General features: G+C 36.2%; 1 protein-coding gene across 2 annotated transcripts; it reads right to left on the reverse strand.

The window, feature by feature from the left end:
• Positions 1-679: 679 nt before the first annotated feature.
• Ald1 (fructose-bisphosphate aldolase) lies at positions 680-107,597 on the reverse strand. 2 transcript variants are annotated; one of them, XM_090406322.1, is made up of 7 exons: positions 107,443-107,597; positions 93,788-93,898; positions 41,809-42,075; positions 37,793-37,953; positions 23,987-24,245; positions 16,746-16,945; positions 680-975 (listed from the first exon to the last, which is right to left on the reverse strand). In XM_090406322.1, the coding sequence occupies exons 2-7, from the start codon at positions 93,894-93,896 to the stop codon at positions 883-885; spliced, it is 1,089 nt and encodes a 362-aa protein (XP_090262448.1). In that variant the 5' UTR covers positions 93,897-93,898; positions 107,443-107,597; the 3' UTR covers positions 680-882. The 2 variants fall into 2 exon arrangements, with proteins under 2 accessions (XP_090262448.1, XP_090262447.1); XM_090406321.1 differs by having other exon boundaries at positions 680-1,323.
• Between the last annotated feature and the right edge of the window lie 36,582 nt (positions 107,598-144,179).

Genomic DNA, 144,179 nt, shown 5'->3' on the forward strand with positions numbered 1-144,179 from the left:
CATTCAAGAAGATGAGCCTCGTATTTTGTGCTGAATACTATGGCTACTCCTTTTCCTTGATTGTCATTGCCTGAATATAACATATTGTATTTATTGCTCAGAAAGATCTCACCAGTTTTTGTCTTTTTTGTTTCAGCCATCCCTATTATGTCGATCTGGTACTTATCTAATTCCTCAGCTAGCTCCATTTCTTTGCCATTCAGGCTTCTTATGTTGATAGTACCGATCTTTAACTCTGGTGATGTTGAGTTGGGGCGTATTTTCATATTTGTTCCATTGGCTTTTCACTGTTCGCTCTGGTTCCCTGGCGAAAACAAAGGGGACCTTGTTTAACTGGGTGACGCCCCAGCCGGCATGAAATTTTGTCGTGTTGTACCATCATTTTGTATTTTGGTTTAACCAATAGGAATACAGTTTTGTAGGCTAAATCCCAAATTGCCAGCCCATCCTCGTTCGTTCAGTATCCAGGCAGACACCCAACAGGGTGCAGCACCACAAGAAGGTGAAGATTGGACATGAGGTCAGAAGCCCTGGTTGGTTCTCCGCATTCCTTTAAAGGCTATTGGGAAGTCTCCTCTCAGTTATACAGCTTTTTTGCATTCATTTTGTATTTTAAAAGTATCTCAAATTCTTTTCTAAAAAATCCACAACAAAAGAATTCACTAGAATTTAAATGCACTTGTGATTGAGAGGGAACAACTTTATTTCAGAGTGTAGTAATTAATGTTACAGAGGATAAACTATAATTTGTACACATTGAATAATTCAGCATGGAAAGCTCCTGAATGTAGAGCAATTTACAGGAGGTATAGTTGTCCTGTCTCATTAAGCAGAAAACAAGAATTAAAGTTTCTATATAAATGAAATTGCTAAGTCATATATTCAGTATTCGTGGTCCTTGATAAAGAGGGTATCTTCTGCTGCAGCCCCAGAAACTCCACCACCATACTTGCCAAGGGCAGCTTCCCCATTGGCCTAAATAGAAAAATAGTAAGGCAATACATAAAATGTAAAGTAGAATAAAGCATGCATATGTATGACAGAAAATAAAAGCAGAAAGTATATCATGCACCATGAAGTGGGTTGGGGGGGGGGGGGGGGAAATAAATTTTTCAAGAATATAAAGGCATTCTCACAAGTGCTTGGTTATATATTGCATTAGTATAAGTGCAAAAGGGGAAAGGAAGGCTGTGCACTAAAGCAGTATATCAATATTTTTAGAAGTTACTAATAAGAATGGACAGGGACAAAATTGGACTTTGCTGCTGCTACACTTTTGACTGATCCAGCTACATAGCGACCCATGCATGCAAGTCCGTTTGCCTAGAAAAATAAAAAATATTTTCAGTCACAGTGAACATTACTATGCTAAAAAAACTCGTACCTGACACATGCAAGAGAGCAGTTATTACATAAGACCAGTTATTACATAAATATTGATTAAGAAAATAATTAATGATAGGTACATAAAATTCATAAATAGATATTTTATGAATGCAATGCTAACATTTGTGTGTGTGTATAAACAATACTATTAGACAATCATGCAATTTAAACATAACTCCGTCTGAAGAAACCAGTTCCTCATAAAAACAACTGGCTCACAAAACAATGACATCTACAAAATAGCATGCAATTTAAATCATCAGCTTCACTATGCAGTATATAGTTTTATTTTACCTTGTAATATCAAGAAAGCAATAAGCATCTGGATACTAAACTGTAATTGATCCTGTAATTTACATACATGCTCATCTATTCAATAAATATGTTCCATCAAATATTCATTTTGCCTTTAATTTTTTGCTACCCTGTTTAACAATGTTGCATAAATCTTTTCATCCTTAATTTTTGCATCTCATGCTGAATGAAATGAAAATACTTCAGGAGCAAAATTTGCTGGCTTATGCTTGGATAAAGGATTAAACCAAGAATATAAAGCCATCTTTAATTTATATTATTGAAAGTGGTTAAATTTTGAGTGCTGGCATTGTAAGTATGCTGTACGAAAGAGATGAAGTCTTTTATTTATTTGCAAACCTATAGTATACCCTCTGTCCAAAAAGAAACCGAACTTTTGATAGAAAATAAAACACGGGCCAATTATAATTATTCAAATCATTTATTCAATCAACATACTCTCCCTCAGCTTCGATACAGCATTTGGCACGGTCAATTAATTCGTTAAATTAGTTTTTAATATCGGTTTTTGGGATACTGTTGAGGGTTGTCGTTGCTACCGCTTGAACATTTTCAATGGGGTTGTATCGCTTTCCTTTCATTGACCAATGAAGTCATGGAGAGAAAAAGTTACAGGGTGCTAAATCAGGTGAATACACCGAGTGATCCAACACACAAACTTGGTTTTTGCTCAAAAACTGTCTAACAATGTTCGCACAATGAGATGGTGCATTATTGTGCAAAAGTGACCAGCTGCCTGCATCACGATATTCATACCGTATGCGACGAATTCTCGCTATCAATCACTTCAAAACTTAGAGATAAAACTCATCATTGACTGTTTGGCCAGGCGGAACGAATTCTTTGTGGATAACGCCCTTGGAATCGTAGAAACAAACTGGTGCTTTGTTTCAGGCTCATACTCAAAACGGCACGTTTCGTCACCAGTAACAATCATTTCAATGAAGTTAGAGTCCTTACAAGCAGTTTTAATGAGGTCCTTGCAGTGTTCAGTTCGATACATTTTTTGGTCGTTGGTCAACTTGTGGGGAACAAATCATGAATTCAATTTACGAAGGCCCAACTCTCGGTCAAAATGTGCACAGTTGATTTTGGAATTCCCAATTCATCTTCAAATCAATCTCGCAGATGATTTCGGGTTTTCTTTGATGAAATCGCGTACCTTTTGGATGTTAACTTTGCTCAGTCCAGTTTTTGGATGGCCCGGATTTTCGTCGTCCTCAAGCGTCTCACGACCACCTTGAAATCGCTTAAACCACTCTTAAACTTGAGTGCAGGATAAGCATTCATCACCGTATGCTTTTTGAAGCATTTGACGCATTTTGGTAAAACTTTTACCAAGTTTAATACAAAAGTCAATCGCAGCTCTGTTTGAAACTCATTTTCTGACCGTTCGTCAAAACACACACAGTCACTAACTCTGCTTCTAATGAAGCAAATGTCATAAACAGTTGACAACACTAATGAAGGTTGCCGCTTTCGACAAGTATATTTTTGTTGTCGAAATAAACTAAATCGAAAAATTTAGTTTATTTTTGGACAGAGGGTGTATTTAGTATTATTGGTGGGCTAAGGATAATTTTTTAATCAATTTTATATATATTTTTGATTTATTATTTTTTTTTCCATAGTCTGGAATACTTCCTCTAAGAGACCAAACATGAAACTTTTTCAAGTTACTTCAGGCCTACAAGAAGTCTGTCTTATTGGCAGGATTCAGTGTGAGAATCTTATAGGTGTCATGGACTTCACCAGCAACTTAATATAAAAATCCAATATTTATAATACAAAGTAATTTTCAATATGATTGAATACTATTAGCAAGAATTTTATTTCTGCTACTTGTATTCGTTTTATGACAAAAAATATAGGTGAAGCATCCCCTGTGAAATAAGATAAATTCCTATATAATCATACTCTGGAGTTACATCACCTTCAGTTCTGATATCCCAGAGCAGTACACCAAAGCATATTGTGTTTTGGTTAAATTATAGAGTTAAATTCTACAATTTAAGTTAATAAGAAAATGAACTACAAAATCACTAGTCATATGATGTCATAAGGATTTTATCATGTTGAAAAAAAAGGGTAGCCAGGTATAAATTCATACTGTACTGTAGCGCATGAAGTATCTCCCATAAGCTGAAAATGTTATGGTACTGCATTATGTAGTATGTAAATGAAAAATCTGTTAATGACATAAATGTGAAACTAAAACAGCAGAAATGCAATGTCAGATTTTGTTCATAGTATCAGTCTTTGGTTGGGCTAAACATAAGATTTTTTACAGTAGTTTAGGTGTTTCTGATTCTGATAATGCACTGCCAACAGATAGCACTTTAGCTCTCCAGCCAATAAGGCTGGAAGTTAATAATCTCATTCTGGGCATGGATGATTGTGGATGTCTTTAGGTGGCAATGAATTCTGCTGCCTGGTGCAAAACTACCAACCTGATAGTAGAGACCTCAAGTGGCTTGAAAAAAATTCCCTGTTTGGTTCCTTGCATAGAGTTCTAGATTTAAAACTTAGATTTAAATTTAGATTTCAGAAGACTGAAATGACTGGTATGGAGTGAAATGAGTCAGATCATAATATGGCTGCTCTTCTAATCATGACACCTAGATCACTAAACCTAAGTCACCTGTGGAAGATTTGGTGCCTACACATCACGTCTGAATGGTATGACACAAGAAGCAGCATCTGGGCAGTCTCAGTGGCACTTTTATGCTTTCATTCTAGTGGTCTTATTGCCAAAGCCATTGCATCATAAAAGTATACAAAATCAACTCCAGAGAGCACTGCCTTTCAACACAATTGGTACCAATGCAATGACTAAATAGGTATGCCCCAAGTCATTTAGCTTCACGAAAGCTACATGACTTGGAGTGCAGGATTGTGCAACAGCTCTACATTTGTGAAGGTTTTCAGTATTGAGCCCACATTATAATATAATTATGGAGTTTAATAAAAATAAGCAATTAAGACCCAAACTCCCCACAGAACTGCTAAACCATAGAAACTTACGTCTAACTCTACATTTGCTCTAGCACTGCACCTATTTTGATTTGTTCGATCATGCACATGAATCATTATACTAACCTAAATAGAACAGACTTAAACTACCTCAGCCTACATTCAAGTTCTCCCATAAAATAAATTACTGGGTTAACAAATTAGCAATTTTTTCTTAGAACTCAATACCTCAGGTATAGTCTAACTGTTTTACCTCTAACACAGCTCTCAGCTTCATAATTTAAAACTGATTTGAACACCATTCAAGTAAGTGACCAAGTGAATATTTTGACAAAAATTATGAAAAAGCAGTTGCAAATAGTGCTTATTAATGCATATCAAAGCATTTTAATGCTGAGTCAATAATACTTAGCATTCGTGAAGTGCAGATCAATAAAAAAAATTAAATTAAAAAAAAAATAAAAATAGCTATTTCAGATACCTTTATACAAGTATCTTTACTTTTAAGAGCAGGACACAAATGTTATATATGAAAAGCTTCACATGACACAAGTGATCCACAATACACTCACAGCATTAGCTGAAGTTATTTCATCAAATTTCCAATATGTACAGTGAACCCATGCCGAGCGGAGATTTGCAGAACGCGATTTTGCACATACACATTATCTTAATTGTTTCCAATGCTAGAATTTCATTCATACGCAGTACACTGCAGAGCGTTGGCAGGCAACCCTGCTTGGTGCTGCCCAAGTGACCCAGGCCAAGTTGCGATCATTTCACTCACGTTAGCAGAGCCGTAATCACGTATTTATCAGTGTTTATCCTCTTCTCCTTTTGCATTTCTTTTAATTTCAAAAATTCAATATGACATCTAAGAGGAAGAATGAAGATGATAAAGCAGCAAAAAGACAAAGTTTTGACATTATCTCAGAAAACTGAAATTTTAGATAAGTTGAAAAATGGTACAGATGTTTCATCGCTTTCAAGAGAACTAGCTATAAATGAATCAAGCATAAGAACAATACGGGAGAATGAAGAAAAGATTCGGTCTAGTGTCAAAGCTTCAGGAGATACTTTGGCAAAGGTTGCTCAAGTTTCAAGAAGAATTCTGCAATTGGAAAATACGGAAAAAATATTAATAGCTTGGACTGACAATCAAGTAAACAAAAAAGGCTCAGGTGTGGATGGTGTTGTTATTCGAAACAAAACTTTAGATTTGTTTTCTTTCATTTTAAATAAAGATGGTCAATCGTCAGAGAAAATTGACTTTCAAGCAACCAAGGTTGGCTTAAAAACTTCTTCCTTATACCCTCTTTTACTTTGCAGTGTCGAGGGTCCATTGATCATCGGACCTCACTCCGTTTACAGGATAAGGTGGTCAGCCATATGCCCCGGTGTATCCTATGGCCTGTAGTGTTGAGTTCTCAAGGCCAGTTTGCCTGCTTTGCGGGATGAAAAACCCCAGAATAAACTGGGTAAAAAACCCTGCTGGGTAAAAAACCCTGCCCAAGACTGGCTAATTTGGCTATGGCTGAGGAAGATCCTTCAGCTCCTCACGTCACCGACGGGAATCGAACCTAGGACACTCCTTCCCCAGGCATATGGTTGCGAAGTGCATGGCCACTAGGCTAACTGTGCTTGAAAACTTTAAGCATCATTTTAATTTGCACAATGTAAAGCTTCAGGGAGAAGCTGGCTCTGCAGATAAAGAAGTAGCAGAGAAATTCAAACCCCAATTTTTGAAATTCATTGAAGAGAGGGGCTAGGTTCCGCAACAAGTTTTCAATGCGGATGAGACGGGCCTATTTTATAAGCAAATGGGACAACGAACCTACATCACAAAGACACAAAAGGTTGCCCCAGGTTTTAAAGCTTTTAAGGATAGACTCACTTTGCTTTTTTATGGAAATGCATCAGGCGACTTCAAGTGCAAGCCTCTGCTCATTTAATCTATCTAAAATGCCTCATGCATTGCAGGGAAAAAATTTTGAGCAATTGTCCGTTGTGTGGAAGCGGAATAGAAAAGCTTGGTAACAAAAGCTCTCTTTAATAACTAGTTTGAAAATTCATTCGTTCAAGAAGTCAAACATTACTTAGAACAGCAAAACCTGTGCTTTAAAGTTCTCCTAATTCTCGATAATGCTCCAGGACACGATGCTGAAGCCCTCACACAACATTGCATCCAAATGTAGAGGTTTTATTCCTCCCACCTAACACCACTTCCTTAATCCAACCAATGGATCAAGGGATCATAAAAGCATTCAAAGCCTATTATGTCAGGCATCTTTACACCTCTGCAAATAAAGTACTAGACGAAGGAAAGCATGACACGTTAATGGCATTTTGGAAGCAATTCAACATAAGCCACTGCATAGAAATGATTAAACTTGCATGGAAACAAGTGAATTCATCAACATTGAATGCTTGCTGGCATCAGCTCCGGCCAGAAGTTGTCAACAATTTTAAAGGATTTCAATCGATTGAAAATGAAGCCAAAGAAATTGTACAAATTGCAAAAGCAATTGGCGGCGAAGGATTTTCAGATATGGAAGAAGGAGAAGTCAAAGAATTAATCAAGAAATAACGAATGAAGAAATGGATGATCTTGTAACACCAGCTGACAGTGAAAGCAGCGATAGTGAAGAAGAAGATAAAGTGCCTTTAACTTACAAGAAGTTAAACGAATTGTCAAAAAAGGCACAGGAACTGTCTGATATTGCAATCGAGATTGGCCCAAATGAAGAAAGAAAAGGACACTTTATGAAAGGCATTGAAAAACTCTGCGCTCCTTACCACCTAACTTTTAAAGAGTTGCTTCAGTCATTGTCCCAAGCAAAAATCACTAGCTTTTTAAAAAAATAATTGTATCATGTACCTACTTATTAAGCAGTAATAAAAATCATTTCAATTAACATTTGTTTCATTTTTCCCTTATAATTACAACAATATTCAGGTTAGTTTAAATTATACATACATACTTTCTTAATTTGAACTATACCTAACACATTTTTTTCCATAGAAAGTTAACTTTGCAGAATGCGATTTTGCCGTGCACACAATGTATTAATGACATAACCCCCCTGCATTCGGCAAGGGTTTACTGTACTCTCAGAAGATGCAGGATACCATGATAATGGTACCACATGAAAAGTTTACGTTACCAACTTCCATTGACAATTTTCCTCAAAATTAGTTCCATCTGTCAGTACTGTCATATCTTATATTTTGACCTGCTAAAGGCACTTGTAACAGCATCAATCTACCAAGATATTTATCTTCCTCTGGGCCTTTTCTATCAAAACACTTATTTTGCCAGCCTTTCCTATTCCATTCTGATAATGGATGGAACTACCTGAGATTAGCCCTGCTCATCTCTCTGGATGCTAACAATGTCAAGTTCTTTCCTGATATCTTTATATTTAATATGATTCTGCTATTCATACCATCTGCTCACTTTCCTAATTTTTCTTAAAACTCATATCTCAGGTCTAGTCTTAACTGTTGTACTTCTAACACAGCTCTCAGCTCCATAATTTAAAACTGATTTGAATACTGCTGATTTAGTGTTTTGGCTAATTTCTTATTCTATACAATATTTATTCAACTGTTTCCCCTTCAATACCACCTGTACTTATTCTCTTTATATATTTAATTTTCCATTTTCACTAAAAACTATGTCTAAATAGCTGAAATGTTTTACATGCTTCTTCCTATTTTCATAGAGTCTCTTTTATTATTATTTATTTATTTATTTTTTTATTACAAATGCCACTCTCCTTCATAGTTGTTGTTCATCCACACAGATGAACAACATTAATGATAATGTGTACTTTTGTCTTGAACCTGATTTTACATCAAACCATCTTCCATAGACTATGTGTTACCTCATGCAATGTTGTATTTGCATCATATAACTAACAGCTTTCCTTGTACTTCAGTACTAGAAAGTCCTTGTACTAGAGCACATATTTGTACTCCAATGTTTTAGTACAAGATGCCCTATAACTGCAACAGTCCTTGGCATCTTGTCATGTGTTTTCCAGATCTATAAAACCAATTCAGATCTTTGCATACCCATACTTTCTGAACTATTTGTCTTAAAGTGAATATCTCTTTCTGACAACCTCTATTTAAGCCTGAATCCAGCTTGTTCTAAGTTTCTCTTCCACAATTTTCTTAGCCTCTTCTCAAGTATGTTGCATTGGAACATTCAGTAGATAAATTGACCTGTAATTATCACATGCAGTTTCCTTTATAGATGGGTAAGAGCTCTAATCCAATCATCCAGAATTTGTCTGTCTGACCAAATCTTCTGAATTGCCTCCATATTTCAGCATTTCTGGTCAAATATCCATACCAGCTGGTTTCCACATTTTAGATGTTTGGTGGCTTTGTTCTACTTGAAGTAGTAGTAGTGTTATATACTCAGATTACATTTCTCTTGAATATTTTCTATTACTTAATTTAGCAATCTTTCAAATGAATTACTTCAGACATTTAGAATATATCTTCTGTTTTCATGTCATATTTTAATATATGCTTTTCTCTATTTCTAAGCTTTTTCAATAGCATCTTACAATAAAAATCTCAGGTTGCTATTTTGCAATTTTCTCTGCATCGTTTCATAGTACGTGCTGACTTTTCCCAAAGGAACTTTCAATATGCTTTCTTTTCCACAAATGCCGCTAACTTCCTGAATGGTGCAGTGATTTTGTTCCCTTGCAGACAACTGCACCACATGCTTCTCTGACTGAATCAATATTTTCTTTAGATTCTGTCAATGAGTCCCAAAGGTTTTGTTCTTGTTTATAAACTTATTTTTTTCTTGAATAATATTTTTATCTTTCATTCTACTGTTCGCCTTGGAAGAACAAACTCAACATCAGAAGAATTGGAGCCATCAACGTAAGAAGCATTAATGGAAATTAAATCAAAATTGCAGCGGAACTGAAAAAGTACAGCATGGACACAGCTGGCATTACTCAGACAAAAACAGGTGAAATCCTATTAAGTATAGGATGTTATATTCAGATAATAATGATAAAAAAAAAGGAAGGAGTAATAATTGCATTCAACAAACATGAACTTCTTGAATGAAGGCCATTTCAGTAGTTATGTGAGCAAACTTCAAACTGGGAAATAGACTATGAAACTTATCTGTATCTATGGTCACACAAAAGGTTAAGGAAGAGGTAGAGGAAATTTTCATTATTAGAGTAGGCATGTGACAAAGAAAAAGTCCTTACTAGAGTTCAGTTACTGTATGTCTGGTGGGACTTGTTTCTTACTCTGTTCAGATAAAGTTTGAAGAAAAAGGCCTAATAGTAATAGCAAGCATCTGTGAATTTCTTCTCAGGATACAGACTAGTCATTACTAACACTATACTCCAATGTAAAGGATGTACAAAAGTTAAAGTCAAGAAGACAAAAATTAAGAAAAGCCTCATTGACTGCTATCGGTGAGCGTGACATCTTCATGCCAGGATATCAGAGTATACCCAAGGATTTGAATGCGATCATCACTTACTTTTAAAAAGGGGGAAAAAAAAAAAAGAATGTCACGCTGTAAAGAAGAGCATGCAAGAAAGCTTTAAGAATTAAAGTTGAACAGCTTTTACAGGTGAACTGTCAACTCAACTAACACAAAACATTATTCAGGAAAAAATGAAAAATTTCAAAAACAAGAACTAAACGGTTGAATCTAAGTGGCAAACTCTGAAGAATGAAGTTGTCTGAAAGGATAGAAAAATAAGAACACCACAGTGGACACTATAACTTAAAGAAGCAACCTGGAAAAGAAGAAAGCACACTGAGAGATTCTAGCAAGAAAGTTGGTAGATGCCCTAAAAGAATACAGAGATAATATCTAAGAGCTATGTGCAGAAGTAGCTAAACAAGTCATCTGAAGATTTCAGTAAGAATACAGCAGACATATCAGGAAAGTGGTAAAATGTTCTGGGACTACTGAAATAGCTTAGAAATGGTAGAAAGAGTATACTAAAAAGGAATCAAAGATGATAAAGGCGATACAAAAACTGAAGAAACTTGGCCAAATGATGTTGTCAAGATCAAATTTTCTCTTTACAACAAATAGATGAGAAATAACGGGAATATTACAACAATCTTAAGTTTTGAAGATCTGGAAAAAGGCATGTGACAAAGTGCTCACAGAACAACTTTTCAAAATGTTATGGGGTAAATGAACTCAGGTGTAAGACTTGTCTGCACATTATCTCCACTCTTCTTCATTTATATGGATCACGTTATGGAAGAAAATGACATTAATCACGTTATGGAAGAAAATGACATTAAAACTGATATGAGAATTAGAGATATCAAACTTAGTTTGACTTTATGTAGGCATACTCCTAAACATATCCAGTGCAAGTCTCCAGGATTCTCTAACCAACTGAAGAACAGCTGTAACAAACGTGGCATAAAAATCAGTAATAAAAAGACTGAAATTACGAAATATGCAGGAACATGGAAAAATTCAGCTGCATTCATTTCAGCAATATTTGCTATGTAATATGAAATATTTGCTGAAATGCAAATATCTCAGCAATTTAGACAGTTTTTAATGGAGATGGCAAATTAACTTTGGATATAGACAACAGAATAAGCAAAGCTGATATGGCAGAGAACCAACTAAATAAATTTATGTGGGATAAGAAAGAAATTAGCCAAACAACCAAACTAGCAGTATACAAGATAGATTCTGAAAAAAATTAGGAGCCTAAACAGATGGCCATCAATGGCAGAATCATAATAAAAATGTGAAGATATTAGGAAGTTACTTTTCAATGTTTGCATTCACGAATGTGTAAGAAAGGCTAATAATCTAATCTGATATTGGTCACTTAAACAGAATGGGTGAGAAAAGGTGCAGCATAACAGGTGTTTGATGCAAAGATGGCAGAGAAAAGACCCAGCGAAAGATCAAGGTCTAGATGGATTGATTCAGTCAGAAATGCCTTAGAAGAATGAAATGTTAGATATGATAATACTGGAGTGCTGACAAGTAATAGTCTAATTTGGAGGAAAATTAGTGATATCAGATTAGCAATAATGTAAACTTAATCAAGTAGTCTTGTTCTAGTACACTCCCTTTAGGGTACATATCAGGAAATTAATGATCTGAAAGCAACTCAATTTATTCCCTTTAAAACTTTCTAAACCAATTTTCTTTTGAATTGAAATTACAAGGACCAGCTATTCAACAAGAAGACGAAGGAGCTATGAAAAACATGGAAACGTAATCAGAGATCATTAAAAGTGAAGTAGAACAAGCAATCAAAAAATTAAGGAATAACAAAGCCCCAATAGACAAGAGGTAACCAAAACGCACACATGGTGTTGAAGGATGTCGGAAAAAGTTTGGTAAAGTAGAATTACTCTATTTTGTGTTTATAATTCCTTAGAAGAGAGAAAATTATTTGTGAATGTAAATTATGAACATTATTCTAAAGGCCTTTGTGGACAGACTCCAATTAGATAGACAGCCTCCTTTTGAGAATAAGAAGAATTGTTTGGAAGAGATCTTTTGTGTTGTATGCGATTGATTTAACATAACAAGACTGGGATTGTAGATTTATAGTAACTGTGAATAACATTAGAATGTTTGTTATATTATCTTATGAATAGCTTGCAGAAAGGACTTTTGGTTTAACACCATGATGCAGAGTTAGCTAGATTATCAGAATTTTGCTGATGTTAATTCTCTACAGTAAGGAATAGATTAGTTTGGACAAATTATTATTCGGTAACTTATTGTTCCAGCCGATTCTGTAGAAGAGTATTTCAGGAGAACTATTTCATTCCATTTATTGACCAAATATTGACTCAACTTCATGAACGTTTCACTCAGCACTGCAACATTTTGAAATATATTTTTTTCTCTATTACCAAATGGAAAAGATGCTCCAACAGCAAGTGCATGCTGAAAAACCTTAGAGAGAATGCAGTCAATTGGATGCATGATTTATGCAATAAAATCTGGAAGATAGCCAAATGACTGGACTAGTTTCACTATTATCCCAATCTACAAAGAAGGCAATCAATTTGTTATGATTGATTGCCTTCTACAAAGAAGGCAATCAATCATAACAAATGTGAAAACTACCACACCATTGCCCTCATCTCACATACCAGTAAGATTTTACTATGCATTAAGGAAAGATTACAAAATTTTATAGACCTTTAGATCTCAAAAGAACAAGCAGGATTCAGAAAGGATCGGTGAACTAGAGATCATATATCTAACATCAGACAAATAATTGAAACAGCAAGGGAATGCAACTTAAGCCTTTATCTATGCTTTATAGATTACTCCAAGGCCATTGACTGTATGAGGTGGGATATTTTATGGTATATCATGCAAGGTTTGGTATTCCTGATTTATCTAGTAGTCCTCAAAGAACTTATAAAAGAAATCAAACAACAGTAAGATTGAAAACTCAGTGTTCCCTGCATTCCATCTTGAAAAAAGGATGCATACTCTCACAATTACTATTCACCCTTTACAGCAAAACTACATAGGCTGTTCAATAAGTAATAAGACTATATTTATACAGAAAACAGATTACCTTTAATCTGTCATTTACATGGTCTTTTTCGAAGTAACTACCGCGAGACGTGATGCATTTGTCCCAACGTTGCGTCCACTTCTTAAACACATGTGAGAGTCCGTTTTTTGAGAGTTCTTTCAAAACCGCCTCTGCAGTTTTTACACATGCTTTGTTGCTTTCGAAATGGCAGCCTCTTAGTGGTTTCTTGAGCTGAGGAAACAGCCAGAAATCGCACAGTGCGAGGTCAGGACTGTATGGAGGGTGTGGTAGGATATCTATGTTGTTCTTCTGCAAAACGTCCACTACACAACCAGCGATATGTGGCCTTGCATTATCGTGGTGCAATAAGAAGCTATTCTTCAGCAATGGACGCTTTCTTTTGATGTGCTTGATGATAATCGCTGCTATGTTGATCATTGTCTCTGTGATGGACGTTGAAGGTCTTCCCTAACATTCAAGATCTTCCACATTTTGTCTTCCTTCCTTAAAAGTTTTATGCCAGCAAAAAACACTTGCCCTTGACATTGCTTCATCGTGGAAAGCTTCGCGTATCATGTTAAAAGTGTTCGATGCAAATTTTTGCAAACACACACAAAATTTAATCGCATAATGCTGTTCCAAGGACGCTTCCATTTCGAAGCCTGGTCACTCCTTGTAGGCGCACCGATGAGCACTTGTTTAGTCATGTGATACTCTGGCACATCAGCCCATATACACCATCTATCAACCTCTTTTGTTAATACAGACAGCAACATTTCTTTATTCCACAGAAATTAATATTGTGATGAGTGGTTTCGCCACCGTAAAATTAGTCTTATTACTTATCGAACAGCCCACGTATAATGAAAACATCTGTAGAAAAATGGAATGGAGGCATTAAATTAGGTGGCCAAACAATCACTAACCTACGATATGCAGATGACACAGTGATAATAGCAACAAATGAACAGGAATTAAAATCCATCCTAAATCAATTAGAATCAGAAAGCTTAAGCCATGGTTTACGAATAAATCAAGACAAAACCAAAATAATGATTTTAAACAACACAGAGGAGATAGATATAGAAGGAATTGAAACTGTTGACAATTTCAACTACCTTGGAGTGATAATAACAAAAAAAAAAAAAAAAAAAAGATGGATGTAAAAAAGAGATCAGAAGAAGAATAGTACTAGCTAAGAAAGTGATGACTGATTTATCTAAGATCTGGAAAGACAGGCACATCTCCAAAAAGACAATGAAAAAAGATGACAGAAGAATTGAGGCATTCGAGCTCTAGTGCTGAAGAAGATTATTAAGAGTGTCTTAGACAGAAAAATGAACAAACAAAAGTATCCTAGAAGAAATGAATATCCACACAAGACTGATAAACATAATTGACAAGAGAATAGTTCAATATTTTGGACACATATATAGGAGGGAAGGCAACTGCCTGGAAAAAAAGATCCAAGGTAAACCAAGTGGGAAAAGAAAAAGAGGAAGATCCCCCCCCCAATAGGTAGCTTGACCAAATATCAAGAATCACTGGACTTAAACTAGAACAAACAATAAGAGAAGCACAGGGGAGAAAGAAACGGAAAAGCATCATCAGGAAGGTCACGAGTCCTCAGACATGAGGAGATCCAAGACAGATGATATTCAAATTTAATCCTGCTCAAAAGAAATGGTTAATTAACTTCCTATTCAAATCCCCTACACATGAATGCCCTCAACAAGGAGACAATATCACTATCAACAACAGAAGTTTATTTTTTGTCATCTATGTGAATCTGTACAGATTTATGCTCTAAAAAGTTGTTAGTGATGACTAGTCATATTCTGAACAGAAACCCAGCACATACTTACCAATATTAGATTTACTCTTTCTCAAAACATTTCTGTGTGCCTGGCATGCATTTCTTACTCTGCTATTTAGATTTCCACTAAGTAACAATTTTTCCTTTATCTACCTTTGCTAATGATTTTAAAAATTCCTCTAGTTGCTTAGCAGAACCTTCTATGAGACTATAGGTACACAGAAGCCAGATTGTCTGATTCTCCATTTTGATGTTTGCTCACATCCCCATTTGACGTTGCTTACCATTCAAGAAAATTATGTTTAATACTATACTACTCCTTTCTTTCCCCGATCCTTAACTACCTAATAACATCTTATTTTTGTTATTTTGAAGAATCTCACCCATTTTTGTCCTCTTTGTAACACAAATTTTGTTAATATAGTTCTTCTAGCTCTTCTGCCTGCTCACCTCTTGAATTCTGCTGATATTGAGTGAGTTTGTTTTGTCAAAAAACAAGACTTGATACTCTTTCTGGAATGCATAATGTGCAGAGGACTGATGCAATGTCTAGAAAAAAAAGTGGAGGCTTATGATAAACTAATGGAGAAAGGGTAGTCAGCTTTACAATGGAAAAAAAAACATCCAAAAAGGACAATACTCCTGGTATTTCTTTTTAAGGAGAAATTTTAAGTCTGGGATGAAGAATTTTTTTTTTTTTTAAGAAATAATTGCAGATCTTGATATTACTTTTCCATATGGCAAAAACATCATTAACAATAATTTTGGATGAGTATAAAGTTCTCTTCTAAATGCTCCTTGCCAACATATAGAAATAAACTACCCATAACAGCAATTCCTTCAACTTGTTTATAAAATTTAATCTTATAAGAGAAAAAAAATATTCAGAGTCAATCTGAGCAGTTCTCTGCTGTTGGCAGGAAAATCTTAAGCCATATTCCAGAGAATTTGCAGGAGGAATACTGGTAAAAGAGGGAAGTAATGTTAAAATTTACCAAGATATCAAGAATCTGAAATATTTAAAATAAAAATTCATGGTACTTTTTAATGTCTGAACTGACTTGTGACATTACCAAATTCTTGTCCAACAATCTTTGCTCTAAGTAAGAGAGTAATTGGCCTCAAAGGGGAACCTGATTTGTGAACCTTTGGTAAACCCACAAATCCTGCAGTCTAGCAGGGATATGCTGAAATTTTTTTCAACAGTTGGCTGATCTAATGAAGTAATGTCAGATCAGATTATTAGATTATTTGATGGTTCCCTGCTTATTATCATGGAGGTACTACAATCTCGTAGAAGATTCACTGATGTACAGTCGCTGTCCTGGTGGTGTTTAGCATTTGTGTAGTATCCAAAATTACTTGGAACTATGTAATGAATACTGTAGTTAGATGCTGTGTTTATATAACACAAAATGTATATGAACTGTTTTGTTCTAAGTAACAAAGTGATAATTTTTATTCGAAATAAAGAATCAACATGTAACTATAAATACTAAAATATATAGCTTCAAAACAAGGATAACTGTCTAGTATTTGTCAACTGTCACAAATATTTAAATTATCAAATCAATTTACATATAGCTGACTAGATGTTTTAAAAAGACACTTAACCAACTGAAGTTGGTAATAAAAAAAAACAAAATTTTAAATATTTTATGTTCTGCAATCAAGACTACTTTTAATTACAAAGGAGACAGACTTGCCTTTGCCCTCTTCATTAATTCATCTTGTCCAGCTTTTACATTCTCAGGCTTGCCAGACCAAGCCTTCAGTGCACTAGCCTGGAGTGCACGCCCATAGCTGAATGTAAGAGCCCATGGTTTCTTTCCTTCATATCGGTTCATGGCATCCAAATTCAAGGATGCTTCTTCTTCAGACTGTCCACCAGACAAAAATGTAATCCCTAAAAAAAAAAAAAAGAGTTAACTTCTCTTTCCATTATGTAGCACATTTTTTTTCTTGTATATTTCTTGTACATTAACATATTAAATTATATTTATAAACTTATTTGCTTCCTAATGTTTTTAAATGGTAAATCTCTAAAGGCATTTGGCAATGCCTTAAAGATGCCATTTGTGTGTGTGCACCAAATGGAAGATGCCCTATTAGAAGGTATATTCCTGGATACTGAATGAATGAGGATTGGCTAGCAATTTAAAACTTAGAATCAAATTGCTCCATATTGGAGCAATTTGATTCTAAAACCAAAAACAGAATGATGATGGTACAACATAATGGAAAGTGATACCAACTGAGACTTTGCCTATTAAACAAAGCTCTCTACTGTTTTCATTAGGAAACTTCAGCAAATAGTGAAAAGTCCTATTGGAGCAAACTAGCCCCAGAAATAAGGATAGACATGTAACATAAGTATCAACAGAAAAGTAGAACTAGCAGACAAAACAGAAATATCATGTTGCCATAACTAGTGTAACTGAAACAAGACAAAGGGATGAGACCTAAACAACTATAAGATGGTCTTCTTGGGTGTGCCAATCCAAAGATTGGTTGGTGGTAGTACATCATAATGTTCTATCCTGTGCTCTCCTTTTTAATTCTTAGCTTTCACCTTCAATTATTGGTAAATTGTTTATAGAGGAAATTCTGTCTGCCCTCTTGGCTTTTTCCCTTCTACAGTTCCCTCCATTATTTCTATGAATAAATGGTTCTCCATGTTACAGGTGGGTCCAATTATGCTTTTCCTTCTCCTACTGATGTTCATTAGCAACTGATTCTCATCACCCTTCTCCAGCACTAAAGTTTTCAAATGCTTTCAACTTTTTTGGTGTCTTGTTTTGTTCAAGACAAGCCTCACAACCATGTAATGCTTTCATGATATGTTTTCACCAGTGTGTTTTCATGTTTAATGAGAAGTCTTTTACTTGTAAAAATGTTTCTTCTATTGTAAAATGCCTTTTTGGTCAAGCTTAGTAGTTTAGTTTTCTTATAATTCATTTTTAGGCTGTACTATATGAAAATTTCTTCCATCTTTTCAGGGTGGATTTCAGTTTGTCTTTATTATCATCAATAACTGCTATATCAACATATCAAGAGCAAATTGTAGCCAGTTAATTTCAATTCCATTTATCTTAATTCATGTTTTTATTAGTTCTGCTATTTTATTTAATGTTTCTTCAACATAGATTAAACAGTATTGTAGAAAGAGAACATTTTTGTTTTATGCCTTTATGTATCCTTTAGATTTCAAATAGTTGGTTCCAGTCAAGACTATTGAAGACTTTACCCATGTCACTATCAGTAGTTTTATTCTTTTCAAATCTTCTAAAAAAGCTGATTGCATCTCTTGTTTCGTTTCCTGAACCCAAATTGGTCATTACTGATAATATATTTCTCAGGCTTATTTGTTAGTCTTTTCTTCGTATAATTTTTAGTAATATTTTTGAAACATGTGATATTAAACTTACTATTGATGATTTTCACATTTGTCTGCATTATTTATATTAAGAATGAAAATGACAGAGCAACGTGTAGTCTTTGGTAATGATTCCAGTTTTATCTATCTCTCACGATCTTAAATAGATATGACTTAGTTACGCTTCCTGAATATTTTATTAATTCTGAGGGAATGTTATGAACACCTGGTGCTTTATTAGAAGACGATTCATTTAATGCCAATTCAAATTCTTCTTGTAACATGGTTGAGACAATTTCTTCCACTTCAAACCTTGATTTATCTTCTATGGCCTCTATGTCCAGACCTTTTCCTTTTTAGAAATACTCCTTCCATCTTTCAGAAATTTCTTCCTTATCCATAAGAATGCTTCTATGTTTATTTTTGATAATTGTGCTTCATGTTTTGTTGGTCAATTCCTTTTATAATTTTATGTTTTTTATTCTCCTAGTCTTGGTTAAATCTTCTATTCTTTGCGCTTCATTATATACCTTTGTTCTTTTGCTTCTTTACATTTTCTATTTATCATATTTTTCCTTACTTTCTTCATATAGAGAGATTTTGTATTTTCTTCTTTCATCTATTAGGTTTAGAATACATGTTCCAAGACTTTTTTTTTTTTTTTTTTTTTATTCCTATGCAGTCATTGGCTGCCTTCATGATTGCATCCTTAAAATGAGTCCACTTTTTGTTGGTTTTTTCTTTCCAGGCTCTCCAATTTTACTGCTTTCATTTGTCTTCTGTTTATAGATCCTATGATTTTCCTCCATTTTCAGGTTACCTATATTCCATTTGGACTTTTTCCTTGATTGTAACAGTTTTTTTTTTTCCAAATTGCATTTCAATAAAACTAAATTGTGATCATTGTCTCCATCAACTGAAGGGTAACTTTTGCATGATTTTACTTTATTTTTAAATCTATTTCTTGTCATAATCATTTGATACCTTCCAATATCCTCTGGTATTTTCCAAGTATACATTCTTTTTGGTACCTCAAACCAATTGCTGGTAATCAAACTGAATTGATGGCAGAATGTTAGCAGCGTTCTGCTATCTATTGCATCCAAGTCCACATTTTCCTGCTTCTTTACATCTTTTCCTTGTCCAATGACTGCAATGCAATCGCCCATGAAAATGAAATTGTCTTCACTTTTGGCAAGTTTTGTCAAATACTCAATATCTGCATATACCCTTTCGACTTCATCGCTGTGGTCACTGATAAGAATGTACAGTTGTATTATTTGTTGGTTTTGCTTCAAGTTTTACCATTGTCAGTCTGTTGCCATATTTTACTGAGTTGATTACTCTTCTCATTTCTTATTGAGAACTACTGTGACTCTGAATAAATTAATTTCTGTAGCCACCATTCCATCTCATCTAATTGTTAGTATGACTATTTTTAATTTATCCATTTCTCTGATTTTCTAACTTTCTAATTTGTAGGAGATTCTTGCATTCCATGTCCCAATGAGTGTACAAGGATTTCACTGGTTTATGACAAGGAAGCCTTATTCCTTGTATACACAAGTATTGAGTCAATGTACACTTTATCTCTTAGAGCTTCCATCCATACCGCTATCTCACTAGGGAAAAATAGAACAAGGTTGTTTCCCATTGCTTTACTTGCCCAGTAGTGACAACCTTCTAAAAAGATTCAAGTGTGCTTTAGCCATTTCTAGCTGTATAAGATATTACTTGAATATTATCTTATATTCAAGTAATATCTGAAAGCAAAAACCAAACCTTGGAGACTGATTCAAAAACTCTGATTCTGACATGAGGGGGAGAGGAAATCAGAAAAGTTCTTATAAACACCTAAAACAAAAATGATATTAAAGCAACTGATATAAGCACAAGAAAGAACATAAGAGGATATATGAATATAAGAACTTAAATGACCTTCATAACTCTGCTACCAGCATGTTCTTCCTTGTGGTTGCTTTAATATCATTTCTATGTAGGTGTTTATCAGAACTTTCTCCCCCCCCCCCCCCAGATATATATAGAAAAATTCAAACTTCATGGTTAACAGAAGCAATCCTGGAAAAGAAGATGGCATATCAAAAGTTCTTAGAACTAACTCGGCAAATGCACCAAAAAGCTATATGTAAATAGAAGTGCAGTCACAGAAAGACTGCTAAAAATATAAAATATTAGGAGAATGCTCTAGAAACTACTGAATGGAGTAAAAAGAGTACTGTAATAACTGTGACTGATGTCTGGGATAATTTTTTTTATGTTGCTCTCACCCACAAAAGATTATTTACAAACCTATAATACACTTTGTACCATTTGTAGACTAAGGATTTTTTTTTCTATTTTATCAATTTTATGTATATACAGTTGACCCTTGAACAACACGGTGGGGGGGGGGGGGAATCTCTGCACTGTTCAAAAATCCACATATAATTTTTGACTCCCCAAAACCTCAACTACTAATAGCCTACTGTTGACCAGAAGCCTTAATGATAACATAAATAGTCTATTAACACATATTTTTTATGGTTTGTATGTATCATATACTATATTCTTACAATAAAATAAGCTAGAAAAAAGAAAATCATAACGAAATGAAAATACATTTACGATACGGTACTGTACTGCATTTATCAATAAATTTAGGTCGTCTGTTTACAAAATGAAACTTATGTCTGTCAGTACCAACATATTGTCTTAATAGATACAAAACACTGTAGATGTTATATGTATTACTAATACATATAACACAGTATCACAGTATTTTGATCCCAGCTAACAACTTCATTAAGCAGCTTATTTAATTGTATTTTTGTAGGATTATAATTAATTTCTTGATAGGTGGAGGCATCCTGTAAAAGGATGTCTATTTTTCTCTCATAGTCAGCCTTATCCATCACCACTACTGCTTTTCCTTTATCTGCTTTCAAAATAGACATATTGCCATTTTTTCTTAATGAAGCTAGCACCCGGGTTTCAGCACTCGATAAATTACATGGAGGCAATTTGCTTTTAAAAAAGTGAAGCAGCAACTTCAAAGCATAGTTTATTAGCATCTTTACTGGAAAGTCCCAACAGATTGCATTCGATGTTATGCAAAAATTCAAGATACAGGATGCATTTTGGTACCACAGCAAAGTCATGGCCTTTAGCTAATAGACTAGTTCCAGCATCAGACAACTATTTTGAAAAAAAAAAAAAAAAGCAGCATGGAATGAAAAAGTTGTACATTTTAATTAAAATAAATATGAAATGTTACACCTCATGTGAAATATGAGATGGCTACAATAATATAGACAAATATAATGGCCACCTTGCTCAACATTGTTATAGAACATACTGTACACATTTTAATGGTTATTTTTCTTATTGGTGCTTAAGGATCAAAGCTATATAAGTGGGAGGAGACCTCCACATAGCATTTTAAGGAATGTGGAGAAGTGACCAGGGCTTCTGACCTACTGACCAATCCTCACCTTGTGGTGAACCCTGTTAGGTATCTGCCTAGATAGTAAACATATGAAGATGGGCTGGCAATTTAGGATTCAGCTGACCAAAGGTGGGGCATCGTCTGGTTAAACAATGCCCCCATCCCACTGTTTGTCATGAAACCAGGATTAACAGTAAAACAACAGAGTTCAAGATTAGCACTATCAACATAAGATGCATCAGAAGAGAAATAGAATCAAGAAAAGAATTGGATAAAAAAAAAAAGGCAGGGGTCGGGGAGACCATAGCAGCACTATATAAGTAATCTGCATGTAATGTAATTTGAATAATTACAAGATATCATGGGGAAAATTAGACTATTAAATTAACAGTGTCTATTAGTGGAATTAGCAAATAAAGACTTAAACATTGGAACTAACCATTATGTCTGAAATTTTGAGGATGCAATTTTTAACTAGTAATCTGAAATGAACAAAACCTTTTATAAAAAGTAGACTTCTTTGCCCAAAGAAATCATCAACAAAACCTCTTTATGTTAAACCACCCCGTATTTATGGAGTTCCTGAACTCTACAAATTTAACATTCCCCTATGCCCTGTAGTTGATAGCATAGACAGTCCCCCTTTAAACTTGATCAACAGTCAGCTAATTTTCCTGTCCCCTTTACTGGCAACTCTTCTACTTTTATAAAAATAAAAAAAAAAAAAAAATTCCATCCATTGTAAATCACTAGTTAAAAACAACATCCTTTAAAATTCAGACATAATGGTTAGTTTTGATATGACGTCTTTATTTACTAACATATCGCTAATAGAGGCTCTTGATTTAATAAAGTCTAATCCTCCCCCCACCTTAATATTTTCAAATTTACTATGCATGCAGGTTACTTTATATGGCAAGGAAAAAATTTGCAGACTAAACAGTACTGCTATGGGTCATTTAGTCATTAGTATTTTTTTTTGGTATTAGTATCATTTAGTATTTAGTCATTAGCAGAGAATAATGTATTTTATATTGAAATGCGATGTTCTATGGTATCCAATTGGAATATTTATGAATTTCACGAAATCTAACAAAATCACATTTCCAGTGGATGGGGTAAGGGCTAAAATTAATTTCTGTAGATCAAAATTAATATTAATCCCATTAAGTTAAAAAAATATGACAACATGCCATAACAGGAAGTTGTATTCATTATTTCTGCAATTTGTGAACATTACTCTACTAAAAGGTATCATTTAATAATTAAATGTGATGCAATATCGAATCTTTATAACTCAAAAGATAAAAAGGAACTCTCAATCTGATTTTTAAAAAAAACTATTTTACTTGAATGCAACAGTATTATGTGAAAGTTTGTTAATTACAGTATTTGCTGGCATATAACATGCACTTTTTTTCTTTGGAAATAGTTCTGAAAAATAGGGTGCGTCTTATACAACGATACTCACAGAACAGAAGATGTTAAAAATCAACTCAAGGAATTGAAAACTCAGCTGTAATTCCAAGAGGTCTTACTAGTTAGCTTCAACCTTCAGATGTCTGTATTAATAAATTTAAAGGATTTATGAAGGACAAGTGGAACAGCTGAATGCAGTCTTCAGATTTTGAGGTTACACCACCAAGAAGAAGGAAGAGGCCTAGCATTTCACAAGTTTCTGAGCGGGTTAAAGTTTCATGGGATGCTGTGAAAACTGAGACAGTGGTTGAATCATTTAAGAAGTATGGAATTAGTTATGCAGAGGACAATTTGTTGTATGAGGACTCGGATTTAGAAGTTTCAAGTGTCTCTTCATTTAGTTCTGGAGATGAATTTCTAGGTTTTGACGAAGAAGATTAAAAGGTTTCCTAGTTGGATTAGGTATTTGTTGAAAGTAGACCTACTTATTACTTTATATTTGAAATACTGTAAATTCATTATAATATTCAGTGATAAAGTTTTTTTCCCCTAAAAAATGTGTACAAAAAAGGGGATGCATCTTATAAGCTGGCAAATACAATAATTATACACACTTTCTCATGGATGGAAAAAAGATCCATGTTCAACATGTCAAACACGAAATGAGTTAAATGGTTTATGAAACGGCACCATAAATACCTGCCTACCTGGAACAGCAGCAGGCACAGTTCTTTGAAGAGCAGTTACAGTAGCCTGAGCATTTTCTTGAAAGGTGTACTTTTTAGTACAACTCTGCCCAGCAGTCACCATATTAGGTTTTAAGAGGGTACCTTCCAGGAAAATATGGTGGTCATTCAATGCCTTATATACTGCACCTAATACTTTCTCAGTTACTTTCTGAGTACGAACTAGATCGTGTTCACCATCAGGAAGAATTTCTGGTTCCACAATAGGGACAATTCTATTCTGTAAATTAAAGAACAAAAATATTTAGGCAAGATATTGACAGTCTTCAGAGATGGCTGTGGCAGATTCATATTCAAAGAGACAGCAAATTAAAAGATTAATAAGTAGTAATTAAAAAGTTCATAATGTTCAAAATATTTCATAATGCATCTTTATCACAATGCAAACAACAAACAAGCATTAAATTTAAAATGTAACAATGCAAAACAAACAATCAATTGTCATTCTTAGTTCAGAAATAACCTTTAACACACTTGCTGTCGAAAGGTTCCCTGTTAAACTGCATAAATTGCACACTACAGTATAGTTGAAGTCATAAAATTCTCTAATAAATTTGTTAGAATCCATGTTTATTATCTTTCAACTCAAGAAAAAGATAAGGAATCTGGTATTTTCAATATGTTGCCACTTATTCTTGGAAAATATTTTGGAAAAATTGGTTTGGGCTCTCATACAGAAGTGGGTTACAGAAAAATCTATACTCTGCAGTGAACAACATGGGGTTTAGAAAGATAGTCATGTTTCAGCAACTTTCTAAGATGTTACTTTGAGTTAGACAAGGGAAATGGATATACCATGATACTTTTGGATTTTTCCAAGACTTGACAGAATGCAGCATAAAAGACTGTTGCATAAAATTGGAGAATATGAGACTGAATTATAAAATATTAGTATGGATAAGAGGATGGCTGACTGATAAATATCAAAAAGTAGTACATCTGAGATGAAAGTGCAAAATTTAAGGTAATCAATAGTGTACCACAAGAGAAAGTCCTTGGTCCATTGTTATTCAATCTATAACAGTATTGACATTGGAAAAGATTTGACAGGTGATATACTGCTACTTCACTGATAATGCAAAGTTAGGCAGGATAATCAGGAATGTAGCTGACATGTAGCATTTCCAGAATGATTTGTGATGATATATTCAATGTCATATTGTATTGGTGGGATTATAGTAGAAGAAACTGATCAAACTAGGATCTTGGAGTTTCAGTAGATAAGAAGTTTAAGTTCAAGGGCCGTACAGGAAGATGGTTTAATGTTAAATCTGGTGTGAGACAAGGATGTACATTATCCCCTCTGTTATTCATTATCTATATGGATCACATTATGAAGGAATGTGGTATTAAACCTGATATCAAAATTGGAGATGTTAATGTCAGCTCTTTGCTTTATGCGGATGTTATACTTCTAAATAAATCCGCTACAAGTCTGCAAGATTCTCTGACTAAATTGAATAGCTGTTGTAATAGATATGGTATGAAGGTCAGCAATAAAAAGACAAAGACAATGAAAATAGGCAGAATCATTGAAAATGTCAACTGTGTTGTGAATGTAGAACCTGTGGAACAAGTAAAACATTTCAGCTACTTAGGCACAATTTTTACTGAAGATGGTAAACTAAATATAGAAATAGACAACAGAATCAGCAAAGCTGGTATCGTGGGAAGTCAATTGAATAAATTCATATGGAATAAGAAAGAAATTAGTCGGAACACTAAATTAGCTGTATACAAGACTGTGTTCAAACCAATTTTAACTTATGGATCTGAAAACTGGGTCAGAAGTAAAACACTTGACCAAAGACTAGAGACCGCAGATATGAGAGTCCTGAGAAAGATTAGAGGCGTGAACAGATGGCATCAATGGCAATATCATATTAAAAATGAGGATATTAGGAAAGAACTTGACATTGTCAGCATCCAGGAATGCGTTAGCAGAGCTAATCTCAGATGGTATGGTCACTTAAATAGAATGGGAGAGGAAAGATTAGCAAAACAAGTGTTCTCTGCCAGGTTGGCAGGAAAACGACCCAGAGGAAGACCAAGATATAGGTGGATTGATACGGTACAAAGTGCCTTAGACGATAGAAATATAAGATCTGATAATGTTGGAGTCTTGACAAGTAACAGACCGATTTGGAGGAAAATTGTAGATAGGAAGTTAGTAATGATGTAATTTTTTCATGTAGTACTGTCATATCCTGTACACCCCTTGATGGTACATGGCAGGAATTTGATGATGATGATGAATTCAAGGGCCACATAGCAAAGATTGCAAACAACTCATAAGATAACTGTTATGCTGAGCCAAACCTTGACATGTAAAGATAAGTTATTTTGCCTCGTGACAAGGCACTGATAAGACTTCACTTGTGCACGGGTCTGGTCTCCTGACTTTCATGGCAATTTTGATAAAATGGAGAGTACAAAGGGGCATTAAAAGTGACAGGATTGTGGAATACTGATTATGAAGAAAGACTGAGAATTTCTGGACTGTAGATAGTAGTACACTTCAGTGATATGATATGAGGTCTATCTCTCATTAAGTGCTTTATTACTAATCCAACTCTCATATCCATAACTTAAAACTGGATTGAACATAGTCTTATATACTGCTAGCTTGGTGTTTTGGCTAATTTCTCTCTTATTCAATATAAATTTATCCAGTTGGCTCTCTTCACCATACCAACTTTGCTTATTCCGTTTATTTCCAAAGTTAATTTTCCATCTTCACTAAAAACTGTGCCTAAACAGAAATATGTTATTTGTTCTAGTTTTTCCATTATAATAGAACTGAAGTTTTCTATGTTTTTGCTTATTTTCATACTTTTGGTCTTTTTATTTAAGAGGTGCTTAAGGGTCAAAGCTGTATAACTGAGAGAGAGACCCCCACATAGCCTTTAAAGGAATGCGAAGAACTGACAAAGGCTTCTGACCAAATGTCCAATCCTCACCTTCTCGTGGTGCACCCTGTTGGATATCTATCTCGATACTGAATGAACGAGGATGGGCTGGCAATTTGGTATTTAGCCGATCAAATTGTATTCTTATTGGTTAAACCAAAATACAAAATGATGGCACAACACGACAAAATTTCATACCGGCTGGGGCATCGCCCAGTTAAACAAGGCCCTCCCGTTGTTTTCGCCAGAGAACCATGGCGAATAGTAAAAAGTCAACTACTGGAACAAATCCCAACTCAACATCAAAGTTAAAGATCGGTACTATCAACATAAGAAGCCTGAATGGCAAAGAAATGGAGCTAGCTGAGGAATTAGATAAGTACCAGATCGACATAATAGGGGTGACTGAAACAAAAAAGACAACTGGTGAGATCTTTCTGAGCAATAAATACAAAATGATATATTCAGGCAATGACAATCAAGGAAAAGAAGGAGTAGCCATAGTATTCAACACAAAATACGAGGCTAATCTTCTTGAATGGCAGTCAGTCTCAAGTAGAGTAATGTGGGCAAAGATGAGAATGGGGAACTGAACAAGGAGACTTATTTGTGCCTATGGTCCCACAGAAGGTTCTACTAAAATAGAATTGGAGGAATTTTTTGAGGCTTTAGAAAATAGCAACTGACACAATGAAAAAGAAAAGTTGGTCCTTGTTGGGGATCTAAATAGCAGAGTAGGAAATGATTGTGAGACATACAAAAATGTTTTTGGAAAATTTGGGGAAAAGAGCAAAGCTAATAATAATGGCAAATACCTGTCGGATTTCTACTCAGGACATGGACTGGTTATTACTAACACAACGTTCCAACATAAAAATGTGCACAAATTCACATGGAGAGAAGAGGCAAGGAATAAGAAAAGTCTCATTGACTATGTTATTGTTGATAGTGATGTTTTCTGCCTGGTGCAGGACACCAAAGCATACAGAGGATTTGAAATTGGAAACAATCAGTATTTAGTCTTGAGCAGATAAAATTGAATTTCATATTGAAAAGAATAACATGTAAGAAAGTTTTAAAGCGAATAAAAGTTGAGCAGCTCTCAGATGTGAAATGTAGACTAAAATACACAAACATTATTCAAGAAAAAATAAGAGTTTGAGAACAGGAACCAAACCTTGGAGATTCAGTGGCACGCCTTGAAGAAAACCCTGATTGATTCAGCCAGAGATGCATGTGGTGGGGTTGTCTGCAAGGATAGAAAAATCAGAACTCCATGGTGGACACAGGAAGTTAAAGAGGCAGTGAAGGAAAAGAAGAAAGAATATCAAAAGTTCCTGGCAAATAAGTCAGCTTTTGCTCTTAGAGAATACAGAGACAAATGTAAGAAAGCAAAACACTGTGTAAAACTAGCTAAACAAAACTCACGAGAGGACTTTGGCAAGAACATAGAAAATAAATATCAAGAAGGTGGCAAGATATTCTGGAGGTTGTTGAAGAAGCTTAGAAATGGAGGAAAGAGTGCTGTAAAAGGAGTAAGAGATGATAAATGTGATATGAAAACAGCAGAAAAAGTAAATGAAACAAGCAGTGATAGCACAGTGGTAAAAAACATTCAACAGGTATACATATCCATACTTGAATTAGAAAAAGGCATCAAAGGCTTGAAATGTGGAAAGGCAACAGGAGTTCATGATAAAATGAAGATTTATTGTTACACAGACCATATATTTACAACGTACTTAAGCTCTTACAAATTGCCTACCGGTTTCGCTAGTAACTGACCCGCTCTTACAAATTGCCTAGCGAAACCGGTAGGCAATTTGTAAGAGGTTAAGTACGTTGTAAATATATGGTCTATGTAACAATAAATCTTCATTTTGTAATACTTTATGACCAAAACATGTATAATTTAAGGAGTTCATGATATTCGACCAGAAATGCTGAAGTATGGTGGTATAAAAGTCTTACAGTGGCTCCACTACATAGTTCAGAAAGCCTGGACAGAGAGACAAATCCTAATGATTGGAGTAGAGCTCTAATAGTGCCCATATATAAAAAGTGAAATAAAACTGAATATGAGAATTACAGAGGTATTTCCCTACTGAGTGTTCCTGGCAAGATCTATGCAAGTATACTTGAGCAACAGTTGAGAAGAATTGTGGAAGAAAAGCTTGGCGAAGAACAAGCTGGATTCAATCTGAATAGAGGCTATCAGGATAAGATTTCACTTTACGACAAATAGTTGAGAAAGCATGGGAATATAACAAAAATCTATATTTAAGTTTCGATCTGGAAAAGGCATATGACAAGGGGCCAAGAGAGAAGCTATTCAATACGCTACAATTATATAATGTCAATGGGGCATTATATCAAGCAATACTTTGTCTGTATTTGAGTTGTAATTCAGCAGTTAGAATTGAAGGATGTACAGGAAGATGGTTTAATGTTAAATCTGGTGTGAGACAAGGATGTACATTATCCCCCTCTGTTATTCATTATCTATATGGATCACATTATGAAGGAAAGTGGTATTAAACATGATATCAGAATTGGAGATGTTAATGTCAGCTCTTTGCTTTATGCAGATGATGTTATACTTCTGAATAAATCTGCTACAAGTTTGCAAGATTCCCTGACTAAATTGAATAACTGTTGTAATAGATATGGTATGAAGGTCAGCATTAAAAAGACAATGAAAATAAGTAGAATTGTTGAAAATATCAACTGTTAAAAAAAAATAATGTCCCTAAAGTGGATATCATTTGTAATATAGAAAAGGCAGTCTCGTCGTTACCAGAACCCTTAGCTAATGATATTAGATTAAAAAGTAGTATCATCCTCTCATCTTCCAGAACTCCTAACAAAAACATCACTACTCTGGAAAAAAGAACACTGTATAGTTTGAAGAAAAAGAAAGACATTATCATATTGAAAGATAAGGGAAATTCAACAGTGAATTTAAACACCAGTAATTACGAAGATAAGATTAAGAGCTTACTGTCGGATACATCAACCTACCATGTCCTAGTCACAGACCCAACATTAAAGAACCACAATGATACCAACGATTTAATACATCACATGGTGAACTGGTCTATAGACTTAAAACAAAGATTGAAATCCATGCATCCACTAACACCAAGACTATATGGTGCTCCTAAGGTACATAAAAATGGAATACCACTACGCCCGATTGTGGATGGAATCAATTTGCCAACTTATCTGTTATCTAAACACCTGGCAGGCCTCCTCAAACCACACATCCATAATTCAGATACTTATATATGGAATTCGCAACATTTCGTTGAGAAACTGAACAACATCTCTATCTCCAATACGGATTTACTCGCCAGCCTGGATGTTACATCTCTATTCACTAACATCCCTGTGGAGGAAGTCATCAACATTTTAGGTAGTTTGCTCCCACAAGACATTACTTCTCTGTTCCGTCATTGTTTAACATCAAACTTTTTCTTATGGAATAAAACCATATATCAGCAACTGACTGGCCTTGCAATGGGTAGCCCCTCTCTCCATCTTGTGTTGATCTCTTTATGGAGGATTTTGAAAGTAAAATCTTAACTCAAACAGACCCTAAACCCACAGTATGGTGGAGATACGTGAACGATATCTTTATCGTTTGGAACCACACAAAAAAGGACCTGTTTGACTTTCTTAACAAAATCAACTCCCTACACCACACAGTCAAATTCACTCTAGAACTTGAAAAAGATAACCAATTATCATTTCTGGACACTTTAATTAAGAAGCTTCCGAATAGTGGTATCAACCTCTCAGTTTATCGCAAACCTACCAATACAGGAAGTTATTTACATTTCACTTCCTGCGACCACATTTCTCAGAAACTTAGTATTGTAAACATGTTGAAGAACCGTGCCTCTCTCCTTAAAACAGATCAATAAGACCTCCAGGAAGAACTATCCCTGATATCCACCAACCTTACCATGAATGGATTTCCTCGAAGACTCGTCCACAAGATACTTTTCTCTGAACTGTAGGTATGTTATAAACTCCAGTTTATAACATACCCTGCTCGTGCAGCTTGAATTACATTGGCCAAACTTCAAGGAGCCTTGAAATTAGGCAAAAAGAACACATAGGTGACGTCAATAATAACAACAAAGAAGAAAAATCAGGGTTAGCTTTCCATTTCTCAAGAAAGAACCATACCATAGAGTGGGATAGAAGCACAATTTCTTACATGGAGGAGGTCTTCCACTCCCGAATTTTTAAGGAGGCCACAACAGTTGCCCGCTGTATACAAAACCTTAACAGGAACCAAGGACTAATCTTGCCAATAATCTGGAAGATCCTTCAACTCGCCAGAACTGAATTATAGTGCCAACTATAGAATGTTCCTAAATAACAAGTGATACCGTGTATGCTCTATGCATGTATTGTATGCACTCTGTTCTTTGTTTAATATAATTGGAATCTGTTGATTATAGTTTGTAACAATTTTTTACTTTTTAGTGCCTTACATCAGTTATGTACCCTGAAGATGCCAATAACCTTAGTTGGTGAAACTAGTTGGTATAACATAGTTGTTTATTATATGCACTTGATCAATAAAATCCCATTAAAAGTCTTTCCGATGTCAACTGTGTTGTGAACGGGGAACCTGTGGGACAAGTAAAATATTTCAGCTACTTAGGCACGATTTTTAGGGAAGATGGTAAATTAAATATAGAAATAGACAACAGAATCAAAGCTGGTATGGTAGAAAGTCGATTGAATAAATTCATATGGAATAAGAGAGAAATTAGTCAGAACACTAAATTAGCTGTATAAAAGACAGTGTTCAAAATAGTTTTAACTTATGGATCTGAGAGCTGGGTCAGAAGTAAAACACTTGACCAAAGACTAGAGACCGCAGATATGAGAGTCCCGAGAAAGATTATAGGCATGAACAGATGGCATCAATGGCAATATCATATTAAAAACGAGAACATTAGGAAAGAACTTGACATTGTCAGCATTCAGGAATGTGTTAGCAGAGCTAAATCTCAGGTGGTATGGTCACTTAAACAGAATGGGCGAGGAAAGATTAGCAAAACAAGTGTTCTCTGCCAGGTTGGCAGGAAAACGACCCAGAGGAAGACCAAGATATAGGTGGACTGATACAGCACAAAGTGCCTTAGACGAGAGAAATATAAGATCTGGTAATGTTGGAGTCTTGACAAGTAACAGACTGATTTGGAGGAAAATTGTAGATAGGAAGTTAGTAATGATGTAAATTTTTCATGTAGTACTATCATATCCTATACACCCCTTGAGGGTACATGTCAGGAATTTGATGATCTTTTTGTTACTGATTTTCATATCAAATTAGTTACAACTGTTATTCAATTTAGTTAGCAAATTCTGGAGACTTGCGCTGGGTGTGTATAGGAATATAATATCATCTGTATAAAGCAAAGATCTAAGTTTGATATCTGATTCTAATATCGGGTTTAATGCCACTTTCTTTCATAATGAGATCCACATAGATGGAGAATACGAGCAGAGATAATGTGCATCCTTGTGTTACCCCTGATATTACATCAAACCATCTTCTTGTGTTTCCTTCAAACTACTGATTTACAACTTAAATATAGACTAAATATTGCTCTGTATAATGTTCCATTTATTGTAGTATTTTGAAAAGCTTTCTCTGGGCACCTTGTTATATGCCTTTTCCAGATCTACAAAACCGAAGTACAGATCTTTTTATACATTGCAATGATTGCTTAACCATTTGTCAACGTGAAAATCTGATCTTGACAATTGTCTGGCCAAAATCCAGTTTGTTCTGGAAGTTTCTCTTCCAGATTTTTCTCAACCTCTTTTTAAGTATGTTTGCAGAAATCTTATCTTACCTGGAACACTTAATAAAACAAATGACCAGGCTCTCTGAATTATGTATAAAGCTACTACCAAACTTTCATGCCTCCATATTTAAGCATTTCAGATCAAATATTATTCACTCAAGCTGTCTTTCCACTTGCAAGCTTTTGATGTTTTTTTTTTTTTACCTAAGTACTGACATGTACTCCTGCTTGTATTTCTCTTGAAAATTTTGTACTATTGCTCTCTCTCACTGTTTGTTTCATTTAACGGTCTTTCAAAATAATTATTTCAGACATCTAGGATATCCTTATCTTCTGTTTTCATCTTTGGATGTAAAAGTGATTCCTTGTACAGTATGCTTTTCCCCATTTCTAAGCTTTTTCAATAACCTCTGGAAGATTTTGCCATCTTCATGATATTTAGTCCTCCCGTGACTTTTGCGTAGCTACTTTTATATGCAGCTTAGATCTCTTGCATTTTTCTCTCTGTTCTTTTACAGCATATCCCAACTTATTTGCTAGTAACCAACTTTCAGTATGCCTTCTTCCTTTCTACAACTGTTTTTTTTTTAACTTCTTGTATCCACTATGGTGTTCTTACTTTTCTATCCTTGCAGACAACTTAATGACATGCACCCCTAGCTGAATCAGTGTTTTCTTCAGAGCTTACCATTAAGACTCCAAAGTTTGTCTTTTGTTTTCACTGTTTCATTTTTTTCTTCAATAATGTTTGTATAATTGCATCTACAGTTTACTTGTAAAAGCTGCACAACTTGAATTTTTTTTAAAACTTTCTTACATACTGTTCTTTTCAATGTACATTCATTTTTATCCTAATTAAAACCAAGTGACGATCACTTCCAATTTCAATCCCTCTGTACATACACTTGTATTTTTAACCAGCATGAAGATATCACTGTCCAGAATGGTACAGCCAATGATGCTTTTATTTCTTGTGTCTTATTTTACTAAGAAGCTGATAAATTTGAAATTAATGTATTTAATATAAAATAAGATGAATTTCATATCTGAAACACTTCACTCTAGGGAAGGGGAAAAAAAATCTTTTCAGACCTTTCCATAGCCGGCGTTCAAAGATGAGAATGGTAGTAAATCTATACTGGTGATCGACAAATTAATTGATGGGTCTCCAATGTAGTTAAGAACTGCTGGTTGCTGATGACCCTCTCCATCAATTTCGATAGTCTGTGATGAAAGCAATGGGATGATAGTCTGATGGCAGACTTGTTTTCCTTTTTTAGGGATAGGCTGGATAAATTTTTGTTTTCATGCCATTGGAAAAATGCCAGATGAATAATAGCTTATATAGGCAATGTAGGATGGGTATTAATCCTGAAGCCCAAGTCCTTCAGAAACAAAAGACAGAAGTCATATAGTAAACAGTTGGTAGTATTGTAAGTTATTTGCTTTGGTCAGCTATATGAAGAGTTGTAGGAAAGATTAATGCCAAGAGGTCTACTTTTTCTTTGGATGACGTTACCATGGTAACATCAGGATACGAGATGTAGAAACAAAGGAAGGCGAAAGTTATGCCCAGCAGCCATAAGCAAAGGACCAAAGGGCTGCTTGCCAGTTGAGGAGGCAAGCTTACTGCATTTTGCCCTTTTAAGAAGTCTGCTGATAAATTTCTTACACTTGCTTTGGGCTGTCGTGTATGCTGAGTGAGAAGACTAAGTTGATGTAAGCCACTAAATCATATGATATATGATTTGAAAGCCACATCTGTAGAAATCAGGGACTGGTTTAAAGGCTAGGAGTGTGCAGTGAAATGAGAGTCCTAAGACCTGATAAGGATTATCAGCGTAAGTGTTTGAAACAGGATTATGGAATCTGATCATGGATAAGAAAAATCCTGGAAGTCATCCAACCTCTGTAGAGCTGCAGAACATGAGGCTGAGAGAAGATAAATTTATTAAAAAGGAGTGTTGGAACGTATTTCCTACTTTTGAATCCACTCTTGTTGTAAAGTTGTTCTTAATAAAATCAATTAATTGCTGGTTAATTACTATTCAAAATATGGGGAAATTTATATTTATACTGTGCCACCCTATATTTAGATTGGCCTATGTAAAATAGTAGAATCAATCTTCAATTAATTTAGCAGTCTCATTAATCATATAGGCCGAATTTAATATTTTACACTTAAGGCTCCCACAAGATCCGAACTTTTTATGAACGGTGCAATGAAAAAGAATCAGGCACACACAATATTGAAGTTAATAAAACAAAACATTTAATTCAAGATTATATGACAAGTACATAAAATTATAACTCTGAAAATAAGACAATACAATTGACTTAGTTCTTCAGGTCAAAACATTCACATAGAATCAAACATCATATCTTCAGATACTAAATTCATAGTTCTCCTAATAATAAAAATTGTTCGCACAGTTCAAAATTTCAGAATTTCTTAGTAAATAAATTTACTAGTATAACTCAGTTGCATTCTATAATTTTACACTTAGTCAGCAAGAACTTATTGAATTATTAATGGTGGCAGATATTACTTCAAGGGGAATTACTTTTAAGCTTCTGACTTGGCTAAACTCAGCAAAACGCCACAGTAAGTGTTAGGATATTCGAGACTGAGCTATTACTTAAATCTTCACACAGAAAAAAAATAAAGTAGGACTGTTCTTACCAGGATTAATCCTTAGCACATCAGATTCAATGTGAGCACATTTCAAAACTATATTCACTTATTACTCAGAAGCAACACTATTCAAAAGAATTCTTCATGGAGATAACTGAATTATTATTTATTGCGCTGCTCAAATCTTGATGGACTTGCTATAAGACAGAATAATTATTCCATGTATCCTACTGCATAACACATTGAGATTTGCATAATCCTTCTTCAAAGCGACAAAGGAATAAGTAGTAATTCTAGAACTTAGAGGAATTATTCTGGAATGCCTATTAACCTTCCAATCTTTTAATCCTATTAAGGCACTAAAATTCCTATTACTGGTACCGCTGACTTTACTCACAGTCGCCCTTGAGAGTCCTTTACTTTCACCTTCCATTTATACATTCCTTCTTCCCGACTAAACTTGTTCACTCGTCCAACTCATTAATTCCTTACTTCCAATTACCGCAGCTTGCACGTTCCATTTTATTTCTGTCTCCATGGCAACGATCAAAACAAACATTACATAATATTATACTTTTACACTCAATAATGAAATATAACAATAAAAAATATTACAGTTACTTAATTTTTCCTTCACTTTCATTTACAAATATAATAAATAAAACATATATTACAGTTCACATAAGGCACATAAAAGTTACATACATAGAATATCTTATAATATTACTGAAGGAATATAGCAATAAAATAAATGGTATTTTCTACAAAATCCTTCCATTATCATGACATATCTTAAAATTATATAATTAAATAATAATTGATAAAATTCAAGAATAATAAATCTTAAGCAAAAGACTAACAAATAATATATAACAAGTCTTGCTTAGGATATGGCAGATTATGTTAAATGTGAATGAAGAATAAAAACATACAAAATAATTTCATTCACAGTTTAACAAGGAGATATGCATAAAACATGGACTGGATTTTCTAAAACATGAGCAGATGTCTATCTACCAGTGCATGTGGAGGAGAGCTTGTTAAGAAAAAGATCCTAAGTGTTAGAAGAATGATGAAGATTGATATTCGGGTTGGCAGACTAAACTACTGATAGCAAATGATGCAGATTCTGATTTGGATCCAGTTTTGTGTTATGAATATTAAAGGCTTCTAGGAAGATAACACATCACAATGGGTAATTAATTAGACTGGAAATCAACATTTAGAGATAGTCAAAGATGGCAGCACAATTGTTGTCTGACTTAGGAGAGCAGTAAAAAAAGTAAATGAAAGTTAAAATGAGGTAAGGAAATCTTGAACCAGAGATTCCAGGTTTAATAGTTTTCACCAAGGAAAATCCAAACTGACAAGCACATATTCTTCCCCTTTTACAGAAGGAATCATGCAAAATGTATTTGCAATTTCCAAGGTGGACTGCAATCGTGGAGAAAGCCAAGGGATTTGGTTAGGAATGACAGATCAGATCAGAATGCCTGTACATAGTGATGGTGAACATCATGAATGTTTGTACTCTTATCCTCTAGATGCTGATGAAATAGATGTGAAAGCCATTTTTAATTGGATGAAATTCTGGTATTATTTTGGCTTGTTTGGATAGTATTTTTTCTTTCTTTTTTTTAAATAAAATACAAAAAAAATGGCAAAAGCTTCCACAATAAATATGAAAGTAGTTGTTCATATTTTTCACCCATATGATAAGTGCTCAGACTCCTGACTAACAAAATGGCCTTGAACGTGTCACTGCAAAATATTATATCTCCAACAAGTGATCTGGTAAAGTAAGCAGAATTATCTGCCAACTGATTGTTGGGAATCTTCAGAGCACGCACGCACACAACTATTTAGCTTAATTCCATGTACTATTCAGCAATAAACCCCACAAACTACTTTATTGCTGTGATTGCAAATGGAGGTGGTGACAGCTCCCTAATTCATTAACAATTGTGTGCTGAGAATACACTCATGGTGAAGCTATTCACATTACATGTTAGAAGAAAGGAGGAGACAAACTGAATATCCTAATCTGGATATGAAACAGGGCAGTAGCCACTTCCCAACTCCAGAAAGCAGGGCATTTGTGTTTCGCAGGGTGATGCAAGACATCTTACCACTAGAAGTAACATTGGCATTTCTTCCAACCATGGAAAATATGCACAAGATATTCACTCTTAATATATTTTGCGTATATTAAGCGCTAAACCATATAAGAACATTGCAGTAGCCTATAGTTAAAGCACTATGAATTATTTAATAGTTACTAACTTACAAAATGCAAAATATGGCTTTCCTACTGAGTTATCCTATAAAATAACTATGTAATTGTCATTATCTCATACATGTCCTGAAAATTCCAGTTTTATAATCTTACCTGCTGGCACACAGATGCATAACGAGCTAGAACATTGGCATTTTCAAGAATGGCTAGTGGTGATGGAGTCCGTTCACGAATTTTCAACACACAGCGCCACTTTGCAAATCTACACCCCTGATTATAATATTCCTGGCATCTCTTGGCTAGATCATCTAAGCCTGAAGAAAATATATATAAAAAATATATCAGATTGATTGATTGGTTGGGAACTTATTGATACAAGGAGAACAAAAGTCATACTGTACCGTCCAAAAAGTTTATTGCAGTACACAACATAAAAAAAAATTAATCAATGGATAAATTAATAAATTACATGTTACGCACAAATAACAAATTTTAAGAAATTAAGCAATAAAAGTTTTTTAAAAAAAAATCAAATTCCTGATATACACCCTCAGGGAGGGGGGGGGGTATACAGGATATTATGATAGTAATGATGTAACTTTTTCATGTAGCACTAACTTCCTATCAACAATTTTCCTTCAAATTAGCTTGTTATCTATCAACATTCCAATATTATCAGCTCTTATATTTCTGTCTACTAAGCAACTTTTACTCTGTTGATCCTCATGCATCTTGGTCTTCCACTGGGTCTTTTCCCTGCCATCCTGGCAAAGAACACTTGTTTTGCTAATCTTTCCTTTCTCCATTCTGCTTATGTGGCTATGTCACCTGAGATTAGTTCTGCATTCCATCTGAATGCTAACAATGTCAATTTCTTTCCTTAATATCCCCAATTTCTTAATGATACTGCCATTCCATCTGTTCAGTCCCCTAATCTTTCTCAACACTCTTGTATCTGTGGTCTCCTGTCTTTGATCAAGAATTTTATTTTTAACCTAGCTCTCAGATCCATAAGTTAAAACTGGTTTGTATTCAGATAGTTTAGTGTTTTGACTAATCTCTCTTATTCCATATAAATTTATTCAGTTAACTTTTTACCATACCAAACTTTGCTAATTCTGCTGTTTATTTCGAAATTTAATTTGCCATCATCACTAGAAATTGTTTCAACTGTTCTATAGATTCTTCAATTATGATGCAGATGAATGGAGAATCTATAGAAATCTATATGGGTATTGTTTCTGCATATTTTCACTCTCTTTGGGATTTTTTTTTTGTTTGCTGATTTTATTATTATTAAGATACTTCTGGTGAGTCAGGGACTCATCAGGGGAGACCACATACCACACACACCAGCTATCATACTTATTCTTTAATTCATTCACACTGTTTGCACACTCAACATGCAATGGCAAATCCATTTCTATCACACACCAATATGAGAGGAAAAACATATCCTTCACATCTTAAGCAGCATACATTCTCAGCTTCTAAGGATGCCTTCATGTCCTTTCCCCACTCTCCATAATAAAAATTCCATCAACTGAAATCCTGTATGATCCTTTCAAAAGTTTATAAGTCTCGATCATATCACCCAATTTTCTGCAGTTTGCTAGTGTTTGCAGTCTACAAATACTCAATCTGTCTTCATAATCAGTATTCTACAATCCTGATATCACTTTTAGCACACTCACCTTTGCACTCTCTCTCTCTCTCTCTCTCTCTCTCTCTCCACTGTATCAGAATCACAACGGAAACCAGGAGACAAGACCTAAGTACAACAGTCCAAGTGAGGTCTTATAAAGATAAGGAACATCCTTATTTTTACATGTGAATCGGATTTAATAGTTTTTAGCACAATTTCATATATAAAAAATTGACCAGCATATTTTATTAAAAATCAACTAATTAATTAACCCTAAATTAAATTATTTCAGTTTAAAAGCAAAAAAAAAATCATAAAACTAACTAACAAGTAAAATAATATTAAATTACATACACTTACCTTTTAAAAATTTATTTTTCTGTTTAAATTTGTTTCACTATAAATTTACACTTCACTCAGAAACTCACTAGACACAGAGGGCAAACTAACCGGTCACTGTTCACAAATCAGAAAAAGATGAACCAAAAACAGGAACACGTTTCATTGCAGCAATAAAACACTTGTTCTATGGCTACCCCACCGTGGGCCGAAACAGGCCAACCCATAATATTTTAAGAGACAGAAAAAGCATTCCCAGGGTCGAGAGTGTAAGATTACATATCTCAATCAATTTTCCGATTATAATTCAATTGAACAAAAATTGTTCAATTTTTTAATCGATCCCAGGGGGGTGGCATCCCCCCTGCAGATGCCCATGACCATGTGATTACATTTTATCGATGTATGAAAGTTGAGAGGGCATAGTGCATCAGCGCTCATCCTAATTGGTCCAATGCAATTAATTGCTGGATAACTTTGAATACTTCTGCATAGAGTGGGGGGGGGGGACAATTTGTTTTAGGATTTATTAGAAAACAACAATGAAGGAGAATGCTATATTTGGTTGGTATATTTGAAATACTCAAAGATGAAAATATGTGAACCATCATTTATAAGACGTGAGAATAGGAAAGGATAAGTGTGAATAGAAACACTTTCATTAATGATAAATGAATAATTATCATTTGTGATATTCGTGTCCTATAAGTTGCTGGGTAGAGCGAATAGCACGATCCTATAAATTCTAAACATGAATAAGTGAATTTATGATGGCATAATTTTAAAAAAAACTTATGGAGAGAGAGAGAGTATTGCAGGAATAAATATGGTTTGATGGAGCAGCAAATCATCTTATAAAATTTGTTGCACATTTCTCTGGTTTGTGTATATTCCGCTCCGTTTTCCAAGAATATTATTTTGTTTACTGAGACTCAGTATACATAACATCCAATCATTATCAAAATTATCCATACTTTTGGGAATCCTAAATTCATTATTTTTAGGTTTTTTTTTTTTAGTATCAGCAGTTCTTCTGTCTTATCAATCTGTAGGTATTTTGTTGTAGATCAACAACGTCTTATAATACACAGAATATTCATTTTTATTCAGGAATAGATATTTTTTACTGTCTGTTGTTTCCAAAGACTAGAATAAAAATGTCTCTATATACCATTAAAAAACTTTGCACATTCAACAAATGCTATACTGCACAAGCAAAAGAAAAAATAATTAGCATTTTTCTCCTAACAACCACTTTCAAATTTTCAGTTCCAGAAAACATGCATAACAACTGTTTGTAATATACATCGGATACAAAAAACGCTCAACTCATGACAAGTGACAATGTTCAATTGGATTGGTTGACACAATAACCAATCACAGATGCTAGGTGAGCTCAAAATTTTAGCTCACCTAGCAATGCCTTCTCAGCAGTTTAAAAATACTACAATGCTAAGAATTTGACCCAGTGCACCTTCTTTACATATTTTCAAAGGGCGCAAAGGTGTATGCATTTCAAAAGCACATCCGGACTATTAACGCAAATGTGACGCAATGTTTATGCTGCGAAAAGTGCCCTCTTCATGGAGCACCAATGTTTTATTACCCTCCTGAAGAGGAAAATGAAGCATTAGTATATTGTGTTCAATTTTAATTCTGCAAATAACTGGGGGAGTCTTTAACAGGAATAAATACAAAAATAAAATATGGCTGATACTGACATTTCGTGGATGAGCCGCACACCCGGAATATTAGCCCCTGATTTTTTATATATATATATATATATATATATATATTCATTTCTATTCTATGCTTTAGCATAGAGCTAGATGATTTCTAGATAATTAACTGCATGGCCACACAGTAACTGAAATGTTCCCATGCACACTGAATTGTAGCTGTCAGTGGGCTTAGTCATTCACTGCCTATGTATATTACAAAACAACTTTAAAGTGCCACACAGCTGAAAAAAAAAAAATTATGTGAAGTGTTACTAATGGTCCTATAGATTTACATATACCTGTAGGAGTGGGATTCATATTTATAAAAGTACCAATAATGAAATTGTGATTAATATTAATCAAATGGAGGGAAAAAGTAGAATCAGGTAAGTACTGTTGGTGCTGCAATTATTAACAAGACCAATTTTAGTATACACTAGATAGAAATCTGTTCATTACCATACCTTGTGTAGTTGATTCCTCATCTGTGCCCATCAGAGGAACAACACCCTTGTCAACTTTGATACCTGGAATAATGTTACGACTTTGAAGAAGTTTTACAAAAGGAGTACCATCATCTGTTTTCTGGTTGAGGGTCTCTTGAAATAAGATAACACCACTGATGTAATTGTCCATTTCCTTGTCAGCAGTAAATAATAGCTGTCGATATTGGCGACGATTTTCTTCTGAATTTTCAACACCAATTCCAGCTAAACGATTACCCATGGTGGCTGTAAAAAGTATTATGAAATAATCAGCATGTTACGTTACTAACATATTTTTGTCAGTTTGTTATTTTATACTGTGAATCATGTAAATTGAAACCAAAAGATGTGAAATGAAATCCATCAACATACAATTTGTTTGTGTATGTTATTAGAAGTTTAACAGGAAAATATCTTGAGATTAATTTCCTATACAAAATTTAGTCTCAAACAATAATAGCTAAGATTTTTTTTTTTGCTCATCAATATCTTTTTCAGCATTGCTGTTTTTCTATCATTCGATTGATCTATCACACTTTTCATTCCATTTAAGTATGCAAAATCAAATAACAGAATTTTCAGCCAATTATATTGGCTATTTTCAATGCATAAATACAATCAATGATTGATGAAAAAGACAACAATAGTAATTAAAAAACAAGCAAATGCATATTGCAATCATGAGTTCAATCCACATTAGAGTAACAAGCAAAAAGTGAAAATTCAGTTCAATAGGAATATATTCCATTCCTATTCAACTGTGTGGTTGATGTTTGGAAGTCATGACATTCCATTATATACCCAAACTCTTCCTCCACATTAATGATATGGAACAACAATGAAATATAGGTTTACTAGAGATCACAAAAGATCTACCACAAAAAAAGGGGGAAATATTTATGGCTGCTATAGTAACAAATATGCACCAACACTTCAATCAATCAACCTGTTACTTCAAACAGAACCTCAGCTGGTGATCTGAGGTGATCCCATTTCAACTTTCCACACTACACTGAACACAATACCTTCCATTAATACATGTGACATCCATGTCAAACGTGGCTGTCTAGAATTATGACTGAAGCAGCTAAGACTATGAGGCCAGCATAAGTCTTTCAAGTGCATATATTCTGCTGGCTTTTGCCAGTTTTGCAATTTAAAAAATAATTTGCATTAGACCAGCCTCAATTTTGCTTTTGTTAATACTTAAATAATGATCAGCAGCAATGCTAATTTTCATGCACACTTAGCACAGGTGATAAACCTGTGCTAATAATCCCATCCAATTCTGTTTTGCTTGCATCAAGGTCTGGCAATATCCTAATATTGCTACTTTATCCACATCTATCTTTGTATAGTTCCACCATGACTTCCAAACAACTGATGGATTCATCTGGAACTTATACTATGCCAAACTGATTACTCAAATAATTGCTATATTCTTTTCATTCAACACGTGCCTACCATCTGTGTTCATTAAGATTATCCTTCCATGGTTATTCTTTCTTTCTTTTATTCACCATACAGCAAAAAGAATTTTTTCAGATTTCCTTTGACCTGTTCAGCTAACATTTTTTCATATTCTTATTTCATCTTCCTCACCATGCCTGTCAGACTCTAGACTGTTCTTTATACTGTCCAGTTGATTATCACAATCCTCCATACACTGGTTCCATAAATTTTTAAGTAGTTCTTGCTTTAAAGTTTTGTTCATCCATTTAACTCCCCTATAATTTATTTTAACTATTATAACTCAGTTATAACTTCCTTTAGACTCCTTGACCACATCTGATTCCTCTACAATACGTTTCTCATACCACAGCACAGGTACAAGTTGTCTTCTCAGTTTATTTACACAGTTATCTTCATGGAGTCTGAAGACTCATCACAGGATATTCGTACTAATCTTTATACACACAATATCTGTCATAGTTCTTAAAACTCTTTCACTTTAAGAGCACTCAACAAATTCTGGGAATCTATTCCACTCACCACTCTCCAAGCAAAAAAAAAAAAAGCTAGTCTGCACACCCTTACTGACCATACTCTTGCACAAATTCTAGGAGTAACCTCTAGTTCTCTCTATTCATCATTTATTGAAAAATTTCGTCTGTGCTGATCTTATAGCACCCTTTAACTTTATAAATTATCATGTCCCCTCATTTCCACCTATCAACTAAATTTTGCAATTCATATGCCTTCAATCTATCCTCATAGGGAGCATTCCACACACCTGTCAAGCTTAGTCACTTGTCTCTGAATCCTTTCCACCACTTCATGATCATCAAGAAACCAAGGTGACCAAATATGTGCACAGTAGTCAAGACTGTTGAAGATTAGAGATGATTGATGATTCCCTAACTTTTAATAATGCAACTAATTATGGGGTCCCACAAAGGTTTGTCCTTTCACTCATCCTGTTTGTTTCTTTCATACGTCAGTGACCTGCTCCAGTTGAATAACAATTCAACACAGTTTTGCTGACAACAGTATACTACATTCCTCCTCAAATGAAAAACCTTGCATTAAAAAACACAACCCACAGATAAACTTCTGCAAGCCTAAATTCTGATCTCCAAATCAATGCCAGTAAATTCCCACAAAAACAGCTTTATCTTTAAACAACATTCAAATCTCTAGGCCAGTGTTTCCTAAACTTTTCCTACGAATGAACACTTCACAAATCCTGAAATTTTCACAGAAAACTTTATTTTGTAATGTATTAATTAATAATTGATCATTAATTAAACATCAATTAAATATAAACATCATTAAATTAATTTGTGCTGAATTTCATTGACATATCCCATTCTGATCACAAAAAATTTATATTATAAGTACTTACGAGTGAATTCAGACTTTTTCTCCTGTGTGCTGGCAGTTTTTCCCTCCTTTTGTACATCCTGGAGATCACTTTGTAGGCTGGTGGTGGATGACTCACTATCTGTCGCGTCACAAACACCTTCAATACGAGATTTCTTAACACCAAAATTAAACAAAGTCCCTTGTCTCTTATTCATATTAGAATTTAAATCTGTAGGCCTATTACTTTTAAAAAATCACAGCACTACAGTATTAGTAATAGAAAGTATTCACTATTACTAGATTTGAGAACCAGATACAGACTCCTTGATCTTCAATTTTAGTAGAAAAATTTTCTTTATACTTCCTTGATGATTGGTCACTAACATTTGCAAAACAGATGTTATTTCTTTCAGTTTTGAGAACAGAGGATATGCTGCCCATTGTTGTATTTGGCTTGCAGGCAATTTTTATGATCGGTCATAAACAGTGGTATTCCCTTTCCCAAATGTTGAAAGGTTTCGATGTGTGAAAATTAACGATACACAGATGTTATTAGGCGTTCTGGGTCTGAGCTTTGACATATTCAAAAATATTATTCTCCTCAGAATATTTTCACTATAAAATATTTATTCATGAAAAATACTTAGAAAACTGAAATGACAAATTCCAGGAGAACTTCTCGCAGAACACTTATTCACCTTCTGTAGAACACTAGTGTTCCACGGAACACAATTTGGGAAACCTGCTCTAGGCAAAATGGCATTTTCTCCCCTCCCCCACCTAAGGATTACCTTGCATCAAGACTCTCTTGGCATAAACACATTATTACCACTGCCTCCGCAGCATCGAAAAAATTAGGATTCCTGTTTCATTCAAGGCATTACTTCACTCCCTAAAGAGCTATTGATCCTACAAATCACAAATCTGTCCATCCATCCATCCAGTACTGCTCATACATCTGGGAAGATGTCCCTGAACGCTCCCTAAAATAGTCTATGCACTACAGAAGGGAGCAGTCAGACTGATTAATGACATCTCTTACCAACTCACTCCAACCACTCTTGCAAAAGGCATCTAGTATCTATTGCATGCATCTTTTATAAATATTTAAATGGTAAATGTTCATAAGAACTATCTTCAATAACTTCCAATCTCTACCAAATCCACTGAAACACATGCAGCTACCACCCAACATCCCTTCACAGTTAAACTCCATACTCAGACCATTTTCTCTTCTTCCTCCTGCATTGTAACATAAAAAAAAGTTGCAACTAAATCAGAACCTTATGAAGAGAGACAATAACCTCCCTATCTTTACTTGTTAAAGTGTTTTATAACTTCCAATCCAGTACCATCAATGCAATACATAGTATGTAACCTTTTCAATCCAAAATGAATAAGCTAACATTTTACACAATTAAAGTGACAATTGTTATCCGCTGCCAAAAATGACAATTTATTTAAAATCAAGGATATCTGCACCTTATTATTAATAAGTGTGCTTTGCATTATGGGAGATACTAAAACAAGGAGTGATGAGAGCTTGGTCCACTTTTACAAGTTGTCTCAGTCCTGAAGATACTTCAGGCGAAAACTTTGTTTGCTTACACTTGGATAAAGGATTAAACTAAATTTATCATGATACCTACACTTTTATCAATTATTTTCAATATCAATTCAAATCAACAATCAATTATCTTTTATCAATTATTAATTATTTTATCAAAAATTTAATTTAAGTTTGAACTCTGGTATGGTCCCTAGGGAGTGGAAGTTAGACAAAGTGGTTCCTTTGCATAACGGTGGCTCTAAAACTGCGGTAATTAATTACAGACCAATCACCATCTCAGGAGTAGTGCTAAAAGTATTGGAAAAGTTGGTTAAAGACAAAATTCAAGAATGGGTGGATCAGGATATGATACTCTATAGAGGCCAACATGGTTTTGTTAAAAGGTAGATCCTGCCTTAGCAATCTATTAACTTTTCATAATAGAATGCCATCTGAGTTGGACAAAGGAACTGGCTACACAGCTAAGGCTTTTGACAGGATACCCCATGGAACACTGTTACACAAATTTGAGCAGATGGGGATGGATATTAAACTGGTGATATGGATAAGAGATTGGCTCAGGGAGAGATACCAGAAAGTGGTGTATGGAGGAGCACAGTCCAGGATGAGGCAGGTGACCAGTGGTGTGCTTCAGGGCTCTGTGCTTGGCCATTGTTGTTTAATTTGTATATAAATGATATAGGAAATGGCTATTCAGTTGGATATATTGCTGATGATGCAAAGTTGGGTAGCACAATAAAAAAAATCAAGATGATGTTGAAAGTTTGCAGGATGATTTAAATAAGCTGGTAGAATAGGCAAAAGATAATGGATGTCAGTTCAATGTGGAAAATTGTCAAGTCATGCATTTTGGGATTAAAAGAATACCAGCAGTCTACATTGATGGAACAGTATTTCAAGAGATTGATGAGGCTAGGGACTTAGGAGTGTTGGTAGATAGGCAGATGACGTTCAGAGGACACATTGCTAAGGTGTCCAAGATTGCACACAGGATTACTTGGTTGTTGAGGAACACACTGACATCCAGAGATAAAGAGGTTATTATTCCCCTTTATAAAGCATTGATACTTCCACATTTGGATTACTGTGCTCAGGTCTGGTCACCTGGATTCCTTGGAGATGAGGAGGCTGTGGAGAGGGTTCAGAGAAGAGTGACCAAGTTGGTGAGTGATGTAAAAAATGCTCCCTACATTGATAGATTGAGAGCTTGTGGATTGCAAATGTTGGTTGATAGGCAGAGAAGAGGGGATATGATAGAAACATTTAAATTACTGAAAGGTTTTTATAGGATTGATGCAGGGGAAATGTTTCAGCTGTGTGATAGTGATGGAAGAACAAGAAGTCATCTTTGGAAATTAAAGAAGAATGTGGTTAACAAGGGTGTCAGAACGATGTTTTTTGCCTGGAGGGTGGTGAATGAGTGGAATTCATTGCCTGACTTAGGTGCAAGCTCTTTGTCTGTAAATGAATTCAAGAAGAGATATGACAGATATTGTTTTGCTAGTTTGGGTCTCCAGCAATGAGTCTACCGACTCCATGGAGATACCCGTAATAATAATTGCCCTTCTCAGTTTTGCATCATCAACAAACTAATATCTTCCCCTTAAATCTTTCCCTATATCATTAATATAGAAATTAAAGTGTACTGGCCCTAGTATAGAACAATGAGGGACCCCATTATTCACCTTCATTTGCCTAGATTCCAATCCAACATACACTATTTCACCCCCCCCCACACACACACACCAATCCATGCTAGAAGCTTCATATCCATTCTCATTAGCTCCAAAATTTGTAATAGTTTTCCATGCCATTTTCTATCAAATGTTTTTACAAAGTCCAGCAGCACAGTGTAGTCATTTCCCTCATTTACTTCTGCTATTGATTATAAACATTAGTAAATTACTAAGGCAGGACCTACCTTTTACAAAGCTATGTTGCCTACTATAGAGTAGTTAACCACCACTTCTGTGATATTAAATGGTCTGTCATTTGCTACTTCTGTCTTCGAGCCACCTTCATGTAATGAATTATCTAACCCTCTTTCTACTCTCTTGGAACCTTGCCAGAGCTGAGACTGAACAATTTCATCAGTGCACTGTCAATTCTCTTGCACCTTCACATAGCACAGAGGCCAACATGCCATTCTGTCCCACTGCTATATTCGCATCATTTTTCAATATGCTGAGAACCTCCACTTTGTCTAGCTCAATTCTGACAGACTATCAGATCAGGAACTGCAAAGTCTCCACCTGGATGATACATCTCTGCAAAGAGATCACTAACTAGTATTTCTTTTGCTTCCGTCATCTTTCTACTATTATCATTTGATTAAAGTCATTCTTCCTTTCACTTGCTACATAATGAAAAAACTTTAGGAATTACTTTGTCCTGCTTAGCAAATTTTCTCTCAAAATCAGATTTGGCCTTTCTTACCATACTAGTTACTCTTCTTGCTTGCACTTGGTGTTACTCATGAGTATGCTGATCATGGTTTTCTTTATATTCCCTCCACAATATATATAGAAAGTATTTTACCTTGGGTATAATAAATGTTAAGAATACCAAGCGATTTTTAAACCTGGTTTTACTCCATTTCCCAAGTAAGCAAACAGACAAATAAGTCAAGTTTGCGCCTGCAAGTGATGCAAGTCTAGCTGATCCTACAGGTAGTGCAAGACCAAGGCAACTCGTGGTAAAGGTGGCATGAGCTCTGATCACTAATCTTTATATTTACCCTTAATGCCAAAACACATCTCCAAGAAGGAGATGTATGATGTTTTGTATTAAAGGCAAGAGGCCACTACCCAGACCGGTTTCGACCTTTATTGAGGTCTCATCAGTGGGAGCTAGGCTAGAAATACCAAGATTTAGTAATACAGAGCTCATAAGTATTTTACCAGAACAAGTTGCCATAAGGTGTTTTAACCTTATTAAATAAAAATCTCTGGAGGAGATATAAATGTAGAAAGTATTTTACCTTCTTACTTGGGAAAGGGAGTAAAACCAGGTTTAAAAATCGCTTTGTATTCTTAACATTTATTATACCCAAGGTAAAATACTTTCTACATTTATATCTCCTTTATAAAGAGGAGGGAGCTGGTCTTTAGTGGAGCTGATATGGGTAGCAAGTTTACAGTGGGGCTTAAAAGCTGTATGGAGGTTGTACTTTTTTAATGATCTGGCTATTTTTTCTATTTTTTCTGAAGTCCTTCTGATGAGATGGTCAGGGAATGGGGAAGGACTTCATTATTTTTTTTTAATTCTGTAGTCATTATAGCCATTGGAAAGGAAGGCGGTGTGTATTAGTTTGGTTGAAAGGGCAGTTTTACTGGAACAAAGATTGTGGGCCCTATTGGTCAGAGTTTTAATAATGCCATATTGCTGGGAGAGGTGGTGGTGGGAGAGTTTGTGAATGCATCTGCCTGTATGAGTATGTTTTCTATATACAGAGAAAGAAAGGTTACTATTAGGAAGATGTGTTACTAAGGTGTCTAGGAAGGGTAAACTATTGTTATTTTTGTTTTTCATCATAAACTGGATTCTTGGATGTAGACTATTGAGGTGACTGAGGAAGCAATCTAATGTGTCTAGGCCATGAGACCAAATAGAGAACACATCATCTATATATCTTAGTCAGATAGAAGGTTTTAGAGAAAGTCAATGGCTCGTTTTTCCATGTAATAATTGGCAAGAGGGGTGACCAGGGGGGGAACCCATGACAGTTCCCGCTATCTGTTTGTAGATTTTGCTCTTCCAAGAGAAATAACCAGAGTTGATGGCAAAGGAAAAGAGCTCTAAGATATTATCTTGGAGCTCTTTATCTCAGCCAATTATTACATGGAAAATTTTGAAAAACAAGCTATTGACTCTTTCCCCTCTAAAACCTTTCTCCTAAGATATGTAGATGATGTGTTCTCTATTTGGCCTCATGGCCCAGACACATTAGATTCCTTCCTCAGTCACCTCAATAATCTACATCCAAGAATCCAGTTTACAATGGAAAAGGAAAATAACAATAGTTTATTTACCATTCCTAGACACCTTAGTAACACGCCTTCCTAATGGTAACCTTTCTTTCTCTGTATATAGAAAACCTACTCATACAGGCAGATACATTCACAAACTCTCCCACTACCACCCCTCCCAGCAATATGGCATTATTAAAACTCTGACCAATAGGGCCCACAATCTTTGTTCCAGTAAAACTGCCCTTTCAACCAAACTCAAACACAACACCTTCCTTTCCAATGGCAATAATGACTACAGAATTAAAAAAATTATTAAGTCCTTCCCCATTCCCCGACCATCTTTTCAAAAGGACTTCAGAAATGCCATCACCATTCCTTACATCCGTGGTACTTCAGAAAAAATAGCCAGATCATTAAAAAAGTACAACCTCCATACAGCTTTTAAGCCCCACTGTAAACTTGCTACCCTTATCTGCTCCACTAAAGACCAGCTCCCACCTCTTTCAGTGCCTGGTGTATATAGAGTGCCTTGTTCCTGTAAACTTGCCTACTTCGGACAAACAAGCAGGTCAGCATCCATCCGGTTAGAACACAGTTCTTACATCTGCAAACACGATTATGGTCAGTCTGGCCTTGCAGACCATGTTTTGGATACATCCCACAGGATCTCCTGGAAAAAAAACTACCATGCTCCACCATAGTAAATTCAAAAAAGAAAGAAAGACTATTCTTTGAATCTGCATCTGCACTCAGGAATCAACCTAATTTAAACAAATACAGTTGCATTAAACTTCCCAAAATTTGGGAAACTTTAATTATCAGAGTTCCCTCTTTACATGTCAGGCCACCTGCAAATGCCCATAGAGGGTGCACCACCTAGATAGGACTTTAGTTTCGCTTTGTATTGTATTTGTGTGTTGTTACAAAAAGTTTTTGTAATTCCCGAAGATGTCTCTGACGGAGACAAAATATTGGAGGTATTAAAATTAGTGTTAATCCTTTCTCAGTGTTGTTAATATTCCATTAAACCTCTAACATGAATGTAAAGGAGTTGCTAGAAGAGGCAAAACTGAAAAGCGAAAAAGGTGAAAATCATCTCTTATCACACTATGATAGAGGCGAACTGAGGAGAGCGTTGGTAGCCAATGAATCTATATGTATATTGTGCAGAAGGAATGATGTAGGATTTGCTCATCTGTGGTCTGTGTTTGATGGAAAGAAGGATTTGTACAATGCTGATGGACTGCATCTAAATGGTTTTGATATTAGGTGTCTGGAGAGAGCTTTGTTCACCAAGCATGATGAAGAGCAAATTTAGGAAAAAAACTTGAGCAATTAGGATGGATGCAAGTGGGTTTATGTGAAGGCATCCATGAGGCGAGCGAGTATGAGAATGACCAAGTGTGGAATCCAGTCTCTCAAACAAAAATATTAAATAGGGTAGTCAATTCAGTAAGTAAAAGGTGTGTGGGGGACTAAAGAAATGCTGTAGTTTTTATATAATAATGCCAGCAGTATCAGGAACAAGAGGGAGGAGTACGATATTGTTGGTATAGTGCCAATGCATGAACAACAGCAGCAGCAAAGACCATGTTGTTGATTTGAATTTGCAGGATTTTGTGGCAGCATGTGCAAGATATGTTCATCACAAAAATTAAAGAATATGCAGAAGGAAATTGAAACTGGAAATGAAAGAGATTGTGCATTAAATGTTTCAAAATTGAGTGCCTATTAGATGAAGAGATCAGAGCAGATGGTAGTGGAGTGGACAGTATCGATAGCAGGATGGCAAATGTCAGAATTAATGTCGAATGTGCAGCAGTGGAAATACAGGAGAATGAAATGGACATAAAGAAATAGCATACTTGAACGTTATCCTTCACAGGATGAGTGAAAAACTGAGAAGCCGTAGAAACTGCAAGAGATTAGCAGCACCGAGAAGAGAAAGAAAAGGCAGGTGGTATAAAGTAATAATAAAGAGTAAGTGAATAAATGAGAAAAATAAGTTAAGGAGCAAATTATGTACAGAGACTCAGTGATCAGAGTACTTAATGCAAGTGTAATGAAAATGTGTTTCCCTGGTGTAAAAATTGATGATATTTGTCATGCCATCTGGATGCAAAAAAGGTAAGGCAAAAGAACTAATTACCCTGGTTGGCACAAATGATTCTGAAAGGCAAAGTATTCTATGAGGAAGAAAGTGAATAAGTTGTTAGAAGTAAAACTGAAGAGTGAGAAGGTGAAAATTTTAAGCTCCTGCCATGCTATGATAGAGGCAAACTGAGGAGAATGGCAATGGTAGCAAATGAATCAATGTGTAGGTTGGGCAGAAGGAATGATGTAGGATCTATGTTCGACTGAAAGAAGGATTTGCATAATGCTGATGGATTGCATTTAAGTTGTTTTGGTGTTAAGTGTCCAGAGAGAGCCTTGTTCCTCAAGTATGCTGAAGCACAAATTCAGGAAAACTTAAACAATTAGGGTGGAAGCAGGTGAGCTTCCACCCTAATTGCTTAAGGCACCCATGAGGCAAGTGAGTATGAGAATGACCAGTGGTGAAATATAGTCTCTGAAGCAAAAATACTGAATAAGGTAATCAAATTCAGTAAGTAAAAAGCAGGTGGGGGAATGCCACAGTTTCTATATACTAATGCCAATATATAGAAACTGCCAGAAGTATCAGGAATAAGAGGGATGAGCTTTTGGCATTGGTTAGTGCAACCTTGTCAAAAGTTATAGGCATTAGTGAGACTTGGCTGATGATGATGTAGTTACAGGGATAGAATGTAAAGGATTTAGTATTTGCAGGGAATAGAGAAGATAAGATAGGAGAGGCCGCTGATGATAGCAAATGAATTGCAGCAAAAAAAGAATAGAATATAGGCAGGAGGGTGGCTGTTCATTGGGAGCAGTTTGGTGTGGGATCAAGACCAGTACGACAACAAATTAGACAACCTACTCCAGGAATTAGAAGGGATGAAAGTTGATATTGCAGGTATCAGTGAAGTGAGGTGAACAGATACAGGCATAATAAAAAAAAAATCACACTATAATCTACTCTGGCAGTGACTTACACCTTAATGGAGTAGAGCTTATCCTAAGTAATAGAATTGCAAAATCTCTACATGGATATTGGCCTATAAATGATAGAATCATAACAGCCAAAATAACTGCACAACCATTCAACCTGTATATTATCCAAGCATATGCACCAACCCAAGACCACCCAGATGAAGAGTTGGAACAATTTTATGAAGATATGGCAGTGTACTAGAGAATTGCATGGTAGTGCCAGATATGTGTGAGAGCGTCGCTGAAAGTGTAAATGAAGGTAGAAACACCGAAGGAATGGATGATTTGATCGATAACGAAAATGGTGTGATAAGTGCGAGTAGCGAAATTGCCCGTTTAAATGGCGCGATACACAGAGCCAAACGACAACTGGAGCGTATGCAAAAATGTGTGTTGAACGTACCGACAAATAACCGGCGGAAGTCTGTGACGGCAAATAATAGAATGTACGTAAACGTCAATAAAATGAAGGAGCGAGTGCTGTATGGGGATTCGCTATTAAGAGGCGTAATAATTGAGAGTTTAACGAAGTCGTACCAGCCGGGTGCGAACATAAAGGACGTCAGCGAATCTATTCGACTGCAAAAACAGAGGGTGAAAGAGATGATAATAGTGGCAGGAACGAATGATTTGAAAGAGGACAAAATGGAAATGATAGAGGATGTGAGGGAGTTGTTTGAGGTAGCAAAAGAGAAGAGTGAGAGAGTTAGGATGGTGAGTATCTTACCGCGGTATGACAGCGAAGTGTTTAGAAGGAGGGCCATAATTGCCAATGACTTTATGCGTGGGTTATGCATGGAGAGTGGTGTGGAATTTGTGGATGTGTGGAATGAGTTCGATGGGCGAAAGGACTTATATAAGATGGATGGGTTACATTTGAATGGAGTTGGTGTACGGAGACTTGAAAGAGTGTTGATGAATGATGTGGAAGTGGATGTACAGACTCAGGGAAACTAGATTTATTAAGAGGGGGGGGAGTAGATATGCAGACTTTAGGGGGGGAAGTTAAGTGTATGAATGAGTATATTATGCCCGGGCGAGTACGACGGACAACAAATCAGAATGGGATAATTAGTATAAGGAATCAAAGTAGGGATGGGACAAATGGGCTTCTGCGATTCATGTACACTAATGCCAGGAGTATTAGGAACAAGAAGGAAGAGTTTTTGGCCATGGTTGGCACTTCCAGGCCACAGGTTGTCGGTATTAGTGAAACATGGCTGACAGAAGATGATAAAGCTAGTGGGATTGAATGCGATGGGTATAGCGTGTTCAGGAGTGACAGGGTGAATAAAAAGGGGGGAGGAGTGTTATTGATGATAGCTGATGAGCTTCAGCCAAGGAGTATAGAAGTTGAACTGCAGGATGGGGAAAAAAGCACATTTGAGGCTGTTTGGTGTGAGATACAATCTAGCAGAACAAAATATACAATTGGGTGCTGCTATAGACCGGGTGATGGAGTGGATGGTGGGAATAGTATGCATAAGCAAATAGAAGAAATGAATGGAAGGAGGGTAATTATTATGGGTGATTTCAATTATGGTAATATTGACTGGAAAGAGGAGAGGGCACATGGGAGGAAGGAATTGGATTTTATGCAGTTATTAAGGGACAACTATCTACGGCAACATGTATTGGAAAATACCAGGGGGCAGAGAGTGCTGGACCTAGTAATTGCAACTGAGAATGTGGCTGTAACGAACATGACCTTGTTGCCACCAATTGGTGAGAGTGACCATAAGGTCATGACTTGGGAGGTGGCTAAAGGAGTCGAATTTACAATTAAGACAGGGTATATGTGGAATTACCGGGCTGGTAAGTATGACAAGCTTAGGTGTGTGCTTGGCTCAATGCCATGGCATGTAAAACTGCAAGGGCTGGATGTTGATGGTGCATGGGAGGTGGTCAAGAACTGTTTGCAGGAGGCAATGGTTGACTGTATACCAAGAGTCCGAATAATAAATCAGGTAGGGGTTAAATGGATGAATAACACTATTAAGCTTGAGCTGCAAAAAAAGAAACAATTGTGGAGGGAATTTAAGGAGAAGGGTGACCATCAGGTGCATGAACAGTATAAAGCTCAGGCCAGGATGGTAACAAGGGTGGTAAGAAAAGCAAAAGCAGATTACGAAAGGAAATTGGCCATGCAGGCTAAAGAGAATCCCAAACAGTTTTTTCAATATGTTGCAAGTAAAAGGAAAAATGCTCATGGTAGAATGATCTTAAAAAATGCTGAGGGTAGGGAGGTAACTGAATCAGTCGATGTTGTGGAATTACTGAGCGAACACTTTGCAAGAGTATATCATCCAGGTGGTGGCTTTGCGGAAATGGAGGAACCAACAGCTTATACTGGAATTGTGATGAATGAGGTAGAGGTAACTAGTCTATTACAGAACCTCAATGTCAATACATCTGTGGGATTGGATGGTATACCAGCTCGTGTCGTACGTGAAGCGGCCAAAGAATTGTCAGTGCCCTTGACCATTATGTTTAATTTGAGCCTCAGGACTGGGTCAGTCCCAAGGGGGTGGAAAGAGGGGAAAATAGTTCCACTGCACAAAGGTGGTTCCAAGGCTGCTGTTGAAAATTACCGGCCAATCAGCATAACAGGAATCATTATCAAGGTCTTAGAGAAAATAGTCAAGAGGAAAATACAAGATTGGATAGAAGAAAATGGGATACTGTATCGGGGACAGCATGGTTTTGTGAAGGGTAGGTCATGCCTCAGTAACTTGCTCACGTATTATAACACAGTGACGGCTGAACTGGATAAGGGTAATGGGTTTACAGTGATTCTGCTGGACCTTGCTAAGGCCTTTGACAGGATACCACATGGAATTCTAATCAGTAAATTGCAGCATATGGGAATGGACATAGGGTTGGTGAGATGGATAGGAGGGTGGTTGACGGAGAGATATCAGAGAGTGGTTTACTCAGGAGTAGAGTCCACAAGACGGCCTGTGACTAGTGGTGTACCACAAGGATCTGTTCTTGGACCACTGCTGTTTAATTTGTTCATAAATGATATAGGAAAGGATCTGAGAGGAACAGTTCATTTGTTTGCTGATGATGCGAAGTTGGGTAGGGCAATAGTGAATGCAGATGACGTCAAAATTTTGCAGGATGATTTGGATAGATTGGAGGTCTGGGCTAGGGAGAATGGATGTCAATTTAATGTGGCAAAATGTAAGGTTATGCATTTTGGGGTGAAAAGATGGGAGGCAGTTTACTGCATTGGTGGAACCGTGCTCCAGGAAATTGATGAGGCACGAGATTTAGGAGTGTTGGTGGATAAGGAATTGAAATTTAGGGGACACATTGCAAAAGTGGCCAAATCAGCTCATCAAATCACTTGGTTGCTGAAGAATACGTTGACAAGCAGAGACAAGCAGGTTATTGTTCCTCTGTATCGAGCCTTGATAAGACCTCATCTCGACTACTGTGCTCAGATTTGGTCACCTAGGTTTCTTCTTGATGGGGAGGAGGTGGAGAGGATCCAGAGGCGAGTGACCAAGATGATAGCAGGTCTGTGGAATGAACCGTATGAGAACAGGTTGAGGATTTGTGGGTTGCAAAAATTGGTTGATAGGCGGAGGAGGGGAGATATGATTGAGACATTCAAATTACTGAAGGGTTTCTATAAAATTAATTCAGAAGATATTTTTGAGAACAGGGCTGGTTGTGGGAGGACTAGGGGACATCCATGGAAACTGGGCAAAAGTGTGGTTAGTAAAGGTGTTAGAGCTGGGTTCTTTACTTTTAGAGTAGTGAATGAGTGGAATGCGCTCCCTGAGTCTGTGGTGGATGCTGTGACAGTGAATGAGTTTAAGGCGAGGTATGATAGATACTGTATGAATGTCGAATAGTTGTGATGAATATGATTTGGGGCCTCCCTCGATGAGTCTAATGACTCCCTGGAGTTGCCCGTAATAATAATAATAATAATAATATCCAACTGCAATCTCTAGTGCTAAGTCAGATGATATTATTATAATGATGGGCGACCTAAATGAAAAGTGGGCACAGAAAAAATCTCATTTTGCATGAGAAATGTAAACGTATGCTACCGGTATTATTAGTGTGGGGGATTTTTCTTGCCTAAACTAAATTACAAAATCGTTATTATTAGACCTAGTAACCTGCAGAGAGGAAAAAATGGTGGCAGCATTGTCATTCCATGATTTTAATTTAGATTTCAGTCGTTTCGTTAAGTGCGAGGTCTGTTACATGTATTCCTTCGATTACATAAGTGATTTTTGGATGTTTAGTGCAGATGGAAGAAGTGTGTGTGCGCGAAGTGTGACCTGAACGAGGAACTGATGAATGCAAATATGAAATTGATGACAGAAAGTGTTAGTACCGATTGTGTCGCGAGTGCACGTTTGAAAGAGAAAGATTGTGAGAAAGAGAGGCTAAAAATGTTAAAAAATCAGAAAAAAAGAAAAAGAGCTATTTGAAAACTGTAACGGATGTTAAAAGGGACAATAGTGAGGTGGAAAGAAACGAAATTGAGAGAATGAATGAAAGTAGAAATGGCGTGATGCAGAAATCGCAAGTGAAAAAAACTGAAACAAAGAAAGATGAATGACAGTAAAAGTGAGAAGAATGATAGCGAAAGTTGGACGCATGTTAGTCCGAAAATACGGAAACAAAGAAAGATAAATGAGAGTGAAAGTGAGAAGAATGATAGTGAAAGTTGGACGTATGTTGGACCGAAAGTACGAAAACAAAGAAGGACGAATGAGAGGGAAAGTGAGAAGAAGGGATCGAGAGTTAGAAAGATTTAATGATAGAGAGAATGTGTCACGAGATTCAGAAGGTGAATTGGATTGCATGAGGCAAGAAATGAAATGGATGTGGAATGAAATTAAGAGAATTTAGGTCAAAACTATTAAAATAAATCATGATGGCATGAAAGAGTTAACGAAAGATGAGCGAGTGGCGTTGTATGGCGACTCCATTATTAAAAGGTGTGCTAGAGGATAAAATGCACAAGGTATGTTTTACAGGCAGTAAAATGAGTAGAGTGATTGAGGCATTGGATATGAGGCGGGAGGGAGCAAAAGAGTTAATTGTATTAATTAGTACAAATGATTTGAGAGAGAACAAAGAGCGTGTCAAAATGAATGTCAGGAGACTGCTTGGAAAGATAAAAGAGAATAGTGTAACAGGAAGGGTAGTCAGTGTGTTGCCTAGGTATGATTGTGGTTAAATGAGGCAGAGAGCAAGGATTATGAATGATATTCTGGCTGAAATGTATGAGAAGATGGGAGTACAGTTTGTTAATGTGTGGAATGAGTTTGAGGGATGAAGTGAGCTGTATGGGAGTGATGGACTGCATTTGAGTGGTTATGGTGTGAGTCGCTTGGAGAGACTGCTGCTGGCAGGTAGAGAAGCGAATAGAGAGAATGAATCAGATCGAGAGGGGAGTGATGTGGAAGAGCAGGAGAGTAAGACAGGAGAGATTGAAGAAGTGGAAATGAATGGGGAAGTGAGTGGTATGAGTATAGAAAATGAGAGAATGGGCGTGGAAGAGGAGCAGGGAAATGAGGAGGCTCAGGGTGGACAGGGGCACATAGTGTGAGAAAGGTGGATGCTCCAAGAGGAGGTGAGAGCATGTGTAGGCAGAAAAGAAATGGGATGACCATGGATCAAGAGGAAACAGTTGGAATTGAAAAGGGTTCTAAAATGAAGAAGCAGAAAGGGAAATAGCCCCAGTCAAGCAGGGAGAGATCACATCGAGTGAGTGGTATCAGTGGAACTAGCTGTAGATCCAGAATTGAGCTGTTGTGTTTGAATACCAATGCTAGAAGTATAAGAAACAAGGTGGATGAAATGGTTGCACTAATTGCATCTGTGCACCCAAAGATTGCCGGAATAAGTGAGACATGGTTAGATGAGGACGACATCCTGACAGGAATAGAGATGGAAAGGTATGATGTGTTTCGTGAGGATAGAAGGGGTAAAAAAAGAGGGGGAGTGCTATTGATGATAGAGAAAGAGTTATGTCCATATAAGGTAGAGATGCAAGAGGGAAACAGGGCCAGTGGTTTTGAAGCAGTATGGTGTGAGATAGAGGTGAAGAGAATCAAATACTTGGTGGGATGTTGTTATAGACCTGGTAATGTGGATGGTGGTGATAGTGAAATGTATAGTCAAATAAGCCAAGCAAATAAGAAAAGGATGATCATTATGGGTGATTTTAATTACAATATAGACTGGAATGAAGAGATAGCAACTGGAAGTAAAGAAAACGAGTTTCTTAAGTTTTTGAGGGATAACTACTTCAGACAGTATGTAACAGAGGGCACACGAGGATTAAGGGTCTTGGATTTGGTCATCTCATCGGAGGATGTAATTATAAATGAGGTGTCAAATCATCCACCAATTGGTGAAAGTGACCATGAGGTGATTACCTGGGTGATTGCCAGCAGTGCAAGGACCCCTGTGAAAAAAGGGTATATGTGGAACTACAAGGAGGGGGGGGGTTGATTATGAAGAGCTCAGGAGACAGCTTGCAGGTGTAGCATGGAATGAGGAGTTAGCTGGAAAAGAGATCAATGCAGCTTGAGGGATTTTCATAAACTATTTATTAGATGCAATGTCTAAATGTATACCACGGGTGAGAAGGTTAAATAAGGTAGGTGTGAGATGGATGAATAAAGAGATTAAGCATGCGATACAGAGAAAAAGGGCATTGTGGAGGCAGCATAAGAGAAATGGAAGTAACAATTTCATGAGGTCTACAAAGACCAGGCAAGGAGGGCAACTTGGTTGGTGAGAGTAGCTAAAGAGAGGTATGAACAGCAGTTAGCTATGAAGCCAAAAAGAATCCTAGGGAGTTCTTTCGATATGTAGCCAGCAAAAGAAAGAATGATTATGGAAGGATGACATTGATTGGAGGAAATGGTATAAAGACAGCTGTTGCAGAATGCGTGGTGGAGATACTTAATGAGCAGTTCATAAAGATCTTTCAATCTTGTGAATGTGACTTCATGGAGAGATTGAGAGCAGTTGATGATGGGGAGGAGAGACTGACTAAGTGAGCAAGAGGTGTTTGGGGAGTTGAGTAAACTAGATATAAACAAGGCTGTGGGACTTGATAATATATCACCGCGTATTCTGAAGGAATGTGCCAGAGAGTTGACACCTGCCTTGACATATTTTTTTAATACGAGTCTTGCACTTGGTCAAGTTCCTAAAGAGTGGAAGGAGGGCAAGATTATGCCACTTCATAAAGGAGGTGATCGAACTCGAGTATCAAACTACAGGCCTATCTGTGTGTCAGATGTTGTGGTTAAGTTGTTGGAGAAGCTTGTGAGAACTAAGATCCAGAGTTGGGTTGACAACAATGGCATAATCTTTGATGAACAGCATGGATTTGCTAAAGGGAGGTCATGTTTTAGTAATCTACTTACCTATTACAATGAAGTGACTGCTTCCTTGGACAAAAGAGAAGGATACACAGTAATATACTTCGATTTCGCAAAAGCTTTTGATAGAGTACCTCATGATAAGTTGACAGTCAAACTAGAGCAGATGGGATTGGATATTAGATTAGTGCATTGGATTGGAGACTGGCTATCTGATAGGTATCAAAAGTTGTGTATGGGGGGGCACGATATCCAGGAAAAGGAGAGTCACTAGTGGAGTGCCTCAGGGGTCTGTTTTAGGGCCATTACTATTTAACTTTTATATTAATGATATTGGCGAAGATTTGGATGGAGATATTCAGTTATTTGTAGATGATGCAAAGTTGGGATGAACCATAAAGAGTAGTGAAGATGTTGTGGCCTTGCAAGAAGACTTGAATAAATTGAGTGATTGGGCACGGAAATGGGGATGCGAGTTCAATGTTCCAAATTTGAAGGTTTTAAAATTTGGAAAACAAAGATGGGATGCAGAATTTATGCTTGATGAGAATATATTGTTGGAAGTAGAGGAAATAAGAGATCTGGGGGTGATAGTGGATAAGGATCTAAAATTTAGGGAACACATCGCCAAAATTGTGAAGACAACACAAAGACTTCTGGGAATGATGCGGAGAACACTGACGTGTAGAAGTAGGGAGATTCTTGTTCCATTGTATAAGGCTTTGATTAGGCCACACATGGACTATTGTGCCCAGATTTGGTCACCGGGTTTTCAGAAGGATGAAGAGATGTTGGAAAGGGTCCAAAGGCGACTGACTAAGGTAGTTTCTGACCTCTGGAATGTTGAGTATGAGGAAAGATTGAGAAGATGTCATTTGCAGAGTCTAGTGAAGAGAAGGAAGAGGGGAGATATGACAGAGACCTACAAGTTGGTAAGAGGTTGTTATAAGATCAATGGTGGAGAAGTTCTACAGAGAATAGTGAGAGATCAGGGGAGAACCAGAGATCATCCCTGGAAACTGCATTGAGGGTGTGAGTAGGGGAGTGAGAGGCAGGTTTTTTTCGTGCAGCGTTGTGAATGATTAGAATGCCTTGCCTGAGAGTGTGGTGTCTGCAAGGAGTTTGAGTGTGTTTAAGACATGGTATGATGAGATGCGTGTGTGATAAAAGGACCTTTCAGATGAGTCTTTGACTCCATGAGGTCTTGTTTAATAATAATAATAATAAAAAAATCAAGGGCTTGGAATCAGAAATGAAAGATTAATTTAATTCTGCGAAACCAATGACCTAATAATTGCCAACACACTGTTTAAACATCCTCCCAAAAGACTATATACATGGAAAAGCCCTGGGGACATCTATAGAAACTAAATTGACTATATAATAATAATCTTTTGCTTATTATTATATGCAATAACACAAATAAAAACATATCCTGGAGCAGACATAGGATTGGACCACAACCCAGTGATTGCAAAATTCAAAATAAAACTTAAGATACCAAGCCAACCATTCATAAGAGGAACTTATAATTCAGACTCACTTAACAACCAAAAAGTTAAAGACTGCTTTATAAATCATGTTGAAGGCTTAATGGATTTTTTACAACACTCAGAAAAGAATTAAAATAGAATTTAATACTTCCTATATTTCGTCCTAGTCACTAGGACATCTATGGGGATTACAAAAACAATTAATGTAACATGCACACACAAATCTTACAATACTAAGCCCAACCACGTGGCTGACACTAAAGTCCTATCTAGGTGGAGCGCTCTCTAAGGGCGGTAGTAGGTGGCCTAGAATGTAAGGTGGGACCTCTGGTAATGAGTGTTTCCCAAATCTTCGGAAGCTTAATGCAACCATATTTATTAAAATTTGGTTGGTTTCTGGGAGCTGCTGCTTCTAAGAAAAGTCTCTCTTTCTTGAATTTGCTGTGGTGGAGCATGGTGGTTTTCTTCCGTGATACTCTGTGGGTGGTGTCCAAAACATGGTCAGCCAAGACTGAATGGCCATAGTTATTTTTACATATGTAAGACTTGTGTTCCTCCAGGCGGATGGATGCTGATCTGCCTGTCTGTCCAAAGTACGCCAGCTTACAGGGACAGGGTACTTTGTAAACTCCAGGCAGCGAGAGAGGAGGGAGTTGATCTTTCGTAGAATGGATAAGGGTAGCAAGTTTGCGGTAGGGTTTATATGCTGTGTGTAGGTTGTACTTTTTCAGTATCTTGGCTATTTTATCAGATGTGCCACAGATGTAGGGTATGGTGATGGCATTTTTAAAATCTTATTGACAAGAAGGACGGGGAATTGGGGAGGAACTGATAATTTTTTTTGATACTGTGTTCGCTGTAGCCATTGGAGAGGAAAGTGTTGTGAATGTGGTTAAGCTCAGTAGTAAGGGAAGTTCCACTGGAACAAAGATTGTGGGCTCTCTTAGTAAGAGTTTTGATGATGCCATATTGTTGTGAGGGATGGTGGTAGGAGAGTTTGTGAATGTATCTGCCTGTGTGTGTGGATTTTCTGTATACAGTGAAGGCAAATGTATCATTAGGCAGGTGTGTGACTAAGGTGTCTAGGAAGGGTAAACAGTTGTTCTTTTCCTTTACCATAGTAAACTGGATTCTTGGATGTAGGCTATTAAGATGACTGAGGAAGGAGTCTAATGTGTCTGGGCCATGAGGCCAAATAGAGAACACATCATCTACATATCTTAGCCAGATAGAAGGTTTGAGTGGGGCTGAGTCTAAGGCTCGTTTTTCGAAATCTTCCATATAGAAATTGGCAGGGGGGGGAACCCAAGGTGATCCAGTCTATCTGCTTGTAGATTTTGTTCTGCCAAGAGAAATACCCAGAGTTAATGGCAAAGGAAGGGAGATCTAAGATGTCAGAGGGAAAAACGTTTTCTAAGAGAGATAAGGTGTCAGTTAAAGGAATATTGGTAAACAACGATGAGATATCAAAGCTTACCAATGTCTGCATTATTCAAGGTTAAATTTTCTGTGAGGGCTTTAAAATGGGTAGAGTTTTTTTTATATACGAAGTGGACCTTCCGGTTAGGGGTTAGTTAAACATTGATTCTGCCTCTCTGGCAGAATCAATGTTTTCTTCAGAGTTTGCCACTGATTCTCCAAGGTTTGATTCCTGTTCTCAAACTCTTTCATTTTTTCTTCAATAATCTTTCTGTATTTTAGTCTACAGTTCACATCTGAGAGCTGCTCAACTTTTATTCGCTTTAAAACTTTCTTACATGTTATTCTTTTCAATATGAAATTCAATTTTATCCTGCTCAAGACTAAATAGTGATCGCTTTCAATTTAAATCCTCTGTACACTCTGGTGTTCTGCACCAGGGAGAAAACATCAATAATAACATAGTCAATGAGACTTTTCTTATTCCTAGCCTCTTCTCTCCATGTCAATTTGTGTACATTTTTATGTTGGAACATGGTGTTAGTAATAACCATGTCCTGAGCAGAAATCCAACAGATATTTGCCATTATTATTAGCATTGCTCTTTTCTGCAAATTTCCCCAAAATATTTTTGTGTCTCACAATCATTTCCTACTCTGCTATTTAGATCCCCAACAAGGACCAACTTTTCCTTTTTCATTGCATCAGTTGCTTTTTCTAAAGCCTCAAAAAATTCCTCTACCTCTACCTTAGTGGAACCTTCTGTGGAACCATAGGCACAAATAAGTCTCATTGTCCAGTTCCCCATTCTCGTATTTGCCCACATTACTCTACTTGAGACTGACTGCCATTCAAGAAGATTAGCCTCGTATTTTGTGTTGAATACTATGGCTGCTACTCCTTTTCGTTGATTGTCATTGCCTGAATATAACATTTTGTATTTATTGCTCAGAAAGATCTCACCAGTTTTGGTCTTTTTTGTTTCAGTCACCTCTAATATGTCGATCTGGTACTTATCTAATTCCTCAGCAAGCTCCATTTCTTTACCATTCAGGCTTCTTATGTTGATAGTACTGATCTTTAACTCTGGTGATGTTGAGTTCGGGTTTGTTTTCAGATATGTTCCAGTAGCCGACTTTTCGCTGTTCGCCCTGGTTCCCTGGCGAAAACAACGGGGGCCTTGTTTAACTGGGCGACGCCCCAGCCGGAATGAAATTTTGTCATGTTGTACCATCGTTTTTTATTTTGGTTTAACCAATAAGAATACAATTTGGTCGGCTAAATCCCAAACTGCCAGCCCATCCTCATTCGTTCAGTATCCAAGTAGATACCCAACAGGGTGCACCACGAGAAGGTGAGGATTCGACATTAGGTCAGAAGCCCTGGTCGGTTCTCTGCATTCCTTTAAAGGCTATGCGGAGGTCTCCTCTCAGTTATACAGCTTTGACCCTTAAGCACCCCCTTGTGGATTTTTGGTATAACCATATATTCGGGGGGGGGGGGGGGAGCAGAAAGGTTTACGTTTTTTCGTGACATTAGGGGGCCAGGAAGTTACTTTTTTAAGTACGATTCTTAATTTCTTAACCTGTGTTTTTTGTGGGGTCGTGTTCTAGCGGGATGTAGGTAGCGCGATCGTGGAGGATAATGTTCATTTTACGATTGTATTCACTGGTATTAAGAACGACTGTGGCATTACCCTTATCCGCTCTGGTGATGACGATACTTTTTTCTTTGCGTAGTTTCAGGAGAGCCATGCGTTGGGCATACGATAAGTTGCTTTTTGGAGGCGAAGTACCCCGTTCCTGTAAGCTGGCGTACTTTGGATCAGTATCCATCCACCTGGAGGAACACAAGTCTTACATATGTAAAAATAACTATGGCCATTCAGGCTTGGCTGACCATGTTTTGGACACCACCCACAGAGTATCATGGAAGAAAACCACCATACTCCACCACAGCAAATTCAAGAAAGAGAGACTTTTCCTAAAAGCAGCAGCAGCTCTCAGAAACCAACCAAATCTTAATAAATATGGTTGCATTAAGCTTCTGAAGATTTGGGAAACACTCATCACCAGAGGTCCCACCTTACATTCCAGGCCACCTACTACCGCCCTTAGAGGGCGCTCCACCTAGATTGGACTTTAGTGTCACCCATGTGGTTGGGCTTAGTATTATAAGATTTCTGTGTGCATGTTACATTAATTGTTTTTGTAATCTCCATAGATGTCCTAGTGACTAGGACGAAATATAGGAAGTATTAAATTCTATTTTAATTCTTTTGAGTGTTGTAAAAAATCCATTAAGTCTCCAACATGATGTCCTCACAGCACTTAAGCCTCTACACATGGACTGCTTTGTAAAAGAATTCACAAAATCCCTTAACAAGTCTGACACTACAACTCACACAGAAAATAGAACACCAATTGATGAAATTAATATGAACTTGCAAACATGCAAGAATAGCATCAACGAAATAGCCAAATATACACTCCCACAATTAAAAAGGAAAAGGAATAAACCTTGGATGAATGAAAAAATACAAACGTCAATGAAACAAAGAAAAAAAGTTAAAGAACAGCATTGAATATATAAGCATGAATAAAGATATAAAAAAGCATGCATGAAAGCCAAAGAGGAATGGATTAAGAATAAATGTATAGATATAGAAAAATCTTGATAGAAAACATAGAAGCAGAGAAATGTTTGAAAAGATCAGAGAAATAACAAGCAGGAGAAACACAGTAAATCATGCAAGTGTCATTAGAGACTCAAGAGACCATATTCTAATGGATAAAAAAGAAATCATGGAAAAATAGATTGAATACACAAGGAAATTATATTCCTGAACAGACTGATTTAGAAGGACCATCCATTTTACTCTGTTAAGTTGAAAATGCCATCAGAAAACTAAAACCACATAAAGCTGCAGGAATAGATAAGATATTGGCAGAATGGTTGAGGGTACTCTATGAAGGAGGACTGAAATTTCTAACAAAATTATGCAATAAAATATACAAGACTGGATTTCTACCCAAAGATATTAATCACTCAACTTTCGTTCCAATTCCCAAAAAAACAAAAGCTACAAGATGAGACTGATTGTCCTGAACTCTTCACATCGGTCTAGTATCAAAAGTCCTCCTATACGTTATTCTTGAATGAAATAAAAGAAAAATAAACAAAGATATAAATGATACACAAAGTGGCTTTAAGGAAAATGTAGGTACAAGAGAAGGTATTTTTAACATCCGAACCATCATAGAAAGATATCTAGAAAAACAAAAAGATGTGTACCTCTGCTTCATAGATTACAAAAAGGCATTCAACAATGTTCAACATAAACAATTAATTGAAATCCTTTCAAAAATAGGCATGGATGGAAAAGACATTAGGCTAATAACTAATCTTTACTGGAAACAGGCTGCATCTTTGAGAATAAATACAGACCTCAGAAGAATTCCCAGTTCAGGAAGGTGCGAGACAAGGCTGCGTCTTTTCTCTTTAACTTGTACACAGAAGAAATATTTAATAAAATTAGTAAATTAAAGGAATCACTGTAGGGGGAAGAAATATTAATAACCTAAGATATACAGATGACACGGTTCTTCTAGCTGAAAACAAATATGACCTCAAAACTCTTATAGATGAAACCCTCAAGTATAGCAAACAGTATGGCCTTAGTTTCAACTTTAAAAAGACAAAAATCATGATAATTTCAAGAGAAAAAGGAAATACCAAAAATATACATCAATATAAAAGGTAATAAATTAGGGCAGGTGCAAACAGACATATACCTCAGACACTTGATCACAGAGAATGGCAGAACAGAAGATGAAATTCACTCTCCAATCTGAGTGTGAAAAAACTGGAGGCCTTTGAAATGTGGATGCTGCAAAGAATTATGAGGATATCATGGAAAGACAAAAAGACAAATGAAGAGGTACTAGAGATGGTAGGCGTAAACAGGAGCCTGACGAAAGAAATTAAAAAGAGAAAAGTCAAAAAAGAAAGCCCACAGATACTGGAAGATATCTTCATTATACCTCAAACCATCACAAGACACACAAACTGAGCATTATCCACATGTTGAAACATAGAGCCAAAAAGTTTATATCAGAAGAGGAGGATACACAGAATGAACTCTCACTAATAGCCAACACATTATCACAAAATGGATATCCTCAAAACATCAAAAAATATCTATACGACAACCCCAGACAAGAAGAATCCCACTGTCAGCACATTTCTACTGTAGTGATACCTCTCATCAAGTCAATTTCTTATCAAATAGCAAGAATACTAAGAGCCCATAACATCAGAGTGGTCTTCAAACCAACCACCAACAAGTTTTAGGATCCCCAAAAGATAAAGTGCCATTCTACAAATATCCAGGAGTATATTACATTCACTGTTCCTGTGGTCTTGCCTACATCGGACAAACTTCACGAAGTTTAGAAATTAGACAAAAAGAACATGTTGGTGATGTAAACCACAACAGAAGCATCTCTTCTGGCTTAGCACATCATTTCTGTACGTCTAACCACACGATAGATTGGCAAAACAGCTCTATGCTATATCTCGATGACTACTACAGGCATCGTTTATTTAAGGAAGCCACAATAGTGTCAATAACCGGCAGAAACCTGAACAGAAATCAGGGTGTAATTCTAAACAGTTTGTGGAAAAACTTGATCCTCTCTCTCAATCAGTCTGAACCTACAGCTAGCCAGTAATCACATTACATGTCTACAACGCATGCGTGATAATGAATAAGAACAATAAGTCCTCTCTGTCACACGAAACCATAGCTACTAGTTGGTTTACAACGTTTTTTTATGTTCCTTTCAATTTGCATTTACTAGTTTTCATATCTCCTTAAACCTTGAAAAAGCCAGACAGTTTGCTGGCGAAACTGGTAGGTTTTAATATAAGTTTTATTGTAAACTCGTCTGTATTAATAAAATTGTATTTCTATTATAAAACGACCAAATATGTATAATTTAAATAATTTAAAGAGAAAAGTCAACTATTTTGGACATACTCTGAGACATAACTGCTTATAAAGGACACTTCTCAAAGGAACTGTTGAGGGAAAGAGAAGGAGAGGAAGACAAAGACTGGAGTGGATGAAAAATATAGAAGACTGGACCTATCTCTCATATGAGGAATGCAGCAGAGAAGTGCAGAATAGGACATGGTGGAGACACATGGTAGTCAATCTCCTGGAGGGAGAAGACACTTGCCAGGACAGGACAACTATGGAGATATAGAGTAGAAGGAAGAAAGATCATAGGGCAGGAAGGAAATGGAATTTATGCACCTACTAAGCGATAATTACTTAAGGCAGCAAGTAATGGAGGAGACCAGGAGATATACTTGGGATCAGAGAATCTGATCATAGGATCAGAGAAGCTATCCATAACCAAGGTGGCCAAGGACATATTGCCTCCAAATGGCAAAAGTGACATGCAGTCTTGACTTAGGAAAGTCAAGACTGCATGACCATCATCACGATGGTCACGAGGAGACAGAAGCAGATAAAATAGCTGAGCTACTGAGTGACCACTTTGCAAGGGTATATCATCCCAGTGAGGCTACCGCTTTTACCTATGTGACAGACACTAATGTGTGAACAGGAGGTAGATGAATTGGATGTTCTTATGATACTACAGAATCTCAATGTAAATACAATTGTGGGATTAGATGGGAAATCAGCTAGAGTTCTTCCAGAATGTGCAAGGAAGCTGACAATGCCTTTGAATAGGCTCTTTAATTTACTAAATATAAAAAGCCAAAGGCTTCAATTCGGCGACATAAAATTATTTAAATTAAGGGGATATTATATCCCACATTGTTTAAGTATCATTTAATTTAAGTATTCAGTATTTAAGTATCAGCTCTGGTAGAGTTCCAAGCATAAGGAAGGTTCTAAGACTGCAGTAGCAAATTATAGATCAATCGGTATCTCAGGTGTTGCGGTAAAAATATTAAAAAAAATTGGTAAAAAAGAAAATTCAAGAATGGGTAGATAAAAATATGATACTGTATGAGGGTCAGTCATGTCTTAGTAAATTACTAAGAATACAACATGGTACTCTGTTGTATTTCACAGAATACAACATGGTACTCTGTTATGCAAATGAGAACAAATGGGGACAGATATCAAGAAGTGGTATATGGAGCAGCAGAATCGAGGCAAAAACAGCAGACTAGTGGTGTGCCGCATGGTTCAGTGCTGTTTAATTTGTACATATGATATAGGAAATAACCTGAAAATTCAGTTGTTTGCTGATGATGCAAAATTCGGTAGAGCAATAGTTCAATTTGGAGAGCTTGCAGGATGATTTAAATATTTTTATGGTATATTACACTGATTCGTGTATTGCATTTGGTATATTTCCTGATATTTTGTTGAAATAATGCAATATTAAAGTAGTACTGCAAAATATACACACACCAAGAACAATAGACCAGCAACAAAGAGGAATGCTAGTGAACAGCAAAGTTGAGAACAAGGAGGCTTTGTCCCAATGGACAGAAATATGCCAGTATTTAAAAAAAAACTGAGGATATTGAAAATGAATTAACGTTCAATCTCTATATTATAATTAATTATCTGACAGATGACACAGGAATTAGAAAAAGCCAAGAAATTAATAAATGCAGGAAGGAGAAGAAAGTTAAGCAGCAAAAGTAGACAACAAATCACTTGAAACATGCAAGACATTATGTAGCAATTATCGTGTAATTGAAGTAGAATATAAAAATAACATATGGTATGGCGATTCTGTTATTAAAAAAAATAAAAAAAATGCTATTATATAAAAGGACTATGATGGCAAACAATTTGATGCACAGGCTGTGTAGAAAGGAATGGTTACAAATTTCTGGATGTGTGGAGTGAGTTAGTGAAAAGAATAGATTTATCTAAGAAAGAGAGAGAGAGAGAGAGAGAGAGAGAGCATGCATAAGAACTTGGAGAAATTGTTGTAATGAGAGCTAATATGGAGAATCAGGGAAACTATCATGATGGGAAGAATGCCATGAATTCAAGCAACTAATTTAAGCAGGTGTGTTAATGTTAACATATATTAAATAATGAAGGTGATTGGTATATATCTGGTTCAGACTTAAGTAGGTAAAAAGATGTCACTGCATAAGTAAAGCATTAAATATTTGCCAGTCTGGTTGGTTGAGAGGTTAGCGTATCCACTCTCCAACCAAGATTACAGGTTCGAATCCTGTCATGGGCATGGATGTTTGCGATTGTCTTTAAGTGGGAGATGAATTTCATTGTCCAGCATGAGACTACCACCCTGCTTATTGGAGGCCTGGAATGGCTTAAAAATTCCCAGTTTGGTCTTTAGAAGTTTCCAGATTAAGTAAAAATAAATCTAAAAATTACAAAAAATATATATATACATACACAAACATACATACAGGTATCCCTTGCTTAACACGGGATTTGATTAACGCGGCAAAATTAATTGCGGTAATCCCTTGATATACGCGGCAAGAGTTTTGATTAACGCATCTTTAACCCTGCAGAGCTCGCAGCTGATTTGACAGATACATGCAAAATGTTTAATATAAATATTCTTACACAATTCAGTGTATAGCTTGGAAGTCATGAGTAACTGTGCATTATTATGTTACCAGTGATATTCCGCACTGTTTTTTTGCTCAGTTTGATTTAACACATGTTATGTTAAGGTTTGTGATATTTGACAGTAAATCGTATCTGATAGATACTGTGACCTCTGATGTCAGTATAGTATGGTTTATTTTATTTTTATTTTTTTTTATTCTTTGTTCAATAATTTCTTATTGAACAAAGAATAAATAAATAAACCATCATGTATCACTGAAATAGAGAGAAAATAAATAAATAAATAAACCATGTATCACTGAAATAGAGAGCCAAAAGGTTTATTTATCATACAACAGCACTTCCCACAGTGGGCCGCAGCCCCCTTGGGGCCGTTAGTTTAGTTGAAGGGGTCGTGAAATAATGAAAGCAAATTTTAAATGTTTTAAGACTAAGTGTGCCATGTCAAATGTGTATGCAAGATGCTAAAAATGTAATATTTGCTGTGTATGTTTTGTATTGGATATAAATACAATAAATATTATAATATCTGTATTAAGATTTTTCCGATAGGGGACCGTGAAATATTTTAATTTTTCCAAAGGGGACTTTACATCCATAAGTTTGGGAAGCACTGCTCTAGGAGATATGCTTTACATTATGGAAAATACCAAGGAAAGTGATCTAGAGCTTACTCCACCTTTACTACGAGTTGCCCATAAGGTTGCTTATACTCAGTTTCTATATATTCGGCATGAAACTCTTGTAGTTTCTATATTCGGCTATGAAATAATGTTGGATTCAATATCCACTTAATTTGTACCATCATGTATTATATTTGCAGTGTTTTTTCTTCATGTTTTATTGCTTGTTTGCCAAGGTCTGCAGAGTCATTTTGCTTGTTATCGTAGAATTTATGCCAATAAGAAAAAAACTAAAATTGTTCACACAACTCTCGATAACTTCTTTTGATAAAAAAATTGCAGTAAATAATGTAGGTATAAGCATTTATTAAACATTTACTTTGCATTCATTTGTTATCTTTCCTAAAAGAGTACCATATAAAACGAATTATTAATACAGTAATCGATCATGGACGAATTGTAATTTTTATAATTGATTATTAGATTTGATTAACGCGATTTTGATATAGGAATACAATACAAACCTTATTCCTATTCTTTAAACCAAAATACAAAATGATGGTACAACATGACAAAATTTCATGCCGGCTGTGGCGTTGCCCGGTTAAACAAGGCCCCCATTGTTTTCGCCAGGGAACCAGGGCAAACAGCGAAAAGGCAGCTACTGCAACAAATCTGAAAACACAAACAACAACATCAGAGTTAAAGATCGGTACTATCAACATAAGAAGCCTAAAAGGCAAAGAAATGGAGCTAGCTGAGGAATTAGATAAGTACCAGATCAACATAATACGGGTGACTGAAACAAAAAAGACAAAAACTGGAGAACTTTCTGAGCAATAAATACAACATGATATATTCAGGCAATGACAATCAAGGAAAAGAAGGAGTAGCCATAGTATTCAACACAAAATACGAGGCTCATCTTGAATGGCAGGCAGTGTCAAGTAGAGCGATTTGGGCAAAAATGAGAATGGGGAATTGGACAATAAGACTTATTTGTGTCTATGGTCACACAGAACGTTCTACTAAGGTAGAAGTGGAGGAATTTTCCGAGGCTTTAGAAAAAGCAACTGACACAATGAAAAAGGAAAAGTTGGTCCTTGGAGATCTAAATAGCAGACTAGGAAATGATTGTGAGACATACAAAAATATTTTGGGAAAATTTGGAGAAAAGAGCAAAGCTAATAATAATGGAAATTCAATATCTATTGAATTTCTGCTCACGACATGGACTGGTTATTACTAACACCATGTTCCAACATAAAAATGTGCACAAATTCACATGGAGAAAAGAGGCAAGGAATAAGAAGTCTCATTTACTATGTTATTGTTGATAGTGATGTTTTCTCCCTGGTGCAGGACACCAGAGTGTACAGAGGATTTGAAATTGGAAGTGATCACTATTTAGTATTAAGCATGATAAAACTGAATTTCATATTGAAGAGAATAACATGTAAGAAAGTTTTAAAGGGAATAAAAGTTGAGCAGCTCTCAGATGTGAACTGTAGACTAAAATACACAAAGATTATTGAAGAAACAATGAAGGAGTTTAGAACAGGAATCAAACCTTTGAGATTCAGTGGCAAGCCTTAAGAATGCCCTGAATGATTCAGCTAGAGAGGCATGTGGTGAAGTCATCTGCAAGGATAGAAAAAGTAGAACTTCATGGTGGACACAGGAAGTTAAACAGATAGTGAAGGAAAAGAAGAAATCATATCAGAAGTTAGTGGCAAACAAGTCAGCTTGCGCTCTTAGAGAATACAGACTAATGCAAGAATGCTAAACACTATGTAAAACAAGCTAAACAAAAGTCATGGGAGGACTTTGGCAAGAATATAGAAAATAAATATCAAGAAGGTGGCAAAATATTCTGGAGGTTGTTGAAGAAGCTTAGGAATGGAGGAAAGAGTGCTGTAAAAGGAGTTAGAGATGATAAAGGTGACATGAAAATGGAAGAAAAGGATATCCTTGAAGTATGGAGTAATTACTTGGAAAAACTGCTAAATGAAACAAGCAGTGATGACAGCACAGTAGTAAAAAACACTGACCATGCATGCAGTCAGGAATACATATCCATACTTGAAGTAGAAAAAGCCATCAAAGGCTGGAAATGTGGAAAGGCAGCTGGAGTAGATGATATTCGACCAGAAATGCTGAAGTATGGTGGTATAAGAGTCTTACAATGGCTGCAATGCATAGTTCAGAAAGCCTGGACAGAGGGACGAATTCCCGATGATTGGAGTAGGGCTCTCATAGTACCCATAATATAAAAAGGGAAATAAAACTGAATGTGAGAATTACAGAGGTATTTCCCTACTGAGTGTTCCTGGCAAAATCTATGCAAGTATACTTGAGAAACGGTTGAGAAGAATTGTGGAAAAAAAGCTTGGTGAAGAACAAGCTGGATTCAGGCTAAACAGAGGCTGTCAGGATCAGATCTTCACTTTACAACAAATAGTCGAGAAAGCATGGGAATATAACAAAGATCTGTATTTAAGTTTTGTCGATTTGGAAAAGGCATATGATAAGGTGCCAAGAGAGAAGCTATTCAATACGCTGCAGTTATATGGTGTCAATGGGGCATTATATCAAGCAATACTTAGTCTTTATTTGAGTTGCAAGTCAGCAGTTAGAATTGAAAGAAGTACAGGAAGATGGTTTAATGTTAAATCTGGTGTGAGACAAGGATGTACATTATCCCCTCTGTTATTCATTATCTATATGGATCACATTATGAAGGAAAGTGGTATTAAACATGATATCAAAATTGGAGATGTTAATGTCAGCTCTTTGCTTTATGCGGATGATGTTATACTTCTAAATAAATCCGCAACAAGTCTGCAAGATTCTCTGACTAAATTGAATAGCTGTTGTAATAGATATGGTATGAAGGTCAGCAATAAAAAGACAAAGACAATGAAAATAGGCAGAATCATTGAAAATGTTAACGGTGTTGTGAATGGAGAACCTGTGGAACAAGTAAAACATTTCAGCTACTTAGGCAAGATTTTTAGTGAAGATGGTAAATTAAGTATAGAAATAGACAACAGAATCAGCAAGGCTGGTATGGTGGGAAGTCAACTGAATAAATTCATATGGAATAAGAGAGAAATTAGTCTGAACATTAAATTAGCTGTGTACAAGACAGTGTACAAACCAGTTTTAACTTATGGATCTGAGAGCTGGGTCAGAAGTAAAACACTTGACCAAAGACTTGAGACCGCAGAGATGAGAGTCCTGAGAAAAATTAGCAGCGTGAACAGATGGCAATATCATATTAAAAACGAGGATATCAGGAAAGAACTTGACATTGCCAACATTCAGGAATGCGTTAACAGAGCTAATCTCAGGTGGTATGGTCACTTAAACAGAATGGGCGATGAAAGATTAGCAAAACAAGTGTTCTCTGCCAGGTTGGCAGGAAAACGACCCAGAGCAAGACCAAGATATAGGTGGACTGCTAGGGTACAAAGTGCCTTAGACGATAGAAATATAAGATCTGGTAATGTTGGAGTCTTGACAAGTAACATACTGATTTGGAGGAAAATTGGAGATAGGAAGTTATTAATGATTTAAATTTTTCATGTAGTACTATCATATCCTGTATACCCCTTGAGGGTACATGGCAGGACTTTGATGATGATTATTTTGATATATGCGGTAACATCGAGGGATACCTATGTGTGCCTACATAAAATGCGGTAACTTGATAAAATGAAAAAAAAAAAAAAAATCTTTAGCCCATTCATGGGTGAGAACTACATAAAAATATGAATAGAGATCTGAAAGTTGCGTTTTGTATACTCAGAGTTAAATGTATATCTGTATACAAACTAGTATAAAGGCTTATGTGTTGGCAATACCTGACTTTGATTCACAACACAGTCAGGTATTGCCAACACATGACTGTGTTGTGAATCAACAGTCAGGTATCAACACAGGATAAGAAAATAAATATTTATTAATATTTATAAATTACACTATCCGACTACAAGAAATGCTTGTCACATTACACAAAAACAAAATTTGATATAAGTATGGGACTAGATTAAAAAAAAAAAATTGTGATGGTCAACATAAGGAACTGAAGTCCTAATTGGCGGCATCTATTGCTGGATAAAGAGGGGGGAAAAATAACTATTCATTGGATCTTAAAACAACTGTTTCCCATATTTTTGGTAAATTGATACAGCTATATTTGTTAAGCCTTGGAGTATGTTTTAAAGCTGCTGCTGATTCCAAAAACAAATCCAACTTATAGTAACTTCTGTGTAGCATTTGTTTTCTTCTATTTGATACTATGTGAAGAGATATCGAAAGGATGGTCTGATAGACCCAACTTGTCAAAGATTGTGTCAAATGCCATTTTTTATATTCTCCAAGGAGGAGAACCATACCAGCTTTCGTGCCTTTTTCTTGAATCCATTCATACTTGATAGACTCGCAATCTCCAAAAGCATAATGCTGGATATAATACAAGTTATATCCAGCCTAATATCAGCTAATAAATATTTATTTTCTTAACATTGTGTTGTGAATCAATACCATTAAACTAGCATGTCTGTACACAAATTCCAGGAGAAACAGGAAAAGAGGTTGAATTTGTTGCCTTTGTGAATACCTAGGATTATGGACATTAGCAAGATGTGGCTCTCAGAGGAAGATATACTAACTAGTATCAAGTGTAAATGGTATAGTATGTTTTAGCAACGATAGACAAGATAGGAAAGTAAAGGTGAAGTCAATAACAGAATTCAGGCAGGATGGAAGAATTGCCAAGAATATTGGGATAGAAAAGTTCCAGTGAAATTGAAAGGAAAAACATACAGAATGATAGTGAGACCTATAATGTTATATGGAATGGAGACACTGCCTATGAAGAAGTCCAATGAAAGCAAGATTAGTGCTACAGAAATTAGGATGCTGTGTGGAAACAAGGAAAAATCAGGTGAGGAATGAACACAGAGGTACCGTAAAAATGACTGCAATTACAAACAAAATACAAAAAGTATGATTAAAGTTGTATGGACAAATAATGAGGCAAAATGAAAAATATGACAGATGAAATATTATTATTACAGGCAACTCCAACGAGTCCTTAGATTCATCCAGGGAGGCCCTAAACATCATGTCAAGAACAACTATTCAACATCCACACAGTATCTATCATACTTTGCCTTGAACTCATTCACAGTCATGACCCCAACAATAGACTACGGCAGCTTATTCCACTCATTCACCACTCTCCAAGTAAAAAATCTAGTTCTAACACCCTTGCTAACCACACTCTTGCCCAGTTTCCATGGATGACCCCTAGTCCTCCCGCCACCACCAGTCCTGTCCTGAAAAATATCAGGATGGAAATACAAGGAGGAAGACCAAAGAAGAGGTGGAAAGATAATGTAAAGGAAGATCTGAAGGAGATAAAACCTGGACAAAGATGCAGTCTACAATAGAAAAGATGCATCTGAAACAGCAACTCCATAGAGAAATGGGAGCAGCTGAAGAAGATGCTAAGCCAAAACAGGAGAGGAAGTGGAGAGATGCTATAATATCTGATGATTTGAACCCACTTAGGGCAGAAAGCTATGAATGCAGTATCAGTAACAAATTTTCACATATCAGCGAATTTGAATATCAAATACATGGCAGGGCATTGTTAAAGACCTAGTGGATCAGTTGCTGTTAATGATGAAATACATCATCGTATCAACATGATGGTTGCCTAAATCATGGGCAACTATTCAAACAGTTAATGGATAATAGTGAAATCTCGTATGAATGAAACTATCATTTATCGAGCTGTTGCAAGACAATTTTTCTTAAGCAGCATGTGACAGAAGAACTTTTAGGTTAGTGTGTTAGACCTGATTACAGGGTCAGAGTGGGTTTTAGGTAAAGATATCACTGTTCTGTTTCCAGTTGATGACAGAAATCATGCTGTGCTGACCTGGAAAATGGCTAAGCATATGGTTGATTCATTCAGAAAACTTTACATGCTGAACTATAAAGCAATAAATTAAGACCAACTGAGGACAATACATTTGATCCCATGGTACAAGTTGATAGATTGGAAGGATACTAACAGAGCTTTGGATATACCACTTGAATCTACTAGTGAGAAAAAAACATCTTATCCATACTATGATTTAAGCATGTTTTAGCTGTAACCATGTTTTTTGGTAATTAGATTTGAATGCCTATTTGAAAAGAGATAATACAATAATTGTCAAAAATAATGAAGGTGATATAGCAATTTTATTTTAGATTAATACTTGGCTCTTTTTAATACAATAAATGACAACAAACTTGACAAATTTTCAAATATTTCAAAATGGAGTGGACAGTGATATTTTCACTGGAGAAAAATACCAGTGTCAAAATTTAGTTTAACTACACAGTTTTACTAACATCTAAAGCTAAAAATGCACTTTTTTTGCTATTTAATACTTCATGGGTCCTATTGCCTTTATTATAGTACACCATTGGCAGGACATTAACAAAATTAATTTCCTGATGAATGCAACTGTCAATTCATGGCAATACCATCACTTTGTGGTACCAAATGGACCACACTCCAAGAAATGTGGTCCATTTGGTACCACAAATTCTCAATGGGGTCAAGATCTCCGGGCTGTTTCCTGACCACGTCAGGTCCCGACTCGACCGTTCCCAACTAAAGCTTTTTTTTTTTTTTTTTAAGTACTAAATTCAATATCGTATATTTTAGGGTTATAAAAGCATTACTTGCACTTTTTTTTTTTTTTTTGCCCTATGACAAGGGGCAGTCATCTTAAAAAGATGCAATTCATCATTACTACTTGAAATTTTACCAGTGGTAAAATTTCTAAAATTTTCTGGTACATTATGCATTCACTGAGCCTCCTTTTGTGAAATGCAAGCAACCAACACCATAATACAACATGCAGCCAGATCATCGACTGGCTGAGAATTTGACTGTTGATGCCACACAGTTGAATTTTTCTCCTGATCGTCTTCGAAATATCTGTCTGCCATCAGTGCCCTGCAGATTAAACTTTTTTCTCATCAGAAAAAAAAAATAAAAATCCTCTTTTCCATTGATCAGTGGTCTATTTGGTGCTCTTTGCACCAATTTAACTGAGCCAATCTATTTTTTAGGGCACAGCACCTAGTTATCAGTCCCTATTGAATGAGTCTTCTTACAGTTACAGAGCTTGCCACAACTCCCATTTGTTCTTCCCAGTCCTGCTTCGGTTCTCCAGACAATACATGGCGATTTTTGAGGCAGAGCCACTTTAGAACTATCTTGGCATGGTATAGACAGTGGCTTTCTTTCTGTCCCCTTCTTTCTTTCAGCAGATCCTACTTCCTTCACTTTCAACAGCAGCCATACCATAGTAGATTGACTACAGGTTACCCCTTTCAGCTATTTCATGAGAGGAATAGCCTTCTCTATTCAAAGCTGGAATCACTTTTTTTTTTTCTGCGAGGTGTTAACTGCAATCTTAACATGAAAATGAAAACCAGCACTTGCTATCTATTTATAGCAAAAAAATTTTGACGCAATAGCTACAACTATTACAAAAACTTGCGAGAATGATAGATGATGCAATTCAAGATATGTAATGATAAGCCAATGAAAATAACCATTTAACTACTAAAAACTATATTTATGTAATGAACATGAGTGTATATATTTACCACAGTTTCAGTAACAAAGGGAACATCTTTAATAGAATTTAAAACAGTCAAAAAAAATTCAAATCAGGTACAATAATTTGAAAGCTCTGGCATGTCTTTTTTGCTACTAGTTCACTATTATTTTTTCTTCAGCATATAACATGCTACTTTTGTTCTAAATGCTTGCTGATTAATTATTAATCTTCTGGCAAAAAAGCTTGTTCATTTATAAGTTCACCTTTCATTTATTGCCATAAATGAAAGGTGAACTTATAAGTTATCCATAAAAAAAATTCAAAAAGAAATGATAAAATTTATGAAAACAGAAAATGGTCAACACTAACAACTACATAAGAGCCAGATTAACTTTAACAATGTTATGTCAATAACATGATTTAGTATCCGACTCCTCTTTGAACCTCTTTAGCCTCCACAATGCAAATTAACTTAGCATAATTACACCCACTGTCCAAAAAGAAACCAAACTTTTCAAAAACAGAAACTAGTGGCACCACCTGTTGCACCTTTTTGTTGTCGAAAGCAGCAACTTTCATTAGTGTTGTGTAAACTGTTTATGATATATGTTTCATTAGAACCCGAGTTATAGTGTCAAAAGTGACAATGTGTTTTGCCGAACGGTTGGAAAATGAGTTTCAAACAGAGAGCTATGATTGACTTGTGTAAAACTTCGTAAAAGTTTTACCGAAACACATCAAATGCTTCAAAAAGCATATGGTGATGAATGCTTATCCTGTACTCAAGTTTACAAGTAGTTTAAGCAATTTCAAAGTGGTTGCGAGATGCTTGAGGATGACGAAAAGCCGGGCTATCCAAAAACTGGACTGAGCAAAGTTAACATCCAAAAAAAAAAAACACTATTTCATCAAAGAAAACCTGAAATCATCTGCGAGATTGATTGAAGATGAATTGGGGATTCCAAAACCAACTGTGCACAACATTTTGACCAATAGTTTGGGCCTTTGTAAATTGAATTCGCGATTTGTTCTCCACAAGTTGACCAATGACCAAAAAATGTATCGAATTGAACACTGCAAGGACCTCATTAAAACCGCTTTTAAGGACTCTAACTTCCTTGAAACGATCATTACTCGTGACGAAGCATGTGTTTTGAGCATGAGCCTGAAACAAAGCACCAGAGTTCTGAGTTGGAGAAGTCAAAAGTAAAGACAATGCTGATTTGTTTCCAGATTCCAAGGGCATTATCCACAAAGAATTCATTCCACCTGGCCAAACAGTCAATGGAGAGTTTTATTTCGAAGTTTTGAAGCGATTGATAGCAAGAATTCATCGCCTACGGCATGAATATCGTGATGCAGGTCACTTTTGCACGATAATGCACCATCTCATCATTCAAACATTGTGAAAACGTTTTTGAGCAAAAACCAAGTTTGTGTGTTGGATCACTCGTCGTATTCACGTAATTTAGCACTCCTGTGACTTCTTTCTCTTCCCCCGCCTTCATTTGCCGATGAAAGGAAAGCGATACGACACCACTGAAAACAATCAAGCGGCAGTAACCATGATCCTCGACAGTATCCTAAAAACCGATATAAAAAACTCATTAACAAATTAATTGACTGTGCCAAACGCTGTATCGAAGCTGGGGAAGAGTATATTGATTGAAAGAAATTATTTGAATAATCAGAGTTGGGCTGAGTTTTATTTTCTATCAAAAGTTCGGTTTCTTTTTGGACGGAGGATGTATAGTTTACATTCTACATGATTAAAAGGTCTTTTCATCGTGAAAAATTTTAAAATATATAATTATGCTAATTTTTGTGAAAATAAGCATGTGCCAATACTATATTACAGCTGCATAACTACTTGAAGGTTAGGGTCCTAGGAAAATAAGTATATAAATTTGTTTTATATTACATTGCAGTTAGCAGTGAAATAAATGAAAGTCGGTCTTTTTAAATTAAGTTGTTCAATGGTATTTCTGATTTTTTTTTTAAGAATGGTGATGACTTGCAAGTTATACAAAAATGTTGTTTGAGAACTTGACTATTTCAAAATTAATTCAGATGCAGAGTAGGCTCAAATTCATAACAGTAAGTGAGAGATATATAGTGCCACTTCTTATAGAATTACTTGAAATTTTGGAAACATGAGCAAGACATATCTGTGAGAATGTCTTTGTGCAAAGTAACTTTTGGTAAGAGACAAAAAGTCTACAAAGGAATTAAGTTAATTACATAAGATATCCTATCTTTATTACATTCATTGGATGCAACTCATGATCAAATAACTTGATAGTGATCAAGATGTTCTAAAATGAAAAGAAAAATAAATGTGTAATTTATGTGAACAAAAATAAGGCAACATATTTTGAGCATTCAAAATAAAGAACATTCCCAAGAAAATCCAGTTGCACTTGTCTCTGACATGTTACTCGTTGCTAATGGGCAAGCTGATTTCTGGAGGCCTGATTGGCAATGCATGAAAAATAGTTAAAAAAATAAATAAAATACATTGATGGTGCAATGTCAAAATGTGTCATCAAAAGTCAATGAATAAACCCTATCCTATCCTCATCCATCTAGGATGAGGTGAGTCCCCTTCTAATGAGGGGTTACTGGCGTATTAATGCAACCGGTTCACCACTCCTCTGCTGCATCCCCTTCAGGGCGATATTCATGACTGTATCCATATGTTCATGGGGCCAGTTTGCCTGCTTGCAAGGGAAAAAACCCTGCTGTCCATGCCCAAGACCAGCTAACTTGGCTATGGCTGAGGAAGATCCTCGAACTCCTCACATCGTTGATGGGAATTGAACCTAGGACACTCCTTCCCCAAGCATATGGTTGCAAAGCTCATAGCCACTAGGCCAACCATGCAGACCAATGAATAAAAGAGGATAGGATGGAATACAGTACAATTTTATTAAGCAAGAGAATCTTAATAAAAAATAATAATAAAATAAAATAAATAAATAAAAACCTGTGGAAGGTATACCATCTGCATAAAGAGGACAGATGAAAATAAGGTGCAGGCCAGCAGAGTTATAAACATTCAGGGAAAACTATAAAAAAAATAAAAGAAAAATAAAGAAAAAAGGTTAAATAAAAAAAGAAAAAGAATCCTATCCATGCTGCAAGTAAAAGAAAGAATGAATATGAAATAACTACTGCAGATGAAGAAGTGATTGTTCAACTAACAGTTCCCGTTTTGCAAGCTGTCAACACCTGGTGTAAAATGTGGAACTCCTTGATACCCATACACTACATGAAAAAACTCAAGTGTATGTATAAGGAGTTACTAGAGATGTTGCATAAACCAAATGAGAATTTGGCAATAAAGACTGCTGAAATATCAGCATGGATGCTAAAAGTGTTCAGCTGAAATAAGTGTACCCTTGACCTGACTATATAATTTGAGTCTCAGCACAGGGAAGATTCTACAAAAGTGAAAGAATGTATGATAATTCCATTCCACAAGGCTGGTACAAAAACTGATGTGCTTATCAACTTATCAGTATCTATGGAGTGGTGGTGAAGAATTTCAAAAAAGTGAGAAGAATATACAGAAATAGATTGAAAGAATCTATAATGTACAATAAACAGAATGATTTACTAAAAGAAGACCAAGTTTAAGTAACTCTCTCATATTTTATAACATTATGAGTGAGTTAGACAAGTGGAATGGATGTATTATGATACTTATCGGCCTTAAGGCTTTTGCCTTCCCATAACTTTATCCTACATTGGAGGATATGGAATTGGATTATAAATTACTAGCATGGATAAGAGGATTGCTAACTGACATATCAAAAAGTAGAGTATGAGAGACTCTACAAAATTTAAGGTGACCAGTGGTGCACTGTGGACTAGTCATTCTATTGCTATTCATTGGAATTGGGTAACATTTGAAATTTTGGAATTGGGTAACGTGAAATTGACTGCCATTTCAATGTTAGTAGATAAAAAGTTATATGCTTTGGTATATTGAAATATCCAGTTGCATATAATACTGGTGGAATTATACTAAAAGAAACTGATCAGGTTAAGGATCATTGAGTTAAGCAGTTGAAGTTCATGGGCCATACTGCAAAGATTTTCATCTCTTCACAAGGACTTTATATATCACCTGAACTACTATAAACAAATCTGGTTCTCTGGGATGATGCAGATAAATTACAGAGGATGCAAAGCAGAGTAGAACGTAGATTTTGAGAACAGATTGTTAGTGTCAGCCATTGACAAATTCTCAAAAAAGAGAAAGAGGGATGATGTGACAGATACCAGTACACTTCTGAATAACCCCTTGTTCAGAATAACAAATCAAGTACACTATGGACAAGCTGTTAATCAAAAGAGATATAGTACCAAATACTGTGTACCAAAGCATGCACAAAGTTCTTAGAATAAGACCAATTGCATTTCATTTGTTCTTATAGCACATTACAGGGGCACTAAAGATATTTTAAACTGCCCACTGCATATTCATGATCTGGCACTCAGCAATTCCTCTCTGGATTAATGAAATAACACTTTGCTAATAAGTAATTTACAACTGACAGCACTGTGTAGTATGCTATCATTTCCTGGTTTAAGACATTTAACTTTTATTCGTGTGTTATGCATTTCATCAATTGAGAAGCTAAACTTGCCAAGAAAGCATTGTTTAAACAAAGTACAATGGACATGTACAATGATATGCATTATGGAAAAGGACCACTACCCAAGATTAGTTTCCGCCTTTACTGAGGTGCTGTTGAAGTGCAGAGGGGGAGTCTTTCATCAAAAAGAGTGATCCTAAAGGATCACCGCCACACTCACTCCAGGACAGAAAACTCGACAGTGACTTAGTGACAGGCAAAAATCTGCTACTGAACAGCACTGCTCTACTCCATAACAAGCTACCATTAGTAGGAGCCAGACCGAGAAGAGATAGAGAACGAATTAATGCAGAAGACACATATTTCCTATATACAAGTAGTGAAAGGTTCACCATTCACCACTTTATTGTTAAAATAATCTGGATTAGAGATAGTTTAGATTAGACTAGAGATAGTAGAAAGTTTGGATAAAGAATTAAAAAAAGAAGAATGTGATTTCCTGGCAAGTTTAATTTAAATTATAACCAAATAAAAAGACTAATCCAGAGTATTTTAACAAGGTGATAAACTTTTTCATTGTATATTGGAAATATGCATCTTCTGCATTAATTCAACCTCAGTTATCTCTGAGTTGAGCTTCCACTGATTGTAGCTTGCTTCTTAGGGAGCAGAGCAATTTTCCTCATTGGCACGTTTTTGCCTGTCACTGAATGGAACCAAATTTTCTGTCCTGGAGCGGGTTTGGTAGTTAGAGTCACTCAGCGAGATTTATTGATCTTGTAGGTCACTCAGTTTTGGAGAAAGGTACCCCCCCCTGCAGTAAAACAGTACCTCATTAAAGGTCAAAACTGGTCTGGGTAGTGAGCCTCCCATGAACAGCATTATGCACTGGGGTGCTTAAGGGTCAAAGCTGTATAACTGAGAGGAGACCTCCACATAGCCTTTAAAAGGAAAGTGGAGAACCAACATTGGCTTCTGACCTAATGTCCAATCCTCACCTTCTCGTGGTGCACCCTGTTGGGTATCTACTTGGATACTGAACGAACGAGGATGGGCTGGCAATTTGGAATTTAGCTGACCAAATTGTATTCTTATTGGTTAAACCAAAATAAAAAATCATGGTACAATGTGAAAAAATTTCATGCCAGCTGGAGCGTCGCCCGGTTAAACAAGGCCCCCTTTGTTTTCGCCAGGGAACCAGTGCGAACAGCAAAAAGTCAGCTACTGCAACAAATCTGAAAACATACACCAACTCAACATCACCAGAGTTAAAGATCAGTACTATCAACATACGATAGAAATGGAGCTAGCTGAGGAATTAGATAAGTACCAGATCGACATAATAGGAGTGACTGAAACAAAAAAGACAAAAACTGGCAAGATCTTTCTGAGCAATAAATGCAAAACGTTATATTCAGGCAATTACAATCAAGGAAAAGAAGGAGTAGCCATAGTATTCAACACAAAATACTAAGCTAATCTTCTTGAATAGCAAGCAGTCTCAAGTAGAGTAATGTGGGCAAATATGAGAATGGAGAACTGGACAATCAGACATATTTGTGCCTATGGTCCCAAAGAAGGCTCTACTAAAGGTAGAAGTGGAGGAATTTATGCTTTAGAAAAAGCAACTGATGCAATGAAAAAGGAAAAGTTGGTCCTTGTTGTGGATCTAAATAGCAGACTAGGAAATGATTGCAAGACACACAAAAATATTTTCGGAAAATTTGAAGAAAAGAGCAAAGCTAATAATAATGGCAAATATCTGTTGGATTTCTGCTCAGGACATGGACTGGTTATTGCTAACACCATGTTCCAACATAAAAATGTGCACAAATTCACATGGAGAGAAGAGGCAAGGAATAAGAAAAGTCTCAGTGACTATGTTATTGTTGGTAGTGATGTTTTCTCCCTGGGACAACAGAGTGTACAGAGGATTTGAAATTGGAAGCGATCACTATTTGGTCTTGAGCAGGATAAAATTGAATTTCATATTGAAAAGAATAACATGTAAGAAAGTTTTAAAGCGAATAAAAGTTGAGCAGCTCTCAGATGTGAACTGTAGACTAAAATACACAAAGATTATTGAAGAAAAAAATGAAAGAGTTTGAAAACAGGAACTAAACTTTGGAGATTCAGTGGCAAGTCTTGAAGAAAGCCCTGATTGATTTAGCTAGAGAGGCATCTGGTGAAGTTGTCTGCAAGGATAGAAAAATTAGAACTCCATGGTGGACACAGGAAGTTAAACAAGCAGTGAAGAAAAGAAGAAAGCATATCAAAAGTTCCTGGCAAATAAGTCAGCTTGTGCTCTTAGAAAATACAGAGACAAATGCAAGAATGCTAAACACTGTGTAAAACTAGCTAAACAAAAGTCATGGGAAGACTTTGGCAAGAATATAGAAAATAAATATCAAGAAGGTGGCAAAATATTCTGGAGGTTGTTGAAGAAGCTTAGGAATAGAGGAAAGAGTGCTGTAAAAGGAGTTAGAGATGATAAAGCGACATAAAAACGGGAGAAAAAGATATCCTTCAAATATGGAGTAATTACTTGGAAAATCTTCTAAATGAAACGAGCAGTGATGAGAGCACAGTGGTAAAAAGCACTGACCAGGCATGCAGGCAGTTAGGAATACATATCCATATTTGAAGTAGAAAAAAGCCATCAAAGGCTTGAAATGTGGAAAGGCAGCAGGAGTAGATGATATTCGACCAGAAATGCTGAAGTATGATGGTATAAAAGTCTTACAGTGGCTGCGCTGCATAGTTCAGAAAGCCTGGACAGAGGGACGAATTCCCAATGATTGGAGTAGAGCTCTCATAGTACCCACATATAAAAAGGGAAATAAAACTGAATGTGAGAATTAGAGGTATTTCCCTACTAAATGTTCCTGGCAAGATCTATGCAGGTATTGTTGTCTCAGCTTGGCAGTGCTCTTCCACAGTTTGTTCTTCAAGGTTAGGAAATAATCCATTCTGATTGTAGAGGCATTGCATCCTGTATCCAATAAGATGTCGCATTTAGAGCCCAGGATATCACCTCTAATTCTCATCATTCTCTCATTAGATGTTTGATATTTCTGAATTCTGTTATTTCTCCTGTGAGTCATATATCCAAATTTTGAGTTCCATCTGTTGTTATAATAGTTTTCCTTGTTATGAAAACAGTTTCTAGCATAATGTCCAACTTTGTTGCAATTATAACATTTAACAGGATTTCTTTGTTTCATGTCTGTCTTGGATTGAGGAATAGCAGACATTTGTTGTCTAACATCATTTAATCCTCGGATTACCTTATCTAGACTACTTAAAATAGGTTGACTTTGTTTTTCAACTTCATGTTTGATCATCTCATTAATTTTATTTGTAGTGGGGTTTTGATTTTCTTGAGATATCAAGGTAATAGTCGACAATTGCTTTATAACTTCATCAAGACTACTTAATATTGGTTGATTCAATTTATTCAACTCCTGGTGAATTAAAGTTTTTACTTCTGTCATCAGTTTCTTGTCCAATTGCTCTTTATTTTCAGTCATGCAGTTCACACTACTTAAATTTTCTCCAATATTCTTTGCTTTTCCTTTTTCAACTTTACTTCTCTTTTCTATTTCTGATTGGTTGAAGGAAGAATTAGTCTTATTCGCAACATTAACAAGACTTACATTGGTTGAGGGATAAAGGTCTCCCAATATTTGTTCTCTTTCCTTGACAGTTTTGAGACACTCTTCTAAGGTGGAAATTTTCTTCTCATAGGCTGTTTCTCGCAGTTCTTGCCTAAGACCTTGTCGGAATTGTTGGAATATCGCCCAATCCAAGTGAGGTTTATCTTCACTAGTAACATTCAAACTGTTGGCCAATGTTAATAAACGATTGTGAAAATCAGTAACAGTCTCCTTATCCTTTTGAATAATTTTCTGTAACTTCCATAAATTAGGACCTACACTTCTAAGTTTACAAAATTGGGATAACAAGGTTTCCTTAAATTTGGAATACTCAAAAGTTTCCCGAAGTAATGGAGAAGAATATAAGAATGTTTTTGCTTTACCTATTAATTTACTTCTAATCAAAACTAGCAATTGAAAATCAGTCCAACTAGCTATCTCTCTAAGTTTTTCAACATAGGTAAAGAAAAATAGTACATCATCCGATTCTTCACCTGAAAATTGGGGAAAAACTTGTTGCGGATTTACTGTACGAAAAAATTCACTATCATTCATTTCAGAGCTTAATGTAACAGCCATAGTGATTAATAAATTACTAATTTTATTAATACAATCTTTCTACTTTAAAATAAACCTTTATCCTTGCCTGACTCCAGATTATAACCAGTTCACTGTGATTTATTTATCTCAATATATTTTTTTTTTTTTTTTTTTTAATTTTTAGGGAGTATTTCTATGATTGTTATCACTAAAACTAAACTCAATTTCTTAACTTATAGTTGTTAAATTCAATTCCTATCGATTAAATCACATCCTGTCGACGGCTGCGCCATTTGTCGTGACGTTCTATTTTCATGTTATGTTCTAAATCCGCCATCTTGGTTCAAGTCACTCTTATCAATATAACAACTAATTGCAAATTGATCACCGATCCAAAAGTAGGGAAATTTATAATTATACTGCGCCACCCTATTTTTAGATTAGTCTATATAAAACAGTAGGATCAATTCTTAATTAAGTTAGTAGTCTTCTCATTTAGGCCGAATTATTTACTATTCTACTTGGGGCACCCGCAAGATTCGAATTTTTTATGAACGGTGCAATAAAAGGGAGTTCAGGCAAACACAATATTTAGATTAACAAAATAAAACATTTAATATATGATATATAACAAATACAAGAATTCTACTTTTAAATGAAACAATACAAATGACTTAATGCATCTTGCTAAGTCACTCATTACAATTCAATGTTCTAAACTTTAACATACAATTCACTGCTTCAAAACTATAAATTCTCTTAACTCAAGTTAATAAAACAAAACTTCTCATTTGATCAGTTTACACACATCTATCAGTAGTACTTAATGTTTAAATTCACAGCAGGCACTAATCAAGGTAGGCATTATTCCAAGCAATCTTATTTCGGACCTTGAACTTCTAAGATACGCTATAGTTAATGTTAGAATAAATAAACATGTATGACTACTCTTACCAGATACAATCTTCAATACATCAATTTATTGCGAGCACACTTATGAATTAACTCATTTGAGCTAACGGAACATATTAAATAAAAATCTCCAACGCTTTAACTGAACTACTGTTAATCGCGCTTCACTACTCTAAAAAAACAGCAATAAGGTACTGATATCCTTCCTTGTTTACTTTTCTACAACAAGTTCATTATATTCTTCTCAGGGCAACACAGAATTAAGACGTAATCCAAGATTAACTGGAACTAATCAGAATTTCCCATTGAATGTTCAGTTCTTTATTTATCCGATTACGACATCAATTTTCCTCTATAACCACAGCTGATTTCACTTGCAGCTGAGTATAAGATTCACTGCGTTTTTTGCTCACTTCTAAATACTATGTTCTTGAATTTCTGCCCTAAAGAATTTATAATCTTTCTTTCACTTCTTTGCTTGTATCGTACCTTCCTTCAGGCTCCGCAAAACTCTTTTTTTTCTTTCTATAAAATTCTTATTGCCTCCCCTTTCTCCTTTCTGGTTCCAAGGTCACGCACTCTTCGACTCGTGCTTGTTTATTTCATGCGTCTCCATGACAACGCATGAACGTAAACATTTCGCTAATGTAATACAACGCTCTACTCTTACATAAGTGATTACATAACATTAAATTTTCACAAATAAGAATAAACAGAATATTTGAGCTACTTAATCAGCTCTTTCATTACGTATACGATTATTTATAATACACTTTTCGTTATTTTACATATATATTTTAGTTATCATAAATTTCTACACATATTATTATATAATAAATTAATAGTAGGTTAAGTTTAGAATAAATATTTAAATAGCAATCTTCAATTAAGGAACAATAAGTAATCTTTATACAAATTATGATTAATACATAATAAGCAATGTTAAATGTGAATGAAAAAAAATAAATTACACAACATAGTTTCATTCACAATTTAACAAAGGTAAGCGCCAAAATTTAAATCTCCTAAAAAAAAAAAAAAAAAGCGCCAGAGAAAGAAAACGATCGAAACCGTAGCTTTGAATGATTTTGATGTAGACATTATAAGAACTAGTCACAAATTTTACGTAGTCGAGAAAAGAGTGCCAACTGTTCCGAAATTGATTCCTGTGCTTAAAGAAAAAATTAATTTTCCTTGGAAAAGAGAAACTTTAAGGAAAATGCTTCATGAAATCAGATTTTGTTTTAAAAAGTCCCAGAATAAAAGGAAACTTATCATGGAGCGAAGTGACATGTTTTATGTAGAACGCAGTATTTGCACGTATTAACACTCTACGTACATTTTTCCAACTGTTATACAAGCAAAATAGTTACACTTTAAAAACAACAATGTTCGTAAAAGAAAAGCTAAATTTTCCGACCTGTAATAATAAACAAACTCAGTTTGTTTATTATTACATCCCAGAAGACAGACTGATTACCCTATTATCGGAATGGATTCTCCTTTTTCTGACATGCGCAGTAGTTTCGAGGGACCTCAAATCAGTGGGCGAACTATCTCATATTCAAAACGAGGATATTAGGAAAGAACTTGACATTGTCAGCATCCAGGAATGTGTTAACAGATCTAATCTCAGGTGGTATGGGCACTTAAATAGAATGGGAGAGGAAAGATTAGCAAAACAAGTGTTCACTGCCAGGTTGGCAGGAAAACGACCCAGAGGAAGACCAAGATATAGGTGGATTGATACGGTACAAAGTGCCTTAGACGATAGAAATACAAGATCTGATAATGTTGGAGTCTTGACAAGTAACAGACTGATTTGGAGGAAAATTGTAGATAGGAAGTTAGTAATGATGTAATTTTTTCATGTAGTATATCATATCCTGTACACCCCTTGAGAGTATATGGCAGGAATTTGATGATGAAAAAGGATGTGCACTTTGCATTATGGGATACTGAAGCAATTAATATGAAGTCATCCTCTATATACAAGTAGCCTAGTCAGATACTTCATAACCCACAAATTTTGTTTGCTTACGCTTAGATAAAAGATTAAACAAGAATATAATTTCTTGGCAACTTTAATTTAAATTATAACCAAGTGAAAAAAACTATTATTCACATCTATTTAGAAAAGTGATGTGTGCTGAAGACCTGTGTCCAGCATTATGTCAGAATAAAGTCCTTTATCTGAATGCATGTTAACTTCCATTTTGAAACATCTTTTCTGACTAGCCAGTTTACTTCAAGTTATGCTGTCTATATTTTAGACAATGTATAGTAACTTCTGGCTACTTTGACTCATCTTTTCATATCAGTATTTGGTCTTGTGAAACAGATGTACTATGCCAGATACAAATCTTTTAGTTAGCATGCAATGCATGATATAATATTTCCAAATGACTCGTGTAGAAAAAACTTCACAAATATATGAAAAACTGCAAGATTATAATTGCTATAAGCCTTGTTTAGTCACAATATTCAAAATCACATTTACAATGAATCCTCTGTATTTCTGATTATAAAGGAGATGGAGAAGAAATTAAGTCCTTCAATGTTTGATAAAATTAAAGATTTTGGTGTGTGCAGGAGGAGGGGAGGGGGAATCTAAATATTACAGTTCATTTGGATTAAAGGTTCTAACAGATCTCTTCAAAACAACTTTAACATATGAGATGCAAATAGCATTTTTTAAAAAGTTTTTAAAAAGTTTAAAAATTAATTCTGAATGCAGTTACCATATGTGAGGCACCATCCAAACAATCAGAACAAAGAAAATTATTTACCCTAACTCCTAGTTTCCGTTCACTGTCCCCATGGGGCAATCCCAGCAATTTTTCCATGATCCATGGATCCCTAAAAGTTCTCAAGTGGGACTGTATTGAGCAATATCTGCAATCCTGCCTAGATCTCCTCAATTACATTAAAACGATGCCCTTCCAGCAAGAATTTCATCTTAGGGGAATAGGTGAAGTTAAGGTTATTTCTGGTTTGATCTTTGAGTTCCCTGCAGACAGCAACAGGATGTCCCTTCTGGTTGTTGCTCAGCACAAATGTTGCAGCAATGAGTCATGTTCAAAACATCCAACAAAAATGCAATGAACAGTTCCATGTGACAGTCCTACAATCTCACAACCATAATGGATAGTTTGCCTAGGATCTGAAAGGAGAGCATCACAGTTTTGCAATGTTTTCCAGTGTCATGCTTATCGATCATCCAGAATGGTCAATGCTGTCAACAGATGTTCATCTGTCCTTGAAGTGTTTGTATTGCGAAGTTTTGCTTTGGCTCATTTCCAGAAGCATTCAGCAGGTTTCTGCAACAGCTTTTTTTTTAAGTCGAAGAAAATTTGATGCAGATTCTTTGCACTTTAAAATCTGCCATTCAGTTGAAGAAGAAAATTGGCAAAACAAAGTTACAAAAAGCACATAATCCAAGAATGCAACCTCTCAGCTTGCCAGCTGATGGCATACCAATTCACGAACGGTACTGCTCACCTCCTATAGCAGCAGAAGGCCATTTTACAACAACTGTTTTAAGTGCACTATTTGTATTCCCTGAACTTTTGGGCAGCACCTCACTCTCTCACACACACAGCAGCCATAACTGTTTTTCAGGTGGAAAATTTCTGAGAAAACCCATTTTCTATTAAATCCATTTCCTGGAGGAATGCTTCTAAAGAAGAAGAAATTGTTCTTATTCTTTTTAAGGTTCTAGTAGCCAGAAGAGAGCCCTCATAGCTAAGACCTGGGTTCAATTCCAATCCATGATGTGAGGAACCTTTATTTGGCCTCTTTCCAATGAAAGTGAGTTAGCCTGTCTTGCATGGAGGCAAGGGATTTTCTCAACCAGAATCTCTGTTTTTTTTGTCCCCTAGAACAGGCAAACCGGCCCCATACACACACATGGATAATAGCCAAACTCTTAGATAGGTGATGAAACATGAAGCTGGAAGAGCCTCTAAAGATGTTCATTCTTTGTACTCCTCTAGTGAGAAGGTTTAATGCACATAGCAGTCCATGTGAATGGGTTTTCTATATACTCAGAAAGCTAACTGGTGTTTTAGCAAGCGATGAGAGTGTTCAGAAACCGAATACAATGTCTGTCCAAGAATTTTATTTTTCTACTTGCACACTATGTATTTCACATTAAAAAATATGAAATACATAGTGTTTGTGCTTATATGCATAGTGTTACAGAAGAATGAATTCAGTGTTTATTAATTCCAATTTGAGATCATATAGTGCTGAGGTACAAAACAGATTGCTTATCATCCTCATATCAGTGCACTGTTTCACTCAAAAGGCAGAAACACATTCTATTTCTAATAAATTTCTTACAGATATTTCCACATTACTATCTAAATTGGAATCTGCATTGTGTAATTACAATTTTTCTCTTGTCCTTTTAAACCAAAAGCTGCAACTTGCTGTCAGCAATTTAAAGTTCAGTTTCAAATTTCCCTCTTCATTCTTCTTAATGTCATAAAACAGTTCAGATATTCACACTGAATTCAACTTTTTCCTTCTGACAGCCTAAATCATTATCGACATAAGTGGAAAATCATTTCAATGTTTTTGGTATGATTTACATTTATTGTCACGTTCAACTAAAAGAATCTTTACTAATGCTAAATAGTACATTAATGTTAAATTAACATAAGTTACCAGTGCTTTCATCTGCAGCTAGAATGCCTTTTCCTGGAGCTATGATAGCATTAGCTGTAGCTCGCAGCTCCTGCTGAACATCTTCAGGTAAATAGTTGAAGTGGGCCATCCCTAAATATTTTAAAACATGGAATTATTATAATATATAAAATCATTATTGCAGCATTCAAGTTAAAAACTTCATTTATTTAATTCATAATGATAATTTATTCTAAAAACAAAATCCAAGAAATCCAATATAAACAGCTGTTTTTAAATTACTTTATGTGATTCCCACTTAAAAAAAGTTGGGAACCTATAGTACATCAGCGCCACGAGTGCACTAAAGATAGTTTTCCTCTTTTTTTTTTCTTGTTAATTTCAGTCCAGTGAACAGTCCAGGATCGCTTGTGCCTGTGAACGGTATGATGAAAAGTGACCGATACATAAATAATATTGGAGAAAAAAGTGGTGTCAGATCCAGAACGACATTCCAACAGGATCTTGCTACATGCCACACTTCAAAAAAAGTGAGAGAGTTCCTCAAAAATCACAACATGCAATTGCTTAAGTGGCCAGGTACTCCTCTGACAATTAACCCAAAAGAAAATTTGTGGGCCATAGTGAAAGACTTGGAAAATTAAATTGTGATACAAAGGATAACTTAATACAATCCATTATAGAAGTGTGGTTTTGAGATCCAGAAATAAGAAAAATGTGTTCTTAGAATGGTAGAGTCCGTGCCTAAGCGAATTAATGAATTTATTATTAGGAACAGAGGAACACATATATTATTAGGTAAAGTTGCAGTTGCTGAAGAAGAAGAAATTTGGATTTCTTCTTCTTCAGCCTTGCTGAACCTCTAAGTTTCTCTGTTGCATATAAAATCTGCTTCCATTCGTTTTTATCTTGAGCTCTTTCACTCCTATCCTGGATTCTCATCTCAGCTAAGTCTTTTTGGATATTATCCTCCCAGCACTTCTGAGGTCTGCCTCTAGGTCACTTTACATCACGCTTCATCTTGAATGCTTGTTTAGCCATTCTCTCCTCACCCCATTCTTTCCACATGCCAAAGCCATCTCAATCTGTATACTCTGATTTCATATGCTAGAAGTGGGGATCTATAGAGTTCATACAGTTCTTGATTATGTCTTCTCTACTCACCTGTTGTGTTGTCTTTTACAGATCCATACTTTTCTAAGGATTTTATTTTCCAAGATCTGTGAGGCTTTTGCATCTTGGCTTTTATGCTCAAAGTTTCTTCTCTACATAAAATAATAGGTCTAATGATTGTCTCTTATACTTATTTTTTTTTAACTCTGACAGAATTTTGGATAGAATAAATGATGTAGTGAATGATAAGATCTATTGGAAGCATGAATTCTAGCTTTTATTTCTGTACTAATTTTGTTATCTCAAGTAATCAAATGCTCTAAGATATCTGAAAGAAGCAAGCATATTTAAATTTCAGGTCATTTTCAGTTTGACTGTGATTTGATATCTGGATACAAATATTCCATTTTATATTGGTTGATTTGTAATCCTAGTTTGTTTTTCAGTAGTAGTTTTGAGTTTTCTAAATGTTATACCAATGTCTTCAGCATTTTCTCCAACAAGGTATATACCATTTACATATCTTAACATTACTGTTATGTTTGTGTTATCTTTTACAGCTTTTTTGAATATATTTTAGTTTAAGTAAGCTGGAGTCTTACAGATGACAGTTTATTTAGTGAAGAATAATCAAGTTTGGATGTTGAAATGGTAATGCATATCATTGATATTAAGCATTTAGATGCTTGTACTTTTTTTTTTTTTTTTTTATTTAACATTAAAACTGTTTTAGTTATTTGAAGGTACCTTTGTATTGTTTTTTATTTGCATTTTTATGGGAGATTTTAAGCTGCAGTGACACTAATTTTTTTTATGCCATTCTCTCATGGCAGTGAAATATTGAGAAAATTTATAGAGCAAGGGCATGCAGCAAGGATGAAGAACTTTTGGACACAACTCACATATATTAAGTCCCCTCCTCTGTCTCTCAGGACATGAGACTTCATCTAGGCACAACCTGGCAGAATATGAAGTGACCACATTTGGATTATTCAACACAGATGTATGATCATCACTTAGGTTCAAGATGAGAAAAACAAGTGAAAAATCTAGTAGTCAATAACCAAGATGATAACTAGCCTATGGAATTGCAAGTATGAAAATAAGCTGGCTTGATTGGCCAAGCTGAGAACAAGTATGTCATGAACGTTTGTAAAAGTATGCTCTGGACAAGCTTATATATAGCTGCTTGAGTTTATAAAGCTCATCTTAAAAAAAAAGATTGAAACAATAAGAGGATCTTACAGTGTAGGCAAGCAAGATTTCACAGTTAGTTGGCAGAGATAGAAGAGTCCATTTAGATTCTTCCTAGAAGAGCACTCACAATAAAAATTAAATTACAATTCAAAACTAAGTTGTTCAAAAGCATGCACAAATGTGACACTGTTTAATGAACAGATATCATTAAAATACTCTTGAGTACAAGATAAACTGTTAGAGTGCATCTTCACCATTATCCTAATGTCAACTATCCCTGCTGGAAACAACTATTATGGTTGAATCTTTCTTCCATTCTATCAAATACGACTTCTGATTTATTCATACTTTTTTCAACTTTCTTTCTATTATTTCATGTTAAAGGTTTAATGGAACATTAACAGCACTGAGAAAGGATTAAAACTAATTTTAATACTTACAATATTTCATCTCTGTCACAGAGACATCTTCAGGGATTACAAAAACTTTTTGTAACAACACTGAGAAGACTTTTACACCTCTATACTTCAGCATTTCTGGTCGAATATCATCTACTGCAGCTGCCTTTCCACATTTCAAGTTTTTGAAACTTTTTCTACCTCAAGTATTGGTATGTACTCCTCTTCAAAATTTTCTAGTACAGTTCTGTCACTGCTCTTGATGTTTATTCTTCCTCTCAGTAGCCTATGATTGCTATCACAGATAAACTAGTTAACAGATACAACTAACATTCCCATGCTGCTCATAATATAATTTCAATAAGATCTTCTCCATTGAGAGATTTCCAGGTCAACTTTCATTCCTTAAATATCAGTCTTTGTCCTCTCTCTCATTTCTCTGACCCATGCCTTGCACCACTAAAGCACTTTCTCCCTATTTTCCTACTTTACAATTAACTTCCCATTGTAATTTTCCAGTGACATGCATTATCTCAGAGTTTTAAAGATATTCTCAAAGAAATTTGAATATAATGTAATCCATGATAAGCAATAATTGTCTGGAAGAATGTTTTTTTTTTCTTTTATGTTAATTCCACACATGAGAGGTGGAGAGGCCTATAAGCACATTAGTGCCGTGTGTGGGGGGGGGGGGGATGCAGATGAGGGCTGAAAAGTCTCCCCTACTACTTAATTCTATTATACACAACAACCATCAATGCCATCTACCACCCATCACTGACAGTATTTATTGTCTGTAAATTGTGTGTTCCGATGGTTGATTTGCCTGTATAGAAGATGAAAAATTTTAAAATCCAAGTTTCTTGGAGGAAAAAAACTTTACTATCTCCATATGAGAATTTGTGATATATGTGCTGAGTGAATCTGTAAGAGAAGGATCATCTGAGTCTAACTGCTCACCTCTGGACAGCATCAATGATTTAAAGGGCAGTTTTAGGTGCATCACACCAAACATATGAGCATATTCTAGTCATGGGTATATAGTTAAGAGTTAGGTGTAAAAATAGCCTCTTGAACAAAAGAGGCTGCCTAGTTTCTTGGCTGCTGTGGAGGCTAATGATGTGATGTGTTTATGCTGGGAGAGATTGGAGGTAAATATTAGTCTGAGTAGAGAGATCTGATCTTGGCTGGTAATCTATATAATATTGAGCACTTTTGCAAGAGAGAAAAAAGGCAAGATTCACTATAAATTAAAGATAAGAAATTAGATTCTTGGTTTACTCCTTTATCCAAGTGTAAGCAAACAAAGTTTGCACCAGAGGTATTTTCAGGACTGGAGCAACTCGTATATAGAAGCTAATGATTTCGCATCACTTGTTTTAGTGTTATCCCATAATGCAAAGCACATATCCTTGAGGACATGTATAATGCTATATGTTATGGGAAGGGTCACTACCCAGACCAGTTTTGACCTTTGAGGTTTCATCAGTGGGAGAGAGACCAGAGGTGATACTAAGGTTGAAGTATTGCAGAAGTCATATTTTCATATACGAGTAGCCAAATAGGTATCACACCTTATTATTAAAATACCCTGGATTAGAGATAGTTGTTGAAAGTTTTTCCACTTGGTTATACTATAAATTAAAGATACCAAGAAATTATATACTTGGTTTAATCCTTTATCCAATTGATACCTTTTGGTTACTCATATGAAAATATGAGTTCTGCATTACTTCAACCTTAGTATCATATCACCTCTGGGTCTGGCTCCCACTAATGAGATCTCAATAAAGGTTGAAACCGATCTGGATAATGATCGTTCCCATAATACACGTCTGTAAGGATATGTGCTTTGCATTATGGGATAATACTAAGGCAAGTGATGTGAAGTTATTAGCTTCTATATACAAGTTGTCCCATTCCTGAAAATATTTCAGGCACAAACTTTGTTTGCTTACACTTGGATAAAGGATTAAACCAAGAATATAATTTCTTGGTATCATTAATTTATAGTATAACCAAGTGGAAAAACTTTAAAAAGACAAGGCTATTTTGGTGGCACTGAACATGACAAGGTTGTCCTCACCCCATTGAAGGATAGTATGTATATCAATGTTCAAGACACTAAGTTGTAGATGACCTTGTAGCCTGGGAGGTTAGAGTACTGCATGTTCTCAGTCAAATGAGTAAAAGTACTAACATCTGCAAAGCTGTGGATAGAATTAGTGAAGACTGAGTAGATCATTTTTGTACAAGAGAAAGAAAGTAAGCAATGGCACTCCTGCACTGATGGTGAAGCCCGAAGAAAGGGCACCATCAACCATGACATGCAGAGAATGACCAGAAAGGAAGCTAGTGTTGGATTCTGAATGAAGAGAAATTTAAATTATTAATACTCTCCTCAGAATCCAACAATCCACCATGGCAAAGGCTACATTTGTAAATATTATTTAATGTAAATCACTTGTTTATAATTTAATATTCATATAACTACCTTTAATTTTATCTAATATTTAATTATTTAATCAAGAATGTATGTATTAATAGTAGAAAAACTCTGTGATAAAATATTATCAAGCTATTTTAATTATTACTATGTTAATATTATAAGAACTTGTATTTGATAATTTAACTGCGCATTATTTGAAATGTAAATATTCTCTATTTATTCCTGTTTGTAAAGTTTAACGTTATGTAATAGCTCAATTTTATTATATTTTGTTTTGTTGTCATGGAAACATATGTAAGTGAGCGAGCACGTTTTGGAACACCGTGTGAGGTTTATTGAAAAGAGTTTGGAAAGAAATCATGTGAACAATTGAGGCGGGAAGAACGGATATAAAAAGCGAGGAACGCTGGAAAAGGGGGAGGATGAGAGATTTATAAGAGAGAGATTGGCATTAGGTTGGAATCGGAGCATCCAGCATTCGGAAATCAGAGTGCGATAATAGCGAGTTGGCAAGTCACTCAAACAGCTAAATAAAGTCTAGTGCATATAAAACCTCAAGTTAAGGAATTATTGTGTATTGCCTTAATTCATAAGAGATCAGTAGTATTTCATGCAAGAACGTTTGTTTATGTGTATAGTGACCGACGATTAATTCAGTTATTGCTTAGAAGATTTATTTAATGAGTGCTGTATACTGTTTAAGTGTTTACAGTTATAAAAAGTGTTTACGTATAAGTAGGTGAAGAAAAAAGATTATCAGTAAGATTATTCCAACCATTAATATTCCTATGCAAAGATGTGTGCAAGTTTCATCCTAGAATTTCCTTATGTTAACAGTAACTATCGCAAAGATTAACTGAAGTGAAAATTTAGAAGTGCTTGCTTGTAAAGCGGTGTTACTCGATTTTATTGTATTTTGGAACTTAAGGAACTGAGAGAAGATTGTATTAGAGATGACAAATTTACCATTGTCTGAGTTTGTATAACAGTATTATCAGAAAGGCTGAAGTGTTTCTAATGACTTAATTACTGATTTGATCTTAAGTGTAAAATTTGTGATTTTAAAATTAAATGTTTGTTTTTGTTAATCAAAAGATGTATTTTGCCTGAATCTCTTTTACTGCACCATTCATAAAATATTCGAACCAATGCAGGTAAATTAAGTAAGTCAAATATACTCAGCCAGTATAATTCAAGGAGAGAGTTGAAGGTTGATTTTTCTTCAATTCTTGAACTAATTCAGACATAGAGTGGCGCAGTCTATAAATATAAATTTTCTCTATATTTGAATTAGAAACCAACTAGCAACTATTTTTAGGTTAAGAACATCGTAGTAAATAACATGTCGGATCCAGAGTATAGATTAAGACGAAGTAGGATCCAACACTAGCAATCCAATTAGAAAGGATGGCAGGTAGGTCAAAGGATGTAGTTTGTTCAGCAGACCCTGATATCAGAGAATCTAAAGCTCTAGAAATGTCAAGAGTGACAGCACAAGTTTTACTGAACTTTTCCAATGCACGTGTCCAGTGTTAGGTGATGCAAGTTACAAGGTGAACAGTGGATCTTGAATGGCAAAATCCTCACTGATTAAGTGATGGGCCTTTAGGTAGTGGAGAGGTTTGTTATTGACGACTTTCTTCATTATTTGGGAGAGGAGAGGGTTGATGGCAATTGGTTGTAGTTTGATAGAAGACTATCTATTTCCCCTTTTTGGAATAGGATGGATATGAGATTGCTTCCACATGTACTAGCTATGTATACTAAATTATAGAGACAATACAGGACAGGTAATGGTTTGGTTAACTCTGGAGCACAATGTTTGAAAACAAATGGAGAGATGCCGTCCAATCCAAGTTATTTAATAATTTTCGGTTGGCTTTTTGTCAAAAAACTACATGCAGTGTTGGGATTTCAGTATGGTAGACAGTGGTTTCCCTTGGTCATCAATTATGCTAGGAGGCCAGCTTTATTCTTGGGTGAAGTAACTGGTGCCTCAGGATGAGAGATGTGAAAGTGAGTGAGCAGAAGTTACATTCAATGGCCTTAGCAAAGGATAGAAGGCATAGCTTCTATTTGCAGATTTTATACAATGCAAGTATTCTGTTATTGGTCTTTATGAAATTGGATTTAGATATGCCGAAGTATGAATCTGGAATTCTTGATACAATTTAAATAAGCTCAAATACTTTTTTTTCTTCAACTGCTCCGATACATTTTCTGTTGAACTAGTACTTGGAAAGCTGATAATGATTCTGAGTACAATGGGTGATTAAGGTCTTCATGCCAGTGAAGATAATTTCTTCAACATGTTAGGGTCAGATCAGCAGAAGTTCTGGAGGTCATCCCATTTGGTGCCTTTATAGTGCCAGAGGATGAGAAGCTGAGAGTGGCTGAGAAAGTGTGTTCTGTGAGAGAGGAGACCGCTACAAGATTCTAAGTTGGGGGGGGGGATAATCTCTATGGTGCATTTGGAAGAATTAAAGAGATCCAAAGTACTGGGTGAGTGAAGAGGGTTGTCAGGAATTCGTGTAGGTAGATGGCAAAGATTTCCTCTTGTGCAGCTCAAAGGGTGGCATTGGTAAAGGGAAGCCAGTTGGATTTGTAGATATTAATTGCCTAGGAAGATGACTTCACTATTTGGATAGCTTGACTGCAGATGGTCAAGTTTCATGGAGAAGAATATGAAGAGATACAAGTAGTTAGCATTTTTGAGAATGGTAAATGTAGCAGATGAATATTACTACATGGGACAAGGAAACCTTGAACCAGAGAAGGTCAAAAGTAGGGAATTCTAGATTACACACATAGCATGCCAGAGTGTGGCTAATCTTACAAAGGCACAAGTGCCATCCATGCAATGAAAGTAACTGTATTGTGTAGTATGTAATTTGAACACTCAAGGTGAACATGGGCAGTAGTGGGTCAAAAAATCAGCTAATGCCTATTATTCCCATATAGGGAGTAGGCGAGGCCGTTTTAGTCCCATTTAACTTTTGGAGACTGAGTGGGCAGTTCAATCTCCACTGGTACCTAATTGGAGACAGCTGGCCCAAGACTATCACTAATTAAGCGGCACGCAGTGAAGAGAGATGGCTCAACAAGTGCTACCATCTCGTGGTCCCTAACATAATATATTTAATGTCTGAAATAGTGTGGGTTCCACAGTCAATTTTCTCGAGTTTCCGGGATGAAAAACCAGAGTTTCCGGGAGAAAAAGCCCGCTTGCCTGTGCCAGAGATGGACTAACTCAGGAACCGGTCGAAAAAAGGCTTAGAAAAATTTCCTCTAGTCACCAACTAGATTCGAAACCAAAAAGTCTTCTTTCGTGTGGTCAAGCACCGTGGTGTGCAAACGCCACATTCACTGAGCTACACAGGCTCTGGGCAGTAGTGGATGTAGATGTTATTTGGTTCAAATAACATCTAAATTTCTGTCAAGAGGGTGGTCTGGGTGACTAAGTGATGGTGAATATCATTTATGTTAATATCAATGCCATGGATGTTAGTGAAGTGGATATGAAAGAGAGTTTTTAATGAGGAGATTATGGCATGGTTTGTATGTAGCGATTCGTTGCAGTGTGCATGTGTATTTTTGATTATTGTAGTTAGTTTATGAGAGATTCCTTTTTGTTGCAGTGTCACTGTAAAGTTCATTATTAGTTTGTTCATGGTCATATGGAAGGATCAAGTAGGGACATGCAGCAAAAGAAGATACTCTTGAACATGACAAAAACAACATCCGTACAAAGAGTGACTAGTCTCCTTACCATAACATGGCTGCGACAGTGTCTCCTGCATACCACTTCTCAAACTCATTCTTCAGGTGACCTGCCACATACTATGCCAGATCACATATATGGTGGGGGACCCTGCCACATATTATACACCAGTTGATCAGGAAGCCTCCAAATTTGTTACTGACAGGTTCAGGTCTGTGCGTTAAATGGTAGCCAGCCTGCAGCACCACTGTTTTAACTGATATACCATTGAAAAGAGGAGGTTATGGGTCTCTTGGCATTGTCTTGAAGGTTATCGCTCCCATTGCACAGAGGAGGGAGAGGAAGGAACAGAAACCTGAATCCCTGCTCTGGAGACCAAAACATGGTCTATGCAATTTCAAGCCTCCAATAAGCCAGGTGGTGGTATTTCACAAGCAACAAAGGTCATGCGTCACCAAGTAGTCTGCAAGAGGAACTTTTTGTGATGCTATATAAGCAAGACAAAAAGACAAATTTGTAACGAAGATTAAAATGTTTTTTTACATGTAAAAATACCAGCAAAACATTTCTAGAATATATGAAAAATTAATGAATTTTTGATATTAAATTTTTTTTTTTTTCACAAAAAATGTGTAAGCATTTTTAAATAGGAAGATTTGTGAGCTGGTGGTGGTTATGGTCAGTGGGATGGAGCAATGCACACTGAAGACAGCTCTCAGACTGGCATCACCAACCAACCATTTATCTAGATACCCACTGCTTTATATACATATACACATTCTTGTGAAAAGTTATTTATGGTCTTGCATTTGTCAAGAATGTAATCATCTGCAATTATATTGATTGGAAATGAAAACAGATAAACATTTTAAAATCTGAGAACATAACTCACTTTGCTAAGAAACAGGTAAGACTAAGTAAATGTCTGACTTAACTCTTTGCAAGTGATAACATGCAAAAATATATTTATTAAGATCCTTACATCAATCGATCATTTTTCTATCCAAAATGTGATATGAATATATGCACATAAAGACAATGCAAGTTTCCAATCCTCTCTCTCTCTCTCCCCCTCCAATTCCCCCCCACCACCACCAACACAAGGAATTTGGGACCTTGCATTTGTATCTTGCACAGGGATTTAAAATATGGAGATGATCGTGAAGGGTTATAGTTGAACAAGATAATGAAAAATCATTTTCCCTTACATATATTCAAAGTATTCTTTGTACTCTCCATCCATAGCTTATAGGATGGAGAGCACCATTTGGCTAACTAGTGAAATAGTTAACTTTTTTGCATAATGGCAAGATTTCTTGATAAAAAGTAACCCTAAAAACTGAATATTTAAGAAATTTTGATTTAAAAAAATCATTCAGTAAGTGGTTCTACTACATCATTGGCAGAAGCCAATCTCCAGTCTTCTTACTTTTCCTATTTTTGCTTTAAAAATCTTAATGTCCTCCCATTTATTTATATTTCCTTTGATTTAACAGAAACATATCAGAAAAATCTTGTCCAAAAAAGTCTCCCAGTTCCAATCTCAATCTAACAGATAAGCTTAGGTGTTGATGGTTATGCATGCCTTAATTTTTTTAAATGGTATTAATAACAGCAAACAATTTTATCAAAGAGACGATTTATTTACTGCTTATATTTTGCTGAATTTCAACTCAGCATCAGAGCACAACACACTTGTACATGCAACAATGAGTGAGTGAAACAATACAATTGCAATGAACAAAAGTCCTATTTTTGGCACCCTCTAACAAGGGGGGAAAAAAAAAAAGAAAAAAAAAACAGCTATGCAGGAGTTTCTCTTATGATAAAAGTCTCCCAGATTTTTGGCAAATTAATGCAACCCTATTTGTTAAGGTTGGGAGAATTCTTCAAAGCCATTGCTGACTCAAAAAATAATCTTTCAGATCTGTAATGACTCCTAAATAGCACATTCATTTCCTTCAATCTAATCCTATGTGAAGGATTGTCCAACACATGGTCTGCCAGTCCTGACTTGCCATAGTAATAGTAGCGAATGTATTTTTCATGTTTTTCCAGGTGAATGTTAACTGATCTTCCTGTTTGCCCATAATAGGCCAAGTCACAGTCATAGGGAACTTCATACACTTCTGGGTGTGCTAAAGGGTGAAGTTTATCCTTAGGTGAGCGGATCAGAGTTGCTAGTTTGACACGAGGTTTGAAAGTGATGTGAAAGCCATGCTTCATCAGTACTTTGGCTATCTTTTCTGATGTACCTCTGACATAGGGAATAGAAATGGTCATGTTGTGTTTTTGTGTATTAGGGGAGGGCAGAGTAATGGGACTATGTAGTATTTTATCTATTTTGTAGGGATTATAGCCATTGGTCAAGAATGTATGATGCAGATATTTGAGTTCTGTGGTCAGAGATGTATCCTTTAGATCTTTTGTCCATTGCAATTGTATTGTTTCACTCACTCATTGTCACGTGTACAAGTGTTGTGCTCTGATGATGCCGAGTTATAAGCAGTAAAAAAAAAACATCTCTTTGATAAAATTGTTAGTTGTTGTTAATACCGTTAAAAAATAAGTCACGAGTTCTGATCTCAGTTTTTCTGAAATCCATGGTCAGAGATAACTTCTGGGTTGCCTTTTTATTTTATTTTCTCCTATTCCTACTGACAGCTATGCTGCATATTGAAAATTATGCCTGTATTTTATCCATTAATAATAAAAGCAAATCTAAACAGCTCTCATTCAATTTCTCACTTCAGTTATTTCTGAAGTAATAAATTAATAGAGAAAACCATTAATAGTCAACTTCCCTGAAAACATCAACCAATTGTCAGTATAGTTTCCACATTACCGATCAACAAGCAATCTTGTTGCTTAGATTACTTATTTTTGGACAAATGCCATGGAAAAGACTGGGGATATCTAGTAACTGCTCTTGATATCTCTAAAAGGCAATTTGATATCTGGCATAAAAAGGCCTATTAGGTAAGTTTCCATCATATGGGTCATCTTTGACTGCTTCAAGCAGTCTATCTACTGGCTTTCTTGCTAGCTAGAAATTAAGGTGATGAAACAGGTGGATGGATTTTTGTCCTCAACTAAGGAGTGGTTCTGCAAGTTAGATCTAACTACTTTATTTTTAGTAAATATCGACCTTCTCCAGCAGAGAGCAGTCCAAATCTAGCTTTCCTGATGATGTTGCAGTACATTGCACTTATTTTTCTCATTTCACAAATCTTCCATTATAAAAATCAAACTTCTAAACAGCTCTATGATGAAGCTGAAAGAAAGGAAAATATGTTCTTTGTGCGCACGTGTGTGTGGTGGGGGGGGGGGGGAATCCAGAGTTCAGTTCTCATTATGATGAAAAGAATTATTCAGCTGAAGAGTATTTGATCTCATATGGAGATAGCAGGGGTTTTCTCCATAAACTATCCTACATACAGGCAAATCAGCCAGAGAACACATGCAGTTAACAAATAAAAATACTATTCATGGACAGAGGATGGAACAATGTGTTCATGGTTTATGACATAACATTAATGGGTAGTGATGGCACAAGGTAGATTATGTGATGCAGAAAGGGTGGAGTACTAAGTAATACTGAGGCAAGGCACAGACTGTATGGAGTGCCCTCCCATTATAGGTTCTTGGACTCTCACAATAATAATCCTTATCACACCAGAACCATTCTTTAAGAGATTCTGATAACCATATTAATTTCAGCACTATGCAAAATTCCATCCTATTTCACTCCAAAACAACAAATGTCAAGTATTAAGTCATCAATAACCAAGAAATCAGGCTCTCGTTCACCCAAGGCTTACATAAATCTGTCCACCTACTGAAATTGTGCCACAGTCATAGGGCACCCCCCCCCCCCGCCTTACAGTTTTCCTAAATATACTTGATTTAGGACAAAAGTACCAATTAGGTTGATTGATATCTTGTCGCTCACCAAAACACTTTATTTTCTTTCACACAGATGTTCACCCTGTCTTAGATTATGAATGGAAGTATTCTATAAATACTTTCATAGCCATCACTCATTCATTCATTAGCATGAGTAATTCCTCCCCTATCCTCTGAATAACAAACCAAGTGAAGCAGTTATTCAAATACTGCTACACAGTTCTATTATAACGCTATTCGTTTGGCAGTCCAGGTCGGCAAAACAGTAATTAGGAAAACAATAATTAAAATGTATATATAATCACCCTGAGCGGATAGTTTAGCCTAAACTTTTGAACATAAAGTTTCATAACTGCTGTAGTATCTCAGTGGGCATTTCCAACTTTAGTCCCTGTTGGAACCCCCCCCCCCGGCCCATCCCTTATGTATGAAAGAGCTAAGGAGCAAAGTGTTGCATTACATGGTTCCTAACTACGCGGAATCACTAGGTGGTCAACTTGCTCTTTCACCGAATATTTTAAAATTTCTTTTTCGGAAGTTACGAAACATGTATGGGTAAAAACCGTAGTTTCGAATGCAGATAATACAATATACTGAAAAGATTTAAATCTGTTTGGAAGAAGAAGTCAAAAGATTGCTTATTTTAACTAAGAATAAGAGAAAATAATACGGGGAAAAAAAGTGTCAGTAGTCTCCAAATAAGATACCATTTTTTTTAAATATAAATAAACAAAATGAGCAGGTAAAATACTAAAAACAATTGCGCAGTTACAATCAGCTGATATTAACCTGCTGCACAGCAAGAAATATGATAAAATAATAACTAAACAACCTAGAAATATAGTTTTAAGCAAATTAAACATTACTGTTATGTACAAAAATCCATTATTACCTTTTTCTTGAGTTTCACCAGTAAGTATCTACACGGACAGGATAGTTACTTGTCTAACAGAATGCCACCTAGGACAGCTGAAGGTGACCTTCTTGTTTAAATCACAGTGAAATGTGGGCGGGCACATTGGGGAACAAGAAGGAGATACCATTGGACGTTTTCGAAAATTACTCAGCCAACGGCAGATATAAAACAGAGGGCGTCATTGCAAAGCGCAATTATATATATCGCAAGAATTAAATCATTAGTGAATGTTACAAAAAGATTCTTACAGCAAACCTAATCCATATTATCTGCACTCTCTGATGCACAGGAAAAAAATCTCCCCAGATTCGATTAGGATTACTGCTTGGAACGCCAACAGTATCAAAAACAAAGTGTTAGAAATCCAGGAATTATAGATATAATCCAGACATATTTCTAATCAATGAAACTCATCTGAGGCCTGCTGACAACCTAAAAATCGGAGAGTAACAGATTTACAGAAACGACAGACATGACTATAGAGGAAGAGGTAGTACAGCCACCCTTATCAAAAACTATATCAACTATCATTCAATAACCAACCCTGCAACCACCAACCTCGAAATCACAGGCATTCATGTCCTCACAACCTCAATTGGAAACCTAAAAATTTTTGCTGCTTACAACCCTCCATCAAAAACATTGTTGACCTCAGATCTGGATGCCATCCTTGGAGTAAAAGGACCGGTCATCATCGCTGGAGACTTCGATGCAAAACATCCTGTCTGGAACAGTAAATCACCAACAAAAATTGCCGAATACTGTTTAACTACTCAAATTCCAATTTCATAGCTGTGGCTGGTCTTTCTATACAAACTCATATCAGTCCAATTGGCTCCTCCGACGTCCTAGATATAGCTGTCCTCCAAAATGTCAAATTGCAGTACAACTTGGATTCACTTGACGAATTAACCTCTTACCACAACCCTATTCTGCTCCAATTAGGCAATCAGAAGGGACTGTTCCTCACACTTCACACCTTGGGAAAAACTATCCAATGTGCTCCCAAACTACTTTGTTCCTGTTCCTCATATTAACTCTAAAGAAGAAATTGATTCTGCAATCAATAAATTTACTCAACAAATCAATGCAGCCTTATCATCTATCACCTCAAATACGCCTACTTCTAAGCCTAAAAGACTTCCAGAAGATCTTATGAACTTAATCAGGGGGGAAAATAAGGCAAGAAAAAGATACTTTAATGCCAGGGCTCCCCAGGATAAAAAGTTACTCAACCGATTGAATAGTGCACTGAGAGATAAACTGAAGACCCATAGAAACAAACTATGGAAAGATAAATTAGCTTCCATTTCATCCAGTGATCAAACCATTTGGAAACTTAAGAAATATCAAAAATAAAACTCTTCCTTCTCTCAAATCAGATTTAGGCATAGTTCACTCAGATGCTGAAAAAGTTGAAACTGTAGTCAAAAACTTTGAAAAGCAGTGCAGTCCATCTTATGATAACCTGAACTTCAATCATATTTATAAAATCCACCGCTACGTCAGATACGTACTAAAACAGTGTGATACTTGTACTAGCCAACTCACACCTACTTCTCCAGCCGAAATCTACGACAAACTACAAAACTTAAAAAATAAAAAAAGCTCCTGGACCTGACGGTCTCCCAAATGAAGTTATTAAGTTGCTACCCCAAAAGGCCATTGTACATCTTACAACAATAATAAATGCCATGCTTAGATTAAAATACTTTCCCTATGCTTGGAAGTTGGCAGATGTGGTCCCTATTTATAAGCCTGGTAAGGACCCACAGCTGCCACAAATTTATCGCCCATCAGTCTTATTTCCAATTTGGGCAAAATCGCTGAAAGAGTCATCCTCTCCAAAATTCAAGTTTCTGTTAACAAGTTAAATATCCTACCTATAGAGCACTTTGGTTTTCGTAAGCTCCACAGCACTACTCAACAGATCCATAGACTAGTTGAATATATTACCACCAGCTTCAACTGGCATCAATACACCGGAGCAGTTTCTTGACTTAGAAAAGGCCTTCGATAAATTATGGCACTTTGGACTCCTATACAAGTTGATTTTAGCCGGCATTCCACTGGATCTGATCCACCTCATTAAGTCCTTTCTTTCTGGAAGACGCATGCAAGTTAAACTAAATGGGGTGGTATCTACCCAATAGTGGATCTTGGCTGGAATGCCTCAAGGATCCCTCCTGGCGCCGATACTTTTCTCGATTTACATGGCGGACATCCCGATAACCCAACGTCATCTATCATTGCTCTCTATGCCGACGATACAGCAATACTGGCCAGATCTCTTAAACCGCATCTTGTTTCAAAGAAACTACAAGATAACCTGCTGAAACTTGGACACTGGTTCTCCAATTGGAGACTGCAAGCAAACTCTCAAAAAAGCAGTGCTCTTCGGTTCAAAAAAAATTCAACATGTCTCAAAGAAGACATCTTTCTATTTAACATCAGGATTCCCTGGAAAACAGAAGCCAAATATTTAGTCCCACTATCACTTATGCATCCCCCCCGAAGCCATACTTCAAGCTCAAATATCCTTAAACTGCAAAACAAATGCTTACGCATGATCTTAAATGCTCCATTGTACATTAGAAATGTTCAACTTCATCGAGACACAAATATCCCTTATATCTACTCTTTCCTGCAATCTGTCACAGTAAAGTGCTTCTCAAAATCGTGCTCACATCCAAATGAACTAGTTCAATAAGCAGCAAATTATGATGAATCGGAATTATGCAAATATAAACGACCTAAGACCATCCTAGTTCCCTTTCAAGATCTATAATTTGCCCAAATCGGGCTGAGCACGTAGCTCATAAATTTTTCCCTACACAGTACCTATCAGATAGCAGGGATTAAAAGCATTATGCTTCACCCTTATAGACAGTAGCGTTCTGTATTAGTGAATATGATTCGATCATTCGAAATTCTTTTACCAATCTATAGTAATCGAATGATTACGTTCGAGTAGGTGGGTATGGCTTAGACGCAATTGCGACCTTCAGTACAAGCGGTGCCTTGGTATTCACTATAACTATAATAAAAAGAGCCATTCAGGGAACCTACATTTTGTCTCCTGTCATACGACCAAGTTGAAAAAAGAATTGGAATTGCACTATTAAGCTAAGCTAAACTGTATATACACTTAGAACGTGTGGGCTCTTTTCTGGTCCTAATCACACTTTACACCCTTCTAGCCATTCTCTCCGCCAGCTTGTGATAACAGATCTGGTATATGGTGAACTATTCTTCCTTCAAAATGAACATCAGTCCGTGGGCCAGTGATAGACGCACTGGCCCTCCTCCGAAATTGCTGTTCGTCCCATAAGATGTTCTGTTAAGATAATACTGTGACTCCGTGGAAGTGTTATCAAAGTTTTCAACGCGATATTAACGTCGATATCGCAGCAGAACTTTCAGTGTGATGGTGTATTGTCGTGTTGACATGGAGTTTATTTAGTTATATGAGCAATTGCATTATACAGCATGTTTCGTATCAGGAGACATATTTCCAGGCACTACAACCAAGAGCGAATGTATCCCGTGAGAAAATAGATAAAGACCATTATAACTCTGAAACTAAATTTAACAAATGGGATCATGTCAGAAATGTCCAAAATTTTTGGTCAAAAGGGTTATCCCTTCCTTCTGAGTTCCCCTTACTAGTACATCACAAAATTTCTTTCTTTCTTTCTTAATTCTCCTTTCTACCTTTTATGGTGTCGAGGTGTTTTTTTTTTTTCTTTCTTGCAACCGTCTCGCGGATAAGGTGGTTGGCCCTATGCCTCCCGGTGTGTCCTATGTCTGTAGATGCATGTGTCCAAGGGGCCGGTTTTGCCTGTTCCAGGGTACGAGAAACCAGTTTCCGGGTGAAAAAAAAAACCTACCTCCAATATAAGACCGGTAAACTCACCTTTAGTCGAAAGAGACCAAATAAAGGTTCCTCACATCACTGAGGAATCTTTATCTGGTCTCGGGAATCGAACCCAGGTCTCTCCGACCAAAGGGCTTCGTCTATAACGACTGAGCTACGGAGGCTCTATCACGAAATTTCAAGAACCAAAGTGAGCTGGTGCTTCTTGTCAATGACCAAAGTATTTATTTGACGCCAAGTACGAAGCTATTGCTGGCTAGACTAATTTGACTAAACTAAAAACAACATATGGAAAGAAACAAAACTAATGATTGGGGTTATTAATGATGGAATGTCTGTGGAATTATTGAGAGCAGCTGGAGATGAAGTAGTGAATATATTGACTGAAATATGTCAACTGGTTTGGAAGAAAATATACTAGCCTATTAGAAAACATCACTATTCATCGGAATTAAAAAAAAAAAAAAAAGAATCCCAGAGATTATGAGATTTATAGAACAATCGCTTTAATTTCACATTAAGCTGACCATATGTACCGTTTTTTTTTTTTTTTCATATCTCCCGGCCGTCCCGTCGTTTTAATAAAAATGTAAATTTCCCCCCCCTTTTTTAATAAAAAATATAAATATACTTTAATATTGATCAATCATAAATTATTATTCATAACCTATAATCGTACATCGATATCATGGATACCAGTAATTTGTATAACCATGGAGTCGCATTGCTCGATACTTAATATCGATATCTGCAGTGATTTATTGAGAGAAATTAATGAAAATAATAAATGCATGTTGGCAACATTTGGGCATCTCAGACGAGGCGTCTGTTCTGTTGTAGCGTTAGTTTTTGTTTCGTCTATATGCTAACCTAACCGGTGGCTTTGTTATTCAATGCCGGTGGTTTAAATTTTATTTTTTAAAGCTTTAAGTCTATCCTTACAATATCAAATCCTTACAATATCAAAGAGGCGAAACTGCAGTTTTAATGACGATCCCAAGAAAGAATTCAAATTTATTAAACTGAACAAGCTGTGCAGTGATGAAACAAAATTGGTATGCCAACATTGTAATGTCCATTTTTCCGTTGCTCATAAAGGCAGAAGCGACATCAACATGTGCATAGACAGAAACATAAGGATGCTGAAACACGGCTTCAGTTTAAAAAAAAAAAAATAGCTCGTTCATGGTAAGACGTGATAGTGATAGCGAAAGTGATAAAATTGCAGCAAGTGAAGCTCTTGTTGCATATCATACTGTGGGTCACGGCCAAAGTGTCCGCGCAAATGACAGCTTGTCAACATTGATCAATAAAATTTATGAAACAAAATTTTCTTCAGCACGTACCAAATCAGAAGCAATAATTACCAACGTTTTATCACCATACATGTTGGGCAAAGTAAACCTTTTTTTTTATCGTCTTACTTTTCCATGAATACAGAATATTACATAACCCTCATCCCGTTTTTGCCATCCTAATGTCCCGTTTTTGTCTCAAGGAAATATGGTCAGCCTATTTCACATGCAAGTAAAGTTATGCAGAAAGTGATCCAACAAAGGTTGGGGTCATATGTGAATACAGAAATGCCACACACAAGAACAGGCAGGCTTTAGGAGAGGTAGACGAACTAGAGACCAAATAGCAAACATGAGATGGATTATGGAAAGAACAAGAGAATTTCACAAGTATTCATCTGTTTTATTGATTATAAGAAAGCTTTTGACTGTATGGATTGTAATGAGATCATACCTGACCATCTAATTCTTTTGATAAGAAGCTGTATGACAAACAAGAAGCTTTAGTAAAAAATCTTTGGAGAAACAGAGTGCTAGAGTGGAAAAAGGGATGTGGCAAGGTTGTATACAGTCACACTATCTTAGATGATTTAGACCAAGACCCAGCTGGAATTAAGATAGGTGGCAGAAAAATAATTTAAGATATGCAGATGATACAACGCTCACAGCAGAAACTAAAGAAGATATGAATGGCTTATTTTATTGGCTAACACGGAAAGTAACAAGGACGGGCTTAATTTAAACATCTACAAAACAAACGTGATGGCTTCTGACAATTTAAATAAATTTATAATAGAGGGGGATAAAATATAAATCGATTTATTGGGGTTCAGAATCAGAAATTATGGTAAATGTGAAGATGAAATTAAAAGAATAGTCCTGGGGGGAGCTATGTTAAACGTGACAAAAATTATGAAAAAATGGAGGTGTGAGTACGGCCACGAAAGTTAGAATTGTGCAAGCAATGGTATTTCCAATAGTGATGTATGGATGTGAAAGCTAAATTATTAAGAGGAAAGACAGAAAGCGAATTGACTCATTTGAATTATGGGCGTGGAGGAGACTATTAAGAATCCCATTGACTGCAAAAATGACCAATAAGGTTTTAGAAAATATAAAGACAGAATGTTCCTTGGAAGCGATGATCGCTGAACAGAATTTGATGTACTTTGAACATATTATGAGCTGATGAATCACTGGAAAAGGCAGTTATATTGAGAAAGAATGAGAGAAGGAGAAGAGGACCACAAAAGAGTGGGATGGACAACATAAAAAAACTAAACTTGAACTTACAATTACTGAAAGAAAGGACAAGAGGCCGAGTAGGATGGAAAGCCTTTGTTCACAGGATCACCAAAAGTCGAAAATGACTAGATGCCACATAACAACAATGCTATATAAGCGTACTTATAAATGAGAGGACCATTCAGCCTAAAATTGAATTGTGCAACAAGAAGTCTTAAACTGGGCGACAGTTAAGCATGCAGAAATTTCAAACATGAAGATATTAAATGGAAGTATAAAGATTTGAAATGTAGGAAAAACCACATTGTGGAGTACACTGCAAAGTATTAAACAACACCAGTGATGTACATCAAGTGAAATGGGTGTTTGAAAAACAAGTCTGTAGCGAATTTATGTACCTAAAGGGTAAAATACTTGGGAGTTACCTAGCTGATGATTAGTTCATCAGCTGGTTCAAACATTGAATTATCAAAGACTACAAATTAGTTAAGAAAATAAAGGCTAAAATGCATGCCTTAAACAACAAGAAATCTACAGATCAGAGAAAATAGCAGAATGATGACCAAATCAGAAAACAAGAGATCACTATTAGAACGGTTGAGAAAAATCCTGATGTTCTTTCTGTGGCAAATAAAAGGATATTATGGAAGAAGAATTTTGATGATTGCGAACAGTAAAAAGGGCGGTGCCTTAGGGGGAAAAAACTGCTCATCATTGTTCTTAACTATACTCAGAGACCCATTAAACCATATAAGCGTTCACCAGGAAAGCCAATCAATGTCTTTCTAAATAAAAAGCATTCTTGCTACCAACTGAACTTCACTGGTTAACAATTTATTGATTAAAAAAAAAAAATAGAAAAGCGGTGATAAACCAAAGCTAGCTACCATGACAGTTTAATATCACACATATCTGCAGACAATTTTCAGAATAGATGAAAGAAATAATGATTATTTGTTCATAATTTTTTTTCTCTCTTGTTTCAATTGCCAATAGAATAAAAAGGTGTATAAAAAAGCAGAACAATCCGTCCATATTAAACGTATTAAGAATACGTTTATTACTGAAGCGTGAGTTTTGAGTTATTTGGGGTATGTTGTTCTGAATTATGGCTGAAGCAAGAAGTTTCCAATCTTTTTATCTTTAGAAGGTAACTTTTAGATTTACACTTCTGGTCCTGCAAGTAACAGAAACTCAAGTCTCGATACAAATGAAAGCCGTGAGTTTCAATGGATTGGATGCTTATTTTGAATAATCTTGGCCGATTTATTAGAAAATCCCAGTCAGATAATTATTACGTGACACCCCCAAGGACTCATCGCAGGAGGGTACTCTACTCTGCCTCACTAAATCTCATCCTCTCCACTACTACTTAATTCTCCGACTACCACATTCAGCGCCATCTATCGCCCATCATCACCAATAACAGTATTTTTTTTTGTCTGTAAATTGTGCGTGTTCTGAGAGCAGATTTGTCTGCATGCTGGATGAAAAACCCTGCTACCTCCATACGAGATCAGCTAACTTACTTTTAATTGAAAAAGCCGATATAAGGATTCCATTCGTCACTACGAGAATCGAGTAAGGTACGTCTCATATTATTATTATTACGACACCTCCATGAAGGGCACCTATTCCACAACTCAGTCTCCACCAACTACAACGAACTACCTTCATCATCTACACCAACAACATCTACTGCCGACCATCACCACTAGTATTTTCACTGACAATCACAAACATCCATGTCCAGAGCAGGATTCGAACCCACAGCCTTTTAGCTGGAGAGTGGATACACTAACTACTCGGCCAACCAGGTCGGCTTATGAGAGAGAGAGAATTAAGGATTTCAATAACATACGAATTTCTTTACGTGAAACAAGTAAAATGATATGTGGTTCCCTCTTAATGCTAAGCACTGTTATGATGAGTGATTGTACAAAATGTAAGGAAAGATGCTGAAATTGGGAAGATTATCTCTGAGAAAGAGATCACAGGTTTGGAGATAGAATGGAATTTTCCAGTAATATAACTTAGGTGAATAATTTGTGAGAGATTTAATTATAGCTTTAATGCCTGTCATTCAAGCTTCTCCTTAAAGCATTTTAAGACATTTTCCCTTAGAAAAGAACCAACTGAAATTATTAAAATCTCTAGAAAAAATTTTACTTCACTGTTGCATTTCAATATAGATGTTGGAAAAGTTAACCTTCTGGTCTCTCACCAAAGCCACTAAACACAACTTCTGTCCAACACAGATTCCGCTACTATTACACTCGGTTCTTACAGCATCATTACCCACAGAAATGGCCAACCTGCTCTTCCAATCCCTGTATGGTTGATCCTGGGATGTGTACTCCAGCCATTCCAAACACTCTCTACCCAATTCCTCCTTTGACCATCTGTCAGAAGGAAATCAGAAATTTATCCAAATTAGACAAAAAAAAAAAAAAAATCCTGGTCCAGATGGCATCCCTGCAATCATTCTAAAGATTGTGTGCAGCAGAGTTGACTTCCATCCTATGTCACCTTTTAACACTTTCATATTCTACTGGTATCTATCATCCAACATGGAAATTTACCCATATACAACCTATTCCTAAGAAGGGTGACAAATCCTTACCATCACACTACCACCCAATATATTCCCATATTGTGGGGTGGTATTTTCTCTATAAAGGGATGGAAAGAACCATTAACATTCAACTCTTTTGTTACCTTGAAACTAATAAATGATTGCCAATATGGATTTCACTACTGAAGGTCAACAGAAGATCTACTTACATATATTACCCATCTATGGACTAATACCATGGAACATTTTCGCAAGACTCGGGTGGTTGCTTTTGACATCTTTAAAGCCTTTGGAAGGGTCTATTAAATTAGCTCCCATCATTTGGCCAGTCCTATAATCTCTACAACTGGATTCCAAGCTTTCTGACTAGACATATGCTAAAAGTGAAGGTTGAGGACACTGTGTTTTAACCATGCAACTAATGTTTGTTCTTTCATCCACTCTCTTCCTTCTAGGTATCGAAGACTACTCCAGTTGACCATCAACTCAACACAACTTTATTGATGACAGCACAATACCCTCTTTCTCATTTTACAAACCATGTCTCACACAGATTCACCATCACAACTTCCAGAACACAATTACCTTAAACAATGACCTCCAAACCATGCTTTTTGATGGGAATTGAACAACCTCCTCAGTTTCAATGCAAGCAAAACAGAGTTCTGTCTTAAAACCTACAAAAATCTTTTCTTCTATTCTCACTCTTGACAACCACCACCAAATCTCTAGGCAAGATAAGATCTCTCCTTGGAATTATTCAATTATCAGACATCTCATTTCTCTTTTGCTCAAGGCACTATACTTCACCTCTGAACAATTATTAACCCTAAAATCCTCCCAACTATTGACTACTGTTTGCATATCTTGGATGGTACTCCTAAGAACTCTCTAAAATTACTTGATGCAATAGAGAAGAGAGCAATTAGCCCAATTAATGACTCTCACCAATTCACTCCAACTACTCTCGTGCTGCTGCACAGTTTCTGCTGGTTGCATCTTTTTCAAATACTTCCATGGCCAAGTTCACCTTTACTGGCATCAACAATTCCTTTACTCTGTTAAATCCCCGAGACATGTGAAACCACTTCTCAACATCCCTTAGCAGCTTAAAGTCAAACCTCCCCCACCCCCAAAAAAAAACATACTTCTCAGCAAATTCTACTGCTGCCTTTTGGCAGCAGTAGAAGAGACGTTTTTCCAAAGAAATACAATCCACAATTCTTCAAACTAAACGTGAACAAGTTCCTTCTTGCCCATATATGATACTAACACAGTAAGTTGTTAGTGTCATAGTGTAAGTAGTCCAACATCTCGTGTATGGGATTATCACAAAAACAATCATTCGCCCTCCCAACAATATGGTACCATTAAAACATTGGTCAACCCTTTTTGCCATCTATCAATGAAATTCATAGCCAACAAACCTTCTTAAATAAATCTTCATAATAACCATTCCACTTCTGAATCACCTCCACTTATCATAAAATTCACACAATAAAATTTGAACACTTGAGTATCCAAAGCCTTACAAGAGGGATAAGGAAGTTTTGCCCTTGTGGACAAAACTTCTTTATCCCTACACTCCATTTTTCTTTTTTTTTTTTTTTTTTTTGCATTGTGATTCTTCACACCATTTTGTCCACTTACTACTAAGCTCATATTACCTCAAGTCCTTAAAGCAATTTTAAAAATGTCCTTGCTCAGAGCAAGTATTCTTAAGACCTGTCATTACAATTCCCCCTACCATTTCCCAAATATAAATCACAAAATATTTGTTTCGCATTTGTTACATTTCAATGGCAATTAAAATCACCCTCAAGATGAGATTGTAGAAACTCAAACCTATAACTCATGATTTTGAAAGCATATGGTGTGAGGTGGATAGAGGGTGGGGACCAGGAGATGTTGAGATAGTTAAGTTTGGCAAGTTCAAGAAGAATGATTGTTATGGGAGATTTTAACTACAACAGTATAAATTGGAGAGAGGAAGATGTATGTAGCAATAAGAGAATGGAATTTCTATTCTTAAGGGACAAATGTCTTAGGCAACATGTAACAGAGGAAACAAGTTTTGGGTTTGGTTATAGCATCAGAAGAGTTGATAATAAGTGAGATGACATCTCTCCCACCAGTTGGAGAGAGTGACCATGTAGTTTTGACCTGGAAAACGAATAGACATGGTGGAGTATCAAAGAGATGGGAACGTATGTGGAATTATAAAGCAGGTGATTATAATAGTCTTAGACGTCAACTTGGGGAAGTTTCGTGGAGGGAGGAATTGGAAGGCCGGGATATCATTAGTGCTTGGGAAATTGTGAAGAAATATTTGTTAGCAGCATTGGTAAGCTGTATTTTATGAGTGAAGAAGAGGACACAATTTGGAGTAAAGTGGATGACAAAGATTATTAAACAGGAGCAACATGCGAAAAAGAGGCTATGGAAGAGATAAAGAGACAGGTGAAGAGAAGATGCATGAAGAATATAAGACACAGGCCAGGAGAGTGACTAGTATGGTAAGGAAGGTGGAATATGAGAAAAGATTGGCCCTTGGATCCAAAGAAAGTCCTAGGGAATTTTTTAGCTATGTGGCCAGTAGGAGGAGAAACGACTGTGGAAGAATGACATTGTGGGATAAAAATGGGAATAGAGTGACTGATGCAGAGGACATAGTGGAATTGTTCAATGAACACTTTATTGCAGTATTTCATCCTGGAGGAGTAAATTTTAATACTAGAGAGATAGGGCAGGTTCGAATGTGTTTCAAATACTGAGTACTCTGGATGTCAGTAAAGCTGTCGGACTGGATGGTATTTCACCACGAGTTTTCAGAGAATGTGCTAGGGAACTGACAGCCTTGGACCTGGCTTTTCAATGAAAGTCTGGCTGCAGGAAAGGTGCCCATGGAATGGAAAGAAGGTAAGATAGTGCAATGGCATAAGGGTGATAGCAGACTGGAAGTGTCTAATTATAGGCCAGTTTGTGTGTCATCAGTAGTTGTTAAGATCTTGGAGAAATTAGTGAGGGACCATATACAACATTGGGCAGATGAGGGTAATGTTATCTGTGAGAGTCAACATGGATTTGTGGAGGGGAACTCTTGTTTTAGCAATATGCTAGCCTTTTATAATAAAATTACAAAAGCATTAGATGAGGGAAAGGCATATACTGCCATTTTCCTAGACTTAGCAAAGGCATTTGACAGGGTGCCACATGATAAGCTGATATTCAAGTTGCAGCACATGGGTCTGGATGTCAGATTGGTCAACTGGATTCAGGATTGGCTGTCCGATAGGTAGAGAGTTGTGTATGTGGGTCAGTTTCAAGGAGGCAGGTTACAAGTGGGGTTCCACAGGGCTCAGTACTGAGATCTATATTGTTTAACCTTTATATATGACATTGTCCGTGGATTGCAAGGGAATGTTCAGTTGTTTGCGGATGATGCGAAGCTGGGAAGGGTTATTAGTAATAGTGAAGATGTGGTAGCCCTGCAGGAGGATTTGAATAAGCTAGATAGATAAGCAAATGAATGGGGGTGTCAGTTTAATGCAGCAAAATGTAACGTCTTGAGGTTTGAAAAACATCAATGGGATGCAGCACACTCTATGGGGAGAGTTAAACTGGAGGAAGTAGGGAAGACAAGAGATCTGGGGTTGATGATTGATAGAAACCTGAAATTTAGGGGACATAGTGCAAAAGTGGTGAAGGTAACACAGAGAATTGCTGCAATAATGAGGACACTTACCTGCAGAGATAAAAAGGGTTATCATTCTGTTGTATAAGACTCTGATCAGATCACACGTAGACTACTGTTCTCAGATTTGGTCCCTCCCCAGGATTTGAAGGGGATAAATCAACTGTGGAAAGGGTACAAAGACGGATAACAAAGATGGTTTCAGGACTGTACAATGTTAGTTATGAGGATCGGCTGAGGGAGTGTGGACTGCAGAGTTTGGTGGATAGAAGGAGAGGTGATATGATTGAGACTTTTAAACTGTTGAGAGGTGGCTACAGTGTTGACAATGGGGAGTTCTTTCGCTTGGTTGAACAGCAAGGAGCGATGACAAGAGGCCATCCCTGGAAGTTACGAAAGGAAACTGTGAGAAAGAGGGTGAGGAGTGGTTTCGTTGCATGGAGGGTAGTTGAACAATGGAATGCATTGCCTGATAGAGTGGTGAGAGCGAGAACGGTCAATGAGTTTAAAGAGTGATATGATAGACTGTGTTTCCTAGGAAACACAAAGTCAACTATATATTCTGTTTGAGTCACGTAATATGAATGTTTTTATGTAATATTTTTTGATGAGATAAATTGAATGACAAATAGATGACACATGAATAATACCTAATTCTCACCTATGAATATCTTTTCAAAAGAGGTAAACCCCCATCTGAAAGCTTGTAGGCAGATTTTTTTGCTGTTTTCCTGAGATTATTATTATTATTATTATTATTCAGGCCTCCATGGAGTCAAAAGACTCATTGTGGGATGAGTCTTGATAGACTGTGTTTCTTAGGGAGGACCTCCCACAATGAGTCTTTTGACTCCATGGAGGCCTGAATAATAATAATAATAATAATAATAATCTCAGGAAAACAGCAAAAAAATCTGCCTACAAGCTTTCAGATGGGGGTTTACCTTTATATCAATGACATTGCCAGTGGATTGCAAGGGGATATTCAGTTGTTTGCAGATGATGCGAAGCTGGGAAGGACTATTAGTAATAGTGCAGATGTGGTAGCCCTGCAAGAGGATTTGAATAAGCTAAATAGATAGGCAAATGAATGGGGGTATCAGTTTAATGCAGCAAAATGCAAGGTCTTGAGGTTTGGGAAACATCGATGGGATGCAGCACACTCTATTGGAGGAGTTAAACTGGAGGAAGTAGGAAAGACAAGAGATGTGGGGTTGATGATTGATAGAAACCTGAAGTTTAGGAGACATATTGCAAAGGTGGTGAAGGTAACACAGAGGATTGCTGCAATTATGAGAAGGACACTGACCTGCAGAGATAAGAGGGTTATCATTCCATTGTATAAGTCTCTGATCAGATCACACGTAGACTACTGTTCTAAGATTTGGTCCCTCCCCAAGATATGAAGGGGATAAATTAACTGTTGAAAGGATACAAAGACGGATGACAAAGATGGTGTCAGGACTGTACAAGGATAGTTATGAGGATCAGCTGAGGGAATCTGCAGAGTTTGGTGGGTAGAAGAAGGAGAGGTGATATGATTGAGACTTTTAAACTGTTGAGAGGTGGTTACAGGGTTGACACTGGGGAGTTCTTTCGCTTGGTTGATCAGCGGGAAGGAATGATGACAAGAGGCCATCCCTGGAAGTTACGAAAGGAAACTGTGAGCAAGAGGGTAAGGAGTGGTTTCTTTGCATGGAGGGTGGTTGAACCGTGGAATGCATTGCCTGATGGAGTGGTGAGAGTGAGAACAGTCAATGAGTTTAAGGAGTGGTATGATAGACTTTGTGTTTTTTAGGGGGGGGGGACCGCCCCTCGATGAGTCGACAGACTTTATGTTCTTAGGAAGGACCTCCAACGATGAGTCTTTTGACTCCATGGAGGCCTGAATAATAATAATAATAACATCCTTTTTTGACCACTGCACTTTAATTTATGTTGTCTGGATATAATTTGAGGAGAAATAACTAGTTGTTTGCTGACTATGCTAAACTCAGGAGAGCAAAAAAAGATTATGCAAAGATCATGTTTGATAATTGTAGACCAACATTGCAGACAATGAGTAATGGTTGTCAGTTCAGTATTTGTATTTCAAAATGTAAGGTTATACATACATTTTTAAATGCAGATATTACAAGTTGTGTGTTACACTGGTGGGATTGCACTACACTAAAAGAATATTAACTGAATGTGAAAATAACTCAAGCAAGAGGAGTTTGGCTGGATTTATTACATCAGGAGTGAAAAAGGTTAAATAATATGTCCCATGAACTTCAACATTCTGTCCACCATCACATCTAAATCTCCATCCTTAATATTCATTTAGTGTAGTGCAATCCCACCAGTGTAACACACAACTTGTAATCTCTGCATTTAAAAAAGTATAACCTTACATTTTGAAATACAAATACCGAACTGACAACCATTACTCATTGTCCACAATGTTGGTCTACAATTATCAAACATAATCTTTGCATAGTCATTTTTTGCTCTCCCGAGTTTAGCATAGTTAGCAAACAACTGGTTATTCCTCCTCAAATTATATGCAGACAATATTAGCATATAAATTAATGTGCAGGATAATAATAATAAATTTAGTCTAATCCTTTATCCAAGTGTAAGCAAACAAAGTTTGCACCTGAAGTAACTTCAGGACCGAGGCAACTCATAGTAAAGGTGGACCAAGCTCTCATCACTCCTTGTCTCAGTATCTCCCATAATGCAAAGCACATCTCCTTGCAGACATGTATAATGCTATGCATTAAGGGAGGAGCCACTACCCAGGACGGTTTCGACCTTTATTGAGGTCTCGTCAGTGGGAGCCAGACCCAGAAGTGGTGATAATAAGGCAGAAGCAAATTGCTTCTGCCTTAGTATCACCACTTCTGCCAACCATCCCTCTTCCATCATCATCTATGTGGATGATGAGGCCAAATGAACTCTTTCCATTTCTTTCTGTCCCTGGGGAGTCCGAACAATTTTGTCCAGTTCGGTGTCGCTTGCTGTAATTTGGTTTTCAGGTCCTCTTTTTTATTTTGTCTATCCATCTAATTCTGGGCCTTCCTTTGGATCTTTTACCTTCCATCGTTGTATACAGGGCTTTATTTGGTAAACTTTCTGTTTCCATTCTGGTCACATGGCCAAACCATCACGGTCTCCTTTCTTGGATTTTGTCTCTTATTGTCTATCAGAGTTCTTAAGCACTTCTAACTGCATCAATTCATCTCCTAGATCTTGGTCTTTTTCTAGAATTTTCTTCTCCCATTTGGGTTAATCACCTAACCGGCCAGGCTATCTATAGACGTCATGGTTATCATTGATGCAAAGTGCATGTTAAAATTGTAATACCATTGATATTACATTGAAATATATGATGGATACGTATTTCATCCATAATGGCCGATTAGGTGGTTAAGTGATCCCCCCCCCACTACAACCTGAGATTACTTTTGTTTACACAATGAAATGAACAATAGGTTCTTCATTTACAATGTAGCTGATGTTTTCAAAGTTTCTGTCTATTTTTTTTAGGCTTTGTACTTTTATTAGATTTTCATGCCAAATTTATTACATCAGTGATTCAATTTAGTTGGGGAATCTTGCAGACTTGTAGTGAATTTACTTAAGGTATGATATTATCTGCATGAAGTAAACAGTTGATTTGAATATTTCCTTTGATATCAGGCATAACACAACTTTCCTTCATAATGTGATCCATGCTGGTGTTGAATAACAGTGGTGATAATGTATCTTTGTCTGAAACCCCTGTCTCACACACAAGCCATCTTCCTTTACTGCTTTCTTACAATTCAATTAAAGAGTGTTGCTCACAATATGTCCCACTTACACCATAAAACTGTAGTATTTTGAACAGTTTTTCTCTTGGTACCTTATGACTTTTCCACATCTACAAAACAAACATAGATCCTTGTTACATCCCATGATTTCTATTTATCATAAAGTGAAAATCTGATCCTGATAACCTCTATTTAGCCTAAACTGAGCTGTCAAATCCTCTGTATACTTGTGTCTTGAACCAGAATGAAGACAATACCAACAATAATGAAGCTGACAATACTTATTTCTTGTGTCTTCTCACCACATAAACTTGTAACATCTTTATGCTGGAACACAACTAAGGTAACTATTGCGCAGTCATTAGCCGCTACAAGTAGCCTAGTCATGAAGATACTTCACATGCAAACTTTGTTTGCTTACACTTGGATAAAGGATTAAACCATGAATATAATTTCTTGACATCTTTAATTTATAGTGTTAGTAATAACCAGTCTGTCCATGAGGTTATCCAAGTGGCTACGCACTCCACAACCATGTCCTGCATTCGATTATTATCGCTGACGTGAGGATCTAAGATTCTTTCTCAGACACAGCCAAGTTAGCTGGTTTTGAACGTGGACTGCACGGTTTTTACTCCCACAAAGAAGGCAAACCGGTCTTAAGAACACAACGCTTCACAGACAATTACACATGGTTGAGCGTGGAGATAACGATCCCACCTCGTAGCGAGTTATGAAACCCAAAAAAAATGGAAGGCCAAGGCCCTACATGGGACTGTAGTGCCAAAGAAGAAGAATAACCAGTCTATGTTCTGAACCAAAACTTAAACTTAAAAATCATTTAAATCTACACATAGCATAATAAATAGAATTACAATATACAAGCAAAAGAAATCAGGCAATGAATGTTAATGTATCAGTTAGTTTTAGTCTGGCAGTCCTTGATCAGGAAGCCACACTATCCTAGTGTGACAAATTTGCTGATCAGATGAGAAAAATGCACTTTCAGAGTTTAGGATATTTAGCTCATCATTGTCTTTGAATATCAACACCACATCATACCAATTACATGTCAATCTTTTTCTATGTAAGGAAAGGCAGTGATAGTTAACCATTCAAATGGCCACATGAATGTCATTGATATATTTCATTCAGGTGGTCACATGAATGAAATATATCAATTAATTTACACTTCATATCCTTGTTATTTGAATAGCATAATGTCATTTCAATAGGTACTCTGCATCCATATAATTAATTATATGTAAAATGGCAGAAGGAAATAGATAGATAGAAACAAAGCAAGGCTGGTAAAGCGGTAAGTGCTTGTTAAAGAGCATCAAAAACTTGCTATGAATGATTTCTATATACTCACATCACTTAAAGGGAGAAATAAAGTGCATTTCACTGCTTTATGCTAAATAATTAAACCAAAATACTAATTCATACAGCTACAGCTTTAGCTCACTTTTACGTGATGTATCACGGTATTATTTTTGAATACGCTTCCCTGTTACTTCAAAGCAACCATCAGCTATCTTCTTGGCATTCAAAACTGTGATGTCCTCTTTCAGTTCATTGTTACTCATTATATATCAGTATTGGGTCAACATGAATACAGGAACTCAATAGAGCAAGCAATGCGGAGCATTGAAAAGTCATAGTAACTGTTGTCCTACTAGTGGGCGAACTACTAGCAGGACAACAAATGCACTGAAAACTGCATAATGGAACTTACATCAAATATTTTTGCAGAATTAATAATACTTGGCAACAAATCTAAAAGTCTCTTTAATAAAAGGCATTTTTCAGTTAATTGAGTTTAAAAAAAAATGACCCTAGAAAAACTGTATTGCATTTATTTACAGATTTTAATTTCAATGGCATGTTGTTTATTGACTGGTTCTTGAGCATTCCTGATCAGATTCCAACAGTAATAATTCATAACAACATTCCATTTTCTCTGATAAGTTTTCCATGCTTCATGTCCTGATGAAATCATTTAGCACAATAGCCTAAAGGTCCAAGCAGGTGTGCAAAAATACATATGACGTAAGGAGTTTAAGTAGGCTTTCAACAATTTGAAATAATTTTTAATTATCATCACAGATTATCAAGCACTTACAAGGTCAAAACACTCATAATGGGAAGTGCTCAGTGTCAAGTCATGCCTTAAACTGATAAGCACAGTATGCTGCTCAAATGCCTCTCTCCAAGAAAAATAATCCTATTCCCCTTTAGAATTTTCTTATACAATCTCCAGAGATGGCATCTTATTTTGCAATTTTCACTTGCTGCTCTATGAAAGATCTCTTCTGTATTAATCTGGTTAAAATGCCTCACCAACTTCTATTTCAATCATTTCATTGCTTTTCCTTTTATCCATTAGACTCTCAGAGGGCATCTCTCTCTAGCTGTCATCATACCCAACATTACCAATCACTCTTCTCTGAATCCTTTCCACAATATCCTCATATCTTCCGAAACCAGCAAATCTGCACACTGTAGTCTATAACCTGATCACTGCCATAACTATCATGCTATTCTCACAACTCTTCTGACCTCATAAAATCTTAGTTCCTTAGATAGCCAAACCATTCATGATTTCTTCATACACAATAGTGATGTATTATAGGTTGATCAACCAAATTAAATTTTTAAAAAAAATCCCACAATATAGCTCCTATATTTCAGGTCTTCATCCAAAATAGTCCTAAGATTCATTTATTTCCACCCCTTTCAATACATCCTGCCAACTGATCAACACAGCACCCCATCCTTGTCTTCTGAATTTCAAAGCCCATTAGAAAGATCTGGCTCTAAATTCCATCTAGGAGCAAAGTACCTTTATCAAGGCTTTTCAAGTGAAGACAAAGATGAATATTCTCCATAGCGCTTTCTTCCTCCAGGCTGGATGCTTAATCTCTTCATTCATCCATTTCATACCTACCTCATTTAACTTTCTGATGTTTGGAATATATTTAGACAAAGCCTTCTGCTAGATAGTTCTTGAACAGAAACAGCATTGACCTTTCTACTCAACTCCTCATTCCATGGTATTGCTGCATGCTGTCTCCTAAGCTTTTCATAATCACTAGCCTTATAGTTCCACATATATCGTTTCCTTACATTAGTCCTCATATAGCTGGCAATCAACTAATTAATGATCATTTCATGGTCGCTCTCACCAACCAACGGGGGATTCGACACCTCATTTATAATGATATCATCTGATGAGATGGCCAAATCCAAGATCCTTGATCCTAGTATGCCCTCTGTTACATACTCCTTAAGGTAGATGTCCATCAAAAACTCAAGAAATTCATTTCCTTTATTTCTGGATGATATTTCATCATCCCAAATCTATATTCCCCATAATTAAAAATCACCCATAAATATCACCATTTTCCTATTTGCTTGAATAATTTGCTTATACATTTCATCGTCATGACTATGAAGGGAAACCTGCACAATCCTTCATAGTTTGTGACAATGAAATGTATAAGCAAATTAGCCAAGCAAACCAAGTGTTTGATGCCAAAAAAGCAGAACACACACCTACAGGAAGACCAAGATCTAGGTGGACTGATTTGGTCAGAGGTGCCTTAGATGACCGAAATGTTATATACAACAATACTGTAGTGCTGAGAAACAAAAAACTAATTTGGAGAAAACTGTTGATAGGAGAATAGTAGTAATGTAAACTTAATCATGTAGTACTGTCAACAGTAGCCTCTACACCTCTTGAGGGTACATATCAAGAAACTGATTTTATTGTCACTGCCTTCCACATTACTAAGTATAGCAACATTCAACTAAGTACGTCTTTCATTCTATTCATCTCTATCTCATACGATTCTTCTTTGGCACTACAGCCCCACGTAGGGCCTTCGCCTCCCATTTTTGGGTTTCATAACTCACTACGAGGTAGGGTCATTATCCCCACGCTCAACCATGTGTAATTGTCTGTGAAGCGTTGTGTTCCTAAGACCGGTTTGCCTGCTTTGCAGGAGGAAAAAACCCTGCAGTCCACATCCAAGACCGGCTAACTTGGCTATGTCTGAGTAAGATCAAGGATCTTACTCAGCCATAGCCAAGTTAGTTCCTCATGTCAGCGACGAGAATCAAATGGAGGACACTCCTTTCCCAGGCACGTGGTTGCAGAGCGCATAACCACTCAGCTAACCGCACAGACTTATCTCATACCATACTGCCTCAAAGTACATTGTCACTGGCAGGAGATTCTTCCTGTCAGCATCTTCTCCTGCATCTTGATGGCAGGAGAAGATGCTGACAGGAAGAAGTAAGGAGGTTATAGTTCCGGTATAAAGACTACTGCACAGAATAGGTCATTTTCAAGAGGAAAACATTTTGAAAAAAAAGATACAGAGAAGTGTAATAACTGAAGTGGTGTGGTATTAGATCTCTGAAATGCTGGGTATGAGGAGAAACTGTGAGAATGTCATTTTCAGAGCCTGATAGATACAGATACAAAATTGCCACCAGCAAGATAGGGATATCGAAATCCTATTTAATTTGTTTGAATGTTTCGAACTGTTGGCAGTATACCTACAAATCCTAGTATGTTTGTGAATGTCCGAGTTGTAGATATTTATCATCCAGTGAGCTCACCACTCTGCTTGATAGAGTCCTGAAGTTGCTAGTACTTGGCCTGTAGCATGACAGAACCAGATTATCTAACCAACCAACCTACTAAGTGTGGAGAGCATGGAGAATAAACACCAACTTTATGGGTATTTTCACAGTCAACATTCCACTGTATTTGTCATTACTCATCTACTTTCAGGACTAAAGAAAACCAGCATCTGCTAGCCAGAATCTATTTACTTCAAACATCTTTTCTTTTTCATTCCTTCCATCTACCTCAGTTATATGGAATAACCTTTCTTAAGGACTGTGTGCAATCTTCTGCTATTCAACACAGCAGATTCAGGTTCTCTCTCTCTCTTGTAGCTCAGTGGATGTAGCGTTTGCACACCATGGCACTTAACCGCACGAAGGGAGACTTCTTGGTTTCGAATCTAGTCGGTGACTAGAAGAAATTTTTCTAAGTCTTTTTTTGACCGGTTCCCGAGTTAGTTGATCTCTGGCACGAGCAAGTGGGTTTTTCCTCCTGGAAACTCAGGTTTTTCGTCACATAAACTCAAGAAAATCGACCGTAGAACCCACATTATTTCAGACATTAAATACGAGTGTTAGGGACCACGAGATGGCGGCACTTGTTAAGCCGTCTCTCTTCACTGTGTGCTGCTTAATTATTGATAGCCTTGGGCCAGTCATCTCTGTTGGGGGTACCAGTAGAGATTGAACTGCCCATTCAGTCTCCAAAAGTTAGATAGGGCTAAATGGCCTCGCCTACTCCCTATATACGGGAATGAAAAGGTGTTAGCTGATTTTTTTTTTTTCTCTTATATATTTGTCCACACAATGCTCATGTAATAAGAAGTTTTGCAACTTTCATGGTTGAGGAGGAGAAAGGGCAAAGATGAACTCTGAAAGTTAAACAATGGTGTGATATGCAATGGAGTAGATTCTTATCTTATGAAACTAATAAGCAAATAAAATGCTTGAGAAGACAGCAAGGATACTATTGAGAAATTTAAAGATGAATAATGCAGCCCTCTGAAGTCTTTGTACTCAAAGAATAGTGATATATCAGAGAGCTAAAAAAAAACACTATCTCAGAGGAAATGATTGTTTCCAATTCAGTATTAAATACTTAAGTTGCATTCTGAACATTTTGCTTACAACATAAACAAAAAATAAAATGAATTAGTTATTAAAGTGTTTATTACTATTAGTAACTCCACATCTGATAAGCCTAAAGTAAATAATATGCAGAGAATTATTACATTTCTCGAATGACACAGAAATTCTCCAATATTAGTACAACAGAAATTTTCAAAAATATTGAAGAATCCAGTTTTTATCTGTGTAATGAACAAAATCCATCCATTACTGTTTCATACAGATTTTATCAAATCTATGAAACACTAATTAACAGTAATTTTACAAATATGTCAACATTACTCATCTTATTAATTACCATTGTATAATACATGAGTAGTATTATACAATGAAGATGGGCCAAGTTACGGGAAGATGTAAAATTCGCAATGTATGACAATATCTCCACGGTAATGATAGATACTCAAAGATCACAAACTTCAGAATCTCATATCTAAAAATTATTAACATGTAGAGAAACAGAACTAAAGCTAACAATATTTCTCACTACATATACACAATTAAATAACGGACTAATAGTGGACTAAATAATGGAAATATCAGTAGAATGCTGCAAGTACAGAGAGAAATCAGACATAAATAAGCAAATAACAATAGGGTGCTTAATGGTTTAAAGCTGGATAACTAGAAAAAGACCTCCACATTGCCTTGTAAGAAATGCAGAAAACCAACCAAGACTTCTAAAACTAATGTCAGAATTTGAAATTCCAAACCTCAACTTCTGCACTACATCACGAATCTATCTGGATATTGAATAAATCAGGATGGACTGGCAATTTAGGATTTATTAAACCAAATTACATTCTTATACATAATATTAATATTAATACATAATATATAATTATATTCTTATATTCTTATACAAAATACGAGGCTAATCTTCATCAATGGCAGTCAGTCTCAAGTAGAGTAATGTGGGCAAATATGAGAATGGGGAACTGGACAATGAGACTTATTTGTGCCTATGGTCCCACAGAAGGTTCTACTAAGGTAGAAGTGGAGGAATTTTTTGAGGCTTTAGAAAAAGCAACTGACAATGAAAAAGGAAAAGTTGGTCATTGTTGGGGATCTAAATAGCAGAGTAGGAAATGATTGTGAGACATACAGAAATATTTTGGGAAAATTTGAGGAAAAGAGCAAAGCTAATAATAATGGCAAATATCTGTTGAATTTCTGCTCAGGACATGGACTGGTTATTACTAACACCATGTTCCAACATAAAAATGTGCACAAATTCACATGGAGAGAAGAGGCAAGGAATAAGAAAAGTCTCATTGACTATGTTATTGTTGATAGTGATGTTTTCTCCCTGGTGCAGGACACCAGAGTGTACAGAGGATTTGAAATTGGAAGTGATCACTATTTAGTCTTGAGCAGGATAAAATTGAATTTCATATTGAAGAGATTAACATGTAAGAAAGTTTTAAAGCGAATAAAAGTTGAGCAGCTCTCAGATGTGAACTGTAGACTAAAATGCAGAAAGATTATTGAAAAGAAAATGAAAGAGTTTGAGAACAGGAATCAAACCTTGGAGATTCAGTGGCAAACTCTGAAGAAAACATTGGTTGATTCTGCCAGAGAGGCATGTGGTGAGGTTGTGTGTAAGGATAAAAAAATCAGAACTCCCTGGTGGACACAGGAAGTTAAAGAGGCAGTGAAGGAAAAGAAGAAAGCATATCAAAAGTTCCTGGCAAATAAGTCAGCTTTTACTCTTACAGAATACAGAGACAAATGTAAGAAAGCTAAACAGTGGTAAAACTAGCTAAACAAAAGTCATGGGAGGACTTTGGCAAGAATATAGAAAATAAATATGAAGAAGGTGGCAAAATATTCTGGCAGTTGTTGAAGAAGCTTAGGAATGGAGGAAAGAGTGCTGTAAAAGGAGTTAGAGATGAAAAAGGTGACATGAAAACAGGAGAAAAAGATATCCTTGAAGTATGGAGTAATTACTTGGAAAAACTGCTAAATGAAACAAGCAGTGATGACAGCACAGTGGTAAAAAACACTGACCAGGCATGCAGTCAGGAATACATATCCATACTTGAAGTAGAAAAAGCCATTAAAGGCTTGAAATGTGGAAAGGCAGCAGGAGTAGATGATATTCGACCAGAAATGCTGAAGTATGGTGGCATAAAAGTCTTACAGTAGCTGCACTGCATAGTTCAGAAAGCCTGGACAGAGGAACGAATTCCCGATGATTGGAGTAGAGCTCTCATAGTACCCATATATAAAAAGGGAAATAAAACTGCATGTGAGAATTACAGAGGTATTTCCCTACTGAGTGTTCCTGGCAAGATCTATGCAAGTATACATGGTGTGAGAAGAATTGTGGAAGAAAAGCTTGGTGAAGAACAAGCTGGATTCAGGCCAAATAGAGGCTGTCAGGATCAGATCTTCACTTTACGACAAATGGTCGAGAAAGCATGAGAATATAACAAAGATCTGTATTTAAGTTTTGTCGATTTGGAAAAGGCATATGACAAAGTGCCAAGAGAGAAGCTATTCAATACGCTGATAGTTATATGGTGTCAATGGGGCATTATATCAAGCAATACTTAGTCTTTATTTGAGTTGTAAGTCAGCAGTTAGAATTGAAGGAAGTACATTATCCCCTCTGTTATTCATTATCTATATAGATCACAATATGAAGGAATGTGGCATTAAACCTGATATCAAAATTGGAGATGTTAATGTCAGCTCTTTGCTTTATGCGGATGATGTTATACTTTTAAATAAATCTGCTAAAAGTCTGCAAGATTCTCTGACTAAATTGAATAGCTGTTGTAATAGATATGGTATGAAGGTCAGCAATAAAAAGGCAAAGACAATGAAAATAGGCAGAATCATTGAAAATGTCAACTGTGTTATGAATGGAGAACCTGTGGAACAAGTAAAACATTTCAGCTACTTAGGCACAATTTTTACTGAAGATGGTAAATTAAATATAGAAATAGACAACAGAATCAGCAAAGCTGGTATGGTGGGAAGTCAATTGAATAAATTCATATGGAATAAGAAAGAAATTAGTCGGAACACTAAATTAGCTGTATACAAGACAGTGTTCAAACCAGTTTTAACTTATACAGGGTGTTCGGGATAAATTTGACAGTTTCGTAAGGAAAAAGAAAATCTTCTTTGTATCTATTAAATTTAATGAATTGACAAAAAAACATTACAGGCAGAGTTAATTACAATACTATCAACAAGATTTACTCAAAATAACCACCATTAGCATCGATCACAGCTTCAATTCTGCTTCGGAACCTCGAACAAGCTGATGCTACAGTCTCCCTGGGAAGGGCCGCAAAAACTGTTTTAATTTTATCCATTAACTGGGCTTTTGTATTACTGGAAGTGCGATTGGTGTCTTTTTCAACTGCGCCCCATACAAAATAATCCATGGGGTTAAGGTCTGGGGAGTTTGGAGGCCAAACATTTGGACTGGTGAAGTCGTAGAAATTTTCAGACAACCATTTTTGACTTTTCCCAGAGGTGTGGCAAGGGGCCGAATCCTGCTGCCATACATACGGCATACCAATGGCTACCCTTGTTATCCAGGGCTTGACTACAGTTAGCAACTCCACGAACAAAGCCCGAATTCCAATGCCAGGGTTCTTCAACACCTGTTCCTGCAGATTTGCGAGGAATTCTGCTGTACGAACGCAATCAGATCGTCTGCTAGGGATCTTTCTTCTTGCTACATCCTCGTAGTCACCATTGCAAGTCTCTAGTTCATGGCTGATTGTTTTTACTGTATTCAGGGAGCATTGGGCAGCAGTCGTAATATCCTTATTTTGATGGCGGGCACGAATCATCATGATACAAGTTATTCTCTTCCATGATTCAGGTGGGTTACAGCTATCCATCCTTTCTGACATCTTGTATATGAATGAAGAAGGGTCCAAACTTTTAAATGAAGAGAAGTGTGTGTTAATACATGTAACTTACGGAAAAATATAATTAATTATAAATATGTCAAATTTATCCCGAACACCCTGTAGATCTGAGAGCTGGGTCAGAAGTAAAACACTTGACCAAAGACTAGAGACCGCAGATATGAGAGTCCTGAGAAAGATTAGAGGTGTGAACAGATGGCATCAATGGCAATATCATATTAAAAATGAGGATATTAGGAAAGAACTTGACATTGTCAGCATCCAGGAATGCGTTAGCAGAGCTAATCTCAGGTGGTATTGTCACTTAAATAGAATGGGAGAGGAAAGATTAGCAAAACAAGTGTTCTCTGCCAGGTTGGTAGGAAAACGACCCAGAGGAAGACCAAGATATAGGTGGATTGATACGATACAAAGTGCCTTAGATGATAGAAATACAAGATCTGATAATGTTGGAGTCTTGACAAGTAACAGACTGATTTGGAGGAAAATTGTAGATAGGAAGTTAGTAATGATGTAATTTTTTCATGTAGTACTGTCATATCCTGTACACCTCTTGAGGGTACATGGCAGGAATTTGAGGATGATGATGATGAATTATATTCTTATTGGCAACCACAATGCCAAATGGCATAACAGAATCTCATGCCAGCTGGGGAATTGCCCACTTAAACAGGGCCTCATTATTTTTCTGTAGAAAACAGGGGCAAACAGCAAAAAGTAAACTAAAATTATCCTGGAATATATCCCAAATCAACATCAGCAGAATCAAGATTGGCAGCATCAATGGAAAAGAAATGGAAGTAGCAGAAGAATTGGATGAATACCAGATCAACATAAAGAACACAAAAACAGATGAGAACTTTCTAAGAAACAAATACAAGATATTATATTCAGAAAACAGCAATCAGGGAAAAGACAGAGTAGCTATACGAGGTGTGACAATTTAATTCCAGGAATGGCCGTGTAGTGTCAGCCGTGTGGTGATTTGGTTGGAGTCACATGAGTAATCATCTTTGTACATGTTTTAAATAATGCATGCCGATAGTCATTTGCTAGTTAGCTATTGCAAAAACAATAGTGTGTGTAAACTTTGGCATAGAAATGTGTGACCGAAATTTGGAGCAGCATGCATCAAACTTTGTGTGAAAATCGGCAAAACTGCTAGTGAAACGATACAGCTGTTGAAAGCAGCAATATGGTGTGGAAGCTCTGAAAAAGTCAAGTGTCTTTGAGTGACATAAGAGATTTAAAGGTGGGCAAGAAGATGTGAATGACAACCCCAGAAGTGGGCAGCCAAAAACAAAAATGATGGATGCAAATGTGAACAGAGTGCGAGTATAAGCGTGTGATTAATGGCTGATGAAAACTGTAAATGAATCGAGAAACAGTCAGGGTAATTTTAACTGAAGAATTGGGTATGCAAAAGATTTCTGTAAAGTTTGTGCCTCGGATTTTGACGGATGAACAGAAGCAGCAGCGACTTCAAGTTGCGACTGATCTTTCTGCAAATAAGCAGATGCTTCTGAGAATAATTACAGGTGACAAAACCTGGTGCTTCCAGTACGATCCCAAAACAAAATGCCAGAGCATGCATTGGAAAACCCAGAATTCGCCACGCCTGAAAAAAATCATGCATGTCACATTCACAGTTCAAGATCATGCTAATGTGTAGAATCTTTGATCACAAAGGGATAGTCCACTATGAATTCAATAAACAGGGACAAACGGTCAACCAACAATGCTATCTAGAGGCACTGAAAAGATTATGAGATTCTGTTAGGAGAAAAAGACCTGAATTGTAGCTTGACAAGTAGATCATCCATCACGACAATGTGGCAAGCCATAGTGTGCTCATCGCAAGAGTTTCTGACCAAAAAATCTATTACTGAATTAGGTCGTCCTGCTTATTCACCCGACTTAACTCACTGTGATTTCTGGCTGTTTCCAAAATTAAAAATTGTGCTAGAAGGACGAAGATTTCTGATATTGCTGATATCCAGCATAATGTGATAAAGGAACTCAAGTGTTATGGAAAAAGAGTTCCAGGCCTGTTTCCAAAAATGGGAGCACCATCTAAACCAGTGTATAAATGCACAAGGTGACTGGAGACAGTAGCCATTAACATAGTTCTGAACATAGATTTTTTTTTAACAGGTGCATTCTGGGAATTAAATTGTTAGATTTCATACTATTCAACACTCAATGTGAGAATATCGAACAGCAGGCAATATCAAGTGGAGTGATGTGAATAAATATCAGTAAAGAAACATTTAGACTTATTTGTAGCTATAATCTCACAGAAGGTTGTACTATGGAAGAAGGAGGATTTTTTTTCGAAGCACTAGAAAAAGTAGTTAATACAACAAAAAAGAAAAAGTTGGTCTTTGTTGGTGATCTAAACAGCAGAGTATAAAATAATTACCAAACATAACAGAAATGTTCTGGAAAATTTTCAAAAAAGGAACAAAGCAAAATACTTGCTGGATATCTGTTCAGGATATGGATTAATTATTGACATCATGTTCTAACATAAAAATGTGCACAAATTCACATGGAAAAAAGAGACAAGAAATAAGAAACGTCTCACTGTAGTTATAATCATTCCCAGTTTTCCCACTGGTTCAGGACACAAGATTATACAGATGATTTGAAATTGACAGACATTTAGTTTTGAGCAGAGTAAAATTAAATTTCTGGATAGAAATGTGCAGAAAGCTTTAAAAGGAATGAAAGTTGAGGCTTTCAAAGGTGAAATGTAGACTCAAACACACTAACATTATTTAAGATCTCCAAACCTTGGAGATTCAGTGGAAAACTCTGAAGAAAGCATTTAGTGATTCAGCCATAGGCATGTGGTGAGGTTGTCTACAAGAACAGAAAAATCAGAACTGCATTGTGGACTCAGGAAGTTAAAAAGATAGCAAGGAAAAAGGATATCAAAAGTTCCTAGCAAGTAAGTCAGCTTGTGCTCTTAAAATGTAAGAAAAAAAAAGAATTGTATAAAACTAACTAAACAAAAATTATGGGAAGACTTGGGTAAGAATACAGAAAATATACAGAGAGTAAACAGAGTATTTGAAACTGGAAGTTAGTGAATTTGGTAAGAACATATAAAATCTTCCATCCTAGTTCGCCAAGTGGTTTGTGTATCCACTTACCAACCAATAGGCTATGGATTCAAATCCTGCTGTGAGCAAGAATGTTTACAATTGTCTTAACTGTCTTTATGTGGGAGAGGAATATTGAAAGAGGAAATAGTAGTGAATGTATGTATGGGAATGTTCAGCATAGAAATGGAATAGACAGAGATGTGAATGGTGAAGTTGATTGAGCAGCTGTGTCATAACCAGTGATAAAGGTGATTGGACAAGAGCAGGTGTGGTGAGGAAATCACAACTGCAACCAACAAGTGGCTTAGTGAACTATCATGTTTGTTAACAAATACCAGGAGTATCAAAAATAAGGGAGATGAAATGGTTTAACTGATTAAGTTCATCCCCCCCCCTCCAAATCACTGGAATAAATGAAACATGGTTGTAAAAAGATGATCTCCTAATGGGAACAGAAATGGAAGGATACAGCATTTTTTGCAAGGATAGACAGGACAAGAAGGGAGGTGGGGATGCTGCAGGAGAATTAAGTGCACATAAGGTAGACATGAAAGAGGGAAATAGTGGCAATGGTTATGAAGCAGTGTGGTGTGAGGCAAAGGTCGACAGAAAGGCATATTTAGTTGGATGTTGCTATAAGCCAGGGAATGTGGAGGGTGGTGATGAAGAAATGTATAAACAACTTAACAAAGGAAGGGTGATTATTATGGACAATTAATAGTGGCAGTATAGATTAGCATGAAGAGATAACATTTGGGAATAAGAAAAATGAATTTGAGTTCTTGAGAGACAATTATCTCGAGCAGCATGTAAAGGAGGACATGCGAGGATCAAAGGTTTTAGATCTGATCATTTCAACAGAGGATGTAATTGTAAGTGGGGTTTTGCACTTTCTTCCAGTTGGTGAGAGTGATCATGAAGTGATCATCTGGGTTGTTGCAAGCTATATGCAGACTTCTGTGAGGAAAAAGATATCCGTGGAAGTACAAGGCTGGTTATTATGACAAGTTTAGGAGACAGCTTGGAACTATAGCATGGAATGAGGAGTTGAGCAGTAAGGAAATAAATGCTGCATAGAAATTGACAAAAAAATTCATAACTGCATCAATGTGTGAATGTATTCACAAAGTCAAAAGGCCAAATAAGATAGGCATAAAATTGATGAATGAGGGGATTAAGCATGAAATCTGGAAGAAGGCACTTTGGTGGCAGTACAAGATGAATAACAGTAATAATCATTTACATAGAGTATAAAAAGCAATCCCAGAGGGTGACTCAGTAACGACAACAAAAATGCAGTATAAGCAGAAATTAGCAAATCAGGCCAAGAAAAATCCTATAGACTTTTCTTTTTTAGATATGTGGCAAGTAGAAGGAAGAATGATTATAGCAAGAGGTTAATGGATGAAAATCGTAGAATGGTAACTGCTGTAGACGAATTGCTGAGGTATTCAGTAATGTATTTATAAAGGTGTTTCATCATCGGGGTGAAATCATGAGGAATTCGAGTGTAGAGAATATAAGAGAGGATAGCTTAATTGTGATTAAGGAGGTATATGAGGAAATAAACTTCATGTCCACAAGGTGACAGGATTTGATGACAAATCACCACATCTCTTAAAGGAATGTTCTGGGGAATTGGCATACAACAGCACAGGTTCCAAGGGAGTGGAAAGAAGGTAAAATTGTTCCACTGAGTAAAAGTGGTGATAAGGGTATGGCTACAAATTATAGGCTAGTCTGTATACTTTGAGTAGTAGTGAAGGTACTAGAAAGATTGGTGAGAAGTCATCATCATCAATTTCCTGCCATGTACCCTCCAGGGATGTACAGGATATTATAGTACTACATGAAAAAAATCACATCATTACTAACTTCCAATCTACAATTTTCCTCCAAATCAGTCTGTTACTTGTCATCCAACATTATCAGATCTTATATTTCTAACGTCTAAGGCACTTTGTACCATATCAATCCACCTATATCTTGGTCTTCCTCTGGGTCGTTTTCCTGCCAACCTGGCAGAGAACACTTGTTTTGCTAATCTTTCTTCGCCAATTCTGTTTAAGTGACCATACCACCTGAGATTAGCTCTGCTAATGCATTCCTGGATGCTGAAAATGTCAAGTTCTTTCCTAATATCCTCATTTTTAATATGATATTAAAATGATGCCATCTGTTCACGGATTTAATCTTTCTCAAGACTCTCATATCTGTGGTCTTTAGTCTTTGGTCAAGTGTTTTACTTCTGACCCAGCTCTCAGAGCCATAAGTTAAAACTGGTTTGAACACCGTCTTGTATAGGTAATTTAGTGTTCCGACTAATTTCTCTCTTATTCCATATGAATTTATTCAATTGACTTCCCGCCATACCAGCTTTGCTGATTCTCTTGTCTATTTCTATACTTAATTTACCATCTTCACTAAAAATCGTGCCTAAGTAGCTGAAATGTTTTACTTGTTCCGCAGGTTCTCCATTCACAACACAGTTGACATTTTCAATGATTCTGCCTATTTTCATTGTCTTTGTCTTTTTATTGCTGACCTTCATACCATATCTATTACAACAGTTATTCAATTTAGTCAGAGAAGCTTGCAAACTTGTAGCGGATTTATTTAGAAGTATAACGTCATCCGCATAAAGCAAAGAGCTGATATTAACATCTCCAATTTTGATATCATGTTTAATGCCACTTTCCTTCATAATGTGATCCATATAGATAATGAATAACAGAGGGGATAATGTACATCCTTGTCTCACACCAGATTTAACATTAAACCATCTTCCTGTACCTCCTTCAATTCTAACTGCTGACTTACAACTCAAATAAAGACTAAGTATTGCTTGATATAATGCGCATTGACACCATATAACTGAAGCATATTGAATAGCTTCTCTCTTGGCACCTCGTCATATGCCTTTTCCAAATCGACAAAACTTAAATACAGATCTTAGTTATATTCCCATGCTTTCTCGACCATTTGTCGTAAAGTGAAGATCTGATCCTGACAGCCTCTATTTGGCCTGAACCCAGCTTGTTCTTCACCAAGCTTTTCTTCCACAATTCTTCTCACACCATGTATACTTGCATAGATCTTGCCAGGAACACTCAGTAGGGAAATACCTCTGTAATTCTCACATTCAGTTTTATTTCCCTTTTTATATATGGGCAGTATTAGACTTCTACCCCAATCATTGGGAATTCATCCCTCTTTCGGCTTTCTGAACTATGCAGTGCAGCCACTGTAAGACTCTTATAGCACCATACTTCAGCATTTCTAGTCGAATATCATCTACTCCTGCTGCCTTTCCACATTTTAAGCCTTTGATGGCTTTTTCTACTTCCAGTATGGATACGTATTCCTGACTGCATGCCTGGTCAGTGCTTTTTACCACTGTGCTGTCATCACTGCTTGTTTCATTCAGAAGTTTTTCCAAGTAATTACTCCATACTTCAAGGATATCTTTTTCTGCTGTTTTCATGTCACCTTTATCATCTCTAAGTCCTTTTACAGCACACTTTCCTCCATTCCTAAGCTTCTTCAACAACCTCCAGAATATTTTGCCACCTTCTTGATATTTATTTTCTATATTCTTGCCAAAGTCCTCCCATGACTTTCGTTTAGCTTGTTTTACACAGTGTTTAGCATTCTTGCATTTGTCTCTCTAAGAGTACAAGCTGACTTATTTGCCAGTAACTTCTGATATGCTTTCTTCTTTTCCTTCACTGCCTGTTTAACTTCCTGTGTCTACCATGGAGTTCTAATTTTTCTATCCTTGCAGACAACTTCACCAGATGCCTCTCTAGCTGAATCAATCAGAGCTTTCTTCAAGGCTTGCCACTGAATCTCCAAGGTTTAATTCCTGTTCTCAAACTCTTTCATTTTTTCTTCAATAATCTTTGTATTTTAGTCTACAGTTCACATCTGAGAGCTGATCAACTTTTATTCACTTTAAAACTTTCTTACATGTTATTCTTTTCAATATGAAATTCAATTTTATCCTGCTCAAGACTAAATAGTGATCACTTCCAATTTCAAATTCTCTGTACACTCTGGTGTCCTGCACCAGGGAGAAAACATCACTATCAACAATAACATAGTCAATGAGACTTTTCTTATTCCTTGCCTCTTCTTTCCATGTGAATTTGTGCACATTTTTATGTTGAAACATGGTGTTAGTAATAACCAGTCCATGTCCTGAGCAAAAATCCAACAGGTATTTGACATTATTATTAGCTTTGCTCTTTTCTCCAAATTTTCCTAAAATATTTTTGTATGTCTCACAATCATTTCCTACTCTGCTATTTAGATCCCCCAACAAGGACCAACTTTTCCTTCTTCATTGTGTCAGTTGCTTTTTCTAAAGCCTCAAAAAATTCCTCCACTTCTACTTTAGTAGAACCTTCTGTGGGACCATAGGCACAAATAAGTCTCATTGTCCAGTTCCCCATTCTCATATTTGCCCACATTACTCTACTTGAGACTGACTGCCATTCAAGAAGATTAGCTTCGTATTTTGTGTTGAATATTATGGCTACTCGTTTTCCTTGATTGTCATTGCCTGAATATAATATTTTGTATTTATTGCTCAGAAAGATCTCACCAGTTTTTGTCTTTTTTCATTTTAAAAATTTTATGTTATTTACAACCGTGTTAAAAAACTTTTTTATTATCCCGACGTTTCGATCTTCACATCAAGATCATCATCTGGAGTATACATAAGTATACAGAACAAGCTGCGTTACATCATTAACTGTAAGCTAGCGAAACAATGATTTGATCACATGTTATTCTACTGGCGTGACCTCTGGTGAATAAAAAAAAATAAAAAAATAAATATATTTTTTTTTTTTTTTTTACATCAAGCTAAATTCTATTTTTACAATGACAGGAATAAACATTCTTTTAGATGGTTTTCTTTCAGAAGCAATTGGTGTCCTATTTTTAGTATCACAATTCCTATTTTTGATTTACAATACTGGATTTTCTACAGTCCTGTTAATAGTTGTTCTTGGTGCAGAAGGTCGAATATATGCCTTCCATATGTTTGGGATTTTTAAACCATCATTGTTGTTCGGATTGGAGTGGTTTCTGATAATCTCACAGGCTTCCTTGAATTTCCGTTCGTACTAGTGTGATGTAGACAGCTGGTTATTTTCCAGTCAATTCTGTGTAAGGTATCCAGGGCATGATCAGAAAGGTCAGCTTCACCATAATTATTATATTTAATGTGTCGTTTATGTTCTTTTTGTCTAATAGGAATAGTGCATCCTGTTTCTCCTATATATGGTATGTTGCAAGTACAATAAATCCGGTATACTCCAGGGTGAGCTAGTGGAGGGAGTGGGTCTTTGGATGAGTTGAGTAAGTTTTTTAATTTTGCAGGAGGTTTAAAGGTGGCTTTGAGGTTGTATTTTTGTAGTACTCTTATTTTTTCTGATATTCCTTTAATGTAGGGAATGGTTATAGTTTTACTGTAGTCTGGTTTGTCTTTGTTTTTTATTGTGGTTTTGTAGAGAATTTTGTTTACAGTATTTTGGCTGTATCCGTTTTTTTGTAGGTTATTACCGATAATTTTAAACTCTTCTTTCAGTGCCTGTTCACTGGAACAAATCGTCTTGGCCCTGTTTTTTAGCGTGTTGATGACACCTAGTTTTTGTGTTGGGTGGTGGTAGGAGTTTATGTGTATATATATATAGTCCCGTATGTGTCAGTTTTCGGTAAACAGTGAAGGAAAGATTGCCCGAGGGAAGACGTGTGACAAGTGTATCTAGAAACGGAAGTGTGTTGTGTTTTTCAATTTCAATTGTGAACTGTATGCGTTTGTGTTGTTTGTTTAGGTGGCTAAGGAATGTGTCTAATGTCTGGCGGCCATGGGACCAGATCGTGAAAACATCGTCAACATATCTAAGCCAGACTTTGGGTTTTAGAGCGGAGGAATCTAGGGCAAGTTGCTCAAAATGTTCCACGTAAAAGTTAGCAATGAGGGGGATAATGGCGAGCCCATGGCTGTGCCTTCTTTTTGTAAGTAGAAGGTGTTTTGCCATACAAAATAACCCGACCGTAATACATGCGCAAAAAGCGCCGTGATATCTGGAGGGAATTTGTTTTGTAGGAGTAGGATTGTGTCATTGATTGGGACATTCGTAAAGAGGGCAGAGACGTCAAAACTGACTAATAAATCATCTTTTTCTAATGTAATGTCTTTGATGATGTTTATGAAGTGTTGTGTGTTTTTGATATAGGAGGGGGAATGACCTAACAACTCCTTGAGTGTTGCCGCTAATTTTTTGGCTAAGTGATACGTCGGGCTATCAATTCCTTCAACAATAGGTCTTAGCGGGGTGTTTTCTTTATGAATTTTTGGTAGCCCGTAAATTCTAGGGGAGCGCGCATAATGAGGGAACAGTTTTTTGATTGTATCTTCGGGCCATGTGGTAATTGATTTAAGTAGTTTCTCCATTTTGTTTTTTGTTCTGTTAGTTGGGTTGTAGTTAACTAGTTTGTATGTGTTATTGTCAGAGACCAGCAGATTCATTTTTTCTATATAATTGGTACGGTTTAAAATGACAGTGGCATTTCCTTTATCGGCTCTGGTTATTACTATGTTCGGATTTGTTTTAAGTGATTTTATCGCTGTTAATTTGTGTTTAGTTATGTTGTTTGTTATTGTTTTATGGTTTAAAATGTTCGCAGTTTCTATACGTATTTTGTCTGCTATGTTATTAGGTATGAATCTTAGGCCTCTTTCCATGTTACAAATAACTTCAAGTTTGTCTATCGTTTTTGGTGCTATAGCAAAATTTAAGCCATTGTTAAGTATAGAGATTTTGTCTTTGTTTAGAGCGTGGTTAGATAGGTTAATTATGTTATTGATACCTGTGGGTGATTGGTGGCTCCTGTTGTTTCTTGCTTCTGGTTGGTTGTTCTTGTTCACTGTGGCAAACTTTGAATATGGCGGCTGGTTTTGTCGTTCTTTTAGTCTTTGAAATTTGGAAATTAGGTTTTCTTTCTTCGTTTGTAGGATGTGGTTTGCTGTGTTGTCCGTAATCCTTTCTAGGATTATCCAGATATCTGCATTTAAGTAGCTAGACAGCTCCGTTTTTTCTTTTAGTAACTGGTTTTGTGTAGCAGCCAGGTTCTTTCTGGTAGCTTGGATCTGCTCTCAGTAGTACTTTCTCCATGCGGTGGTATATTCTTTGTGCCTTTGTTGAAGTGAATTTCCTCTTTAGCCTGATGCAGTTAGGAGTGATATCGCTGTCCCTACAGTGTTTTAAAAACGCCAGTCGATTGATCAAATTTGAAACTTGGAACTCAGCTTGTTCTGTATACTTAAGTACGCTCCAGATGATGATCTTGATGTGAAGATCGAAACGTCGGGATAATAAAAAAGTTTTTTTAACACGGTTGTAAATTCCATAAAATTTTTAAAATGAATGCTGATCACCGTGT

Source organism: Typopeltis vanoorti, chromosome 16, assembly GCF_054136105.1.
Source record: "Typopeltis vanoorti isolate ZY-2024b chromosome 16, IOZ_Tvanoo_1.0, whole genome shotgun sequence".
Taxonomy (NCBI): Eukaryota; Metazoa; Arthropoda; class Arachnida; order Uropygi; family Thelyphonidae; genus Typopeltis; species Typopeltis vanoorti.

What these genes read in the sequence shown, in the direction of transcription:
- Ald1 (XM_090406321.1), bottom strand. Translation starts at nt 93,896, where the DNA reads ATGGCCCACTTCAACTATTTACCTGAAGATGTTCAGCAGGAGCTGCGA. An exon ending in AGCTGCAGATGAAAGCACTG is followed by an intron (nt 42,076 to 93,787) that starts GTAACTTATGTT and finishes TACTTTTTACAG; the next exon opens with CCACCATGGGTAATCGTTTA. An exon ending in ATGCATCTGTGTGCCAGCAG is followed by an intron (nt 24,246 to 37,792) that starts GTAAGATTATAA and finishes TTTAATTTACAG; the next exon opens with AATAGAATTGTCCCTATTGT.